This window comes from Vigna unguiculata, chromosome 6 (genome assembly GCF_037176805.1).
Source record: "Vigna unguiculata cultivar grain cowpea cultivar isolate G323 ecotype 2 chromosome 6, ASM3717680v1, whole genome shotgun sequence".
Taxonomy (NCBI): Eukaryota; Viridiplantae; Streptophyta; class Magnoliopsida; order Fabales; family Fabaceae; genus Vigna; species Vigna unguiculata.
Genome location: NC_140797.1, coordinates 46,467,719 through 46,591,936, shown reverse-complemented (window position 1 = coordinate 46,591,936; position 124,218 = coordinate 46,467,719). Strand labels below are relative to the sequence as shown.

Genomic DNA, 124,218 nt, shown 5'->3' with positions numbered 1-124,218 from the left:
TAAGCGGGTTAGAAAACTGGGTAAAATCATTTTGAATAACAACACTTAATCCAATATAAATAATAAAAGCATTTAATAACATTATGCTCTAACAGAATACATGATACGATGGTTTATTTTTTCTTTTGAGGAAAAATTCTAGGAAATAATTACATAAATGTGAACTTTTGAGACTTCTCTCTTAACATTCTCATTTTTACATAATGTCAAACTTAACCCACACTTAAATTTCATATATATATATATATATATATATATATATATATATATATATATATATATATATATATATATATATTAGAATAATAAAAAAAAAAAAAAAAAGGCAAGCAGCCCTTACCAAAACCTCAATCAATTCATTCATACGTTAGTTATATAATTTTGATACAATTTCAATCATTCCCGGTAAATCTTCCGGAGATATTAAAATAATCTATGAGAAGGGATGTAGTGGCAGAAGGGAGAGGGAAAACACTGACATTCCAACATTTGATTCATCAACTATATGCTATTGCACGAACGGCTTTGCAAGACACAACAAACTGGAGTTGTGGACACAAGCACAATTGACATGATTATGTTACACATACATTGTCTTTCACACTTTACGAAGTCCTAATAATTTGTTATCAGGATGTACATGCCAATGGGACAAAGAGAGTTGTTAAGAGGCTTTCCATGAACTGAGCAAGGGGTGCAGGAGATCAAAACTGAAGTTCAGTTAAAAAAAAGTTTCAGTACAAGTCTTGTAAGACATTTGGCAGTGACATTCAGCAAAAAGTGAAACTCTTGATTTATGAGTTCATGCCCAACAGAAGCTTGGTCTACCTTATTTTGGTTCTTTCTCTTAACCATTCTAATTTATGGTTCTCTTTGACAACTAGAATCATGTACATTTCAAGCTAAACTTCGATGTTATTCACATCTCAGATTATGTAGAAGCAAATTAATAGATCGGACTACAGCTTCCAAATTATTAGAAAGATAGCCATGGCCTATTTATAAAGAAAAGCAAAGCCTTTTGGATTTCTTTTTATAACTCAGTCGGAAGCCTTCCGTCTTAGCAAGCCATGCAAATTAAGTCCATTCATCTTAGCAGCGAGAATAAAATCATTCTGCGTCAGCCCACCTGCATAAACATGGATCCATATATGGATATAAACAAATGAATTACGATGTAAAAAATCAAGAAAACTAAGATTAGATTACAGCGAAAAGGAAACTTGGGACAAAGTTAAACAGCGTTGGAAAGAAGCAACATAATGTCCAAGGTAAAGTATACTATAATTGCTCTACTAATATTACAGATGCAAGTTTAATATGTATGTGGCGAAGACCTTTTATTAAAAAAAATTCAAGATATGTAAGCCTATAGGTAACTAAGCAAATGCAATAGCTATGGTATGGACAAACAAAACGACTATATGATGAACTGATTACGTATTTAATTAAAGTTTTAACTTGCATGGACACACAAACAAACATACCCAGAGAAAGAAAATATTTCTATTTTAAAAATTTCTCTCCAGTTAACCTAAAGCTAAAACGTAAGACAACCATTCCTCTTCGGCAATTTTTTTCCTTGCAGTATCACAATACTGCTATATTGGAGGTGGAGACTGCTCGACGGATCGTGTGACAAACTTAAAAATCCAAATGTAATTTTAAAGGAAGCCAAGGAATATCCAGTTTTTCTTTCTCTCCAAATATAGAAAATAAAAGTCATTGGCTTTCCAGAGAAGCAAATTAGTAACATCGCAACCACGGAATTATTTTCTTTTCTTTAACCCTTAAATATATCGGTTAAACGTACTATATATTGAGCTTAATTTGATACATGATGGTGCATATGACAAATAAATAGGAATCCATCTGGACAGAAATCATATCACTGGTAGCCGGCGTTGTGCTTGGACTGCGGGTTTCATTAAACATATTCTCATTACACTGGGCTCCGATTGTTTAGAAGTATTACGTATCAGGCCATAGAAAGAAGAAAATAAAGAATCAAAGAAAAGATTAATGAGTTTTGAGTGAGAAAGGTGAAAATGATTTCATCCTTATTCTGATTAGCGTCTAAAAGACATTTAGACATTCAGTGAAACTAACAAACTACTAAAAACATTTAGCTGTATCAAACTGTCTAAAAAATTGACTAAGACTAAGCTACCCGTAACAGTCACTCTCAAACTGAATGTTTCTAAGGAAGAAACAGTGAGTTTGGACATTAAATGACCACACTGAGACTTGGACATAGCATTGCTGAGAAAATCCGCTACATGGAATTGAGAGGGAAGATGAATGACCCTCACTGCTGTATAACTTTTTCAAGAACAAAGTCAAGATCCAATTCAAAGTTTTTAGTGCAAGAATGGAGTGTAGGAGCTTAAACAGCAACTTGTAGTTCAGTTAGAAGGGACTGAAACCACAATAGATCAATGGTTACGGCAGCAAGTCTGCGGTATTCAGCCTAAGTGCTGCTGCAACACATAACAAATTGCTTCTTAGAAGACCAGGATATCAGATTGAGCCAAAGAAAATAAAATAACCTGTAGAAGATTTCTAGTCATGAGAATGGTCAGAATCACAGAATGCTTGAAACTGCAGGTCATGAGAGACCACATGAGGCAGTCCGTGAAGATATCACAACATGAAGTTAGGTGCTTTGCATATTTCCAATGACGCTCTTCAGGAGAATACATGAATTGGCATACTTTGTAACATAGAACAATAAGCCAGGTCAAGTGATAATAACATATTGGAAAGCACCATCTATCGTTCAGTAAAGAGAAGGACTGGTGTAGTTATAATAAGCTGTAAGCTTGTTGAGGCAAATGAAATATGTTTTGGTCTGAGATAGTATTAGAACACAGGAACACCTCAATACCCTAGTGTAAAGACCCAAAGGTACTTTGTTGTGAATTTCGAAAGGAGCTGTGAGATAAATTGACAGATTTCAGAACTGGAATTTCCAGTTACAATCTTGACAACATAAAATGAATGTCATGAATGTAGAGGTGAATAGAATGAAAGAGAGGGTCACTCTTGGCTGCAATAAAGGCCAAAAAAATTAAGAGCACGACACAGTTTTTGAAAACAAGATCTAGAGACTTGTTTTAGCCTATAGATAAGAGAGCTTTCATTATACGTCAATCTTGCCTAAACAAAATCTTCTAATATTATATTTCTCAGAAACCAGATTTGATTAAATAATTTGAACACAATGACATATTCATACCCACAGAATGCGTCCAAATCTCTATGGTAACATTATTCCAGCCAACAAGATGAAGATCAGGATGATGACCTACATAATAAAACATCATTGTTAAACTTTCTAATTCTCTCATAACATCAATACATTCGGGGGGTAGAGGGGGAGAGAAGTAGAAGGCGGCAGAAAATAATACCTTCAGCTTCAGCAAGATCACCTATTACCCTGAAAAACTGCAATCCTTTGGTAAAAGTCTTCACTTTCCATGATCTCCTCAACTTCAATACACCATCCTCGTTTACCAAATCCCAATCGGCAACCTGATCACTTAATGTTAATAACAAATACATTGATACTTAAATTAACGAAAGTTGAACAAGGTGTTAAATAATGCGGCATAGCGTTGTAGCGGGGAGGTCGTAGCTGACCAAATAACGAGCTGAATAGAAGCGTTGATTAAAAAAGACCTCTAAACGTATGAATGCATTAATTTTGAGTAATTTGTATCATTTTCTGAGACATATGTATACAAAAGTACACATTATATAAAATATGTGAAATCAAATTTAAAATAACGGGTATTTCATAATCCCGTCATAGCATTTTTGAGTTGAACATTTTTAACAACACAATCAACACAAACCTGTGGAAGCAGAGTGCGTGCTTCATCCGGGGTCATGGGCTGCAAGTCCTTTGTATTGCAGGGTACACACTTCTTAGCTGACAAGTCTAAAATAAAAAATAAAAAAATTGATGATCAGAACGTGTTATTATGAAACGCCTAAAGAAGGTAGATAGAGCAGGTCATCGCACCTTTGTTGGTAGTGCAAAATGTAGCGGTTGTGAGAGGTGAAGAGACTCCGTGACATATTTCAGAATTCATTCTAAATTTAACAGAGTGAAATCAGAGCATGACGGAGACATTGTTAAAAAACGAAGAAAGAGATTCAGATGAAATTACCGTCTCCGTGTGTATGAATAATAGGTTTGGGAAAAGGGTTGCAATGATAACTTGGCGGCGGCGGCAACAGATAAAGGTAGAAGAGGGTGGCGAAGAAGAACAAGGCGATTCATTTGGTAGAAGCAGCGCAGCATAGAGGCTTAATACGAAGTGTTCACTTCTATTCTCTTACGTTTTGAGGGCGTAGGCGTTCAGAAAGCAATTAAGTTGTTTTACATTTTCTGTTTTTATTTCCTCTTTTGCCCTCTCTCAGAAGGGATAAGTAGAAAAAAAAAATAGTGAAGGAAGTACCATTTGTGTCCCCCTGAAAATATTATCTCATTGGGCTTTCTGATTATTTCAGTAACACGAGATGACAAAACTTCCAGATAGATTTTATCTCAATTCGAAGACTAAGGCCATGTTTGAACGAAGGGATAGATTTGAAAGAGTATAAAGATAGATTTGTGTGAATTTAAGGAGATAAATATTTGTGTTTTTTTGAGTTGATTTAAAGAGTAAAATGAGTAAATTTGAAGATAGGTTTTATGAAAGTTAGCAAGTGATTTGATTGATACGATGGATTAAAAAAAGTTTAATAAAGTTACAACTGAATAAATTAAAAAGTTAAAATTTAAAAATATTTTAATTATAATAATAAATAATAATTAATATTTAATATTTAATAATTAATATAATAACTATTATTAATAATGTATTATATGATAATAAAATGTGAGGACAAAAATGTAAAGTTTGATATATCACTGCAAATCATCGCATTTGTGGTGAGATTGAATTGTGATGTATTTTCTCAAATTCATCCGTGCGTTTCTTTGCTCATTTCTTCAAAAAAACAACGATTTGTATGTTAATCTGTCTCTTCAAATCAATTTAAATAAAGGTATCCATTGAAACGAACACGGCATAAGGGTATGTTCTTTTGGATAGATTTATTTGGGAGAGAGGGAGAGTAAAAGATTAAAATAATTAGAGAGTGAAATTGGTGTTGTTTTTTTTAAGAGATTTGAAGGTGATTTTTGAGTGGATTAGAGAGTGAAATTTGTGAAAATTTGTGAGTGATTTGATGGAAGTGATAGATAAAAAAAAATTTAATAAATAAAAAATAAAATTGACTGAATTACCCTTGTTAAAAATATGAAATGAATTTTAGATGAGTTAATTTTTTTAACATTATTATTCATTAATTTTGAAAAAAATAATATTTATTTTTAAATAATGCCTTTACTTTTGAAAAGAAAAATTAAATATTTAGATATTAATTATTAGTGTGAAAAAATAAAGTAATTTTTTTTTTGACATAATGAATATTTAATTTGAAAGCATTTTTTATCTTTTAAATTAGGGTTTTTTTTTTTAAAAGTGTAACTTTCACCTGCTAATCTCTTTACATGAGAGAAGATGGAAAAGAATAGCAATCCTGCATTTCCCCTCTTTCCATCGCCTACAAATCAATTAAAAGGAACGTGAACAAATATTCAAATCCTCGCTTGCTATTTTTTTCAAACAGTAAATCTGTTTAAAAGAACATGACCTAAATAATAAATAAAATGTATTTTTTTAAGCTTAAAACGAAAATTGTTATGCTATTTTAATTATTTTGGTTATAATATGAAATACGATGTTATCTTTTAGTAGAAAATGTCCTTAAAATAAATCACAGTTTATTTTAATTTTTAAAACTTTATATTGTAATTGGCGTATTTAATTTATGGTTCCATTTTTCCTCCAGAGTTGTTAGAGCTGTGTTTTTAAGGGGAAAAGAACATGACTTAAAAGATTAAGTTGGCAACGAAAAAAACCTTAAGAAATTAAAGTTTTACAACAAAATTTCCAATAACAAATTAGAAAACACTTCTGTATTTTAAGAACGCCAACGTGACTTCAGTAAAAAAAAAAATACACTTTTCTAACAATTTCTAATACTTATGTAGCCATTTATTTTAATGTCTTTCTCTCCTAATTTAATATGTTTTTATGAACTATAACCAATTGTCTTAAAAGGAATATTTTTCTAGTGTGGAATACATAATAAACGTTTCAAAAATCAGCTTTTAGAAAGTATTTTAACATTATAGATTTTCGTTTTTGGAATGTTACAAAATTAAGTGAAAACTGTCGAAATTACAAACTATTAAATCTGCTGAGAGATATAAATAATTAGTTAAAAACTTATAAAATATATTCGAAAACATATGAAAAAATAATAATTAGTTTAAAAATCATATCAATATGAATTTATGATTAAAAACAATACGAGAGGAATTTTACTATTTGTCGCATATTTCCTCCATCTATACCAGTCTTTTGTTTAGATCAACCACAGATTAAGTCTGTGTTGTTTTCAATGTTTCAATTTCATGTGCAGTGTTCAATCTTATCATATTATGTGCAGTGTAGAAGAAGTTGAGACTTAGTCAAAATAATACAACTCTGCCATGAAATTCAGCTTTGATATACCCACAAAGAAAAGAGAGAACATACTGGGTTTCAAATAAACACAGTTACACACTGCAACGAGACATAGTTATGCAGCAAATACAGGAGATAGAATATTCACATCACAATTGTGAAGATCAACAGAAACTTTGACACACAACAGTGCAACAAGAATACAGAATACATATTATTAGAGTAATTCAAGGATAAACTTCAATGAGGGATCTCATACCAAAGATGTTTGTTATCTTGTAATGACTAAATCCAGCTTCCAAGAAGAGTTTCTCCCATTCTTTTTCTTCTCTCTCCTTCCCAGTGACCACAATCATCATTATCATATCAAAAAACAGCTTTGCTTCGGTCAATTCATGATTTTCATTCTTTTGACCAACCACTATGTCTATGATAATTACTTTCCCTGCCTTCCCCTTCTTTGAAACAGCTTCTTTGCATTTCTTCAGTACCTTAACGCATTCTTCATCACTATAAGCATGCAACACTAACTGCGACAAGCATAATTAACCAAATTAAAATATCTTCAAATCCAACTTAACATAGAGTTTTGTAAAGATTAGCAAGCTGCATACATACCTTAAGAAGAACAGCATCTGCTGAAGGAATAGACTGAAACATGTCACCTCCAACAAACTTCAAACTGGTACTGTCAGACAAATTTTCAACAACATGTGGAAGATCAAGCACGGTCCATTGCAAATTAGGCAGTGATTCACAAACTATCTTACCTACACCTCCTTTACCACCACCAACATCAACCAATGAATTCAGTCCCTCAAAAGCAGATTTACAGTTTTTCATAACCAAATTCACCATCCCAGAATCACTGACCATTGCTTCATTGAAGAGGCCGTTAAACTCTTGGTTTTGACTCAAGTACTCCCAGAAACTCATCCCAAACGCAGTTTCACAGGGTGTGGTCTCATTTCTGTGAAACCACTCAGGCAATGATTCTGATGAGTGAACCAGAGCCGGATGAAACATTGCTCGAACAAAAGGAGACAAGGTTGGAACATTGTCCTTAAGGAGTAGCCTTGAAGAAGGTGTGAGATCATACCCCACTTCTTCCGTATCATCTTTCACAACCTTGGTGGTGGCAAAGAAGCCAGCATGCACCAGCACGCGCATGAGTCTGTATACATGACCAGATTTTGTTAGTTGAATCTGAAGTGCCAAGACCAACTCGGGGAGAGTAATAGGTTGGCCATTCTTGAAGATTGCGTCTGGTATTCCCAAGTGAACTGCACTTTTGAGGCACATGGAAGATACGAAACTGTAAGTATACTTGTATAAATGAGCCTGAGCCTCAAACAACTCTTCAACATCCATCTTTTCCATAATTCTTTGCTTCGCTAAATCCTTGTGCTTTTATGAGACAAGACAACCAAAGCCGACTGAAATTTGTGGTCTGAATCAATTTACTGTTGTTCTCTACTGTTCATTTATTTGACTTCTGTGACTTCTGTTCATTTATTTTCTGAGTGACTTCTGACTTTTCTATGAATGAAACAAGTGTCCTTTTTTCTGTTACCGAAAGCAACGGTGTCCATGGAAAACCTAGAATAAATAATTTCGTCCAAATTAGATTAATTACAACAAACTCCGGTCAAAATAGTTTAGTATTGGTAATAAAAAATTTCTTAATTGCGTTGACGTTAAGAAATGTATTGTTTTAGTATTGAATCGATACAGTTCATTCTGGAAAACTAAACTAAAAGTAAATATAAATATCGGTCATTTTCCTTCGCAGTTCTCAATCATGCCGGTTATTGAATATTTTATAAAGGCTTAAGAAAGCAGTTATCGGATATTTTATATAAAGCTTTGACTAAGCTGCAAATACTTTTAATGGAATCTTTATCGATTTTTTTAAGTATATTGAATATTTAAAATGTTTACATTTTTAATGTTAATTTATTTTTGTATTAATAGTGTCACATGTTATTATATTATCATATTGTTATTAATCTGTGCATTGTATTATTATTTTTGGAGATATTAATTTATACTTGTTCGATCAATTTTTGGTGAATCAAATAATAACATGAAATTTGTTTTAATAGGATTAGCGATCAATTATTTTTTGATTTAGATTATTATAGTGTTTATGATTGTCAAAACAAGCGACCATTTTGTCTCATCTTACTTTTAGTTTATGAAAAATGGAAAAAAACGAGCTAGCCCACCACCGAAAAACGAGTTAGATACTGCAACCCGTCTTGCCTCAGAGTATGTTGGTGGGTCGACAGATAGGCAAGTTGGTCCGTCACTTTTTAAAAAAAAAATTGTTTATAAAATTAATTTATATATATAAATTTGTTTATATAATATAGAAAATTTATTTATTTTTTATTTTTAAACATAATATAAATAAAAAGGCTAGCGGGCTAAGACGTCTTCGGCCTGTCAGTTTAGCATATTAGATAGACTAGATCACAACAGGTTAACGGGTTGGAAACTCCAACCCAGTTCGTCCTTTAAGTGGCGGGCTAGTTCGACGAACTTGATCCGCTTTGACATGCCTAATTTTAATTCAGAATTACATAATTAATGTAAAATTTATATATAAATTATTTATTCTGTGCATCAATTTCAAAAATATATTTAAAATTATTGAATTGTCAATTTATGTCAATATAAATAAAAGAATTATGTATTTCTTTTGAATAATCATATTTTCTTGTTTTTAGATAAATAGTGTAAATGTATATTAAATATTCTAAAAAGATATGGTGAAGATGAAGATAAGTATAGAGGAACTGCTTGAAAAAACCGAAAAAGTAAAGTGCAAAAACATAAAATACAGGAAAATAAATTACCAAAAATAAAACCGAAGTTTATATAATAAATATGCGAGAGCGAGGACCCAAATTACGATAAACATCATTAAATTAATCATTATTCTATTCACAACCTTCTGAAAATATTGTGTTGTGAATAGAATTTATCACATTTTTTTCTCTATATAAACAACCTATTTATATTTTATCCGTTTTTATGGCCTTTAAATCAGAATAAAATAAAATAATTTACAATAATTGTCTAAAAATCATTCATGCTGTGCTAGTTATGTCTAGGTTCATGTCTTGCAGCAGTTACTACATGCCTTTAACTTTCCTTTTGATCTCGTATACTTAATTTTTCAATTTTTTCTAGCAAATGTCTTCATCAATGTATTTTTTGAGCTCTCAATCATTATTCAATTTTCAATCATATGACTTTATTTTGATTCACTGTGTTTTCTTAATTTTCTCCTTTATATCTTCATCTTTGTGATGCACTTACTTTCTTTTTTATATATATATATTTACATTAGTACCTTGTTCGATCTTTCGATTTCGATATCATAAATAATTATATAATTCTAAATTAATATGTTTATGTTATTTTCATATTTTATTAGTAAATTTATCCTTTTATTGTTATTATGTAAATGATAATTGATAAATTTTGAGTGTTATTTATCTTTTATTATTTCAATAAACTTTATTTTCTTTTTTTAAGTTTTTTTATAATCAATATAATGATGTTCCTCTTGTTTTTGCGTACATATTTTTTTTTTACTATCTCTGTTCTTGAGATAATTATTTATTAGATAAACAAATTTAATATTATTTATCTTTTAAGTATTTGCTATTACTATTTTAAGTTTATCAATGAGTTTGTTCATAAATAAATATTTTTTATTAACCTTTCTTTTATATTTTTTTGATTGAGGATTTGAAAATTAAATAACATTCACTACAAAATAAGCTAAATGTGTTTTAAGACATTAAATAAAGCTTTTGCTCTGCTCATTCTTATCGCATATTTTCATGTTTTTTTTTTTCTTATCATAAGTTCACGAGGTCTATTGGTGTTATATGAAACTAATAACTAATTTGTTAGTTTATTTTTAAGAAAACCATTTATAACAAAACAAAATTCTTTAAATATATTTTTATTGACATTTTGATACATTATTACTATTATAGCGAACATTCTAAATTATGTAATTATACAAATTCTTTATAATTTAATTATTGTTGTTTTTTTATCAATTTAGTTGTTGTACTTTAATTGTAATATATATGTGTCTGTTTTGTTTTTGTCAATATACATAAGTAGTTTCTAAGATTATATAGTATTATTTTGGGAAGGTAAAGGAAGACTTATTTTTTAAGATGTTATGCTAAATCTTTTTAAGATGTTTTGTAATGTGGTTTAATTATGTACTTTTTTTCTGTATATGGGTTACAGCACTCCTTATATAAATATATTCGTTGTTAATAAAAAAATATAAATTTTTTATAATTTTGATACTCGAATATTGATTATTATTTTCACAAGGTGTTGAATACTTCATCAAATTTAAGTAAGATTTCGATTTTTAAAAGTTAAATTTATAGTCATTTTAGAATAAAAATAATAGACACTTTGACTTTTCTTAACTTCGGTCTCCCCTTAATTGGTTCTATGCGGAAGAAGAGTGTAAAAGACAAATGATGTATTGAAAAGATGGAGAGAAGAAAAGTAAAAGTCATTTTAAATACCAGAAGCCAATACAAAAATTAAAATAAATGAAATAGAAGGCGTGTATACATTAAAAAAATAAGTGTAAATAGTAAGAATGAAACGGTGTATCCGTGAACCACCTAACCAAGGCTTTGAAAAATGTTTATTTTGGGTTTAGGCCACGTTCTGTTTTTTGTACAAGCAGATATAAGTTATAACGGTGCACGAGGAGCACCCATCAGATAAATTCTGGAATAATCCCCCTCTCTTTAAGTTATTAAAATCTTAAATTATGGGTTTGTTTGATTTGGTAATGGATTAGCTTTTCATAACACTAACAAATGTGAACTCGTCACATTAGTAGAACATGCAATATTTTATGTATGACTAGATTAAATTTGTGTTCTGATTTATCCAATCGTCTCATATCTTTTAAGAATTGAGGTTAAACGTAATTTAAATATTTTTTTCTTCTTTGATTCTTCGATGTATCTTTTAAGGACAAAATTGTAATGAAACTTTATACTTTTTAAAAGAGACAATACCTTAGGAACGCATTGATTAATCCTAATGATAGTGTCGGACTTGTAGTTGAAACACCTATAAATATTGATATTTTTTATTTTTAGTATTAAAAAAATCACAATATTATTGGTTATAAGTTGGTATTAAGCTGGATTTGAGTAATATGAATAAAAAGGTGGTAGAAAAATACTATAAAAATAAAGTGTTGATTTGAGAATTTTTACAATGACCTTACCATCTTTTTATTGTATAAAGGACTCTAAGTTGCCTGACAAAACTGTGATGAAGCTCTACAATACCTTTAAAGCGCGATGATTAATCATAACGATGTTGACTTATAGTCAAAACACCCTTAAGTATTGGTACATTTTATTTTTATTACTAGAAAATTCATAATTTTATTGGTTCTAAATTGATATTCAACTAAGTTTGAGTAATATGATCAAAGAAGTGATAAAAAAATACTATAAAAATAAAGAGTTGATTTGAGATTTTTTACTATGATCATGTCTTTTTTTGATTGTACAGAGAACTTGGGTAATTATATATTACTTAAGGGTCTTTTCCAAAAAATTGTATGAAGAAATTTGTAATTTTTGTGAAAAAAATTATATAGGAAGTTGTTTTTTCTAAAATTATTGCACAAGATGGTTTGTGCGAGCAAAATTGCACTAGATGATTTAAAGTTTATTCCATAAAAAATGCATAACAAGGTTTGATATTTTTCACACAAAAAGGTTAGATGAAGGTTTATTGGTTTTGCTATAAAGATTGCTTATTGATACATGGTGTATTTTTATTATTACTCTTATTTGGGAATATAATTTCATTTTAAGAGATTACTTTTTATTGCGTTATTTGAAATAGTAAATTTTAAAATACAATATTTATATTCAGATGATGCATTTTATAATTCAAAATAAAAATGATAAATTAAAAGATAAAATTGAAAATTTTAAATATACAAAAAGTGCATGATGAAATTTTGTAAGTGCAAGGAAGAATTAATATTTATAAATGAATATATTCACAAATAAATTGTGGTAAGTTTAATCCTTATTACTAATAATTCAGAGAAATAATATAAATTTAAATAAATTTAGGAAGTAGAAAAAAAGAGATTATGGTTCAACTCCTCCACTAAAAAGAACTAATAATTAAAAACTAACAACTACTTACCAATTACTCAAAAATAAAAATAAACTCAAATAAAATATTTTTATCAACATCTCTTTTATATTAGCTTGATTGAAGAATTGATAATTAAATATTATCGAGGTCTATTGGTTTTATATGAAACTAATAATTAATTTGTTAGTTTTATGACAATTTTTTTCTTTAAATTTGTTTTAATTGATATTTTGATACATTATTACTACTGTAACGGACATTCTAAAATGTAATAATGCAAATTCTGTATAATTTTGATACTTGATTATTGATTATTGTAATAATGGAAATTAAATAACCAGAGTTTGTTTTTCAGTTTGCATTTTGCAGAGGGGTGAGGGGAAACAAAGAGTTGCGGAAGTGTGAAAATCAAGGCGATGCTGCCATTGACTTGAACACGTTGCGTTCTTGGTCTCCAAGGAAACCAGCCACCTTAAAAGAACTCCAATAATATATAGCATTTGGTGTGTGTATGATTCATCATTTGATTTGAATTGATTATATTGAAGTTGAGGAATGGTGCTCCCACTCTTGAAACTCGGAACGCTGGCCTTGAAAACCCTAAGCAAACCCGTCGCCAGTAGATTGAAGCAGCAGGCGGCTCTTCACCCCAGGTTCCGCCAACTCATCGTTAACATGGCTCAGGTTCCTTCCATTCCCTCCAAATTTAATTCTTAATGCACCTTTTCCGCTCATTCGTTCTTCATTTATTGATTTACGATTTTGGGGATCAGTCAAATCATCAAATCACCACGAAGATGCAACGGCGCATCTACGGTCACGCCACCGATGTTGAGATTCGGCCCTTGAATGAGGAAAAGGCTGTTCAGGCTGCGGTTGATCTTATCGGAGAACTCTTTGTCTTCTCGGTCAGTGATTTTAATCTTGCATTTTGCAAAACAGTTTGCAGCTATTATGATGTTGAATTTGCCCGTGGTTTTACTCTGGAAACAGAGTTTTGATCAATTTTGTTGATTACTTGTGTCGAGTTACCTCTTTTATGAAATGTCTCAGGAGTATGAATCTATTAGTATTGTTTTGTTCTGTTTTCACGAAAAAACAGAATAGTTGTTCAGTCAAGTATTGAATTATATGTTAATTATATTTCTTCCAGTTGGATCGTTATTCTTACAAAGTCATTTTAAGTTTAACTCCACCCTACAAATTGACTGAATAGTAGACGTGGGATCACCAACACCGTCTCTCTCATGATCACAGAGACATTTTGAATGTGAGAAATCCTACCAAATTGACTTAAAATATGAGATTTGAATTACTTATATACCAATACCATAATTTGTCTTATCCGTAACGAGTTCTCCAACAGTTATAAATTTGGAATTTGGAGCGTCCAATATTAGTGTGCTCATTTTCATTTGAGTTGACATTATAGGCTTTTGGAATTTGGCAAAACTATAGAATTTGATATAGGTACTATAATACTTTGTTTTGATGATCTTCAGAGGGAAAAACCAAATTATGCTATGCACAAAAGCTATAAGAACAATTGATACAAGTAGTCGATTTCAATTTAGTGGTACTTTTTTCTCAGTTGTTGGATTATATTGAGTTATGACTGTTCGCCCAAAAATAAAAGGGATCGAGTAATGTCTGTTCAATATTCAGATAAATGGTTACAGGAAGTATTCCAAAAGAAGACAAGTTGGCAGAGAGGAAGAAGAGAGGAGTTATTGATATAGGAAATTGATTACTCAAGTATTTTTTTAATGGTAATTAAACAAATATTCTTACAAATTTGAAATAAGAATGTGCTCATGATCAAAGGGCCAGATAAAATGCTTCTGAGTTGTTGTGATTTTAAAGCTAAATGTTTTCATCTTAGTTTAAAGATTCTTTCTCCAGAATTGTGCTTTGCAAACCAGAGAAGTATAGATTATGGACTTTTAAGAACACAAGACCTCTGGGGCTTGTTATTAGTTAGTTGGCTCGTTAAAACAAGCAAAGATCACGATGATAACCACTACAACAAAACAAAAAGAGACCCTGTTATTGGGAATATTTTTCCTCTCAAACGCAGGATAGGAGAATGTGAATTATTTTGTTATGTTTATACCTAAATAATATGTACTCGGTTTTGCCATTTATTGTTTGCTGATTTGGCCATGTACTATACTCATAGGTTGCAGGAGTTCTCTTGATCTTTGAGGTACAAAGAAGTTCTAGATCTGAGGCAAGGAAGGAGGAGCTACGAAAAGAAGAGCTTGGGGTAATTTCAAATAATAATCTCATGCAAATAGTTTTAACATTATGTGATTCCTTTGGTTTCAAATCTGTCAAGTTCTCTTTTTCTTAATTTAAGTTGTTATTTATTTATTTTAGTCTTTTTTTCAAATTATTTTATTCTTTTTTTTTATATGTTATTTCCTCCTATTTTTAGTTTTCTATCATGCTTCCTAAGTTCATATGCTAAACATATTGCATGTATTATCTGCTCCCTTTTTCCAATATAAAGGAGGATTTTATACCAATACCATATCATCTTGTGATACTATAGTTCTTTGCTTGATCACGGTTTTTACTGAAATCAAACGACTTGATCAAAATTGAATACATGATTAATTTCTTCTTGTGGTGTTACTATTATTGGAGAATTATTCCCACTTTATGCTGAAGATTTTAAAAAGAATCTAGTGGCTTGTGTATTCTCGTGTTTAGTTTTAACTTGTAATAATTAATCTTTCAGGTAAACAACTAACAAAATTGCTGGTAGTTCAGACCTAACTGTTTTACAGCTTTACTTATATAACCTAGGTAGGAGCAGCTGAACTGTTTCACCAGTATCACTGTGAGTCATAAGAAAAGTTCTAGAGGGCTGAGCGGAACCTATGATAGGTTATTATACACAGGATTTCATATTTGAAGATTTCTAGAGACACAATTTCAAACTTTCCATTTTTTGATTGATTCAAATCCTACATTTTTCGGTTGGTGCGTTGATTCCTTATTACATCATTCTTGCCCAAAGGTTTCCATAATGTTTCGTGATGAGTATTTTATTTAAAAACTTTATTTGGCATGGCTAAGTCGACAGTCATTCTAATTAGTAAACTTGAGAATGATGTACATAAGTGGCTTGTAGTAGGCCTTTTTGTGAAAACTCTAAAAGAGGACAATATCAAGGTTTTTGTCAATGTGTTGTATGTTGGAGTGGATATTGTTAAGAGTCTGAGTTGTATAAAACAAGGATAGTTTTTTGGCTAAGCAGTTTATTTATTTTAATAAATAAAACCACACTAAACAACTCATTGTATTCACCGTCATTGGTCCCAATTCAGGCTAACTGGGAGAAGTTATTTAATAGTCAAAATTTCATATTTAAAATTCTCACAACGTTTGCTTTACTTTAGGCTGTGAGGCAAAAAAATGAGGACTTGGCAGAAGAAGTGGAACTTCTTAAGCAAAGAATTCAAGAACTGGAACAGATGGCCAGGGGACGAGGATTGACTGGCATTTTAAACCTCAGACAAGGTAATAAAGAAAATGGAAAGGCGGAGAAAACTGCTTGAGCTGATGAGCTGATAAACAGTATAATTGTTTATGACATTTTTTCATTCGTCTTCGCGATGAATGTCAGGCTTAATCTCTGATTCATTTGAGAGTCTCTTCAAGAGTAACCTATTTTTTACACATTCATTTGCTTTTAGTGTAAGATTTTAATTATCTTTCTGCGTTAGGGATAACTCGCACATTGAAATTGTATTGCCCCAAATAAGTGGCATCGACTGTATAATTCATTGAGGAGGCTAAAGAGGTGACGCTATCAATTGAGCATAAAATGCGTCATCTCAAATATACCTTTTTCCTTCTCAAGTCCACTTGTTATTATTCTTTAAAAAGAAAAGAACATTCGTTTTTCATGAATTCACTTTCTCTCTCTTTCACCACAAATGATCAATTGACCTTGCAGCTGTGGTGTGTTTGGATTTATCTGCAAAATGACAAGGACCTCATGTCCTGATTAGTTTAAACATGCTGTAGAATTTATTTCAGCAATTGATATGTGTTTGAGTATGAAGTTTGGTGACAAGATACCCATCCACCGCATTTTATCGTCAAATTGATTGCTAGCACAACCACCCACCCCACTATACCCTCTTCTATCTATGTTTGGATTGGGAAAATACCGGGTTATGGACATGACATGTGGATGGATGGTCCGACCGAATGATAAACCATGGGATGCAGGTGGATATGGTATCCATTCAGCAGTGCCCCTGTAAAGCTCTTCCATTAAGAGAGGCATCAAAACAGGAATATGTTGGACGGTAGTGGAGGAACACTTTATTCTTTCCTTACCCTCGTTTCTTTCATCCATTCACCCAATAGAAGATTTTCGTCTTAATTTGTTTTATTTGCCAACAAAAGAGGAATCTCTGTTTTCTCTTTATTTTTTTGTACAGTTTATCATTATTTCCTTCATTTCTTCTCTCCCTTTTTTATACCATATCCTTGAAACAAATAGTTGCAGGAAAAAAAAGACCATTATGTAAAACCAATGGGGAAATTTGAATAAAGAATAAAAGGGAAAACTTGTTTGGTGAGCTAATTCCCTTTTCATTAAATTAGACCAAAAGTCCTTATATTCTTCATATGTTAATTATTATTGTTGTACAGAAAAAGAAGTTTGGTTTTCGTTTTTGCAATGTTTTTCATGACTCGTAACTAAGAAATAAAGCAATATGTCCATCCTTTAATCGGAAGAAGAAACGTTGGCAAAATTATCAACTTTGTAACAATCAATTGATGGACCACTTTTTGTGTGATCTATTCGAGCTATACTCGGTAAGTGACAATATTGGGGTAGTTATGGGACAACGACATCCTGTATAGCAAATGGGACAGATCGAGTAGTAGTTTTCTTGTACTTTAATAGTTGGATAAATATTTGTCTTGTATTTATTTTTTTTGGGTATTTATTATGTGGGTATCCACATAATTTTTTAATATCCACGAATATTTACAAAAAAATAAAAATAAAAATTTAACAACATAATTTAATGATAAATTCAAATAAAATACACTACATAACATTCATAAATTTTAAACAAAATTCAAATAATCCATTTAAATAGTATTGAATGACAATTTATAAAGAAATGATTTTATTTTTGAAGTAATTGATAAAAAAATAACTCATTCATAATTAATATGTTAATAATTTAATTATTTTTTTAATTTAAATTAGAGTATAGTGGATACGGGGTATCACGGATGGGATACTATGATACCCGTACCCACCCTGTTAATATGCGGATATAAAAAATATCCGTACTCATTATATGCGATATACATTTATAATATCTATTTTTTATCCGTTACCAGTTTTATCCGCGAATATTCGCAGGTACGAATTTTGTTGATATCCCTAATTGCAAGAGAAAAATATTTTTTTGTACTTTTAAAAGGCCTTTTTAATTTTACGGTAAGTATTATGTTTTATATAAATTTTTGGCAAGATGTGTTTTACGTTTTTATGAAATTTCAAATAAATCAAATACGTTATCCAATTGTTTTTTTTTTATTATATCCGTTACTTTAAAATTTTAGCATATTTTTTTAGGACGGAAAGTTGATGATGACTTTAACATGTAAATTTCATTATTAAAGTGAATTTGGTTAGAAGTTAAGACGGTTATTCATGTAAATTTTAATATATTATTATTATTAAAATTATCAAAAAAATGTGTAATTTTTTGTGGAATCTAAAAATATATTTAATGTTTAGAAGGACAACAATAGTACATTTTTTTTTAGATAAGGTATTTAATATTTTAATAATTTTACATGGATCCAAAACTTTATTATCCTAAATTTTGTGCCTCTTTTGTTATGTTATTTTTTGTGATAATTGATAGCGTTTTACTTATTAATAAATTTTTAAATATATGTAATATAATAGTACTTGTCAATAACTATTATGACCATTTTACACCAAATTATTAGCCTAGTTCCATTAGAACAATTGAAATATATTAAAAATATACCACAATGTAAATATGTTTACCATATCTTTCTAAAAAAGATATACCGTAATGTGAGTAAAAGATTTGCAAATTATATTTTTGAACCCAGCTCATAGATTGAAAAATTTATGACTTTGTAAATATGGAAACTACAAATAAAATAATGGAGGTTATAACCGTTATTTCGGGTAAGACATTGGGTATATTTAATATTATTTATGCAGCAACATATATTCTTCAATCTTCAAGTCACTGTAACTGCAATGTCTCTATGCTTTTTTCTGTTCTGTGGTTGTCCCCTTTCACACGCTGATCTCACCTGTTGAGAGAGGGAGGGAAGGGGAGTTTCTCTCTCTTCTCCCTTTCCATCTCTTTATATGAGTTTCTCACCTTAAATCTTATTCTGAAGCTAGAGAGTATTGAACCTTCTAAGTTCTATCTTTAATAGAAAATTTGGAGTCTCAGGTGAGTGTGCATGAATTTCTTTTTCTGAATCGGGTCTGGGTCTCTTGGTTAAAAACTGCGATCATGACTTTGGTCGGTTTTGCTTTCCAGCATTAGTTGTGTACTCGTGTTCATTCGTGTTTTATGATGCCTTGTTCAATGTTTTTTATTGGTTAATCTTTTTTTATTTCCTTATTTCATTTTGTTCAAGTTGTTTCTAGATAATTTTGATCTGTATTTCTGCTTTTGTTTTATCAGAATACGAGCTCGTGATCCTGCCATTTTGTTTTTGGTTAATAAATTGAAAATGGGGGGTGAATCTTTTACTATGATTTGACTTAACTTTGTGATGTGGATGTTAGAATCTTGGTTTTAGAATCTCTGGACTTTTGGGGTGGGGTGTGTGAGCTGGAATATGCTCCTGATCAATGACAGTGATCATGATAAACTTTTTAATCTTCTCTCTTTCTCCGAGTTTTTATGTGGTGGACTGAAACTTGGTTATATTGGTGATCTTAGAGGTTTTATAGGAAAAAGGACTTGAAGTTTTTGTGATGAAGAAAATTTCCAAGAGCAGCTGCAAGTCCGCATCACACAGACTCTTTAAAGACAAGGCAAGGAACCATGTTGATGATCTACAGGTCATGTTCTTGGATCTGCAGTTTGCAAGAAAGGAGAGCCGCACGATTGATGTGGCACTCCTTGAGGAGCAAGTCCATCAAATGCTTCGTGAGTGGAAGGCTGAGCTCAATGAGCCTTCTCCAGCTTCTTCTCTGCAGCAAGTAAGTTTTTCCAATTGTGAATTTGTGGCTGACACATATGAACTTTGAATGACAATATTTCTGGTGAGGAATGATACGAGTTTTTGTATGGTTAACTATAGGGTGGTAGTCTTGGTTCATTCTCGACCGATGTCTATAGGCTATTGCAGCTCTGTGAGGAGGAAGACGATGCTACTAGTCCATTAGTTGCACCTAAGTCTGAACCTAATGATCAAACTATGCAGGCTGAAGCTAGGGTCATAGTGCAAGAGGTCTGTGTCCTCTTCCTTTTGTGATTATTCATCCTTTTGGGCCATAATTCATCTATTTTGAGCCTTATTTAAAATTTGTAGATACAATAATGTGTACTTCAGAATGGTTGGTATCTTCTAATGCAAACTAAAAATTAAAGATAAAATAATTTTGGATATCGGCCATGATTGTCATGAATTTCTTGGTTTAACTGAAATCAGGGCCACCATGAACAAGAATTTCTATTACTTAAAGAATGCAAACACTCAGCAGTAGGAGTTCCCAACATGGCAGTAAACAACTTGGACGGACCTGGTTTAGAATTTCATCAATTTGAATTCAGTAAGGACTTGGATCACAGTTTTTATGCTGGTACAGGATTTTGTGAGGAAGGTGGTGTTCCTCATATATCTAGCTATCTTCCAAGTGCGTGTCCTCCTCCTTCTGCTTTCCTAGGTCCAAAATGCGCACTTTGGGACTGTCCAAGACCTGTTCAAGGGTTGGAGTGGTGTCAAGATTATTGCAGTAGCTTTCATGCTGCTCTTGCTTTAAACGAAGGACCACCAGGCATGACCCCAGTTCTAAGACCTGGGGGAATTGGACTCAAGGATAACTTACTTTTTGCTGCTCTTAGTGCAAAGGCACACGGAAAAGTTGTTGGCATCCCTGAATGTGAGGGAGCAGCAACTGCCAAATCTCCATGGAATGCACCTGGTAATTTAAACTTGATGTCTCATTATCACATAAAAACTATATTTTTATGTACTTTGTGTGATCTATGACACTGTAAAATAAAAGTTGAGAATAACATTGTTGTTGTTCAAGTACTTAAATAATGTCTCATTCGCTTGCAGAACTGTTTGATATTTGTGTTCTGGAGGGTGAGACTATTAGGGAGTGGCTTTTCTTTGATAAGCCTAGAAGGGCTTTTGAGAGTGGGAACAGAAAGCAGAGGTCACTGCCGGATTATAGCGGGCGTGGATGGCATGAATCTAGAAAGCAAGTGATGAATGAGTTTGGAGGGCTGAAGAGATCTTATTACATGGATCCTCAACCTCTGAACCTTTTTGAATGGCACCTTTACGAGTATGAAATTAGCAAGTGTGATGCATGTGCCTTATATCGGTTAGAACTGAAGCTTGTTGATGGGAAAAAGAGCTCAAAGACAAAGATCATAACAGGTGATTCGGTTGCTGATCTGCAGAAGCACATGGGAAGCCTCTCTGCTGAGTTTCACTCTGATAGTAACAAACGTTCTGCCAAAGGTAGTAGAACAAAGCTTGGCATAGGAGGTGGTGTTTATTCAGCTTCTAACAGACCTGCTCTACTAAATGCACCTTATCAATACGGCTTAACTGCACCATATGACTTTGTTGTTGACAACACAAGTGACTATATGTGACATCATTAATCTTGCATAACTTTCCCTTTTTCGTCTTAGGAACAACAAGACAAGGTGGTTTTTTTTCCTTGTCAAAACATTGTGAATAGTTCATTCTCACAGGAGTACTGCATTATAGAGGTGCTGGATACAAAATTCTAACTTGGGAAGATCACCAACAATTGGTGAGTGTTAGAAATCATCAGCACAACGTTGCAGTAATTCAGTATGCAGGAGTTAGATGCAGTCTGCAGGACAGACTTTCTAGGGAACATGACATTGGCTATGTAATAATGTTTCTGTCCCTTGATGAAAATCTGATCTTTAACTCAGAAAGGGAAAATAAATCTTAAAAAATCGACATAGATAATCATCTGCTTTGTTTTATATTTCCTTTCATTGGTAAAAAGGGACTTCTATCTACATACAGAATTGGCATCTGATATGGTGGTGATTGTTGCAAATATAGTAATTATATTTTTAGTTCCTCAGATTCATTTATTTTTATTCTTATAATGTTGGTTATTAACTGTTTAGTAGGATTCATCTATCTATGTATTTGTTGGAAGTGCACTTTACCAGCATGCTCAAAATTATTTAGGGATTTAGGTTGGTCTTCCTTTGGGATAAGCACAATACGAGTCTCCAGAAGTAATAGCTACTGAAATACTTTTATCTTAATAATTATTTTCACTTCAATTGCAGATATAAAAAGGTAATATTTTTTTAATGTGCATTGACGATAAAAATAATTAAACCAAACATCTTACCTGAACTTGAAAAACCTTACTGAAAGAATCGTTTTTGGGTGAGCTGATATATCACTCTCTTCAAACATTTCAAGATATATAAGAATGATCACTACATTATTTTAAGTTTTTTATTTTATCTTGCTTATTTTCTTTTATACTTTTATGATCTTTATTACAATTTAAATGCAATATATAGATTTATATTGACTATATCAAGATAATTCATTTCTTATTTGAAATTTAATACAATATCTACAAATTTTATATTGACCTCAAAATCTAGTTTAATTAGTTATTATACTAAAATAATAAGGAATGTAAATTTTATTTTAATTGTCACAGTAACCTTTGATCACTAAAATTACCATAATTGAGTTATAAATATCATTTTTGAATTAAACAAGCATCATTAGTTAGATAACATTTCGAGTTATAAATTTCATGAAGATCAATTTTTCTAATATAGTACAAAATCATGTTTAAATATATCTTAACCTTTAGAAGCGTAATACATTCTCTAAGGTGAATCCTACACCCATGTTAGAAGATACAGCCATAAAAACGACCTCTAGTAAAATTTATCCCTAATAAGTGAACGCTCTACTTATACAAGCCCTAATTAATGTATTCAATTAATTCTCAACATCAAACCTCCACGCACAATTACAATTTAATGAAATATGACCAACTCTTGGTGTCCGAGTCCATAAAATACAAAAAACAAAAATTGATTAAAAGAATTCTTATTTTTTTACCATTTATGAAGCCTTTTTAACTCGAGTTTGCTTTCAATATGGCACTAGCAATATCTATAATATTACATTATAAACGTTGTCCCCAATAAAAGAAAACAACTGCTCTATTGGAGGAAATATTACTAAATTATACCACCCCGTAGCATTAACCATCGTAGAGTATGAACTCTGCCACGATATTTTAATGTGATTCTCTAATTTATCTCCAATTCTAATTAATTAGCAATATCCCCACGACAATCTCACCAAGCTCCAGTGAATCTCACATCAGATTCTTGAAAAATGCTTACTAGTTTTAAGTTAACATTGCTACTCATCTATTGAAGTAAAAATAGTACCAGTTGGAGCAAGATGGATATCAATAAGAAATGGGTGAGTAGGAATTGATTTAACTTTTATTGAATCCAAATCCAAGTCTATCAAGCTATATATTAGCCCCAAATCTCCCAAGTCATTACAAAGGGCCTAAAATACACGCTTGCAACCACCATACATACTGCTACAATAGTTCAATCCTTATCTTTATATATTACAAACCATTTTCCAATCAAGGTGCCTTCATCTAAATATGACAATTATTCCCATGTTCTTGAACATACTATTACATAACTCAGTTATTACATACACCTTATAGTTATGCGATCTGAACATAGCTATGCATCATCATCCACGGTGTTCACCCTTTCACATTCATCAATCCACTCACTGTATCTGCATAGTTGGAAACAAGATACTTGAGTCAGGAATGACACTGTACACAGGAATGGAGATATGAGAAATGTTTCCCGCATATTAATTTAACTTACATGTCTATTGGCTCTGATAAAGCTGCAAACACAAGAAAAGAATAGTTATTAACTATATTTTTAATGTGTGTGCTCTCAGCAGATACATACAATTGTGTCAACATTCCAAAGAAAGGGCCACGCATTTTTTTTATTTTTAATTGAGTATGAAGAGGAAAGTACACTTCATTTTCTTTCGAAGAATATTACATGCGGAGTTAAAATTATGCAGGATGTTCTGCCAAACACTACCAAAAATGATAATTCCCAGGAATAAATTTATTTTCTTCTCTTCTTGCATTTAAAGAATGTGATGAGGTAAGAGGTCTTAAAAACTAGGTAGCACACGCCTGAACTACATCACCAATGTGAAATTGCATTTTATAAATACCACCTAGTTAATTTTCCATATCCAATGCAAGACATCATCAATGTCATTAAATCCAAACACGGACCATTGATACAAACCTGTGATGGTAGTGCTAAAGCTCTCTTGGCATATCCCACAAGTAGCTTCCCCTATCAGGTTCTTCATGTCACTGACAAAAGAAATCCAAAAATGAGCTTCAAACCAAGTAAGATCCATCTATATCATGGTCATATCCCTTACAAGTAATCAAGAAGTGCTTACATGCGGCATTCAACGCTGCTGCCATGATTGCAGAAAGGGCAGCAGAAGACAGTATCAAGCTTATCCATTCGTTTCTTTGGAGCGGGCTTTGCCTTTGCTTTCCTTTTTCCCATAGCTTAACCCTGCTTTAAAAACAAAAAACACTGAAATAGATTCCACAATTTGAAAATAAATGTATGACTCATTAGAAAAAAACAACAACAAACCCCTAAAACAGTTAAACTTCCCCAGCAATAAACCCAAGCAGCCAATCCTTTTTCCTGTTTTTCAAGGTCAAACACATCTGAAATCTAGATTATAAACCTACAGATAAAATTGATTGTGATTTTTGTCAAAAATTTTGGATGAACAACAATTATAAAGAAACATGCTAAAATTTTAAAATTTAAAAAAAATGAAATTAAGCAGACGCATTAAAAATAACAAAAAAAAAAAACTAATACTATTCTCCGTTGAATCGACGACATAAAATCTTACGGTTAAGAAATAGGTTTACATTGAATTTTAGAAAATTTTGGTTACCGAAAAGAAAGGAAACACAAAAATCTTATGTCCTATAAGTTTGCTATGCGGTCAAAAGACATAAAGAGAAAAGGAAAATCAAACCACGTAAAAGACTTAGCAAACAAAATAAAATTGAAGGAATAAGAAAGAACAAAGAAATACCTTGACCGAACCCTAGATAGAGAAAGAGGGGCGCTGAGATATGTGTGTAATAATATTAGCCGAGAGACAGAACTATGGTGAAAGAGGAGAAAAAATAAACTCCAAATTCAATGAACCTTTTTTTCTTTAAGTATATATATTAACATTAGTCGGTTCCCTACAGCTGTGTTTTTCTTCTGTCTATACAACTTTTTTTTTGTTTTCATTCTAATTAAACAAATTCTCTAGGTCTGAAAAATTCTATTACAGATCTCTTTTATATCATCACAGTTATTACAAATACTATTATTGATCATAATTATTGTTAAATGTTCCTCAGATTTAGTTGGTCACTTCTATAATTGTTGTTATTATGGTAAATAATACCATTTATACTTTTACTATTATTTCTATTATGTTGTCATTATTAGCAACATACATGTTCATGTTATTATTATAAATTAGTGAAAATAGGTGACTTTGTGTTTACTTTTTTATTATGATAATAAAATTGGTAAAATTATTATTATTATAAAATTAAATATAAATATTTTTTATATTTTTATTGTAATATTTATATTTTAGGTATAATTAAAAAATTTATCAAATTTAAAAAAATAAAATTGAAAAAATAGTTAACTTTAAAGGAATAGTTACTTAAACAAAGTTTTACTCAAGTTTTATAAAACATTTATGTTATTTTAGAAGAGTTTTTAGAAATATTAAAATTGAAAAATAAATAAAAACACTAAAAAAAATTCTTTATACATATGTATAAATAAAAATATATCTATAAAATTTAATATAAACATAATTATAAAAGTTAAAGGATAAATTTAGTAATATATATATATATATATATATATATATATAAGTGAACACAGATGAACATAATATATATGTTTTCAAAATAAATATATATATATATAAATATTTAATAAAAGTATTATTATTGTTATTATTATTATACAAGTAAATTTACATATTTTTTATATTTCAATGATTTTTGTTTTCTTTAAATAAACTTTTATTGTAAATAGTTATTTTAGTTTAAAAGAATAATTAAGTTTTAAAGAGAAAAAAAAAACGGTTAATTGAAAAAAAAAAGTTAAACTTTAAATAAAAAAATGGTAAAATAATTACTTTTAAAAAAGTAAAATTATACACAAAATATATATAAAAAAAATAGAAAACTCCTTTCTATATAATAGATTGAATTACAGAACAATATTACTATTTTTATTATTAGTCTTGTCCTGAATTTATAAAATATCATTATTTTATAATATTAATACACTAATTACCAATATCTTAATTAATAAATATACTTTAACATCCAATTTTAATAACATAAACATGGTGAAATAAAATATTTTATTATAGATATTCATAAAATATATTATCACAATATATCTTATATAAGTACAAAATATAAAATTATAATAATATAAGACAAAAACATCTCAATCTTCTATTTTATGTTTTTGTTCTAAAACTATATCAAGCTTATCTAATATTGTCTCACAATTCAAATAATTGACTATTTATCCACAAGACTTACATTTACATTTGCATATTTATCTGGTCACATTGATGTGATTATTGCCAAACAAATAGACCACAATCGACAAGAGAAACAAACACAAGAGATGAGTTCATTTGCAAAAGAAACGTCACAAACTAATGAAACATGTTATCTCACGGTACGGTGCATTCTAAACAAACATACAAATATATAAACTGCATAATCAAATATTTATTCAAATTCAATTATCATAATGCATACATTGATATTAGACTCACTGAAGATATGTGCACTTGTGGTGACCTCTAGTACTTTGCAAAGTCGTTGTCAATGAGTTTCACCCTACCATATACAAGATTAGTCATTTGCCTGTCTTGTGCCAAAGCAAAGTCCCTAAACCTTCTAATACTCTCACCATAGAACATATAACTCATCGTACTCTATATGAGTGTAAATAATTATTAGACTGTCAATATATTGCCTTGCTTGAACTCATACATCAATACACACACTAAAGAAACATACATGAAAATGATTTCCTCCATAGAATCCCCTACATTCTCACCAATTCATATTGCCAACATGCATACCTTACACTTCATATCACATTCTCTCAAATATATTGCACAACATCTTAATAACACAAATACCAAATGTTTGGGATTTTTAAAATAAAATTGCAGCTTCCACAAAACTCTTAAAAATGTTTTCTTACATTTAAATTAAAGCTAATAGAATCAAGAAGACAATGCAAAAATAATCAATCAATTGGGTAATTGTGAAAATGTTATGCACCAAATAAATAACAGAAGTCAAAGTTGTAAATAACCTAAAGTACAGGAGTCTTACGCGAAAAACTAGTCTAACTACAAAGCTTAAACTGAAGACTCAAATGGTTAAAGTAAAAAACAATATGTCTAGGATCAATTATCAAAATTTCAGCTTAATTCAATAGTTAACGAAGTGAAAACTCAATTTTTTTATATGACTTGGAACATAAAAATTCAACTCGCCAAACAAAAAAAACTCAATGTCAATTTTGATTTTATTATCATTCGGTTAGCTCTTTGCTCACCTAGTGAGTATGCATACCACATATAACAAAAATCATAGTCATACTAATAATTGAATCCATGAGTCCAATCTCGTATTATTTAACAAATTTTAAAAATATACTCCCATTGCACAATTATTAAAGCAAATTGACCATTTGATAAATAAAATCGTTGTGCTCCCATAGACCCATAGACTCATGTCTATGTACATGTTGATAACATATTTTTATATAAATACATAACTCCAAACTTCAAAATTCTATAATTTAAAAAAAATATATTAAAAAGACATTTTTATAATAAAATAACAAATGAACATTCATATTATATTTATAAACCTTTTACTTTTATCTATCGCTTCACTTTTTCTTATTTCCTTTGTTATTTCTGGAACAGAAATACCTGGCACAGAAATTCCGTTGCAACAAAGATTGAATATTACACTGAGACAAATTATTTGGAGTTCATCAAGCAACAAATATACGGGTGTTTCTTCTTGGTAATTAAAAAATATCCTTTATTAAAATTATAATAAAAATCCCTACACTTATTTATTTTATAACTTTTTGAATTGAATGTTTCGAAAGATCCTTTTAGATCTGGTGAATGTTTTTCGAGCACTTAATCCAGAAAGTATACAAAATATTTAATGTTGGATGTTCTGAATAATATTTCCACATTTGAAAATATGTTTCAAAATACTAGAATATTTGTTACACAATTTCTTTCTATATTTTATAATAATAATAACCGTTTTGGAAGGTATTTCCCGATTCCAATTTTTTTTTAACATCAAATCCAAAATATACAAATATGTTACCTAAACCTAGATGCATTATGGATTTGGCAATTCAACACATATTTGAAATTCAAAAAAATTTCGCATCATATTATTTCCCTCACAAACACACCTAACGAAACAGGTAATGGAAGCAAACATTGAAGCTTACTTCTTCGTGTTACCGCTAAACTTTCATCTTCACAACCACGCCTGCGATGAGTTGTATGGAGGTGTAGATCGTTGCACCTACCAACAATGGAGGTGCAGGGAGTTGTGAATTCCGCCAATAGAGGTGCAGTGTATTACCGGTTTAATGGAGTATACCTTTCGGTAAGGAATGTCAAAAATATTTTTACTCGCGAGTATTCATGGATAAAACTCTTAATGGATAATAAACGAATATTAAAAATATATACTTGCCATCCGCAGGTATGAATATTTAATACCTACATGTTAACAGAAGAGTTCGAGTATCATAGTATTCGTATCTGTGGATACCCGTACCCGTTAAACTTTAATTCACAAAAATACCTTTATATATATATATATTAGTAAAAATATTCTAATCTAATTTTTGTTGAGCTGCACATCATATATTGTCTTCTGTCTTCATTCTTCGAGCTTAAGTATGGGTGCGTTGTCTTTTTTTAAGTACCCCTGACATTTTTCTCTTTCCATTCTTTGACATTGGATATATACATCAAATCTTATATAGACAGTGACGTTTATGGTATGTTTATTGTCAAATGATAGAATCAAAATAAGAATACTTGGATGTGACAATTGAGTTTTATTATTTGATTATTTTTCAGGAATTAATCAGAAAAAGTGAACTTATTGATCAAAACATTAATTAAAGAATTTTCATTGTGTGAACGTCATTTTATTTAGACTTGTATGGACTTGAGTTTGTTTAACTTTTATTTAAAATTGATGACAATAATGTATTTTATTTTATTTTATTTGAATTTATGATTAAATATTTATTTTTTAAATAATTTTATAAATATCCTCATGTACCATTGGATACTCGTGGATATGAAAAGAATAGACGAATACTCGCATAATAAATACACCCAATCGAATATGAGTACGAGTACGAAACAAATATTATCTCGTGAGTAGAGAAAGGGAGAGCTACTACCCGTACGTACCCTATACGTCTCGTTGACATCCTACTTCCGGCATCGGAGGTGCACTACTATTGTGATGAGTGGGAGAATGTTATATATTTTAATATTTTTTAATCAAAGGTACTGAGGTCATTTTGATAGAGCTACTGGGGTGCAGGAAGAAATTAGGGCTGTAAGAAGAAGGAACTATCACAACTTGTAAGAATTTTGTTTGGGTCAAGGGGATCCAACTTAGGAAGATGTGGCCCAATAGTCCATTCCGTACTACTACGTTGATAAGATGGAAAGGAGACGAAGACCATCGTCAATGACGCGATGACAATGGCAATGGCCGCTTCCTCATTGTTTTCACCTGTTCTCCCCCACACCAAATTCTTACCAACTCTGCACTTCACCGAATCTAGAAATTCCATCTTTTCTCTTTCATGCTCTTCTCCCAGAAGCATTCCGGTGACGGAGCAGCAAGTGCTCCAAGCCATAGCGGACTCCGACGGCAAGAATCTCCCATGCGTCAGAACCTACGAAAACGACCTGTCTCAGCTCACTCTCGTCGGAACCGTCGACTTCCAGCAAGCTTTGACTGCGTCGGCCGCCGACGGCGGACAGGTTGCCTCCGACCACATTGACGCCGGCATGGAGGCCATGGTCGTTGAAACCGTGTTCCCTGTTCCTTCAAGCGACCGCGCCACTGTCTCCACTCGGCTGGTTCGTTCAATCTTATTTTCTGCGCTTCGTTTCGTGAAATTTGAAAAGGGGAGCGATAAATGTTGTCAGAAAGAAATGAACAGTGGTTTCTGTCAAAGCACACTGTTATGTTCTTTTGGATTTTATTAATAGATTTACGTTTTAAAAAACTGTGTATTACGTCTGTTTCGTGCAATTGGTGCGCGTAGGAGAGAGCATGACTGAATTGGAAATGAAACTCTTTTCGTTACAGCATAATGTGATGGTTGTACTTAGGTTCTGTGACTTGGTCATAATGTGATAATTGTCTACAAAAGAGAAAAGAAAAGAAGAATGCAATACTAATAATCTATCGCCCAAGGTAAAATCAACTTATGTAGTTCAACTTGTCGAAAAGTTAGACGAGATAACGTCTACATAGGTTAAGTGGAAAGTTGATTTGAGTCTGGTTGGATAAATTTCTCTACAAACACTTATGGAGAGAAAGATCAGAAGAAAAAAATGAAATGAGTTTTTTCATAAGTTAAAATTAGGTTATGCTTTAGTCGAAAATGAGAAGTTAAAGAAGTTATATGGGAGGGCTTCTACAAATTAACCAATACATAAGATAATTTTAGTTTATGGAGAGAGAAACGTTTCATTTTTTCTTTTTATATTTTCTCCCAGAAGTGCTTTTGGAGAAATTTGTTCAAACACTCATTTTACATTCTTATTTTATTCTTCTACAAGTAATTAAGGAAAACTTTATCTAGGAATAGACTATAATTTTTTATATATCGAGCTACGAGTTCATTAGGGATGAAACCAGGCCTATGTTATATCACCAAAGTAAAGCACAGTTGGTAGATTCACTAGAGGTTTCTTAAGCATGCAGATTCTATGTATAGCAAAACTTTTGTTTGGAGATGTAGTAGAACCCAATTCAGTGATCTCTCTACCTCTTGGGGAATTAGTCTCATAGATTGTGGCTTTGGAGATACCTTTCTTTAAGCAAAAAAAGTGGTATATGATGTAACCAGGAAACTGTGATGTGGACATGTTTGAGGTGCTTATATGTTAAGCTTCAATTGCGGGATATGTTTGTAATTTCGTGTTTTGAAATGTATTGGTGTGAATTATGTATGTTGTCTTTGGTGGGAGCTTGTGGGAATGAAATTTGAAGATTGAATTTCAAAGCTTGTTGTTTTGACAGTTCTTACCTGCTAGGAAAGTCAAAGAAAAAGCTGCTAAGCTCAGGAAGTCTTTCCCTAGAGATGTATTTTCTGGCTCTGCGTCTAAGAATATACTTGCTATGACCTTTCGGCAAGTAGTTTTGCAGCAGATTTGGAGCTATGACCTGAATGTCTTTCAACCAGGAGAGGAACGGAAGATGGAGGATCTTGAAACACCAAGAGAGGTTTGTAAATTTTCGTTTCTTTGGAATCTTTTGTGAGTTTTGGTATCTCTGTTCCTTTTGTAAATTGTAATGTCATATTATAATGTCTTTACTGCAGGTGGACCTGATACTGATGCGTTGAGTTCTTTTATGCATTTCATATGAGCAGGTTCCTGCATCTTTTTCTCTCAGCTCATCTGATGACTACCTTATCTCTGTGCTTGCGGAAGCTATTTGCATGTCTGCACTTCAAAGCACTCAATCACAATTTCTTGATAAAACACAAGGTGGTAATAGAAGGGGCTTCATTCACTGGTTTCGAAAGCCTGAAAGTGTACAATCAAAAGATTCAGCAGTTATTTTATCCAAATTATTTGAAGACGAGATAGTTGAAAATGCGGGGAGTCTATTGGATAATTATAATTCAATGAAGGATGGCTTCAAGGCTGTGAAAATTAAGTCGGGGCATTGGTGGAGGCCATCGTGTTATGAAAAGTTAGAGAAAATTGGTGGTTCTGATTTCAGTGCTTGGGCAAGTGAGTATGTACCTGCATATCGGTTAGAAATTGACACCAAGATAATGGGAGATGCCAAAATTGAAGGCTGGAAGAAGTCTGTTGGAGGGAATAGTTGGGAATTTGTTTTGACCCACTCCCAAATGGTATTGTTTCTTTTCCTTATTTTTAGCGTTCATTTTTATTTTTAAATATAGGGACTTGTGTCTGCCATTTAAGAAAAGTTTAGCAGTGGGCTTTATTTTTTCTTCAGTTTTATTAAAAAGACGGGAAAATAAGATTGTAACATCTTTCGCTCTATATACTTGTTTGAGTGGTGGGTAGCCTCCTCGCATCTCGCTTCAAGTTGTTAGATAGACAAAGGATAGTATGTCTTTTAACCACTTAAAACCAGGCCGTAGGCTAAAATTGGACCCAGGGCTCAAAGTAAGTTCTTCCAATATATCACATAAAAACCATTAAAACCTAAGTATAACTTCATCTGAATTTTCCCTTTAAATTATTATATTTTTAAACCCAGTTGCAACAATTTGTTGGGAATAGAAAAGTAATAGGCAAATAAACACAAGGAAAGAATTATACATAGTTAAAATTAAATATTGGTGAAAAATTGAAAAGAGTGAAAGGGAGGCACACCGAGAACCCGTAGGTCTCTTTACAACTAACAACATTTGATTCTTTAAGATTTAGTTGGTATATATATATAAGAGGAACATGGACAATTAGTTGATCCTTGTTTGCACTTTTAAATTATATAAAGGGATTTCTAATGAGGCATGGACAAAAAAATTCTAAATATACAGTGCCCTTTACTTCTGCTAATTTCTGTTTTGTTTGGTAAGTTTGAGTATGGTGTCCTTAGTTCAATACTTATTATCACTGTTTATTGCATATACATCTACAATATAGAAAGGGTTGTTCTTGGGTGGTTTGAAGTTTGTCATAACTGTGTCATTAATATCATATATAAATGTCATCAGTTATAATTTGAACAAAATTGCAGGTTCAGTTGGCTGAAACTCTAGATATCTACTATGTAGATCCATATTCACTACCTGATAAGCAATTATCCGGTGGTATGGCTGCTAAGTTTGCCAATGTGCCCAATAAAACGGTAATCTATTGTACCTTTTTCTTCTTAAAGTTCACTAATTTATCATTTTACAAGACTTGGTCTTTTTGTGTTATGTTAAAATCTATTGGAACTGTCTGGGTTTTGTCTCTGCTAAACTTGCCAAAGGGTTTAATAAAAGGGTAACAAATTGTTGGAGAGTAAAAAGAAACTACATGATATTGTCTTTCTATATATAAAATTAGTCTTCCAATAACATCCATGTTCAACAAGATCATGCAGAATGTTCCAATTGTGAACCGGAGAAAATATTGTTTTCCAATTCCTGTATTCTTTTAGAAAAAGAACCATATTTAGTGGCTTCCATTTTTGAGGACCTAGAGGGAAATGTCATGTTTTCTTTACAGGAAGAACTGTTGAAACTTAACCAGTTAATGATGCTTAGATATATGCCGAAGATGTAGTTTTCTTGTACTCATATATAAACAAGGATAGTTCACTTTGATTTATTTATTTATTTTTCTGTTAGTTATATTTTATGCTTACTAATTGGTTTTTTTGAATGATTGTCAAACAGAGTACACTATTTAATTGATTTTTATTTGTTTATTTTTGTGTAGGGGAATTCTTTTCTTAAATTGTTGTCAGTCACCCTTGCAAGCGGTATATTTCTTGTAGCAATTAGTGCTCTTGGTCAATTTTGTTTGCCTTGGTTATGCAAGGAAAGGAAACAATCAGTAGAACATAGATCTCTCCCATCATCTGATGTCAAGGTTTCAGTGCATGACTTTTTGGATGCAACAAAGGTGTGCAATCTGTCATTTTTTTTTTCTTTTATTATTTTATGTATTTATAATGACTGCTAGTATTATAGCCAGCATACCATGTTTGACAGAATAAAAACACAGTATGGAAAAAGACTTGTCATTGAAAATGGATTGGTCACTATAAGTTATAATATTGAAAAGCCGTCCGTCGGCATTTTTCCACTGGTTTTGTGCCTATATGTGAAACTGTTTACTTTCCAGTATTGCAACACTGAATCTTTAGTACAAAGGTTATAGGTAATTATTTTATCTTTTTCTGAGTTTCTCGTAGCATATTGGTATTGTTTATACATCTTTCTAAGAATCCCTTCTTTGGATCTCTTTCATGGATAGTTGGGAGAGTATTGCGAGTTAGCTATTACCAAGGTAAAAAACACTTTTGGCTGGTCGGATGAAATCAAGGTTGAAGATGATTTTGGTGTATGGATTGGAGAATTGCCAGCTTACTTGAGAGTTGAAGGTGTTGATACTCTTTCTACTTCTTCAGAGAACATAAACGCAGATGCAAAAGTGTCCATACAGGACATTGCCAGTTACCAGGTACCCCAGAATTTCTGAATATTATAATTAATAAGCTTCCCCTTTGGTTTGCATGCTTTTTAGTTGCAATTTGCAAAGGCATGACTAATGATTAGAATTTATTTTCATTAACTACTGGAGTTTCCTGAACACGGATGAATAATTGCGTTATTGTCATGTTTGGTTTGTATTATTCAATCTAGTCTTGATATTTGCAATTTTGTCTAGCGACCCTTAATACTGCATTTTTTGATGTTTTTTCCCATGCAATTGTTTGAAATTTAGGTGGTTTTCTCAAGCGAGGGGAAGATAGTTGGTTTTCAACCTTTGAGCCGGGTGGCTGTCAATCATTGGGCTGCTAATCCTTTAGCAAAGGAGCTGTATCGAGGAAAAAAGCTTTCCCCAAGTAAATATTAGTCGCTCTTCTTACTTTATATTTAAGCGTAACCTGCTATTGAAGCTGCTAACCGTTCTCCTGGATTTTCCGAAGCAGGTATCATTGAACCAGGTCTCAAGGTGTCCCTCCCAGAAAAGGTTATCGTAGTAGAGTTATTGATGTCAATAAATCCAGATGCATATTTTGCTCTAGCCAGGCCATTTCGGTGATCCTTTCTTGGTGTAATGGTAAGTTAGCTAAGTAGGCCTACTGGTTGACTAACCGATCCGAAATTATTGTAGTTAACGTTATATTTCCCAATGTGAAAATTTTGAGGCACTAGAATCTGTGCCGTGGGTTTTTTTAATTAGACATTCTGAATATTTAGGCATTTTGTTTGTGATAGATTGAAAATAAACCCCACCACGTTTCAAAATAGTGCATAAACCCTTTCTGAATATGAATATACTTGGCTTAATATTTGTGCATTGTTTGGCTGATAGAAGACATAAGCAAATATGATAGAAAATAAGTGGTGAAGATATTAAAGAAAATCAGAAAGTGAACCCATTGTTTGGATGAGCGGAAATGATTGGTAAAAATTGAAAAAAACTGCTTGGTTAATTTCACATTAACTATAATAATTCTTTTTAAATGTATTAATAATGAAAGCAAGTTTGGTCTCCATACACAGGAGTTAATTGAAACGTTTTAGGATTTGGAATAATAATTTAAGAGAAAAAAAAAACTAAGGTGTTATTAAGTGTATTATTTATATCCTTAAAACTATAAAACTTTGAAAAGAATAATAAAATAATATTAAAAATTCCATGTTAAATAAAGTGCAATATAAACATCGTGTCTGAATTTTCTCATGGTGGAGTGGTGCACAATCCGTTGCAGGTCATGTTCAATATGGAAAAAATTGTATCTATACTTACATTATTATAGTTAGGTGAAATTTTATATACAGAATCTTTTATTTTCAATCAAATCACTCTCATGAGATGGAGATCACTAGAAATATGAATTCTGAAAAAAAAAGGTTATAAAATGGTATTATTTAATAAAAATATTAGTGGTCAATTATTTAATAATTTTATAGTTAATAATTACTTCTTTATAACAATATTAATAAAAATATGTGAAAAATACTTGCAGTCATGGCAAAACTAGAGGACAGAGAAACTTTGCCATGATCCAACTGGCCTCGAATCAGTTCAATTTCACCAAAAGAATGTATGAAAAGCTACTGTGCTGGTTCTGTGGTGAATTTTGTACTCCTTAGATTTTACTTTTTCTTTAGATGAAAATAATAGTACTTGGGAGACCAAATTGTTTTTCTTTTTCTTGAAAAATAATCATATTTGAGTATGGTTGGAGATAAAATTTAACACTTCTATCAGACATTTTCATTTTAATTCACCTCTAAAAAGCCAGGTACACTCTGACGCTGATGAATTAACGTTTGAAACCAAAGCACAGCAAAACCTTGATTTCAAAGAGACTGTAATCGATAATAGATAACTCGACTTTTCGCAGTTTACTACATATTTGGTTGGTTCCTCCCTTGTGCAAGATTAAAGCATTGTAGCATAAGAATGTTCTCGTACTTCTAAAACTTGTAAACAGACACAAATAATGCAGATAGTAGAGAGCCGATCAAACGTATGAACAAATTAAAATAGGCATATTGCAGATGGTTGTTTCAGACAATATTTACTAACCAACTAAACAATCATAGATACCGCTGTTCAATTCAAACTAGTAACTTGAGCCTTCAACATAAACATCAGGGTAACCTAGTGCCCAACAATAAATTTCCACTCTCAGTAATATCCAGAACAGTCGACAAAGATCTCCAGCTTGAATTTGCATTAATAAACGCACAAGCAAATATCAATTGCTAAAGACATCACTTAATATGAACTAAAAAAGAACATTTGTGCAGTTTAACTACACACATATTGAATGCTACAAAAGACCCTGATTGAGAGTATACCACCAATATACCTGTTATTCTCTTCCAAAATGAAAAGCCAAAGTTCCTTCTACCCACTGATTTTGTTATTTTTCATTGGCCGCTTGATTTTCTAGACCAAAGCGGCGTCTGAACTTGGCAATCTGTCCTAAACTCTCGGCCATTTGACGCTTAGCCCGGAAGTGGTAGACTTTTCCAACAGGGTGTATCTTTGTCATCATCACATGCATCAACCTACCCGTTTGTGTAACGTAGGATATCCATTGCTTCTGTGGATGAACACCCTTTTTCATCTTCTTCCAATCTGCAACCTCACCGCCTGCAAACACATTTCATCAAACATTTTATATGCAAAGGTCAGATAACTGAAATTCATTCTGAGCACCTATGAATGTAAAATAGACAATAACTTACGGGTAAAATAACAGAACTCTAAAATGTCAGCAATTTTTTTGGCAACCACCACCCCCTTCAAATTTAAAAACACAAATTTCCCCCTTTTCACGTAAAATTACAATTAAACAAAAAAAACTGAACTTTTTAATCAATTTAAAGAGAAAACTTTGTGCACTTACTGGAGCTAAAGAAATTCAATTCAATTCCCGAGCTTCGATGCTTGTTGGATTCGATTCACTGATAGAGTCGCAGAAAGAGAGAAGAAGGGGGATTTAGGTTTAGGTTGAAGATCATGGTTCTGTAGCTATTGGGCCAAAATGACCCATTTCGATTAGCCCAAAAAAAAATACTGTCATTGGGTCAACTCTTATATTTTCTCCAAAAAAAATAAAATTACGGACCCTAAAAATAAGGCAAGCGGACAAAAATAAAAATAAAAATAAAAAGTCAATAGTTTAAATTCGTGTGTTTAATATATAATATTAATATATAATATATAATATATATAATATCTTCCATAATTTATGTGGAGTTTAACTAGGGTTTTTGGAATTTGGAATAAAGGGGAAGAGAGTGCATCTTCCTTTTGTTGCTGTCAAACTTTAATCTCATAAGATAGCAGAAGGAAGAAGAATTTGATTCGAAAATTGTAGCGTAGCGTTGGTGCAATTGAACGATAAGATGGGAAGAGGAAAATACAAAAGCAAGCCCACCGGTCGCCGCCAGTTCTCCACCCCGGAAGATCTCCGTGAGTCCCTTTTCCCATTTCCTGCGAAAAGATTACGTATTTGGCCTTTAAAGTGTTATAGCCTTTTCTTTGTGTTCATCTTTTGGTTTTCTTTCCTGAACTTATGACCTTGATGAAATAGTTCTTTTTTGTTGTGAAATATGCTTGTGAGCTATTAGGGGTTATGTTCTTGTTGTTTTTTGTGTAGAGCGGGATGTGGGTGGTGCATGAATGTTTTGATGGAAATGGAATTTGTTGTGATTGTTAGATCTGGAGTGACTACCCGGTTGGGGACTCTGGATATCTGTTTTTGTTTAAAATGAATTTCTATCAGTGTTCATTTATTCGGATTAATAACTTTTGAGTACCGTGCTGGTTTGTTTGATTTCTCCCCATAAGCTCTGAAGTGACTACAGCTGTAAATAGACACGACACGAGTCAGGGCCTGTTGATGATCAGGGAAAATTGTATGTTCTTATGGTGGAGAGGGAACGGTAACCACTGTTTCATGAACGCTATTGGAGAAACTAAGTGCTAATGACCGTCTTAATTTGCTGAGATTGTCATTTTGGTGTGCTTCAGTGAGTTTATATTTGGGCCACCCCAAATGAGGAAACTCCTTATTGTGGACTATAACTTACATATATCTTTGTGGAATTGTTTTGAGATTTCGTTTTCTTTTTCTTTTCTAGAGTTTGTTGAATTTACATTTATAAAATGAATGATGTGAAGAAAAGGTTTGGATCGTCGATGTGTGACTGAGACATCGGGTAGATAAAGGAATTTATTTGAAAAAGCTCTAGGATTTTACACTTTTTGTAGGATTGACATGGGATAATCGCAGAGGAAGAAATTGATTTTTTTTTTGTTGAACCCTGTGATTGCTTGTAAAGTAATATCTTAGTTCAATACCAGACGCGTTTTGTTTCTAGTATCTTTTTTGTATGAGCTAGTCACATTATCACATACTGGGAAATTAAATGCTTTTTTGTTGTGATTTACTGTCATTATAGTTATGGTCCAGTATGCTAATATTTTATGGAGGGATCACTTGTTTTTAAATTCTATGCCAATTCCTTTATTTTGAAACTTTGCTGAAAATATTCTTGTTGATGCCACCACTCTTTTCGCCCCCTACCTCTCATAAGGAAAGAAAAATAAAAATGATATTTCGTAATGATGGAATAAAAAAGCACTTTCAAAAGCTTAAATTTTGTTTTTGCCTACTGCAGTTGCTGGAACCTCTAACCGGCCTCGAACTTTTAAACAGGTTTTCTTCTGCATTCATTCCTCTTCATTTTGCTCCTCTCTCACTCATAGCACAGTCACATGTGATCACTTGCACACTAATGTTTTTCTTTCCATAGACAATTAATGAACATGTGATCACTTGCAACAATTAATTTTTATATACAATGAACATGATATGAATGAGTTTGTTCTCCATATTCTTTATAACTTTTTTTTTTTCATAATTTTTACAACTTATTAGAAAGAAGCTGAACACGTAGAGGAAGAATCTGAGGAAGCATCTGGGGATGAATCTGGAGAAGAATCTGAAGAAGAATCTTCGGTTAGCATTTTGCGGCAATTACTAATATAAATGGATTGAATTTTTAATTTTTTAGTGAGGATTTATTTCTTTATATGATCTTCCGCCATCCTAACTATGTTTACTTCATCGGTATGTAATGGATACAGAAGAAAAAAGGAACCCAAGGGATTATTGAGATTGAAAATCCTAACTTGGTAAAGCCAAAGAGTGTGAAGGCCAGAGATGTTGATGTGAGTTCAATTTTCCGTTTTCAGTCTTCATATAGACATCTTTTTAGAAGTTGGAAGGATAATGCTATTTTCTTGTGGATACAGGTAGGAAAAACAACAGAACTTTCAAGGCGTGAAAGGTTAGCTACTTTTTTATTTGCTTTTTGTTTGAAATTGGGCCCCGGGAGGTGTTGGAGTTTGAGATCCTATCTAGCATTTGAAAATTAACATATAAGTCAAAAGCTACATATAGTTAGTATTAAGTTGAAGGGATTGGGTTTTGCCTAACTGGCTGGTCATTAACCCACAATGTATAAGCCAAACTTATTATGACATAAAGCCACAAGACGAATACTCCCATATGGCAACACAAACATCTGAAGCCTCCATCATTGATCTTTAACGGGGCTCCAACAGATAACCTCCCTAAGCCACCACCCCAAGTGAAATAAGAGATAATAATGAAGATAGTATTTCAGAGGTATAGTTGTTAAACAGAATAGTGATGAGCTTGAACTGAAAGCCCAATTCACTGAGAGAGCAGAGTAAATGCTTCCCTTGAAGTCGAACACAACAAGAAAGAAAACACAGAGATATGGATTTAAAATGAAGTAGAAGTATTGGAGAAAAGGCATTACCATGATGTGGAGAGTAGATTTGGGGCACTCACTCCTAACCCACTTTCTCACTTCCACATTGTAGAACCTGACCTGCAGGGCAGTTTGCAGAATATCTGGAATTTCTCGATTTCATAATCTTCCTTGGTGAGCCTACGAATCCACAATTGCACCACCCTGTATGTAATGGAACACAGATGGGAGACAAAACTTGTAGTATTGTATAACTTGTAATATTATCATTGAGCGAGGAGGTTTACGCAATAATGCACTCAAAATGAGTGTATTCTTATTGTTAAACAGGGTGCAGAACATTCTTACATCTAATTGTTTCAATTCCTATCTTTGTGGGAATGTAGAAAGTGAAACTTCTGAAACATTTTTTCTTAACATACTTAAATTTCACATCTGTTTGCAGAGAGGAGCTGGAGAAACAGAGAGCCCATGAGCGCTACATGAGGCTGCAAGAGCAAGGGAAAACAGAACAAGCAAAGAAAGATTTAGGTACCAGTAGCATTTGAAACAGTTTCTGAAATTATATGCTTTTAAGTTTCGTTCGTTCTTTTCTGTTGATGTTATTATTTATTTTATTTATACTTATGTAAACTATTGATTGATATGGTGCGTTGTAAGCTGTATGAGTTCTGTAAAATAAAATATACTTTGCAGATTGAAGTGGTTGTGTTGTGAGGGCTATTGTATTGTTTCCCAATGATTAATGGTTAGTTTGCTTGTCTTGTAGAACGTTTAGCTCTTATACGTCAGCAAAGGGCAGAGGCTGCTAAAAAGAGAGAAGAAGAGAAAGCTGGTTAGCTCTTAAGTCTCTGAATACTGTTTCTTCTACCATCTCTATTTCGATAACCAAAAGCTTGAAACTAATAAGTAAATTTGTTTCAGCTAAAGAGCAGAAGAAGGCTGAAGCGCGCAAGTAGAGAATGTAATGAGGCCAACTTTACTCCAATTAGTAGGAGGAATATGTGCTCTTGCTACACTTCAACATTATGTCCATTTACCTTTTTATATTGTGCTATTACCATACCAATCTGGTAACATGTAATGCAATTATTTTCCTATTCTGTGGTTTAAAATCGTGATTATACATATATAAACTTTTTAAATGTTATCTAATCACAGCTGAGTTAATTACTTTTTTGTTGCATTTTTTTAGTCCTAACAACACTTATATTACAACACTTGAGCTTTTCATCAATCACACAGACCTGTGGTTTTACTCAATCACGCATATAGACCTAACCCTCAGAAAAGCCTTCATTCACCGTCCTCTTTTATGTTTTTTATTTTTGAGCTGCCAACTAAAATGTACTTTTAAAATAAAAATGAATCAAAACGCAAAGGTGTACGGTCAGTTGAAGCAATTTTTTGTAAGGATATAATAAGTTTCCTCTCTTCTTAATTTGACCAGTCTTTGGGGTGCGGAGAAAAAAATGGGCCATAAACTTTTCAGCATTCATTGGAAAAAAATATAATCACTCTCGTCTCTTCTATCTATATTCTTAGTTCCATGCCCTGCTGCATATTACATCAATGGTAACATGTAATGCATTTGCTTGCTTGTAATGATACGGTTCTGCAAGTACGGGAGAATTCCGTGAAAGAGCACATGAATTCATGAACAACCTTCTTCTCAATCTAAGGTGATTTGTTAATTCAAACTCCGATATTATTATTCATCTATTGTCATGGCTTCGGCTTCTTTACCACTTTGCTAACCAAGATACTTACCAACTAACATTTATTTGTTCCAATTTTAATAACTTGTTTTCGTTATAAGAGTCATTACTTTTCGAATATTTTTTACGATGATATTATTCATTGCAGAAGTATTGTTTAATACTATTTTTATAATATTTTCTACAGTGACAATAATTTTAACAATACATCATAATATTGTATTTTTTATTTATTATAATTTTAGTAGTTTTTTATTTGAAAATTTTTCTATTATTTTAATAAGACTGTTCTTTCAAATAATATATGACTTTCATCTCTGTTAAACTTTAAATTATTTAACATTTCACTTTAAAATTATTTTGGATGTAAAATAATGAAAGTCGACCACCATATTTGCAATGAATTTTTGTGGATACCTTGTAACAAAGCAAACTAATTAACGAACCATTTACACTCTCAAAGAAGTAATACACTTATTTTAAATTGGGAAGTAATTTATTTTAACTTGGGTGTTCGGCGTATGAGTTCATTAAAAAATATTTTTCTTTTTATTTTATTCTTTCAAATACAAAATATTATAGTATTTCATTTAGAACTATTTTTAAGAATTTAATATTATATTTTAACGGTGAGAGGTGATATTATATTTTTGAAATATTATGTGTTAAATAATGGGGATAAAGATGGCCGAACTCATTCCTTCATTTTAGTGGGCTGAGTAAATTTCCCTCAGTGACGTTGTTCGAAGCCCAATTGGTAAGAATTGAATCGGGCGACTAGAGTTAATCGGGTTTCCGGGTTTCATTTGAACCTCTTTTGGTCCTTCTGTTTAGTGGGATCAATACTGTTCAAAACTTCAAATTCAAATCAACTCGGCCCTGCAGTGCAGTTTGTGCGCGCAATGGAGGTTCTGTACACGAAGCTCTATGACAAGTACACCGAACTCAAGGTTCGTTAGTTTCTTCTGCAGTTTACCTTTCTTTCATCACCAACTAGAAAAAGGTTATCAGGCATTTTCACTGATTCTTTGTATTTTTCTCCTTTTAGACTAAGAAACTGTCTGATTTGGAACACCTCAACGAAGGACAACAGCTTAAATTCATCAATTGCTTGTCCGGTACGTTTCTCCTCCATCTATTGTTTCCTTTCCCCGTCTTCTCTCTTCCTCAAACATCCAACGATTTCCGAATTTCGAGTGTTGCAGCTGCAGAAGAGGTCGTTGAGCACTTGAAGACCGAGAAGGAAGAGCTTCTTGGACAAGTCAATGACTTGAGAGTCGAGCTCGCTTTGCTAAGGTATGTTTCCCACATTGATTTTTTTTTTTTCCAATTTTCTTTTGTGGGGATTTTTTTTTTTTTTTTGGATTTCTTTCGTTTGTTTACGAAATGTGCACGTCAGGGCTGCCAAAGACAACCAGTTAGCGGACTATCAGATGCTTTTGATGGAGGAAAGACACAAAAGTGAGACTCTCCATTCTCTCTTTGCTTCTTCAAAGTAAATTTTGTTGGGTATATAGTTTTGTTTTTTTATATAGGGTTATCGTCGTCGTCGGGATATTATATATATATATATATATATATATATATATATATATATATATATATATATATATATATATATATACACGACATTGGTCTTATAAGTCATTTGACACAATTTTTAACTCAAAATTTTAAAGTAACGATGTTACGTGTCTTTCATCTTATATAATGTTTTGGATTATTCCCAACAATCTCCTCTCAAGGATTAGTCTTTCATATGGTGATTATTTTTTGTTATGGTTATGTTGTCAATCACCCGAACCCCTTTTGTTATGTTGAACCCTTTTTGTTATAATTATGTTGTCAGTCACCCGAATCATCGGCATATGATGATCCTTTTTATTATGGTTATGCAGTCAGTCACTCTGAACCATAGGTTATGTTTCAAAGGAAGGTTGTAGTCATTAAGATCTATATATGCGACATTAGTCTTACATATATAAGACATTTAATACCACTTTTTAAACCAAAACCTTAAGACAATGAGATTATGAGCCTTTATCTTATATATTGTTTAACTTTGTCTTTTGTATCCAATGTGAGACTTTAACTCACTTGGATTATTTCCGACAAATTTAATTGCTTGTTAAGTAATTGTAGTACACGTTTTTCTTTTTCTTTTATTTCTTGATGCACACGAGTATTAATAATACCAGTGTAGTTGTTGAAAATAGTACTTTTTACATTGTCCTTACTTTTTGTATGTTTTCCTTAGTTAGAGATTTCATGTAGGCCAGAGATAACACCAATTTCATGTAGGTTAGATATAAGACTAAATTATATAAGTAACGACAAATTTCTCCTTAATGAGTTGGTTTTCTAGGGTTGAAGTACGCTCAAATCCATTACCTATCATAGTCATAAGACTCTATCTTAGTTGAGATTTGGGCCTATCATGCCATGCACTATCACGCTTTCCTCAATTCTACTTGATATTTTTGGTAAGGAGATGTGTTGGAGATTCCACATCAACTAGATATAGGCTAAACTATAGATATAAGTAAATCAAACATCATCTTACCGAGTCAGTTTTATAGGACTGTGTAACCTTGTTTTAACATATTGCTCTAAGTCTAGAATTTCTCTAAATACTTTTATATTTTTCTGATCAATTCCTCGTTTTAAATAGAAAGCAAGGTTTATTGTTTTCCACTATGTGGTTAATTTTTTACAACTTTGCGCGAATCTATTTTCAATCTTGGAGTTTGATGATGATTCTTAATCATCTTTTGTGAATTTAAGTTCATCATTCTATTTCCTTGTGTCTGCCTTAAATGTATGTCTATTTCATTTATTCTTCTTCTCTATTGATGATTTGGATGTGAACTTTTGGCAGATGAAACTCTTTCTGAAGAAGTTGAGAAATTGCAGCAGCTTCACCAGGAAGGAGCATCTCATGATTTAAATAATAGTAGCAGGATCATGATTGTAGATGGTCAGTTTAAGGATAACTCTAACAGCTCATCTGTAAGAATGACTAGAAAACGTATAAGACAGAATGCTTTGGAGAAAGAAGAAAGGTTTATATCTTTTCAAAATGATCAAGGTTCTTTTGAGAGAGAGTCAATGCAAAATACCTGCAAGGTGACCGCATCTGGTAAGGTGAGCATTTGGAGCCCTAAAAATGAAATACACACACATAAGTATGTATATGTATATATGTAAGTATGTGTTTGTTTTTATATGAATGAATAATCACACGCACATGCATTCTGTACAAATTTAATTTGTTTGAGTGCAAAATGTAATCACCATAATATGCTGACATTTTGTTGTGAAATAGCGGTTGGAGTGCTGTAGTGAGGCTAATGTTCGATCAGGTTGGTGTTAGCAATTGTTGTTCATGCTTTATGTGTGAATTCTTTGGCTGGAATTTTGGAGTATTATATATCCTTCATTGCATTTTACAGGCATTGATTTACAGGAAACTGGTCATGGTGACTGGCTTATTCCAGTTCTTTTTGAATATGTACTGGGAATGAAATTTTCCACTTACTGTCAAGCTGGACGGATATGCCTTTCTGCACTGCATTTATCAAGTGGTAATTAATAATTTTGGATTATGTTTGAGTTACAGTTAGTTCGAATGTGAACAATAAATATGCTTAACTATAAGGTTTCAATCTAGATATAGTTTTTGGAATTCTGTTGTTTGATAGTCAATATATGATAACGAAGGATATGATAAGAGAGAAAGACAAAAGTAGAAAAGAAACAAGCATGATTAATTCTTATCCTATCAAGTGTGTAAGCACACTAAATAACCAAATAGACAGTAATACAAATTACGTGAAAATAAAAAAAATACCCTTATAAAAAGGTACAAGTAGGGAGGAGGGTAGCTGTTTCTTTATTTATTATTTTTAAATAAAAATGTCATGAAAATGGATACACAGATCGAAGATGCTCAATGGGCCTAGAAACGGTGTGAAAAGATCAAGAGAAGGGTGAAGATACTGAAGAGCAGGTAACTTTAGAAGGGTGTTGAATAGAGTTTGAGACTCTTTTGCAAAGAGCAGTAGACAGTCTAATGCTTGATCATCTCTAGGTATGAGGATATACAAGATTTGTACTTGTTCACCCTAACTTTGATCTATCTTAAATGTTCTACTAAAACCAATCACAATTACAACTAAGTACACAAAATCACTCTTAACAAACTCGAGTTGATAAAGTCGCTCCTAGTTATCAGATCCTAATATCTTCCTATGATTAAGAATTACAAGTATTCATTATAGTCACTTCTGACTAGAAAACCATAGTAAAGGGTAAGGCAAAGGAATAACTCTAAGAGAGAAGATAAATATTAAAGGGCTCCTTACAGAAAAAAATTCACAAAGTGAAAGATATTACAATGATTTTCTCACTACTAGACAGAACTACAATATTTGCAGAAGGAGTATGAACAATAGGCTTGTAAGATTGTTGTGTGTTGCAGTTGTGTCTTCTGCATTCGCCATCCATGTCTTTTATAGGGTCTCAAGAGTATGGATGTGCTAGAACAATCTGTACCTCTGACAGGTCTTAACTGGGGTCTTAACAGATAATTTGCACATTATTTGTACCTTAAGACAGATAATGGGGCTGACCTAACAAGATGTTACGGGATACCTTTGCCAGTTAAATTTTCCTTCCTTCTCACAATTTATCTTTAAATATGAAATATTTATTTCCTCTGGGATGGGTGGGGGTGGTAAACAAACAATAGTCAGTTTTTAGAAACTAGTTGATTTTATATGCAGAATTCAAAATTATTTTATTTTATTCTCAGTTCAGTAAGACCTATGTTTCATATGTTGATCTCATTCTTTGACAAAGCTGCTTTTGGTCTCAATTTTTTGGAGTATTATTACGGCTTGTTCTTTAAATAAAATTCTTGCCATTTAACATTTCGCAGAATGCAGATAAGTAACTGCTTGGTTAACAACTTATTTCTTGTATTGGAACAATGATAGGCTACTCCTTCAGTTTATCATGGATTTGCAAAGCCCCTGAAGAGGAAGCCGAGCTGATGTACCATGCTTTATCTCTCGGTACATTTGAAAGATTGGCTCCAGAATGGATGAGAGAGGACATCGTGTTCAGCCCTAGCATGTGCCCCATATTCTTTGAAAGGGTATCTCGTGTTATGAAGTTGAACCACTAACTTTTTGTAGCATTAATTCCATTCCCCCCCTCCCGAATTCTTTCGTGTACATATTTCCTGCTTAATTTTTATTTGCAGAATATTAAGTTGTGCTGTACGAGTGAACTTGCTTGTTTCTCCCAAAACCCATTTCATATGCCATCTGCAAAAAGAATTTGTAAAAGGTATTTGGAAGAGCATTTTTACATCGCTTGTTAAAATTGTAGTTATCAGACATTTATTTGCTAAATTGTGATTACAAGACATCGTTTTTCTTTAATGATAAATATGTTGTGTTCTTTTTGGATGCTCGAATACCTTTTTCGAAAATACTAAGCAACTTAACTTTGTTATTGACTTTTTGGATGCATGGGTGTCCCAGACATTTTGACTTACCTAACGTTTTATCTACCTGAGTGATATTTACCTTTCAAAACTACCGACTTCCTCAGTGATGATTGATTGAACTGGTTGTGGTATTGGCTTGGAGCATCTACGCGTAGAGTGGGGAAGTTTTGCGCCAATGTTTCAGTGACAATTAGGCTAGGTCAAGTATTACTATATTATTTACTTTGTAGCTTCATCTTATGAAAGCATAAGGACTAACCACTTAAAAACCCCAGATGCAGCATTTTCTATCTTATCCGACCGTGAGAAAGCCCTGTGGAAATTGATCTCAGCCTTGAATCCCAATTTGTCTAAAAGGTAGCAACTCTACTGAATCTTTCTTCGGTCCTTGGGGAAAAACCCATGGCTCATCAATTGTTCATCACTTCCTATAGTTTATATCTATCTAAATTGGGTGGAGCATAATATTGTGGCATGCACGTCTTATTATATTTTGATGTTACAGTAAATGTTTTGTGGAGAATGAGAAATGGTCGATCTTATTATCGTGAATAAGAATCTTTTGTTCACGAGGCTCTGGCATATTAAGAAAGCTATGTTGGATATCTCTCTGGCCAAGCAAATGGAGTGTGGAAGACTTATGTTCATTGGTATCATATTTGAAGGGAAGCCAACCAAGTGGCGTATTCCTCAGTTAAGTTTAGTCTTTCTCCCTTACTGCCAGTTCAGGTTTTGTGATAGTCTAATTCAGTGATAAATAAAATATAAAGCCCACGATTAATTCCTTGTTCAAGACTTCAACTTGAAGTCTTAGTAGACCGTCTTCATTACAATTCAACTAAATATTTATCTCGATGTAGTCAAGAATTTGCCATTTGTTCGACGAATACATGCCACTTTAAAATGTGGATTAATGTATTGTCGTGGGCGTTCATTATTGAAAATCATAGAACACTAATGAAACCTCAGGTTGCTGGCCGGTAATAAGAAAGAAGGCCGGCATGTTTAAATAGTTTGGAAGCAAAGAGTCACATGGTTGTCTTCAATTCAATGAATAGCTAGCTGCTATTGATGATGACTATGGACTATTAATTAATAACAAAATGTTATTTAATAGGTTTTCCTTCAATGAACCCGCGATCCCATGAAGATTTGAAGTTTATTGGAGTCATAATCTTAACTGATTGTTTCATTAAATTGATGCTTCTCTGACACCAAGCCCTCATTGTGCGTTGCTGCATAATCTTTTGCCAACTGAATTGTACAATTTTTTTTACGTTTTGCTCTTAATGTATGTCTAGAATAAAACAAATCGATTATATATATATAATCGATTTGTTTCTCTCATCATTTGTCTTTTGCCATACATGCATTTTTTCTCTCTCCATCAAATGCCTTTATTTTCTTTCTTGACCTAATTTGAAAGGTATGGCGTCAAACAACGACCTTCATATTTTAATATTACCACTTTTAGTTATACCGTAATAGTAATAAAATTTTAGAACTATAACAAATAAATAAATATAAAATAGTAGAATATGATTTAATAAATATAAAAGACTAGAAAAAAAAGAAGATATACTATTAAAGATACTATCATTGTAAAAAGTTGTTAGGAAAACTAGTACTAATAATACTTCTGCAAAAAATAATGACAACTAAATTAAAAAATATTATAGAAATATAAAATAATATTCTAATCTAAACATAATTGAAACTGGTAACATTGAAATATGTTTATTAACAATTAGCATTGATCCTTTACAAAATCCCTTAAACAACGTGTTTCATATTCCTCAGTTTTACCAATTTTAGTTCGTTTTCCATAGTTTCATATTTCCTAAATTACTCTTGATAATCTTAAGAAGTTATCATATAATTAATTAGGTCATCTTGATGTTTATCTTACCGTAGACAAACAACGCAGAAAAACTGATTCTTTCAATAGTTTATTATTAAATAACTCGGAAGAAATATTTATACCACTGATATATATTTTAATTAAATTTATAAGATCCTCTCAAAATCCTTTTTTATTTATTAAAACACTAATGATTTACTAAGATAACTCAAGTCAAATTTAACAAATAATGGACACCAACAAAAGTAATGATATTCATATATACATATCCATCAAATTCAATAGTATTACATTAACACAGATGGTCAATTGCGACACGTAAAATTGAATAAACGGCATCGCATTTAAAATATTTCATGTGTTCATGTGGTCAATGGGATAAACATCGTGTTTACGCTATATATATTACTTAGTCCTTGTGTCTGACTAAAATAGATTTATTAGAAACGAAATTATATCTCTGAGAAAATTAATAGAATACACAAGTAAACATGGGAAAAACACATTACGAACAAATCAAACTCTTGAATCAAAATCGTTTCCGAAAAAAATTATAAGAACACGGGTCCTTATATATAATTTAGATAATTTATTAAAGAATTTGAGAGAAATTTGTATCCTTGTAATCTATACAATGAGTGAGTTTAGTTTAATACTTAATTTAGAAATGGTGTAGATCGGTGTGTTTCCATCTAAGAATTTCTCATTTAAAAATCTATCTATTCGATTCTACTTTTCTTTTACTTCTATCATTCTTTTTTTTCTCCAATATTTTTTCCTCTTTCTTATACTTATAATTTAAAAGTAGGATTTGTTTTAGAATAACATTGTTGAAAATTTCATATTGACTAAAAATAAAAGAAATGTATAGTATATAAATGAATGTAAACTTCACTTAAAAGATTTATTATTTGTTTAACCTATCATGTGACTCAGACTACTTATCAATATTTATTCTTATGTTTATGAAATGTAAATGTTTAGAAATCCCACATGTATGTATATTGAATTAATTTATATATATAACTTAAAATTAAGATATAAATTATATATTTATTATACATTTTAATTATATAATATACATAATCTATTTAAATTAATTTTTTTTACTCAAAATTTGATTATATGATAATTTATTATATATGATCCATATACTAAAAAACTACTCCCCACAAAATTAAAGACAAATATCTTATATTGGAAGAATAATGCCAAAAAATACAAATATATTATACTATACTTTTTCATGTTTTTAAAAAAGGTAAAAGAAAAACGAGTTAACATTTTGAAGTTAAAAAGTTGGAATTGGATGGGTGAAGCACCTTGTAGAATTTATTTAGTAAATTTAGAGAAGAAGCTATTTAAATTATATAAAGTTAAAACACGGATACAAGTGGTTTATACAAGAGTAAACAAAAGAAAAAAAAATTTGTAGAGGTTTAAAGAATAGGTTACTAGGTTTGACCGCCTCCTTTCCCAACAAGTTTTGAAGAATTAAGAATTGGTATTACCGTCAAAATTAAACATAAGACAACTTGTAAAATTAATTAGATTATTAGATTAGGGTTCACACAACACAACCACTAATAACACAGATGCTCCATCTAATGCCTTTTTTCCCCTCCTCTTACACCCTGTCTCTTTCCATAGCTAACCAATACCAAAAATCACAAAAGTCAACCTTCCCACTTTCTTCCACGAATGGGAAGTTTTAGGGTTCTAAATTTAATTTAATTCCATTACATAAACATGCAATATTCTTTAGATTTTATTTGTGTTTAATTTGTCACGCTTCATTGTGAGTGGGAGAAAAATAATATCTAAAAATCAACTTGGAAGTAGGCATGACAATTTGACAAAAATGGTTTTTATAAGATTTTTGGTAACTTTTCCAAGTTGGATATCTCTACATATTTTACTATTCGATTTTGCACCTAAAAATATCCCCTCAAAAGCTCCTACGGTGAAACTCCTTTAATTTGGATTAAACTATTACATGGAATAAAACTTTTATTTTCAAATTTTGCATAAATGTGTGACTAAATCGATGTCAAACAATTTTGTCCCAATCTATGTTATTTTTTGTTTTATTTTGTAACATTGTTTTCCATTTGTTTGATTATTCAATCTCAAGTGTACATAAGAAATAGCACTCTTTTATTTCTCTGCTAACCTATGAGACTATGTGACAGCTATCATACTTTAAAAGCATTAATTTTTGTTGTCATAAAAAACAGAAAACTTATGTTTCACTGTTAGAATTTGTTGGAGTTCAAGATTACATCTCTCTCTTCTTGCCTCCTTAGGTTCCCACTCCAATTATGATAGAATCATAATAAGACTATAGTTAGTTTCTAAACAAATTTTTTACATTGTCAGTTATACCTTGTATAACAATAACTCTAAAAGCTGTATCAATAATGATTTTTAATTAATATATGGTTTTTCTTACATTAATAAAGAAATTTCATATTTTTTCGTTTGTGAAACGTTTTTAAGACAAACTTAATTATAATAATAATAAAAAAAACTTTATTATTATTGTCACCGTTATCAATTTAATACATTATTTTGCCACCATTATATTTTCATGGACGGCAACTTTGGTAGCGATTTGTCTTATACTAAAATACCATTTTATTTTGGTTTTGTAATGAATCAAAAAGCTGAAGAGGTGTTTGTGGAAGAAGCAAGACCCTATTCTGAAGGCAATCTACTGTACTAACAACATGATATTACTTATCTTCCAACCCCAGAAATCACATGCATGAATCTGTTCCTTGTTCATTCCCTCTTTGCATCATCAATAATTTGAACTAGTATAAACTACCTCGAGTTTTTAGTTATTTTTCATGTTGAAAGGGTGCTGATTGAAGCAGTAAAACAAGCCATTCTCTAGGTAGTTGTTTATTCCATCACTTCATCTTTTCTTGAAGCTTTCTTCCTTAGAATATTTGGCGATAGACTCTATCCAAATTTCCTTTATGTTTTGTTCCATTCTTGTATAAATATATTTAAGAATGTAATGTAAGTTGATGATGATGTTGATGATGATGGTTGGTGGCCACCGTGTGTCAATATTTTATTTCTATGTTTTGGGACTTAATCCCATTCTAACCGTTGAAAAATGAATGCAAAAAAAAAGAGTCATTGACTAAGTAAAATGTATTAGTTAACCTTAGCCATCTCGAGGCCGCGTTTGGTCTACCATCGTTTGTTGATTCAGTTTTGTCATCCTATCAAGCCTTTGCTTTCTCATTAAACCATGATTTCTATAGATTGATCCTCTTTGGTTATTTGCTCATCACCCAAAAGTTTCATCATTTCATTTCTGATCCAACAAAACAGAAACATTGAGTAATGGATCAACGACATAAAGTGATTCTTCTTCAGCTGCTTCTTTTCCAAGTTCTGCTTGTTGCATCACAGACAGACAGTCGAGATTGTAAGTTCAATTCTACTTTTTTCAAGTTTTGCACTATCTTTGCACTATGTTCTTTCACGTCTCATGAAAAAAGTGAGGAATATTTTCCAACTTTTTTGGGGGGCGTTCTTCCATATTCCAACAAGTGGCTAAACTCTCAACAGTTTGAAACTTTGCCTCAGTTCTATGCAAAGAGCACATCACAAATTACAGTGGACACAGAAAATAGAGAAATTTAATTTGTAAAACAAGGCTATAAAATATTTTTTTCAACCAAACGTGAAATAAGATGGATGGTGGATGGAGAGGGAGGAAAAAAAATATTTGTAAAACGGTGTTTAAAGAATTTACTGAAGGAGTAATATACTTCAAGAAAATACTGATATTGGGTTGTATTTTGTCTTCTGTCAATCTGAATGTGATGTAAGAAAAAAGCTGTTCGCTTTATGTATTAAAATTGAAAACATTTCGGTGTGATTAGTTCATTTGATTTCTGAAGTAGGAGAATGATTTGACTACAGAGGTTGCTTTCATAGTTTTCGCTTTTCATGGTAAATTGTGGTCTAGAGACAATGTGCAATCACTGAGAGAGGAGGTAGATTAATGAACACTAGGAATTTATGAAGCTTAGTTTGAAAATTCAATTTCTTTTGACAATTTTCAATGTAAATGGTATGGCTGTAGATTCTGCACTAAACTCCCTTACACAATCCTGGAGTAACAAGCCACAAAGTTGGGTGGGTCAAGATCCTTGCAGTGGCTGGGATGGAATTCGTTGCAGCAATACAAGAATCACCCAATTGTTAGTTCTTGGTTTCTTTAGCTTCTCCAAATTGATATGAAAACTTGTTTCATACATTCTATTGTTTAAATATAAAATATATCTGAATGGATTGCTATTATTTTCAGGAGAGTTCCAGGCTTGAATATTGGTGGCCAACTATCTTCTGCAATTGAATCTTTATCTGAACTAGACACTCTGTGCGTAATTCTTATATAACATTATATCTGTGTTTCTGAGCTGGTGGTGATTTGTTGGATAACATTCTTCTAAACTGAACTTATTGTTGTATACTTCACTATAGTCAAACTGAAGTATATAAACCAATTACAATTCCTATTTTACAAACTGGTTTTTAGAACTGAATTAGATTCAAAGTTGTATTTAAAGTGAAAACGGTATATGTTGTTTCTGTGGAAGCTCACTTAATAAGATGTTGTTTCTGTTCATGTAGGGATCTTTCTTACAACACAGGTTTGACGGGAACAATTCCAGCAGAAATTGGAAATATGAAAAACCTAAAATCCCTGTAAGCTAGGCACTTTATTTTCTATCAAATGATTTTCATACAAACCGAAATTTTCCCTTACAAAATTTAGGATGCTTTTTAACTGTTTTTCAGATCATTGGTTGGTTGTGGTTTCTCTGGTCCGATTCCAGATTCAATAGGATCTCTAACGCAGCTGACCTTTCTGTAAGGATTCCATCAGAGTTCATCTTTTTCGAATGTATCCAAAAATGATGTTTCATATAAAAATATGGAACATGTTATGCTAGGGGTGCACCCTTGATATAATAATGTTCAGTTCCTAAAAGTGTCTAACTTAATCTGGAACTTTAATGTTACTTTTTAATTGACTAATTCATGGTAAATTATGTGTTGCTTTTCATGCAGAGCATTGAACTCTAACAAGTTCAGTGGAAATATACCTCGCTCTCTTGGCAATCTAACAAATATCAATTGGCTTGATCTTGCTGAAAACGAGCTTGAAGGGACTATCCCTGTCTCTGATGACCAAGGACGACCAGGCCTTGACCTGCTCCTTAAGGCACAACACTTGTATGTCAATTCTCACTGTTAAATTTCACTTCATATCAACACATAACGTGGTTGGATATTTCCCAGTTCCCTAACATTATGTTCACTGATTGCAGCCATATGGGGAGCAATAAGCTCACTGGTACAATACCAGAAAAACTTTTCAACTCCAGTATGATTCTGGAACACGTGTAAGCTTCATTACATCTTGTACAGTTTCGAATTTTACAATTATATAATGGCTTGAGACAATCATTCAAATGAATTTTTGACCCTTGTACTCTTTTGCCAGGCTTTTTGACCACAATCAACTAGAGGGAAGTGTTCCTAGTTCCATTAGTTCTGTGGGGACATTGGAAGTTCTGTAAGTATATTTTAAACAGTGTCCAATGGTTACGGTCACAAATATTTTCCTTATATTTAATATTTTCTTTGGACCGCAGGCGCTTAGACAAGAATGGATTAACAGGGGGAGTGCCGACAACCTTAAGCAGACTCGGAAAACTAAGTGAGATGTAAGAAAATTAAAGAAACATGCACTATTTAACTTCATGTTTATATGAAAAAATGTCTCAGTTTTCCTATAGAATCAACTTTGCTAAGGCGAGGCATGGACTTTATTTTTGCAGCTATTTATCTCACAATAAGCTGAATGGCAGTTTGCCCGATTTTACTGGAATGAATAGTCTCACCTACGTGTAAGTATAAAACAGTGACACTTTTCATTCAACTTATTTCAACAAAAGTTTAACTCAGTAAAATTTAATCATGTTGCCAATTTTTTTTTTTCTCTCCACTCAAATTATACAACAGCATTCTACACTTGAGCATATGATTCATGCATGATACAAGATTTTTTACTTTTCGTCTTTTATGGAAAACTATCTGCAGGGACATGAGCGACAATGCTTTCAATTCCTCTAATATACCTTCATGGGTTTCAGGTCTGCCAGCACTGACAACAGTGTATGTTGTTCCTTCCTTCCCATTATTTGTTTCTGAATCTTTCCAATGACATTACTTCTTGAATAAGATACTCATTGTTGTGGTGAAAAAAAGAAAAATAGAAACAGGATTTCATTTTAGCTATGAATAAAACGAATGACATGTTCCTAAAAAGTGAGGCTTGAGCAAATGATGAATATGATTATTGAAATATGGTAACAGGATACTTGGGCAGAACCGGCTCGGTGGCACGCTAAATCTCAGTAGCTACAGCAAAAGTCTGCAACTCATAAATTTGGAGACTAATGAAATAACAGAGATTGACCCGCAAAACAATCTACCAAGTTTTGAAATAAGGCAAGCCTCATTATTTATGATATCCCTTTTTTCTCTATAAAAAAAATGTTCAGCCATTTGCATGGATTCAAAACTGAGGCAGTTGTTTTATGGTTTTGCAGACTAGCTAACAACCCAGTTTGTCGTGAAAGTGGATCTTCTCAGAATAGTTACTGCCAAGAAGCAGCACCAAATCCCTCATTTTATTCAACACCATCCAATAATTGTTCTCCTCCATCTTGCAGTTCTGATGATCAGATTGCCAGCCCAAATTGTATATGTGCATTTCCCTATACTGGACTTCTTATATCGAGAGCTCTTAGTTTCTCAAACTTCAGTGACGCAAGTTACTATAGGGAGCTTGAGCAGTCTCTGATGGATACTTTCCGAAACCAAAGCCTTCCAGTGGATTCAGTTGCTCTTAGTAACCCCATGAGAAATTCTACTTCTGATAACTTTGAATTGACTCTCCAAGTCTTCCCTTCGCAAAGCGATCGTTTCAATTCAACTGGAGTTTTATCCATTGCTTTTCTGCTTAGCAACCAAATTTATAAGCCCCCAGAGTTCTTCTCCCCATACATCTTCAAGGGTGCTAATTATGATTACACAGGAGGTGAGATGAACTACAAATACTGAACGCTTTGTCAGTCCTATTTTGCAGTGCCCTTTCTCCCTCTAACTCTCATTCTTTACGTCAATTAGGAGAACCAAAAGGATCAAAATCATCACATACCGGGATTATAGTTGGTGCTGTAGTAGCTGTTGTGGCCTTTATTGTACTAGCATCCCTTGCAGGGATGTATGCCATTCGCCAGAAAAGAAGAGCAGAAAGATCTGCAGGGTTGAACCCTTTTGGTAAGAAGTGACTGCTGCAGCCTTGGCCGAATTTTGTTCCTTGCAAGGACTTCTCAAGTAGTCTTTTACTGATTCAATGTAATTTTAAATGCAGCTAACTGGGAACAGAATAAGAATAGTGGCACTGCTCCTCAGTTGAAAGGAGGACGATGGTTTGCTTTTGATGACCTAAGGAAATACACCAACAACTTCTCAGAAACCAATACTATTGGATCTGGAGGCTATGGACAGGTTTTTTGCTAATGGCATCTTATGACTTTCCTTTTTTTTTTTTCTTATTTAAAAAACATCCTATTGTCCTACTCCTTTGATGTTCCTGAAAGAAATTCTCATATTTTCACTCTAGTGTCAGAAATAACCAAGTAATTTTCCCAAATAGTTATCTAATTAGTCCTCTTTCTCAAGGTCTACCAAGGAACTCTTCCCTCTGGGGAGTTGGTTGCTATCAAACGGGCTGCAAAAGAATCTATGCAGGGTGCTGTTGAGTTTAAAACCGAGATTGAACTTCTATCAAGGGTCCATCACAAGAATCTCGTTAGTCTTGTGGGTTTCTGTTTTGAGAAGGGTGAACAAATGCTGGTGTATGAGTACATTCCCAATGGCACTTTAATGGACAGTCTCTCAGGTACTTTCAATTCCTTCACCCTTCATATATGCCGTACTGTATGAGACTCAAATGTATGATGGGGATGACGTGACTACAAATTTTCATCTGTTAATTTATATTTCATTTCTTGACTATAAACAAGTAGGCTACTCATTTTCCCATTTCATTGTGAATCACCACAATTGGTCTTAGTGTCAATATTATTTAGCATTCGGTGGTGAATTATAAGCCTCATCAAACCAGTATCAATTACCAGATCAGAAAGAAATCCTTCACAATAAATGGGACCTGTTTAGATCCTGAATTTAATTCAAACTTAGAGATAAATAACACTGAACTTAATCCAATTTCAAGACTAGAAATCAGTGTCAGGAGACTCTGATAAGAATTTGCTGCGTTACCTTCTGCGGGACTGCAACTATTTACAACCTAAGGATTTGGGCTTTTGTTACACGAATATACTGTTATTACAACCAATTAAAAAAATTCAATTAAGCCAAAGTCCATCAAGTTTCCTGTTTCATTACTTAACTAATTTTCTTCACTTGACTTTACCAATACAGGAAAGTCTGGGATCTGGATGGATTGGATAAGGAGACTTAAAGTAGCATTAGGTGCAGCCAGGGGTCTGGCTTATCTTCATGAACTTGCTAACCCACCAATCATACACAGGGACATCAAATCTAGCAATATCTTACTTGATCATCACCTCAATGCAAAAGTTGCTGATTTTGGTCTCTCCAAACTTCTTGTTGATAGTGAAAGGGGCCATGTCACTACTCAAGTCAAAGGGACAATGGTTTGTATAGAATGCTATGACTCCTACTTTATGAACCAGCACACATCTTCGTTTAGAGTAGATAATAAATTTATAAGTTGCGAAACTTTAAATAATTTGAATGCTTCTCCACTTTTATAATTTGGTTTTGAACCTAATTCAATTCCAAAAGAAGTGAGGGTTGTTTCTGCTTTTATACTTTATCAGAGGTATATCTGATGGAAGCTTATTTCGTTGTTATTCTGCCAGGGATACTTGGATCCTGAATATTACATGACCCAGCAGTTGACAGAAAAGAGTGATGTTTATAGCTATGGAGTGCTAATGCTGGAACTAGCAACAGCAAGAAGGCCAATAGAGCAAGGAAAGTATATTGTAAGAGAAGTAATGAGGGTAATGGACACGTCAAAAGATTTATACAACCTTCATTCCATTCTAGACCCAACCATAATGAAAACAAGGCCAAAAGGTTTAGAAAAGTTTGTGATGTTGGCAATGAGGTGTGTCAAAGAATATGCAGCTGAGAGGCCTACAATGGCAGAGGTTGTAAAAGAGATTGAGAGCATAATCGAGCTTGTTGGATTGAACCCGAATTCTGAATCAGCTACAACATCAGAAACTTACGAGGAAGCAGGTGGAGGAAAAGCCCAACATCCTTACAGGGAAGAAGATTTTAGCTATAGTGGAATGTTTCCGTCAACAAGGGTAGAACCCCAATAGGCTTCGCTATATTTTTCTTTTGTAATTTTTTCCTCTCTTCAGATCGAATGCCTGAGATCTGCTGGTGCCAATTTTGGATTCGAATCCTTATATACGCAGGTGCTTTACAAAAAAACTTGCTTTCTAGAGAATGAAGGTTCAAGTTGAATTTTTAAATTGATTCTTGGAAGGTTGTATTTATATCTTTGTTCTTGTCATGTAAAATAGTTTGTGAATTGCAGTAATATTTGAATGAATGTAAGTAGTGAAGTATGATATTCAACGTTGAACGTTCAAAAGACAGCACAAATTTGTTTTTCTTTCCTTTTTCAGCAGTTTGATTATTGTGATCACTGAACTATGGACCCTAATCAACTAAAGACAACTTTGACAGAAGCCAAATACTAGCGTCATCTTCACCCATCCTTTCATCAAAACTCACCTTGTTTAAAAACAAGTTAATTTCAGTTCCTGATGATTTAATCTTCTCTCTCAAAATTTCTCTAATCTGAACAATTGTTAGTAGCTGATAATTTGTTATACTTTCTGTGTAACTCTGAGTAGCTGATAGTTTGTTAGTTTCTGGTAGTTACGCGTATCATGATACCTCTGTTTTTCTTTCATCAAAATCAGAACCTTTGTTGATCATTTCTATCCTCTTGTTTTTATATCACTTTTCTTTGTTATGCTATCAGAGCTGATCATTTCTTTAAGTCATTAATTTGTTCAAGAAAAAAATTGCTTACAGAAACAGTACTTTATAACACAAACCATTAACTTATCTAATTTAATGTGACATGTTCTAGCTTGTTTCAAGTAAAAATGGCTTAAATAATTTAATCAAAATCAATTGGTGCAATGAATACTTAATAAAATTTTACGAATGTACTGGTAATTTGAATGAAAGTGTTAAGTGATGGGTTTTATTTTTAATCTATGGAGACTAGACTTACTCAACATAAAATACTGGACACCATTTTTAACTCAAAAACAAAATCTGAACAGAATAAATAAATTTATGAATCTTTTATTTATTTTAACTCTGTAATTTATATCCACGTGAAATTTGGATTCACTCTTAAAATAGAATTAATAAATATGATTACTGGTGACAAACATTAGAATCCGAATCACACCAATAGTGAGAGACCGAAAGTATAATCTAATCGTAAAATAAAAATAATGATGAATACTTTGTTATACACATACACTTAATATCAATTTTTGTGGTTAACATTTGAAACTAACTAGGAGAGTAAATTGTTCAGAATAGCGGAATCCAGAAATAAGTACTTTTTATGTTACACCGATCGAAGTTGAGATTATATATGATGTAAAAAGTGTTGGTGCATTTGAGACGCAAAGTGAAAGGAAAACATTGGAGTGACAGCACAAGATGAGTGAGAATAAGCCCAAAACGCATTACCCTTCTCCTTCTCCTCCTCCTCCTTCTTCTTCAGGTTCTTCAGGTGGGATTCCCACTCCCAGCGATGATGGCCCAAAAAAGTTTCCGGGGCCGAAGAGCTATATCAACCCACCAGAGAAAGAGATTCCAGATGCTGCCACTCTGAGGGATCAATGGAGGTATGCCATCAGGCAGTACAGTAAATGGTACTCTCACGCTTGGGGCTCTGCCATTCTTGCTGGCACTGCCTTCTTTGCCCTTGGCTGGATCATCAAGGGAGAAAATCCCATACCCTCTTTCAACACCAACACTCCCTCTTCCTCTCAAAACGACAAAGACAACAACACTCCCCCATGATGTCCCTTACCTGCTTTTCAGGTCATTTCTCAACTTCCGTAAAATTGTCGTTTCAAGCTCTCGTTTTTGTTTTTCATTCTTTCTTAGTGTGCTTTTCTAGGAACCCTTTGATTTTATTTTTAATTGATATTTTGGGTGTTGGGAATTGTAGATAGAAGCTGAATTGGGAGAGTCGGGAAAATTATTAAAGTTCGTCTTTTATTAATCTGCTTCCATTGTTCAATTACGAGGGTTCTTGGTTGAATTAGCTCTAGAGTGTGATGTTAGGGCTAGAGAACTTGTGTAATGCTTTGATGGCACTGAAGTGTTAATTTTCCCCTATTAGAAAGTGAATTCGGAGTTATATCTGCCAATGTTTCTGATTTAAAGTGTCAGTAGTCGTGGTTTTTTGTTGTGGTCTATGAAGACAAAGGTTGTAATTGATGTTAAAAACACAAATCCAGCTGTGCAAGAAAGCTTTTTGTTTATGACACTGTATTGATTGATGAACGGTTGAACCTTAGCTTCCATGAGTGTAAAACTGTTGCAAACATGTCCCTTGAAGAGTATCTTGCGGTTTCTGGATTTATCCACCAATCACCATAACATATAACATTGTCGCTTAATTAAAGATGGCTTGGGAAGATTGCATCTTTGGCCATGCTTGGTTGGACTTAAATTGAACTGGTGAGAAATGATTTTGTATAATTCTCTTCGCCCTTTTGGGGCAGTAATGAAATGACATTGTTGTACGCTATTTTGCTATCTCCTTTTGAAACTTTCTCTACTTTGTGTTGTGTGTGTTACATGGATTGAGTTTGGTGCTTTGCTCCTCTGATGAAACCGTAGTTTTTTGAAGTCCAAATTTTTCATCATATTTTGTCACTCTTGATGTACAGTATCACAGATAATTTGCAGGCTGTTGTCAATTTGTTTACTGTTATTTTTGGTCTTCGATATTCTGTGGGTTGATTGAACTTGGCTGCATATTGTTTGCTGCATTTATATTCTGGCTGGAATTGAGCTCAATCATTAATATATCATAAATATTTTCATACTTTTAGTTTAACTGCATTTTGACCTTTATGTCTAAATATCCCTCTGATAAAATCTGTATGAACTGTTATATCGCATATCCCTGGAGCAAGTTTTTGGTACTTCTATACGTACTCCCTTTGTAGTATTATTATTCTTAGTCGGCCACTTTTCTTTTATTTCTACGTATACAGTAAAATAGGATTACATGTTAGTAGTGTTAAAAAATTTGCCCTTGTTTAACAGGTACGTTATAGAATAGAATGGAATAATAAACAGGAGAAATTGATAGACCATTGTTCTTCCTGTCTTACCGGTCTGTGAAAGTCTTCTTCACCGTACTAGGCGTGTCCCATTTTAACCAAATGTTCGAATTGAAAATAGTTGTTCAGTTAGAAGCCTGAAATACAGTGAATAAAAATTCAGACTGATGAGTCGGTAATGCAGGGAAAATTTGGGTTTCGCCTCCTTGCTTTCATGTTCGTTAGATTAGCTGCTCTTTGCATTCATAAAACAAATTTGTTGACATCTTGCCCAATATCACATCCTTTATTTGTTCATGAAAACATCCAACTGCAGGCACCAACCACTGGAATCAAGCCACACATGAACGGCTTTTAGTTAACAATGCCATGCACCTTGCTTCCAATGGTCTAATAAGGAAGTTTGATGTTTATAATCAAGTCTCTTATTTTGCTTCTCTTGAAATAGTTTTTGTCCCTGTTTTGATATGGATATAAGGCAAAAGATTATGTATATTGAAATGCTTTAGCTATGTAATTAATGTGAGGAAAAAGATTGTGCATATTCAATGCTTCATCCCGACTTGAAATTTATGGCCGATTATGTTACTCTGATGTTTTGTCGAGGAGAGATTTGACGTGAAGGAGTTGTGAACAATCCATATAAGAAATTAAAATACTACTTTCAACCTAAAAGCCTAAAGAAATAGGTTTATTGATTTTTTTTTTTACTTATTATATGTTGTTCAATTTAGAACACATTTGAATTCCAGATTATGTATGTATTTTTTTGTTTTGTATTCTAAAATACAAAAATTGAAGGGGTTGCAAATTGAAATTATGGAGGCGCAGGAAGAAATGACCTTCTTGCGAGCCTTGTAACCTAAAAAATCAAGCTCAACTCAGTTTTGAAGAAATAATGTGCAAATTGGAAAATGGCAATAGCTTCTTGCACCCTCACAATTACTAATTGCACCTCCTCAATAACATAAAAGGACTGAAACACCCTTCACTATTGTACCATGTTGCTGCGGTCGCTGTTACCGTTTCCATCATTTTCCCTGTCCCTAGTGCAGAGGAAAAAGAGAGGAAGAACGTTGCACAAGGAGGAGAGAAAATGAAAAAAAAAAAAAAAACTTAATCCTAAAATCTCTTTTTGAATCATATTTCAATTAGGGTTTAGGGTTCCGAAAAACTTGTTCTCAAATATATTATATATACGTTCTAAAAAAATTTGTTTCAGAAATTTTATTTTGGAATGCATGTGTCAAAAATCTTATTTTAGAAATGTTATTTCAAAAATTTCAGAAAGTTTGTTTCGAAAAGTTTCAAGCACATGAAATTCGGATGTCATTTTGATTTCAGGGAGTGCATGAAGCAAAAGCCTTGAAAAAAATCAGAATTAACTTTGAGAACATGTAAAAATGAATTTGGAAAGCATGAATCTGCAGGTCATGGAATGAAAAAATCCGATAAATCTGAAAATAGATAAGATAATACCTTGATGAAACAACAACCAAAATATTTCTTAACATTTGAAATCTATGAACATATCTGAAAGTTGAGATTGTAATTTTCTCCGGACAGCCATTTTCATGTTTTATGGCTGAACTCTACATAGGATATGAACAGAACATAGGGTTGAAGTAAAAAATAGATAGGTGTTTGGTGCATGGTCAAGCAGAACAGCATCCATTCTGCTTCTCATCTGATACATCATAACGAGAGCCAACCTTTATGGTCCGTCCTTTTGGTAATGCGGCTGGATCGTCACCGATTTCAAGGGTCTTGGTGCTCACAACATTGTAGATCTGTGTGAGCAGTTCTGTGAAGGCATTTTCAACGTTGGTGGAGTCAAGGGCAGAGGTTTCCATGAAAAAAGTTCTTTCCTGTTCTGCAAAAGTTTTAGCATCTTCCACGGAAACTGCTCGCAGATGGTGCAAGTCTGCTTTGTTCCCAACAACCATCACAACAATTTTGTTATCCGTGTGATCTCTCAGCTCCCTGAACCATCTCGCCACATTCTCAAATGTAACATGCCGTGTAACATCATATACCAACAAAGCACCAACAGCTCCTCGATAATATGCACTCGTGATCGATCGGTACCTGAGTAAACCAAAATTTTATCATAATCTTTACTCATCTCGAATTCAAAATTAGGTTCTTGCTATGTCTAACTGTTCATCATGTTTCTAATTACAATGATAAAAGTTGAAGTTCACCTTTCCTGGCCAGCAGTGTCCCAAATCTGAGCTTTGACAACCTTATCATCCACCGTTATGCTTCTGGTTGCAAACTCAACCCCAATGGTGGACTTCGATAAAACGCAGAATTCATTCTTGGTGAACCTCGACAAAATGTTGGATTTTCCCACGCCAGAGTCCCCAATCAGCACAACCTTGAATAGGTAATCGTAATCCTCATCAGCTCTATAAGTCCCCATTAGCCACTACACGCACACCCTTTTTTCTCTTTGGAATTTGCTGCAGACAAAATCAAGGAAAAAAAAAAGAAGTGATTTTGATATGCCCCTTCTATCGGATATTCAAATGGGTTGCGGCGAATCTATATTTATTATCAAAGAAAGATACTTTGTTTTAAAATCCAGATTTGCAACAACTCTTGGTAAAAATGACAAACTGTAAAATGACAAACACAACTCCATTTTTCCAACTGTTTCCTTTTTTTTTTATCCTAGTTGCTACACTGTCATTCAGATTTAGTTTCTTTTTTATCTGGAGACCGTTTTGTTTAAATAGTATTTTTCTTTATTTGATGACTAATTTGCTGTCAAACTTTTAATGGAAAAAAGAAAGTGTCTTGTTATCATCTTCAATGACAGAATTGTATAAGTGTATGAATATGATTATTTAATTGCTTTATATTATATAAGAGTTTACATGGTCAAATAATCTCATCATTCGATTTAATTCAAAATCGATTAAACTGAGATTTTACTAAATCTCATCAAAATCTCTTCAGAATTATGCATGGGTGGGACGAGTTTTGTAAATTGAATTCAGGTTTAACTTAAGTAGACCAAAATTATGAAATAATAACGATAATAATTTAAGAAACAAATTCCTTAATAGTTAAAATTTGATGGTTATTTTTAGAGATCAATTAAATTTTAATTCACAAACAAATAATAATCTTTTATTTATAATAAAAAATATTTTAGATATTAATTATTTTTAATTTATAAATTGGTATAGATTAATTACTTTTTCTTCCTATTAATAATTTTGATGGAATCAATGTGTTTATGTTGAAATATAGTTGTCTAAAAAGTTCCTATATTAAAATAATTTTATTTATCATTTTTATAGAATTTAAATTGTTGTTTTCAATCTTTATGAAAATTTTAATTTCTGTAAAAAAAAAATTTCACCCTTCTAAAATTTAAAATAATTCATTTAGTTCTTAACCTTGGTTTTGATACCAACAAATAAATATATTTTATACAACTTTTTCACTTTAAATCTCATTTATTGTCTAAAGTTTACTTTCTCATCTTAAATCGTCACTGTATTGTATTTTCTAAATTTCGTAATTTCCTTACTCCTAGATCTCGTTTTTTTCTCTAAACTCTGTTTTTATTTTAATTTAGTAGCATTTTGTTTTACTGTTTTGATATTTGATTGAATATACATGTTTTTCCTTAGTTCTTATACTTGTTAAAACGTCTAAAATATTGATGATATTGGGAGATCGATTTCATTGTTGAATGGCAATAATTTGGTAATAAATGGTGATTTTTATTGAAATTAAATCAAGTGTTTATGTCATCTTATTCCCATGTAATAAACGAAAGAGAGTTTTATATTCTAAATTTCACGAATACAAATTTATATATCTTTTAGAACCAAAGTAAGAAATTATGTTTTTGAAAATATTTTTCACCCTCAAATTATAAACTCAACTTACTTTACAATAAAACATATTTTTTCTTAATAAAATGAAGAATCTATCTCAACTCAACTAATTTCAAGTTTTCTTTATTATAATTTGAATAATTGTTTGCTCAAACTCGACTCAATTTGACCAATTTAAAACCATAAATTATGAATTTACTTAGGATTTTTCACTCCAACATGGATATTCCTTTTACAACTACCGCTGCTAATGTTTATAGAGAGGTATATATGTATGCATCATTGTATATCTGAAAGATGCGGCAACTTTTATTCCAATCCTTTGAAATAAAACGATATATATATATATATATATATATATATATATATATATATATATATATATATATATATATATATATATAAAGTGAAAGGTAAAATCTTACCATTCACTCGAATAAAAATAACTATTTTGAATAAATACACACATACTCTCATTTTATTATTTTTCGAGATAATATCTAATTTTGGGATTTTTTTTTGTCTAATAAATCAGAAATATCTCAAAATAGTCTGTATTTGAATTTTCTTTTGAAAATAGTACAGTTTTTAATAAAAAAAATTGACATATTATTCACAATATTTATTCAAATAACATTGTTTACTTTTCATGATCATAATCAGAATTTGATGAACATTTTTTTTTTGTTTAATCATATTATTCACATTTTTTAAAATTTTTAAAATTTTTAAATTTAAAAAAAAAAAAACTGGCATGTGTCAAAATATGATTTTGTCACGTGTCAATTATTTATGTGAAAATCTCGATTTGGTCTCTGTATTTATTATTTTGTCTCAATTTAGTTCTAATCTCTTTTTAAACTGAAGTAATCTCATCTCTTTCAAATTGAGACCAACAATATTATAATGATATTTAAAAAATCACAAGCTTACACATGATAAAATCCTAATTTGATACGTGTCAACTGATTTTTCAAGAAAAAAATAAAGTAAAAAGAAAATTAAAAAAAAAATAAAAAAATCACGAGCTGACACATGTCACACAGTTAATGGAAAAAATCAAACTGAAACAAATTTTAAAGAATAGGATCCAATTGAAATAACTTTAAAATTGATGATCCAATTGAGATTTTGTAATGTAAACGAACGGAGATCTTCCGTGTGATTAAACCATAATATTAAAGACGAATGAGAGTTAAAGGGACTGTGTTAATTTGAAAATTGTTAAAAAAAAAATTGAATCTAAATTTGGCTTTTGAGATATACGACGGTGTGTAGTGTTTGAAGAAGAAGAAAAAAGTATGAGAGGGATGAAGTTAAAAAGTGATAGCAAGTTCCAAGCTAAAGGTGGAAAGTGATGATTGAGTCCAAAGAGAGAGGAAGTTTAATCTGATCCTAAAAAACGCAGTTGAAGAAATGAAAGGAAGGGAGATGAAGAATCGAAAGCAAAGTGAGTGTTTGTTTACCTAACACCCTGGTCGTGGTTGGGGATATTGCTGCACCAAGTACAACATAAAGTCACTCTTTTCTTCATATTAGGCTCCACCACACACCAATATGCTCCTTTCTGTACCATCCTTCTGACCCCCAAAAAGTCTCACATGCTTCTTCTTCTTATTTCCTCAACCATCACCTAATCAAACTAAACACACAAAATCACAAATACCATTCACATCACACTACTAGTTTAGCCTCGACTCATCGTTGTAATCATTCAATTCAGTATGCCATAGATATATATATACATAGACATATGATAGTTGATGCAGAAAAAAATTGAGATGGTAAGAAAAGAAAAGGGATGTTGGGGTGTGACATAGCATAGAATAGCATAGCATAGCATAATGAGGATGATTAATTGGAGGTGAAGAAAGAGAGAGAGCGTGCAGTGCAGAGACATATCGAAATCGGTGTGTCAAATCGAGGCATCAAAACATGAGAGGAAACACTGTTGTGTTGGAAGAACACGTAAACCAATCTGTGACTGTACAACCTCTGAGTTGTGACCTCTCGTCAACAACCACTCTCCTGTTAATTTGATACAGACATTATGGGAAGGAAGAAAGAAAAGAAGAGTGAATGAGTGAGTGAGTTATGAAGACATGTTTTTGCAGTGTTTGTAGGTTCTTTCTTGGTTAGGTAGATGGGTGGAGACAAAATTCAATTTGGCAGTTTCTGTGAAAACGTTGGTAGCATTCCGTTTCGGGTCAGACCTTTCTGATTCGTGTAAACAAGATGCGCTTTTATATGCCATACACCCTTTTTTCTAATCACACTGCACATTCACAAATATCTCCAACTATCTGCAAACACCTCACTATGAAAAACTTTACCTATAACAATATCCAAAATCTACCTCCTCACACAAACTTACATGTTTAATGCTCTTTCTTTATGATATTTTTATGCTTTTTCAAGCTTTAACGTAAGGGACAATAATATTTTGACTATTAAATTTTGACAACTTTCTCTTACAACATGATTTGTCATCTTTTAAGTGATTTTGAAAGATTGAAATTGAGAAAAATAAAAAATGAAAAATCACTTAAAAGATAACACCTAAGATTGTAAGAGAAAATTGTCAAAATTTAGTAGTCAAAAGATCATTTTCCTAACATAAGTACAAGAGATAGAGAAAAATCATTAAACTTTGTTTCTTTTCTTTCTTTTAAATATTTTTATGAATTCGGCTACTAGAGAAAGGATTTGCTTATTTATCATGCAAGCTTCTGTTTCTTTTTTATCTCTTAAAAAATTTTGAGTTCCGATGCAAGATCAAGTATTTGCTAACGTGGATGAATTTAATGATATATCTTAAATGATTCTAATATTATATTAAAAAAAATACATTTTTAAGTTTAATTTAACTCATGTAATTTGTATGAAAAGATTTATATTTAAGATTATTTTATTTTTAGTTAATATGGAATTTTAAACTAAATGTTTTTTATCTTAACTATTGGATTTTCATGTGATTTTTTTTTCCTAAAATGCTTAAAATTATACAAAAACGGTCTTGAAATACTTCCTATAGAAAAAAGTACCACAGAACTAATAAAACAACTTCATGGATAAAAAAACAGTTAAATTAAGAAATCATTATTTCCCAGTCTTAGAAAAGTGACTTCTGCTAAAACATAGATGAAAAGAAAAAAAAAATCAAATAGAAAGCAAATAAATCTCCATTATCAATTAATAAAAACATGATTGACAAGACTTTGAAAGTAATTTTATAATTCTATTGACGTATGTATCTTTGTTGTGAATTCTTGAACGTGATATGTATTTCAGAGTCATTACAGGCTATCAAACTTATCAGGCGTTCATAGTTCACATTTGTATTAAACTATTTGCTGAGACCATTCGTGATATTTATGAGAGGAAACTGAATCTAGGACTTTGTTCATTCGTTAAGAGAAGCTAATTAATTTCTGTGCTAACTTTCTAGCAACAACTAGCCCTGGAGTTTCTGAGTTGGAATTGAGATTGCTATTTCTTCTCTACAATTACCAAAATATTCTATTTCAAAATATAGATAAGCACAAGACGACTCACTATATATCCATCCAAAATTCTCAAATGCCATTTGTAATTTATATAGGGAATAAACTCTCAAATTAAGTAGTTTTCAAGAAATTACAACTTGTTGACTCAATTAAATAAAATTCTTGTTATAATCAAATATTTAATCTTTGACTAAAAAATTTCAAAGTTCAAAGTTGTAAACAATTATGGAATAAAGTTAAAAGCAAAAAAAAAACACTACTGTACTTGGAAATAAACATTTTTCACCATCTCAAAATTAGCGAATTTTCCTTGACTGATGAAAGAGCCCGTAGACCCTAAATATGCCTATGGCAATGATAATTCCCAACAAAACAAGTTTTATATTTTGGCTGAGATGTAACATTAGCAGTGCCGCATGTTAGTCCAAAAAAGCTGCGTCATGAACTAATAATTGTAACTTCTTGATTATTCACACGCAACCCCCAAACAACAACGTATCAGAACATCACCATTTATCTGAACGCTTCTTCAAATTCTAATAGCTAACTCTATCGTCTATGCAAAATTAAAACATACGGTTTCTTACATCATTTTCGGATCACCAGTAACTTTTTCTGATTGTCGATAATAGCATAACGAGTAAAGCACATAAATAACAATAACCCAAATAAAACATGATATATAGGTATTAACCATCATTTGCTTTAAACTAAATTAGGACAAAAGTTACACATGATCAGCTCAACAAAGTCATAACATCCATACTTTAACTCATAAGCAGTGTCTAGAAACCCCTATTTAATAACCCTAATAGTAATACACACGTAGAGATAGATAAGAAAAGGAAAAAAAAGGACAGAACGATCGAAATAGACAGAAAAAACACCATAACTAAAACCTTTCCCATGCATCATCATTCAGCTTTCTACTCTTCCTATATCTGCACAATGATGAAATATATATGTTAATAATGATAATAAAAAAAAAAAACATTATGATCACATAAAATGAAGAAAAAGTTATTGCAACAGAAGCAGGTGTAATGTGCGCACCAAATAATAACATGCACCATGCTGGAGTGAATGAAGAGTGACACCCCATTGGTTTGTTAGCACAGGTTGACCAGTGGCGTGGATGAGCACAGCATCATCTCCAAAAGCTTCACGCACATTGAAAGGTCCCACCGCTACCTCGAATGCCACATCGTTAATGAACACCGTTGATCTCGCCGCAGCAGTTGGATCTCCCATGCCTGAGATACACACAAATATCTCTCATGTGCAAGTCGAAACACAAGCTACCACAAGTCAACTAAAGGCTAAGGCCAATTAAGGCCATGCACACGTGACCCAAAATTCATGCTACCCATCATCTTCAACCTAATCATTTTAAAACTTACATATGTTTTTATCTTATCATCAATCCATTATTCTGTATTTTCCTCTCTTTTTTTCTTCTCTTTTTATTATATAAAATATTTTACAGTAAAAAAAAAAATACTCTTGTTACTGGTATGGTACGCACTACTCATCCTGTCATCCATAACTATTTAATTATATATATCGAAAGTAACAAGCAACCAAGCCCTACTTAGAGTTTCACACTGTATATTTGTTACCAACTGGTTCAGGGCATGGGGAAAAAATGCATTGTTCAAGTCATTTCTGCAAATCGCAATGCTAATAATGAACTAACTCGTAGTATTGTGATGATCTCTTCTGATGCTTTTTTTTTTTATTAATCTTTCATGTTTTAAACTAATTTTATGAAAAGATAAAAATAAATTTATCGTACCGTATAGAAATATATCCAAAGAGAATGCAAAATTCTAAATAAAATTACCTTGAACTTGAGCAATGACGGGGGATAGAACAGTGGTGGATGAGGTAGTGATGGGAGGTATGGCAGAGGGAGTAGTAGGAGCTGTTGTTGTGGGAGTGACACAGAAATTAAACAGTGAGGGCTGGTGCATTATTTTCAGACTCTTGTCTTGCTCCAGATCTTTCTTTGAAGCAGCAGCACCATGGCCTACGATCTCACTCAGCAAGAGACTGGTGCAAGGACCAACGTTGTGTTGAGGAGGCGATTGAAGTTGAACAACATTGGACAGCTCCGAGAAACAAAACCCTTGTGATGCAACCGTACTAGGTGGTATTCCCTGCCCATGATGTTGCACTGGGAAGAAGAAACCCCCGGTTTGTGCGGCGGCAGCAGCAGGTGGTGGGGGTGGAAGCATAGAAGACTCGTGGTGAGTCTGAAAATAGGTCTGGTTCACAGAAGTAGTTGGAGAATTAGGTACCACATCGGTGACGTTAGAGAATCCGATGGAGAATACCTTGGTGGGTATTAATTCTTTTGGAGAGGATTTCTCAGAGGAGGAAGATGAGGATGATGGTGCAGTGATCTGGGGGAGAGAAGTGGGGTTTTGTTGAGCTTCAAGGTTCTGGTTCTTGGAGTTTTGGAGATGGCGAAGCTTGTGTTTGCTCCTTGATTTGCGGTTCTGAAACCAATAGAATACGTTTGCATCACCCACTTGGCCATACTCTTGTAACTGTGCCCTTATCTTTCTTATCTCATCCCTCGGAGGATTCACCATTCCTGAGTTGAATATAGCTTCCAGAATGCGAATTTGCTCAGGTTTTGGATTCCACCTTGGCTTTGGCTCCGGACTTCTCTCTTCACAACCCGTACCTGTAGTGTCAAAGAAACAAACAAAAAGAGAGAAAATAAAAAACACAAAAATGTTATGAACTTTACACATATAAATCGTGATATCTACCTATATTTTATGTATATAAAGAATATGATGAAAACGAAGTTGTAAGTAAAAGTGAAGTGCATGGTACATATATTTCTGGGTTGTAAATGTTGTAACGTAAAAGGGTTAATGATAGGTAAAGAGTGATGTGAGAGGTTGAGAGTGTGGCAAACCTGAAGTGTAAGGGCTTCTGTGGCAACCAGTTGAGATGAGGGAGGGGTTGATGTCATGCTGCCATTGGTGGTGAGGGTTGCAGGGCTTAGACTTGAACATGCTCGGCCAGTGTCTATTAGAAGAAGCCATGATGGTGGTGGAAAATTACTGAAGTGAAAGTTAATAGATAGGAAAAACGGAGAACGAGATGAGAGAAAGAAAAAACAATCTAGAAGCAGCAGTGGTTTTTGTTTCTCTTGGTTTTGGGTGTGAACTGAAGTCACAGGACCAACATAACGTGGCTTCTTATATAGGCTCTTCACCTACCCTAGGGTGTGTAACTGTGCATCTCACCGATCTTATCATAATGTTAATAAGAAGTTGGCATCTAGTAGAAAGAAAAGGTACAAAATTATTCACATATATCGGAAGTTAAGTTAACACGATAAAATGAAAGATAAAAGGGGTATTAAATAAAATATATAAAAATGGAGGAAAGGGCAAGAGGAATCGGGTGTGAGAAAGATGAACTAGAAAGGAAAGGAAAATAAATAAAAGGGAATGACGATAAGAAAGAGTACCATGTCTCCCATCCCCTGCTATATAGGTAGCTTTTGCATAGAAAGAACTTTTGCATTAATAGTGTGAAGAAAAAAAGGGTTTAGTGTGTGTGGAGGTTCTTTAAAGTACAAGGAAATTCCCCCCGGACGAGAAGCAAATGGAACATGGAAAGGAATAGATGCTGGGGACTTAATTAGGAATCTTGTTGTCTGAGAGATGACAGGGAAAAGGGTGTTAATGCTAGGGCTTTCATGAGTGAGAGAGAAGAAGGGTGGGGTTCTGATCACTTTGTCTCTTTCTTTTACCACATTTCTTTGGGGGAAAGGAAATGAGAGTGTTGGTGACTTGGGAGTGCTAGCAGTGTATTAATAATGGGTGGGGGAAGAAATAAGTGTGGGATTATTCTAATGGAAGAGGTTGTTGTGGAAATAAATACGACTCTTTCAAAGTCAAGAATACTACTATGTGCTCTTTTGATTGGAAAGCGGTGGTGGCTTAGTAATTGCAACCTCTTTCGCTTATTTTTGCCAAACAATGGATCAAGAGCTTTGGATTGACTCGAGGGACCATATTTATTGTCATTTTTACACTCCTATATATTTTTCTCCTCTCAAACTCTTCAAATACACTGTCTGGTTCACTCACCGAGAACATCCAAGCAACCCAAATTCATTCAACAAATTACTACATTAATTATCAATTCAAACCATTAAGCTTTCAACTGTTCGTTGCTCTTTAGCTAGCTTTCAACTGTTAATTCAAAATTACTCCCATTTAATTCTGAAAATATTCCCAAAGTGACTTTTCAATTTTGTAAATTTAGTTTCTAAAATATATAATTCTCTTCTACAGAAGAACTAATCACTTTGTAATTGAAATATTTTGGATTTTTCTTTCTAATTTAATTTAAAAACAAACACTTTCGGAGTTAAATTTCAGAAAGTCTAGTTCTTGATTTAGGAAGAAAAAAAATGAACAGTGACTTGAAATCTTGGAAAAAAATCTCGTATACCCCTCTTTTTTAAATAAGCTTGGAATATAAGAACAATAGATAATTCTATTTAATAATTAGGAAAATAAGGTAGAATAATAAACTCGTGAACAAGGTAGAATAATAAACTCGTGAACAAGGAATCGCGTATAAAAATTCTGATATGTATCAGACATAATTCAATTCAATTCGTTTATAAAACTAAAGTAATCAAACTAAAGGAATCAGCCTTTTAAGAATGAATTTTAGGTTGTCCGTTTTCAATGAGATATCAGAGACCTTGTTTAAGATACAACAAATAAAACCAACATTGAAGGATACATTCAAACCGAAAAATGGTCCTAAAACTTGAAAAATGTTCAGAAAAATAAATAAAATCTATGACTTGAGATTGAAAATTAAAGAGAACCAAATCGATTAAAGTCACAAGAGAGTGTTAGAGCACAAGTTCACATATTAAAAAAAAAGGTTTATCTAAAGTTAAAATATGAAAACATTTGTAAAGAAATATATAATTAATTTACTTCACTAACCCAGCCTAGACAAGACCATTCACAAATTCTACAATAACGGCTTTCAATACGCAAAACTATATGAGGGGTTCAGTGCATTCTGATAGTTTAGCAACAGTAATGCATTCTCTGTTATCCAATTATCACTGTCTTCTCATATACGTACTCGTCTTAAACAGTCTACTCATCAAATCTACCAATACTTTCCCAACAACATATACAAATATCCAAATTTCATTGCAGTTTTTAAGTCACTGTTTTTTAATTAATCAGATTCAAATTTGCACTGTCCATTTTTTTATACAAGTAAAGAAACGTAACTCATGAAATATGGTGTATAAATAAAAACATATCCACTGGAGTGAACATATCAGGACCAAACACAACCAAAAGGAGGGGCAACACGTGACAGATGTGATATGACGTAGACTAGAAAAAAAATGTCCAGATTTCATATATATATATTGATTTGTCCAAATTCAAAGTGGCAAGAATATTCGAAAATAAGCACATTTAATTTATTATTAGATTCTAACATAACATAACATGGTCGTGGAAGCAAAGCAACAAGAAAATATAAGTAAAGGTGTAGCAGAAAGTACATCCAAGAAAGAAGAAAGAAGAAAGAAGAAATAGGATGAATTTAAATATTGAAAGAAGGTGTGTTATGAGAGGACGTAAAAAGGTTGTATTTTTTGAATAGATGGGTATGATGAGTATAGTTATGGTTTGACTATGGGAATGAGTGAATGGGTTTGGTTGTGTTGTGTGGTAGAAAAAGAAGGAAATATGATACAAGGTTGCGATTCAGCTGTCATTCTGAATGACCACACACTGCCTTCGGAAGATGCATGCATAGGTAGGTTGAGACCCTATATATACTCTTTCTTCTCTTTATGCAAATCCTGCCATGGAAATCGAATAGACGTCAACAAAACAATCACCAACTATGAAATCACACATTTTCCTTCTCTTTCTTTTTCTTTCTTATCATGGAAACCAGATTCAACTAAACCTCACCCTTTACTCAATACATATATATACTATTCACTCAGGACAGCATATAAATCATTACGCAAAAAGTGTTTCAATAAAACTCTCAAATTTGTTTTTAACAATTCTAACATTCATATTCTTTTAACTCCATATAAATAAATATTTATCCTCATGAGTAGCTATTATCACTGACTACAGTACTACATGTCTAATTGCATCCTTTAACCCCGTCTTCTGACACACCAGTGCCTTTAAAATCTAAAGTGAAGATAATCAGTTTATCGAAAAACAACTACTATTCTTTATGTCTTAGATCAATAAGTATATAAAAACAAATATCTTAAACTTTGCTTTTGCTTGTACTTTTGATTAATTGGTGGTTCTAATACTAACTCGGTGTCGCTCCCAGTACCACATTTGATCTGTATGAATTAGAACAACATAAAGCAGTGCGAACTGAAGGCATCCACGTGTGTATTTGTTGTAAAAGCCCTCACAAGTATCCAAACAGAAGGAAATTGGTTTAGTTAGTTCCTTGGTGTTATGAGTTTTTGCAGTTGGATCATTTATTGCAGAATCTGATTTGATGAAAGGCAGAAAATGGCATGGAAGAAGCTAGGTGAAAGGCATAATATATAAAGAAGTTGAGCGATTAGGGATGAAGAAGGGATGATGCATTAAATATTAAAGTTGGATGAGCAGAGAAAGTGAATATATAAAAATTTACATAAATGTTTTGATAGGTTCTGACATATGAAAGGGGCAGGGGACCATGCATGGCGAAGTCTCTTTTGTTTCTGTGAATCTGTGATCTCTCTCATGCCTCTCTGTTTGGGGGAGACAGACAGGAAACTAGGCAGAAAATTGGGACTACAATCGCATCAAACAACTTTAGCAACTGAAGTAGACCTTCCTGAGAGGTAGCATTACTTTGATTAGTGTAGTGGCTCCAACTTTTGGAACCCCATTTGGCGTTTTGGCCATAACTCCACTAACACTTTTTTATTTATTAATATAAACCTAGCAAAGTGCAAAACGTGCGCAAGCAAGTGTACCCTGTGAGCAATTATGAAGCAAAATCAAGCTATATATATAGTAACTATATCCGTACCATATTCCATATACATAGAGGCATTGCAGAATGCAGATACCCCATTCCTTACCTCCTATTTTTCTCTATAATGCCATTAATTATATCTCTTTGATTTGCACTTCTACTTCTAGTTGTAGGGGGTTGATTCTCTGAACCACTGGCCACGTATGTATATATGTATCTACATATTTATTTATTGCTTTCCTTTCTAATCATCTTTCCCTTTTTCTGTTCCCACCGTTCTGTCTGCACCAAAAATGAGATGAAAATCAGTAAGTAATCTCTTCCTGGACCACCTCTGTACCTCTCTAACTTGCGTTCAACTCTCTTCTCTCTGACAACTCACTGTTCTCATCGCACCTCTGTTACCAAAAACCTTCCTCCCTCTACCTTTCTTACTGCTCCCATAACCATGATTATAGTTTCAGTATCACACAAATACGCACCTTCTAAACTTTTAACTTCGCAACTAACACCAAACAAAATATGATGCTTTATTTAGTCAAACACAAAGGGAAACAATGTTAAATTTCTATACAAAATGACACAAATATTGTTAAGAAAGAAGACAGCAGGAAAAGGGAAAATAAACATAACTTAGTTTTTTCATAAAAGAAAAAGGGGAAAATCATTCCCCCACATTCTTCTGTTATGCCTACCTCTGTTTGTGCAGAGATAAATGACCAAAAGTATTATAACATTATAAACTAAAAATTAAAAAAACACCAACAAAAATAAAACAGATGGTATAAAATAACACTAAATATAATTGATACATGAAAAATTTTACACTAGTAATCATGTTTTAATTTCCCCAGTCAATAGCAAAAAATAAAAACGAAAATACGACTTGCATTTTTGGGAGAAGAAGCTTACAATGTGAGAGGGAAAGAAAGCATCCCATGTTCCCCAAGTTTCTACCATAACATATTATGAGAATAGACAGGAAAGATATACTATTTTTATGTATGATTTGTCTGTATAAATATTATATCATCGTAATACAAAATTTTACGGTTTAAGGTTTATGGATAATATTTTATTTATATGTCGCTAATTTTTTTCATTTTTAGGATTATTCATCTCATGCTACAATTACTAATGGATACATATTGGATAAATATAAAATAAGATATTAAATAACAATAGTCAAATAATATGTATGTTAGAAATAAATTACGAAATTAAGAATTAAATAAAAGTAAATATAAATTTTTGAAAATTTGAAAATTTTAATAGAAATAAATTACGAAATTAAGAATTAAATAAAAGTAAATATAAATTTTTGAAAATTTGAAAATTTTAATAATTTAAATGAGATGTGCTGTGAGATAGTTACCGAATACAAATACTAAATGAGTTTTGGAGTATCAGAGATATCAAAATTTATAAACTATCTAACATAAGTCTATTGAATCTATTTGAGATGGTTACTAGGACAAATATGAAAGCAAATATAAGACAAATATGTAAATACATATCTTCATCCTTGTACCTAATTCAAAATTTAAATATTATTTATATTTATACTCGTACACGATTTTTCTATTAAAATCGAAACGAATTCGAACATTATCAGTGAAAACTAATTCATTTGTCATCCCTGAGACAAAGAGTAAGCTTTCAGATTTGGAAAAAAGAAAATGGGTGCTCTTAGAGAAAAGGGTGAACCCATTTGTCATTTGTCTTTGTTCTTTCTTCAATGTGTATTGGGTATGGGCCAATGTATCCCTTTGAGGTTGAACCCAATAAGCTTGTAGTGTAGTTTCATTAAAGTTGGGGGTTTCTCCCTACACTCCCAAACATTCTTCTTCTGTACCCCAAAAATTACAGTTTTGACCCTAATAGTTGAAAGAAAAATATGAAACGGATTTCAACATCCGTTTCATTATTTTTTTTGTTTTTCTGTGAAACGGATGTCAATATCCGTTTCACATTTTTCTGAAACAGATCTCAACATCCGTTTCATGGACTTTTTTGTTTGTTTGTGAAACGGATGTCAGGATCCGTTTCACATTTTTCTGAAACGAATCTTGACATCCGTTTTAATATTTTTTTTTTTATGTTTTTTAACTCTTTCAACTACCGAGATAGGTAAAAGATTTATTAGAGTCAAAACTGCACTTTTTGGAGGTATAGAACAGTATTTGGAGGTGCAGGGATAAGCCCCTTAAAGTTCTCTCCTAAACCAAGCCCACTTTTGCAACTTTATTTTTCTGAATTTTTAACATTTATTATATCTTTGTTATCAACTGTGCCTTTTTAATTTCTATAACTAAATTTAAAGGTGTATATAAGAGATTAAAACCATTTGACATAATTTTATATCTTTTTTATCAATTAATAATTTTTTATTATGCCAATTAATATAATATATAAACATTAAATAGAATTAAATGTGTTACAATAAACCTCCACTTAAATCCGCACTCATTTAATTTCACATTTCGTATAAATCTGCATTTAAAAAAGAAAAAATTTCAAATCAATAATTTATGATTTTATTTTTATAAAAAATTACGTAAATCATTTGACATTCCATTACATTTTGTTATATATATATATAATGGACTAATTAAACTTATTTATCGATTCAATAGAAGCCCAAAGAGATGAATTGAATAGGGTTCTAAATAATGAGAGATATGTGAAAAACAGGTCCGATTACATCTATTCCTAATCCTAAATAGAATGGACGCAGAGATCTATATGTAAACTTAGTATCTATTTAGATATGCTCGAATGTGGTTTAATTCGATGCAAAGCAAAAAACCTTACCAGGGCTTGACATGCCGCGAATCCTCTTGAAAGAGAGGAGTGCTTTCGGGAACGCGGACACAAGTGGTGCATGGCTGTTGTCAGTTCGTGCCGTAAGGTGTTGGGTTAAGTCCCGCAATTATATATATATATATATATATATATATATATATATATATATATAAAGAAAATATATGAATAAAATTAAAATAACAAGCTTTTTTTTCCCATAACTTTTTTATATTATCATATATTTTTTTATAATTCCTACAAATTGTTTGTACCTACAATATTTCATATTATAATTATATGACATTTGACATTTTATATTATAATATAATTCTTAAAATTTTATAACTTCACATTCTAATTAAATCCATGTCAAACTCTGAATATCAATTATTATTAAACTTCTTCATTTTGATGATCATTTTTTGATTTTCTTACTCCTCTCTCTTAAGAATTATTTTATCTCTTGTTATTCTAAGTGAATAAGACAATGAATTTTATTTTACTTTTAATGATTTATTATTCTCTATTTTATTTACATTTATTTTAATTATGGGAAATTTCTTCCTTTTTATTTTTATTGCATCTTTTAAATTTTAAACCATTTTTATATGCATTTACTATGTAGATGGAGAAAAAAAAGGTAAAATAAGAAGTTACTCAACTATTTAATTCAAATAAAAAATAATATATCTTTTAAATCGTGTATATTATCTTGAAAAACAAATAAAAAGAAACTAGAGTATATATTATCTTTCGAACAATACAAATTAAAATAAAATCACTTTCCATTCAAAATTTCAAAGTCCTCCGAAATTTCTGAGTTCTCTCTCTCTAAAACATATTGCAAAACATAAATAATCCATTAAAATTTAACATAAATATAAATCTTCACTCCTAAAAAATAATCGAAAATTACCAATATTCGCTCTATTTTCTCTAAAAACACCAACACACATGACTAATTAACAAGAACCATCCCTAATTGCATTATGCGTATTCAACTTAAGTCAATTTACCATTCAATAGATCAACGTATTCTATATTTGAGCAGGTTAGGAACCACAAACTCCTCTTTCCCAATATGTTTATGTTTGAAGTACGCTCTTTCTTTATTTATATGTAATTCAACCTTTATTTTCCTCTGCGTGCACGGTGTACACACTTGTTTAAAAATAAAAAGATTAAGACATTTTATGTTTCTTCAAATACGCATATTTAATATAAACCCAACTGCACTTAATAATCTTCTATTGTTTCGTGTAGCCCATCGTTTTAGCACTTTTTATTAGTTAATTTAATCCCTCGTGTATTTTTTTTTTTTTTTTTTTTTGACAGAGACCAAGTTAGTGGAGAATAAAAACGAACCACTAAATTTATCTCGTCGTAATAATATAAATGTCCAATTTTAGTCTAACATGAACTAACCATTTTTAAATCAGCGACTAATCTAAACCTTTTCTTATGATCCATTTTTTCCATGATTAAATTATTTGGATATTTAACAATAGGTATTTTATTGACTTGAAGAACCTACTTATTTTGTAGATTCTGTTTCTAATTTGGCTACAAAATGGTCCGAAATACTTTAATTTGACATTTTAAAATGTCTTTGTACATATTGGTGTAGAAGCTAAATGGTGAAATTGAAAAAAAAAACTTTGTTCAGTCTTCCCCTCATGCCCCACTAGGTTAAACATTTTTTGAGGCTCCTAGTCCAACTTTGAAGAACTGCAACCAGAACCCAACTTTGAATTGATTAGAGAAAAGCCTTTCCATGAATTTTATAATCAAACAAATTCAATATCCAACTTTGTTTTGTCTTCCTCTCGATACTGTTCTATAAACACCCAACAATAACATCAATAAACCAAACATGAATTAGTGTGAAATACGAAACTTGTCGTACATAAAAAAATGATAAATTTGTAAGTTACTTTCCTTTCAACACCCGTTTGTATTAATATAAACTTATCTTTTTTAATAAAAAAAATCACGAGTTAAATTAAACGTAAAAGTTATTTTTCTTAACGGCATACGTGTCCTCCACTTGTATTTTTTATTAAGCCTCCAAAGAAAGATTAAAAATTGAAGAGAAGAATGTTCTGACTGGGTGACCACTGTAACATGTTATTTAATGATATATTAAAAAGCTTCATTAACTATTTTTTTACCTAAAATATCTTGTAAATAAAAGTCATTACAAAGTCAAAGATTTAATTGGCACCAAACTATTCATATAAACAAAGTGATTAAAAAAAGAAAGAAAAGAAAAGTAGCTGAAAAGTCAGAAACAAAGACTAGTATAAGACTTCTAGTAACTGAGGGACCCACCTATTTTATCCACATCCCCTTTCATATTATGCTTATGTCATATGCAATGGAATTTTTCCAAATGTTCCAGAAACCCTACGTCATCAAAGAGAAAATGACGGCATAGGTGACGTCATTATCAAATTGTGAACGAGTTTGGAATATGTTGAGCTGTCATTGCTCCTTTCTTTGCCATCGCTTTGCCCATAAATTGCGAAACTACCCCTCCTAATTTTGTGATATTTTCATTTACCTTTTCTGCCGAGAAATTAGTTGAACTTCAATTTTGTAAAGTTGGATTACCTTTATCAACTTTATCAACTTAGTTTAAGCTAACTTAAATTTAATATCACTTTACGATATTTAAAATTTAATAATTAAATCGTTCTTTTATTAATTTATCTGTTTGTTTTTGCTATTTTTAAGAAAACGCTTTTATATAATATGCTAAGTCTAGTTAGTCAATGACTCAAAATATGTCTCAATGATGATTTTGATACCATGTGCCAGATGAACGTATTATTATTAGTCAAATACGTTTTACACACTATAATGTATTATAGTCTTTTCCAATTAGTTAAACAGTGAAAAAACAATTTGACACCACCACAAGGATCATTATCACAGTTGAAAATGAGCTGCACAAAGCGAAGTTCCACCATCCGTTGATATTTAATATATGGTTTTATTTCGTGTTACTTTTTCTTTTATCAGCTATGAATATACATTATAAAAATTGACGTCTTACTTACACATCATATGATTTAATTATACTATTTGCATTTAATATATCCACCACCATGATAAATAAAAGTATACATGTAAAAGGATACATTAATTATCTATGGCAACATAATTTATTAATATTTAATGAAAAATTATAAAAGAAAATGAAATTATATATCTATAAATTTTGGAAGAATTTATTTACTCCTGTAAAATTTCACAACCAATATCACACTGTTACAAACTATAGAGTAAAATTTCAATGGAACCTTCACAATAATATAGCTCCTCCTTATGAAACAACACATTGAAAAAAAAAAAACTCTAAATAGAGCGATTAGATTTGCAGTCAAACGTTGTAAATTTTCTGTCAAAGATCTCGTTCTCTTTCCACGCCTAAACCTTAACAACCGAAAAGGTAACATCACACTAAATTATTGTCTATTCATTCATTTAAGAAAACCTGGAATCAATCCACCTACAAGACTTTGTGTTACTGTATGGACTTTGTGTTATAACTTTGTAAATGTTTTATGAGTGGTAAATAACCGTTGAAGAAGCAAAACATAGAAGAAAATTAATACAACTTAGAAAGCAAGGTTAAATTTTGAGATTATTTCATAAACATATAAACTTCAGATGTAATTCATTTTTTTATATTATTTTTTTAGTGGAGTATGTCAATAAATAAAAGGATTTTATTCATTATTTTGATTTTAAAAAACAAGAAAGAAATTTTTTATAAAACTATCACATGTTTCTTTAATCTGTTTAAATGGAAAACAATTTTAACATCGTCAGAAAAATAAAGAAATAGATGAACTTATTTATTATTTATTTTTATTTATATAAAATTTCATCCAAGACAAAATGGAACTACTTTAGCGTTCAAAACAGAAACCAAGAATCATGATTGTTGTGACCAACCCTGAGTACCAAATGTCGCTACTATCTAATATCGCCACTATCTCTACGAAAGCTATTTTTCTTCACTCCCATATTCAATTATTGAAGCAACCCACAAACACTATAAATGTGCGCAATATTTCTCTCTTATTGTGTTGCGTTTTTCATGTCACCAAAAAAAATTAAGAGGGTAAAAAAAAACGATATCACATTAAAGAACCAGTAATAGAGTAAATCATTCGTAAAGAGTTTTTCTTCATTTTATTTTGTGTTATTTATTTTTCAACACATAATTACAAATTCATTTGATATATGAAGGAGAAGAAGTGCAGTATTGTAATTAAGAAGTAGAAGTGATGGCGATAGTAGGGGAAGGGCACCAAGGAAAGAGGAAGTAGGAAAGAAAGTGAGTCTCTGCCACAAAATATTCTATGCCCTCACCTTTTCCCATTTATTCCATAGATATATGCCAAGTCCAAAACCACTTGACACACCTTTGCCAACTTCCCCTCTCTTCAAAAACCAAACAAACACAGAGACCAAACTCAAACAAACATGGGAAGCAACAAAAGCCACGAGGAACAACAAAGCAGCCAAACAGAGTTCTTACCCTTCAACGAGAACGACCCTCAGGACATGGTCATATACCAAGTCCTCAACGAGGCCAATGCTCTCTCCAACACATTCCACCCTCACCAAAGACTCCACCAACCGCAATTGGGCCTCGAGCCCACCAGAAACATCGCCAAAAAACACTACAGAGGAGTTCGCCGCCGACCCTGGGGGAAGTACGCCGCCGAGATTCGGGACTCCGCACGCCACGGCGCCAGAATATGGCTCGGCACGTTCCAGACCGCCGAAGAGGCCGCCATGGCTTACGACCGCGCCGCCTTCAAGATGAGAGGCGCCAAGGCTTTGCTCAATTTCCCAGCCGAAATTGTGGCTGCGGCCTCCGACTCATCTTTGAACAACATTAATAACAACGATGCTGTTTCTGATTCTAGTGCTGGAAGCTCTTGCACAACGAATAATTCCACCCAGGTAAATGGGTCTCGGTCAGAAAGCACGAGTAGCACTAGTTAGGGGTTGCACAAATGTAGAAATTTAATTATTTTTTTTCTTTCTGGAATGGGTTTGGTTTAATTATTACGATTATAAATTATTTGTATCTGTCTGTCATTACTTGAAGACAATAATTAATTAATTAATTAAATAGATACCATGATCATGAATGGGTTCAGTTCAAATGGTTCTGGATTCTTTTTCTTTACTCCTTGTTAGATATATTTTTGGTTTAGTGTTAATTAAGTGGTCCTTTATTTTGACATTTGTAATGGGTTCCAGAGTGTGTGTGTATAAAGATTGTTTGAAGTGATTGGAAAAGTGAGGACGTATATATCATCACATACACTTGTAGTGCTGCTTTTGTGAATGGCTCCTAAAAGCCCCATTCTAATCGATGTTGCACTAGCGTTTCTTAAATATAGGATTAATATTTTATTATATTGCCAAAATGAAAACCACTGTTATCTAACTTAATAATAACAGTCAAGGAAACTTGTTTTCCATTTGTCCACGTGGATCTCGTGCTTTGAATTAGAATTATATCCAACAAATAAGTGTAATTCTCTAAGACAATTTCATCACGGGTTCAAATGCTCCTAAGGAAACACATATGGTAGTTTGTGAGGAATGAAATTTTCTTTTTTTGGCTAATTGCAAAGGTAAGGTGTGAAAATGCGTATTTATTTAGATATACAGTAAAACTGTATGTTTAAAAAAAATGGAGAGCCAAATTCTCTTAATTGTGTAGTCTAATATATATTATCATAACGCATTAGAAAATATAATTTTAAATAAATGTAATCTTATAAGAAGTATCAATTTAATATGTTTTCATAGAGATATTAATTATGTTTGGAATGAGATTTAGTTAGTTTTCAATATTACTTAAAATTAAAATATAATTTGTTTTTTGAAACCCATTCTTGTGCAAGTTGTGAGTAATAGATTTAGTATGAATGACGTGTGGCTTAATTTTTTTTTATTTATGTTATAAATAATTTGTATTATGTTTTTTATATCTTTAATTAATTTAGATAGACTTATTTTAACTTTTATTAACTAAGTTTGGTTTATCTTATTTTCATTATATTATATTTTGGATTAATTTTTATAAATATCATGTTATTTGTTATATAGATTGATACTTCAAAATTATAATTTCGTTTAAAACATTTTTTTTCCAAAATTTTAAATATTTGATTGAATTCAATTCAAGAGTGGATTGAGTTTGATTGGATTTAATATAAATTATGATATAAAATAAACTAAGTCCAATATGATATTCTTCAGTAGATTGGATAATGAGTATATGTAAATCTTGTTTAACTCAACCTAATCTTAGAACACTCCAAATAATTTGAAGGTTTAAATATATTGTAATTAATAATAAAAAAGCATTAGAAAGTGAATTAAGAAGGTTGTTTCTTTGTAATGGCCTAGCAGATGATTCATCGCGAATCCATAAATTATACAGAACGAAGAATGTTTAAAAGTGATGTAAGACAAGAGATAGTTATGTAAAATCATGGGTGAAGAGATAGTTATGTAAAAAGTAAATAAGTGATGTAGAAGTGGGTCATGCACAGGCCTTGGGCCTTACACAGTCCAATTCCAACCACTTTTTGTCCTTACATATTTCTTCTCCCCACTTTTACCATTTCTTCCTTTTTTTCTTCAATAAAATAAAATAGGCTAATACAAAATAAAGTCTACACTCATTTGTTTCCACTAACATGAATAATAATAACTCAGTTTGATTGGTATGCGACCATTAATTCTTGCGTGAACATGTTATGCAAGAGCTGAAGTCACAATCAAAATAATTTAGAATATAGTTTTGAGCTAACAAGGAAACAAACACAAATGGAAAAAACGTTGTATAGATCAATCATTATCATCTTAAACATTTGTTCTGCCAAACCATTAGGTTTTCAGTTTGATGCCAAACACAGCAAAAGATATGCAAAATACTCGACAAATGTATATGAATGTGAGCACCAAAGACTAATGAATGTCAAAAAGAGGACAACAAACTGTCCAAGTAATCACTTCCTAGATCCTGAAATACAAAAACACCTAGTTCATTTTCTACCATGCATTCCAACTTTTTTCTTGCAGGTTCTTCATTCATCATATCAATTTCATCATCAATTGATCCCCTCTTCCTAGACTTGATCAAATTTTCTTTGTTGTCACATCCTAAAGCCTTTGCAACCCTCTCGAGTGGGAAATTAAGGTATGCCTTTGGACCCCTAATCCTCAAAGCAGCCTTGTCATAAGCCAGAGCAGCTTCTTCAGCGGTTTCAAATGTTCCAAGCCAAACTCTTGCACCTTTCTTCGACGAGTCTCTAATCTCTGCAGCATATTTACCCCAAGGCCTTCTCCTAACTCCTCTGTAGTGTTTTCTAACTTCCTTCACACCATCTTCCACCTTCTTATTACATTCACCACCTCTTCCATTTTCCTTATTCTTACTGCTACAATTTTCTCTATTGCTTCTGTTAGGTACAACAATACCATCTAAAACCTCTTCCCAGAAATCAGCTCCCATTGATATCCACCTCCCTAAACTTGGAAGTCTCTGTAGAATTTCCATCGACCCTTCTCTTCCATCAAGGTCAGGGAGTTCTTCCCAAGAGTTACAAGACTCTGCACCATCATCACCACCTTTTCTTTCATCTGCTTTATCACTGCTCATAATTTTGGCCCATACATTCTCAAGAATCCCTTCACCCTGATTATTACTATGAATATCCATGTTGGTAATGAAGGGGGTGTGTGATATTATGGGTGATGATATATAAAGCAAAACATGCAATGTGAAAAGCCTCTTTGACAGCTCATCAGATTAGCTTAATTGCTTTGATATGATAAATGAATGGAAACCCAATTGGAAAACTTGAGCATTAATGCATTTACCAGCTATTTTCTAGGAGGATTTCAGGATTTTCAACACCGTGACACGCTTAATCAAAATGAAAACTTTAGTTTATTGCTTTCTTATTGACTTGTGTACTTGTTCAATCATTTGGGACTTCATCCCATGCTGATTTTGTATACTTTGTGCGTTGTATTGGAATACGTTCCTTACATTCATGGATAAAACATTACGAAACAGAGAGGCATAAGCATTTGAAAGCTGGCAAAGGTTGACTTTGTTGCTTTTGCTGAAGGTTGCGAGCATTCTAAGTTTGGTTGAACTAATTTAATGTTTTCTTAGTCAAACCAATATGGTTGCTCTAATCTAGTTTACAAGGGGTACAACATAAACAAAGAATACTACGATGCTCGATGTGACAAATAGTAATAGTAGTCCTTCTATGGAAATCACGACCTAATTTGCCAAAAATTGCTCCATAACAGTGAGAAAGTAAAGGGATGAATGATGCCATAATCAGTATTACTGTTTTCCATTGCAAATTTCTGTCTTTTTTGATATATAAACTTAAATTATTAAGAATCTAATTAATGAGAAAAGTGATTGAAAATAATAAATCTGTCTTAAATTTGTTGTTTTTAACTATCTTTGTCGTTATTAGTCAAAGCGGATATAGAAGAGTACTGTGAAGCCATTCGAAATGAAAAGGTGACGTGAAGGAATCTACAAGGAGAATTTCTTGGGGCGTAAGAATAGGAAGTTTATTAGGGAAGTGATGGATTAATGGAAGGTTGATTAAAATAAGTAACACGAAACCATGCACACGGTTGGACCTTAAAAAATTGCTCTTCATTCCATGAACCAAACGGCGCAGGTGTTTTTCAGATTTCTGTGTTTGCTGAAACAAATTTCAGATTGCGTGATTTCACATCATAATGCATATCTCAATTGCTAATGGACTTGGGCTGGGCTTGTCTTGTGTCGGCCCTTTGGGTCTACCTAGTGGAAAACAAGTTCATTCTTCCTGCACCTCCATAATTTCAAACTTTAGTTTTGAGTTAGGATTTTCATAATGAGTTCCGGAATCTATAATTGAGAAATACTCTGAATATAAAGATTGTGTGCCTATAAATTTAATATTTTTTATAAAACATAGAATTATTTTCTTCATTAAAATTATTAAGAAAAACATTTCTATCTCTCTTCCTATCTTAAACACCGACATCTCATTCAAGTGGCAACGTTTATATATGTTGTACACACATTTTCCGGCTCATCAAAGTTCTGCAAGAGAAGAACTTTATTTATTTTTTCTCTCTTGTAATCTATCTTTCTCGCGTGTCACATGAGTTGTTGGCTAGACGGTATCTCTATTAATTTTTGAAGTACATAAGACAACAAGGTAACATACCTAACTATTTTTTCCACCTCTCTCTTTGCCTCCAATAATTTTACACCTTATATGCCACAATTCTTTTGCAATATAATTTGTTTGAACAAATGCAAATTGAGTATTGTCATCAAATATTGGTGTTTTATGCTTCATTTCTTTTGGCTCAAGACATTGCTGAATCCTATCTAACTATTGTTCAAATAGTCCTTTTGCCACACTATTTTTATATGTAAAACCTCTGTCATCTGTCTCCACCTAGTTGTCACACAATGATATACTTAATTAAAATAACATGGGTAGTTAAGAGGTCGTAACATTATTAACCGCAGGAAAGGTTTTTGATTTAATTTCTCAACCAAAGCACACAATAAATTCATATGAAAAAAGTTACAGATAAAACATCATATTTCACAGGGTTATTTTGGTCATGAACATTGGCCTTGTGTAGTTGTACTTCACCAATAACTCTATATATTAAGAGCCATTCATCTCACTCTTCCAAGTCCCAAGTCCATATTTCAAAAAAAGTTCAAACACATCTCCAGCATGGGAACTTGTGATACACACTTGTTTCTTTCTCTTATGCAGATTTTCATTCCATGCTTGCTATGCATAGTGGCCAAAGTTGGAGCTTTAAACGTAACAATCTCAGGCTTTTATGTGTTTGGAGACTCCACGGTTGACCCCGGAAACAATAACTACATCAAGACACCTTTCAAGAGCAATTTTCCACCTTACGGATTGGATTTTTCCAACCAGGTTCCAACAGGGAGATTTACCAATGGGAAGCTTGCCACTGATTACATCGGTAATTAGTTATCATATTTTCATGTTCATACTCACTCATATATATAAATATAAACTTAAATAACTTACAATGTGTAATGAACATTGTGGTGATGTGTGTAAAATCCACTGCAGTTTCATACACAGGTCTCAAAAAAGAGCTTCTTCCACCTTATCTGGATCCAAGCCTCACCAATATTGAAGAGCTGATGACAGGAGTCAGTTTTGCCTCTGCTGGTTCCGGCTTTGACCCACTTACACCAACCATCACTGTATTTCTCTTTCTTTCTTTCTTTTTATGAGTTATATTGCTGGCCCAAAAATAGTCTCCACTCTCTTTATCTGTCTCACTCTGATTTAACAAATGCTAAAAGAGATAAGTGAACATGTGATACATTATATGAAGTGGTAAGAGGAAAATAGCAAAAAATTAATGCAGTTAACTAGGCTTCTGATATACTGAAATGTGTATATATTCCTGTTAGTTTGGATAACTGAAAAAGGATTATTTAAGAAGGTGTTAAGTTAATCTCATTGTGTAAAATTCACAGAGAAAGTAATAACTTTCATGTTTATGCATCTATCTGTGTTTAGAAGAAAACTCAAAAGGTGAAATTCTGTATTAATTTCAGAATGTAATTCCAATAGAAAAGCAGTTGGAATATTTCAGAGAATGCAAAAAGAGGATGGAGGATGTGGTGGGTAAGCAAAGAATTGAAGATCATGTGAAGAAAGCTGCGTACTTCATCAGTGCTGGGACAAATGACTTCGTTCTTAATTATTTTTCTCTACCATTACGAAGAAAGAGCTACACTCTCCAAGCGTATCAAAACTTCTTAATCCAACGCATCACAGATTTTATACAGGTTAGTTCAGTTTCTCCCATGATTTAACCTCCATCATTAATCTCGTCTTAATGGTTACAACAACTTAACTTTTAAAGAAGGTAATAAATTGTATTTTCTATCTGAGGTTAATTACAATACATGTTGAGAGTGGGGACGGATTCTCCTGAGAAAAAGTCACTGTATATTGTTATCCAATGATTATAGATTGTCGTGTATAGTTAAACTACTGACATTTGTAATAATTAATTTAAGAAGTATGAGTATATAAATTAGTTCTTAATTGATTGATAATTAAAATAATTACACTGTGAATTAATGTAGTAGAACTGGAGACTTTTTTGGTTAATAGAGGTGGACTTGTAAAATTGAATTGCTCTCCATCAATCACCTGTTATTCTCCCTTTTTTTGGAAATGTTTGGTTGGCATCAAATGTCTTACACTTCCTCCATTCTACTGACAAATGATAAAGAGAGAAAAGAGAATGTTTCAGTGGAAGTAAAAGGAAATGTCAAAATGGATTTACGTGAAAACTTAGAAAATTTTTGTTGCATGTAGAGAAAAGTATGCTGAAAATTCTAATTTAAGTCTTAAAAGATGAAACTTACTATGTGCAAAAGACAAAATAAAAGTGTTCTTCTTTTTTTTTTGTATCATGTCTTGATCTAACAGTGCTTTGAGATACTGATTGAGAAATTCAGAGTACAGAAAATATCATCAAAAGGTGTTATTAATTTGGATGGTTTTTTGTTTCAAATTGTTTGACGAGTATTCTCTGAAAACATTCTTCTGCTGTAGCCGCGTAATAAAAGTTTTTGACAGCTTATTTGGGGCAATTGAATAGGGATTTGGATATTTTAAGATGATGAAGGAAAGGGAATACTGAAGAAGCTACTTTTATGAAAGAAAATGACTGAGTAATAAGTAAAAGCAAAAGGGAAGATGTAGAAAGAGGAATAAAAAGAGAGTCAGAAAATTGAATGGTAATGAAGAAAGAGGGGGACACTGTGAAAGGTTTGTGAGGTTGAGGCTAGCTAGATATGAAAATTAATAAAGACTGAACCCCACAAACCCTATAAAACACTTCAATTACAATAACAGAAAAAAAATAAATAAAAACACAGTGAAACAAGTTCTTGCTGTGCCAAAACAAACACATTTCATGCAACTCTTTTTAATGTTCAGAAATGTTTGGTGGATACTGCTTCATGTGTTCAAACTAATTAAGAGAGAAACAAATCATGTAATTCTTTTTTAATATAATTTTCCATTCTACACGTGACAAATTATCAATTTAGTTCTTACATGTAAAAGTCTTGTTAAATTATATATAAACTATTATCCATTCGATCTTTTATATGTGTAGCAAAAAGTATCAAACTAAAAATGTATTATTCAGAGCTACCAAATATATATATATATATATATATGAAATTAAAATACATTATATTCATATGATAACAAAATTAAGAATGGGTAAGAAAATAATTCTTAAAGAAAATAAATCGGGAAGGTTTTATACTTGAAAAAACTAAATTCATAATTCTCTTAGCGTATATGCACTTATATACAAAAATCATAATGTTTTTTTTTTAATTCAATTATTTTTTTTTTTTTACTTTGTTTGTTCTACTTTTCTCATTCTTTTTAAGATACTAAAAAAATATAAATTATTTATTTTTTTCATTTGTTAATGTTTTTACCTGTAAATACTACTTACTCATTTGATACTAAAGAAATGTTTTTCCGTAAAATACTAGAAAAACTTATAAAAGTTTGGTTAAAAGGATAACGAATTTTTTTCATTAAAATAAATAAGATTGTCCCCTTTTCTTGGCATTGACATCCATATATGAAAGGTCTAGTTTGTCCCTTTTTGTATTAGGCTGGTTAAGGTCACACCAAATTATTTATATAAGATTTATGGAATAATGTACTTGGTTAAGTTATTGATATTTTCAAATTTTAAATTTAAGTACGTAAAAAAATTAGATATAGTGTAAGTATATGGTCAACAAAGAAACTTGTAACCAATTACTATAACAAAATACAGAAATATACTGTAAAAAATATATTAACGTAAAATATGATTTAAATTTACAATTGTAAATGTATAGTACTAGTAAAATAATAAAAAAATAATTAAATAATATTTAAAAAATAAGCAATTGTATATAGTAATTATAATAATAAAAAAGAAAAAAGAAAAAAGAAAATACTATCACATGTGTTCACTTATTGATCCGTGCAAACTAATTGATGTATACAGCTGGATCGACCTAAATTTTCAATTTAATTCAGGCTTTTGTAATTGGACTTTGAACCCTACTTTCATTTATGATTATTTAAAAAAAAAAGTTTTATTTTAGTTATTCATTGTTATAGAAATGAATTGTTATTGTCACACGTGTGTGTGATTTTATAAGTGAGGCTAAAAGTGAAGATTTGGAATGGCAGGTTTGAATCTCCCTCCTTTGGAAAACTCTATATTGCTATAACTAGTCTTCTACTTAAGATTAAACAATGCCCCTACTTTACATTACAGAAAACTTTAAGCTGTAAGAATAATATTAAGACATTCTGCTATTATAATATTGTTTGAAAAATAAAATACACACTTTTTGTTTTTAAATTTTTTATTTTATAATTTTTTTTTCATTACAATAAATACATACATATATAAGATAATTTAGTTTAGGTGAAATAATAAAAATATAAATAATAGAATAATGAGTATTATTTTCTTGAATTTTAAAAATAAAAATTAAAGTGAAAAAAAGGAGAGAAAGAAAGTAGTATTTAAGAAATTTGAGATTGAGGAATGAGACATATTTCTGTTTATTTAATTCAGTGTATGCATACCTGACCACCAACACCAACCCTTCTACTGTGCTATCTGACTTCCGGGTACAAATAATAAACATATTAATTAACAATGATGTACCTTACAACGTTATTCCCTAAAAACCTAAACTCACGTGTCCATGTTTTTTTTTTTTCATTTTCGTGTATTGTTAATATGAAATATCTTCAGCTATAAATAATTATAGATATTGCTTTTACAGTAATTATTCCAAAGGTAAAGTTCCACTGCATCCGTCTTAAAATAATCATAAATCTAAAAATATGAATTGATATAGTAATAAACTAAAATCCGATAAATTGAAATAGTAGTTAGGTTGGGTGGAACCGAAAACCTAAAACACACTTAAGCTACTTAATTTTGTATTACTTCAGCTTACCAAATATATTGTTTATATATGTTGTTGCATGATAGAGTTTGAATTTGATGGTGTATTTTTGAAGTATCCTTTATCATTAATATTTAAATTATTTTCAATAAAATTGGTTTTTATCGTATGAATAAGAGTAATTGGTGAAAAAAATTGTTCAGAATTTGTTGGCAGAAGGTGCTAGAAAGATTGTAATAGCTGGAATACCTCCAATGGGGTGTCTACCATTGATGATCACCATGAATTCTCCAAATGCCTTATTCCAACGTCATTGCATTGACAAATACTCTTCTATTGCAAGAGATTACAATCTGCTCCTTCAACATCAACTGCACAAAATGCAATTGCACCTCAATTCCTCTGCTTCAAATGTTAAGATCTACTATGTTGACATATATAAACCCATTGCTGATATGATTCAATCTCGTAAGAGATTTGGTTAGTAATACCTTTTTCTTGTCTTTGTGAGGAAAGAAAAATTAGAAAATAGTGTATTGACTAAGAAATTTGGTTTGTTTGAATTTGGTAGGATTTGAAGAGGTTGATAGTGGGTGCTGTGGAAGTGGGTTGATTGAAGCATCAATATTGTGTAATAAGATTTCAGATGTGTGTGATGATCCATCCAAGTATGTGTTCTGGGATTCAATTCACCCAACCCAGAAAGCATATCACAACATCTTCTTGGCTAGCATTTCTACCATTGACTTTATCATCAATAACTAGAATAACTTTCTTTCTTTCTTCTTTTTTTTTTTATCAGTTATAGGTTTAGGTATCATGTATTTCTTGATAACTCTTGCAAATGTACTAAATTATGTAAGTACTGGTAAGATTAGAAAGTTTAACTATCGTTTTTTTTTTTTTTAAAAAAAAAGTGTTTAAATAATGTGTAATGTTATTAATTGCTTTAAACAAAATCAAATTATATCAATGTGTTAGATTTGAAAGTTCCTCTGATTTAAATTCGACATGTTTGAAAGAATTAAAAACATAGATGGTATTAATCAGGTTGGATTTCATAACTTCCCTGTTATATATTTTTTCAGTAAATTACCTTATTCATTGACAATATTAAGTTCATAACATATATTTTCCATTATCCTAATTTCTTATAAGTAACATCTAAACCTCAAAGTAGAATTACAAATTTCTTACTCATTTTTAATTCAAAATTTGCAATGGACATCGGTGCAATTGAATGAATTAGCGTGGGAATCGACTATAAATAAAATAAAGTCAATTCAAAATATATAAATGATGTAAATATCGTCTTGCAAACATATTTTCTAAAGTTGAATTAAAATTCACTTTTTAATATGATATTAAAGTCATTGGTTAGAAATGTTATTGGACTACTGATTAATATCTAGTTTCACACATACTCTCGGGAGAGGGTATTGAAAGGTCTACATCAACTAGAAATAAAGTCAATTTATATTATATAAATGAGTGCAAATATCATTTTACAAGTTATTTATTAAAATTTAATTAAGTTTAAAATTCATTTTTTAACGCACGTCTAGAAAAAATATATTTATATAAAAGTAAGATATTTAAGTTGAGAAATTATCAAATGAATAGATGACCAAGCTGCACAACATTTCATAACAAGAAAGAAAACAATAATCATACAATTATAATGGAGAATGAAAAATTGTATGTAGTAAAAATTCATTGCATGCCAACCATAATCAAAAGAGTATTAGCTACTGTAAGACATGTAGAACACAATTTTTTTTTTTCTAGAAATAAAAAGTTTAATGGAAGACTCTTTCAAGTACCCAAGTTATGTTGAACTTTAATTGTTCCTTCAAAATTGATCATTCCTTCATCAACATTTTTTTTAATTGATAAAGTGAACTTTCTCAATAATAGAGTAAGTTGCTAAGTGAAATTGACAAGACAACTAATGCTCCTTATGAGATAACTAACTTAGCAACATGTATGTTAATTAAATGACTTGAGTTAGTTGATTCTTTCTTCCTTTATTGTTTCTCTCTAATATATGTAGAGCTAAGAGTTGATAAAAGAAAAGTGAAGAATGTATATGAAATGTGTATGAATAGTATGATATTTATGAATTTATTTTTGTTTGTCTGAAAAGAAATGTAGAATTTGATGCTGAAATAAGTTGGCATTAAGAAGTGGAGTACTAGAGAGAGTGTAGGCGTTTTCAACGCTAACGCTAAAAAGGGAGAACTCATTAATTTGGCGTTATCACGTAAGACAAAAACAGCTAGGAATGAGGACCACACTCAGGCCACCAAATTCTTATACTCAATTCAACTTTTTTGGCTTTATATATAAAACTGCTTTATTCCCTCCTCCGCTTCAACTCTGTGCTGCTTTTCCAACCTTCACTCTAAACTTCACACATCATAAATAATGTTGTTTTCTTAGATACATGGTAAAATATTTTATTTTAAGGTTTTAGGGTATGTAACTAATATTAAAAAGTATCTTAAATTAAAAAATTTATTATTTTAAGAAATAATTTTAATTATCAATAAAAAGACTTTCGGATCATAAAGAAAGAGAAAGATGATAAGAGTTCGAAATAATTAAAATTTATTGGTGTACCCAACTTTGATAAATTTTAATCTTAACTTTTAATAGAGTGAAAGTAGCTTTTTAATATAATATGGTTAAATTTACTTTATCCGTCAAACAATATAAAAAATCTAAACGTTGTCATGAAATATAATTTAACATGTAAAACAAAAAATAACAAAAAAATTATATTTATTATTTTTAAAATTAAAAAATCAAATTGAAATCAATTTTAGAACATAAACAAATTCTAATTGTAGATAAAGTTAGAAACTATAGTATATTTAATTCTAAAGTGATGCACGTGGAATAAGATTGTGACGGTATTTATTTATAGTTCTAATAAAACAATATCTTATCTCTACCTCATCTTATAAAATATTTTCTCTATTTGATTAATTTTTGGTTTTTAATAAAAGAATTGTTTTTTAGTAGTTTCTTTTAATTATATTAATATGGTATGATTAATAGCACTTTATTATTGGTGCTGTTTTCGGTAGGGACCTATCGTGCCGGGGCCTGGGCTTCCTGACATAGAGGCCCATTTCAATGCAGAAAAAAAATGTAATCCCATGTATGTGCCAACAAAATTAAATGCAAAAAAAGTTGTAAAGTAGTAGTCAATGGAATCAAAGCAAAAGAATGCTAGAAAGCTACAAGTGTAAGAGTTTGTTAGGTAAGAATTTTTAGTTTGTTTTTGGACTAGTTCGAAAAGTCGTTGGACGATATCAGTAATGTTTTATAAATAAACTTCTTCTTTTTTTCATGTAAAATGCAGTGTTTTTGAAATACTGATGATTGAAATAGTGTTTTAGTTTTCATCTTTTATTATTTTTTTTTATATTTGGTTAATGTATTTATTATATTTGATTTTTTTCCCATCTAAACATTGTAGGATTGTATTATTCATTTTTTCTATTTTTGGTTTCAATTATTGTACTATTATTTCCTTTATGTATTTTATCATTTTAGCAATGTATTTCAAAATATTCTTAGATTTTCATTTTCGTGTAGTGGTATATATAAATTTTTTACGCTCTCAATTAATTGAAATTTATTTTTAGATCAAAATAGTAATTTTGTTATATCTTGTGATTTATTATAAAGGAAACATATATATTCTTAACATTATAAATGTATTTTAATTAAATTTCCTATTATATGTTGGACCTATCATATTTTTTATTATCTGACTATTAATGTTCAAGTTTGACATGAGAAAATATATTGAAGATGGTATATTGATTAAAGATAAAATTATATAAATAAGTATTTTGTAAGTTCAAATTTAGTTTAAATTACATTTCTTAAGAGTTAGATAGATTATTAATAAAGATTAAGTCGACAAATTAGTTTTTGCATGATTAATTGCGCTAAATACAGGCATGGGAAACTAAGAGCGTTAAATGATGCACTTCGTTTCTCCTCTTTGCTAATATTCCCCTCCCCTAATTCATCTTGAATATTTTTCAATCATTTCCCACCATTATTTTTGCAGAAGTTTCTAATTCATGATGCTAGATGAATTTTCAAACTTTGAAGACTCATCTTCTGTTTAGAGATGAGTTTAAACTCAACCTATCCATACAAAGTTGCAAAAAGTATCTTATTTATATATTTAAATTGATTTCATATTTAGATGACGTGAAATTTATGATGTCTTAATCCTTGTTACCAAATTGTCCATCACTTGTTGGATTTCTCACATAAGATCACGCCATCAAACCATGAAACATGACGTTTGATACTAAACTATTGGATTTTTCGAGAGAAGATCACTAGAAAGATACAATATCAATGAGCATGAGCCTAACTTATATATAAGGGATTGACACCACTCTTAACTCAAAACTTGAAGACAATAGGTTTATGGACTTTGATCTTTATATGACGCTCAACTTTCTCATTTTTACTCGACCTGAAACTTAAACTTATATTTAGATTCTGAACACAAGTACATTCTGCCTTTGTGATCAAGGATAGTTTCATTTGAGATTCACATAAGAAAATAAGTTTGACCAACTAAACCTTCCCTTTTGGCAACTCTTGAGCTTCTTACTTTCCCTTCTTACTTTCCCGATAGCAAAACCATAATGTATACTTGTTTTCCACAATATTGCTGCTCATCGTAGTAAGACTTTCCCATGTTCAAACTCCTAACTCACATTAATTTCATTTCATTGTTATCACCAAAGCCAACAACTAACCATCAACACCTTTTGGAGCTTAATTACCCTAATCTTATCTGTGTTTTAGGCTTTGCATCAAACATTATTTACCTCCCTCAACCCCTTCTCACTTGCAGAAATTACTAAAGACCAATCATATTTTCACAACTAATTAATAACTCAAAATAATCATATTTTAATTATATATATAATCTGACGGGTAATCATCCCTATAATCACATTCCATTATAATCTGAAGGATAATTTTAAGATTTATAATCATATACATTATTTAAAATTTGTATTATATGATTTTTTTTTGTAATTTATTAAAAAAATTTACAATAATTTTTTTTCTGTTATTTTTGTTAAAAATCTTAATTAATATATAATTTCTTTATAAGTAATTATTTTCTATAAAATTATAAAATCGTAAATATTTCTTACATATATAAAAATATCTTGAAAAAAAATTAGCTTAGTAGTGATAGATCTTTGACTTTAAATTATTCGCATGGTTACAAGTTAAAAATATCGATATTCGGACTATGGTTGGTTGTATTATATTTCTAAGACGAAAATACCCTACCCTTAGATTTATCTTCTCAAATAATAAATATTTCTTCTAAAATTTAATATAACAGAATTAATTGTACATTACAGTGCACAGGCTGCAGTTTCAAATTCAATAGTTTATTTGAAACCAGAGGGGGTCTTTTTCAACATTGATACAAAGATATCTTGACACATGCATTATATATAGACATCACTGTCAAAAGAAATCATTAATAAAAGATGCAATGGCCTCATCAGCTATTAACTTGTACATTTTCTGCGTCGGATGAACAGCATCCCAGAATACATATTTGTCTGGATCCGAACAACTATTCACCCCTTTGCATGAATCTCCATATTCTATTGTCCCTGTCCCAACACATCCTTTTGAACCTTCCACAAATCCTGCACTCAACCAAAAAAGCATTATTCTATAGGTCATATACATAGAAGTAGTTTAGAATAAACTTTTGACTAGTTTTTTTGCTTAAAAATCACAAGCATTTGTGTTGAGCTGTGAAGGACCAACTAGATAACTTCTCAGAAAAGTAACTTCAAAAGAGACACAATTCACGATAATTGATTAAGTCGAATACTAACCATATTGTTTAGGATTGGTGACTGCACGTTGGATCATGCCATAAACATCAACCAAAGCAGTTCTTAAGCCCAGCTTTGTCTTCAAGACGTTTAATTGGTGTAATAATTTTGCATTGAATGCATGAGCAACACTGTTTAAACTTTGATCACAGCCTTCAGCATTTCTAAGTGTCTTGATAAGTGGAATGCATCCCAGAGGGAGGACTCCTACAATGATCAACCTCCTCGCACCAAGTCTATGCATTTCCTGTAACCACCAAATATTAACTCATATTTCACATGTTCCGTTTCAAACACTCATTGTAAAGTTTATAGAAAAGGGTATTGTTTTGTTGAATAGTTTGGGATAAGAGATTTCTTCCATTATTAAAAAGAGAACATGAATAGATTGAAAGGGACAGTCCCTTGAACATGAAACTTATCGGAATGGGATAAGCATCGTTTAACTATTTTAGGAACTGATCTTTCGATGGTTAAGGAAGGATATTTCGACAAGTAATGTTTAACCAATAAAAGCCCTACAGAAAAATATACTGTGATGCTATTATTTTTTTTCTTATTTCTTATACTACATAAGTTAGTTAACTATTTAGACTTATGTAGTTCTGTTTATGGTGGATATGTGTTAAACTGCTAACCACACAATGGTCAATCAGAAATGAATGTGGTGTGGTGTGATTGATAACACTTTATTGTTGGTGTTATTTTCTGTGGGATTATCACCCTGTGACCTAGGCTTTCCGACATATATGGTCCATCCAATGCAAGAAAATATAATAACTGCACCAACAAAATTAAATGCAACACTAAGTAGGAGAGAGTATTAAAGTCATGGAATCAGGTTCCTAGCATTAGAGAACTACATTTCCATCATCTGATAAAACTGATAAAATCAAACAAAAATCATAAATCATATTTAAGCAGAAATAATTTTGAGTTATTTTTAATTTTTTTATTTTATTTCTAAAATTAGAGTTTATCCATGGTTATATTGTTTATTTTACATTCCATTAGATTTTTAATAATGACTTTCATTGTGTATTTTAACTGTTATATGACAGAAACATGCAATCATTCTTGACATTTATGTTTTACTAGTTACTTTGATAAACACCTGTAAATTAATAAGCTAACTTCACAGTTTCATTTATGTGAAGTTTTAGACAAGTTTTTAACTTTTGTAATAACTTTAACAAGGATATAATGCAAGAATTGATGGTATAGACGGAGAAAGAGTGAACCTGAACGTCCTTGGTGAAGCGAGAGAGCAAGAAATTCTCAAATTCTTCCAAGCTGAATTGCTTAGGGCGTGTAGGTTCCAAGAAATAATTCTGAAGGAAGTCATTTGTACCCATACTGATAATATACAAGGCATTTCTTGTAATGAATTCTGCTCTTTCTTCACCCACCTTTCTTCTCAAGTGGATCTTATAATGCGCAAAATACTCCAATTGTTTTGAAACAGACAAAACATTCTGCACCACACCACAGTTAGCTAGCTAAATCACAAAAAACATTCGGCAAATACTAGTATCCAAGTTCACAGAATTATGTACCGAAACTTCAGCTGTGTAATCATCAAATCCCGTGGCTGCTGATGCAAAACTAACACCATACTCAAGATCTTCCGGCTTCAAGTTAGGGTCCAGAAACGGTGGAATCACCTTTCTATATCCCACTGCTTCAGCTGCAAGTGTTTAATTGGAAACACTGATACTCAGTTTACATGCAATATAACAGGCTTCTTCTAACATGAGATGAGAAAACACGTAACATGTGACATGGATACAATGTTTTAATTGTATTTTTAATATATCTGGTTGGAAAAACTCATGCTCTGAGATGATGTTTTAATTGTAGTACCAGTCATGTCAAACGTAACCTCCGATTATTTTTAGATTAATGCTTCTGAACTTCCTTTTACCAGATCAGGGTTAAGTCCTAATATATCTTTTGGATGTTTTTTCATGTGTTATATTATATAAAATGACAATGATATGTTGACATTTTTTTAGACAGAAAGAAGAAAAAAAAAGTATATATACATGATAAGATGTGAAAGAAGAGAGTATTGAATTGATGTTTATAATAAAAAAAAGGTATTCATATGAATCATTTAACCAATGTAGAAATGAATAGCTCTTATGATCTCAATCATCAAGAGTGTATTAATAGCACACAGATGTCTTCACCTAACAGCCTATTTTTTTTGACAAGGTATGGAAAACCTTTATGACAAGTAATCTCAAATTCTATACTTGTCCTCTCTATTCTTTTAACAGAAACTTGAATTTCAAGGTACGGTAGGCAAGTCGGTGCATTATTGTTCATAGATTTTTTTTTTGTGGTAATTTTTGTGAGGACTTAGACAAATTCAAGTAACTTTAATAATTAATCTTTTAGGTTATTCAAAGTGAAATATCATAAAAAAAACTCATACAACATATTGAATTGCCAATAGCATCAAACAAGAAAATAAAAATTAAAAAAAGAAAAAGAAAAAGGAGATTGAATATTTTTACCAACAAAGTCTGTTGCGAGTCTTCCATTACTAAACCTTCCTGTTGGGCGACTGTCAAAGAAGTTCTTGCCATAGGGAAGAAAGTTGCTTTTCATTGTGGTGTGAAGGACATTGTTGTTGCCAGAATCAACACTTGAATCTCCAAAAACCAGTATGCAAGAGACGTTATACTTTGAAGCCACTTGTCTCACTAGAGGAATTTCCACAGCAAGTGAATACAATGGAATTGTGACCAATAGTATCATGATTTTCTGCATTAGGTACTCCATTACAATTGCAAACTGCTGAGAGTTCTGAAATGGGGACCTTTTTTTCCAACAGTGAGAACTTAACTATGAGCATTGAAACAATGCCATGCATCATTATTTAAATGGAGCACGTAATGTGGTGAGTGGTTGCTGGAGCATTTAAAAAACGGTTCCCTAAATTAATTACAGCATTTAAGGCTTAAAACTACTACTCCCTCGCCTGGCCTCCACTTTAATTGGAGAAGAAGAACACAGCAATGAAGTGTACTTCCTTAACTCCAAGGGTAACAGTGACCAGACTTCTCACAAAAATATCATGTGCATTGGTCCACTTTTGTTTGCTTCACTGTATCACAATCATCTCTCTCTATCATACTTTATTAACTTCCAATTTATACATCATTATATTCATAATTACCTCAAATATTTTTGTCTGTTGAAACATGATAATATAAAATGTTATCAATTTTGAAGTCTAAATCTTTAGATAAACCAGAAATAGAGCACATCTAATTACAACAATGTTAACAATCATTTGAACATTTTTTCCATTACATTGAAAATAATTAATTAATTAATATATATATATACTACTAGAATAATCCCTCTCTTTTTTAAATAAATATATCACTTTGATTGAGCTAGAAAAAGTGATAATTTAAAAAATAAGTTAGGAATTAAAAAAAAATAGTTTTAATTGAAATTGCAAAATATCAATATATTTAAAATATTTTTAGAAAACTAAAATTATATCATTGTGAGATGAAAAGTTATTTTGTTGTAGAATTCTTTTTTTTTTCTTAAAAAAATGTCTGAATACATTCATTTTGATGTTTAAAAATATATTAAAAAAATAAATATACAGAGTATTGTATTTTGAAGACAGTCATTAAGCCAATAATTTTATAACTTGTTTAGCACTTGAGTTCAATTCGGTCTCTCACTCACCAATAGTTTCTCAATCCTGTTATCCCTTTCATAACTTTTTAAGTATTTTTAGATTATTGTTTTGAAAACCTAAAAAATAATATTTTTGACTTTAATAAACTATTTATAAGAATTTTTATTTTAATATTTTTATTTTTATAGTGTAATAAGTATACATACACTAATTAAAAAATAAGCGAAGAGAATATAAATAATAAAATAATTAATTTTATTTTAAATTTGTAAAATAATAGTTAAATAAATTATTTTTTTCAACTCACCTTTACCTAGTTTACCTTGTTTGCTCAAATTTCCGTAATATCATGTGTGATTACTCAAAAATTTTGTAATCAGCAGAGCCAAAATTCATTTACTGAGATTTGAATTTGATTTGTAGAACGATTAATATTTAAATCTGACTTATTCTTTTAAATAAATGTAATTAAAATTCTGGACTCAAGTTTATTTATTTAATTTTTTATAGCTTAATTACTTTGTTATCACGATTTTTTTTTCATCAATATAGTATTTAAAAAATAGTTTAATATTTTACAATTATTTAACATACAGTACGTGAAATTTTAAAAAATTATATGGCTAATTTTTTTTTTATAACTTATTACATGAAAATAATAATTTATTGACTATAAACATCAAAATCAGTTATCATTGTCATAAAAATTCCATATACATATATGTTACAATTAATGTATATAGATAATAAAGATCAATACAACTTTCACATCATATATTATAAGGAATATAATATTTGTAACACATTAACCAATATCAGCTGCACTAAACCAGATAATATTAAGTTTTTTATTCATAAAAATTGAATGTATCTTAGAAATTTCAAACAACATTCATTTATTTAGTCTCTTTTCACATAATATTAGGTCCTTAAAGTCTAAAACTGGTTCATTTAAATAATTAAACCACACATCAACTTTAAATTTACTTTTAACAAAATCCATAAAATTTAACGAATAATTAATGAGTGAAATCTAAATATTCATAAATTGTTATATTCGTACACACAGGTATCATCAATTTTATTTTTCGGGCATAAGAAAAGCGAGCCTAATAAAAACATGTAAATAAATAATTATCGGAAGTGATATTATTGAATTTAATAACACCGACTACTTCCTGGGGCATGCAATGAATGCAATTGGTTTTTCTAATCTAAATAGGATCCATCAATGTTACCTTTTTCAAAACATCTCCAATTTAATACATCTAAAATATCACTTCAAATATCTTCTATATACACATTTTTTCTTTAATTTCGTAACTGCAAAAAATCATTTATTTTTTTCTGCTTTAAGTTAATGTCCTTATAAAAATAATTATAAACATGTCAAAAAAATGGAAACACGTAAACAGAATAACTAAAACATTCTAAAAATGCATGAAGCAAATCATGTCATATATTGTCATATCCAATGTTAATTTACATTCATATTTAAGAAAGAAAAAAAAAAACGCTTGAGCCTAAGTTGTTGTTGTTATTATTATAACTAGAGATAGTCAAGCTTTTGATACAAGTATTCACTAAAAAATATTTAAGAGAAGGATCACACTCTATTTCTCACCCGACCAACATTTACATATTTTTTAATATATTCATAACTATGAATTTAAAATTATAATATAACTTACAATTAAATTATTTCTCTCATTTTTTTATGTGATATTTGAATTAAATTAGATACTTTTGTTTACTATTCAATTAAAAGGTCAGATATAATTGTACTGAGTAGTTTTCTTTTACAGAAATATCTATGTACTTATAGAATTGAACATCAATGTTGCAACTAACAACCAACTTTATGTTTGTTCGAATGGAGTTAAATTTGAATAAATTTGATTTATAACAAAAGAATTTACAAAGAAAGGTGTCTGTCCCAAAATATGTAACTCTCACAACTAGTTTTAACTGAATTATATATTTTAAATAAACGGCTAAAGCCAATCTTTTTGTGAATAAAAAATATATTACTAAAAGTAATTATTTTATTTTATTAAAAATGAGCTTTTTTAGCACATTGTTTCACAATAAGATGAAAAATCCATTTTCTGGTAGAATATGGTTTAGTTAATTGCTACATTCGTAATATTTGTGTTCATTTTTTATAAATAAAAGTTACTTCTTTTAGAAAAGTTGAAACTATTCGATAGTCCTTTTTATACAAACTTTAACTTAGGTGTTATCGAAATGGAAACGTATAAAATTAAGTGGTACTAAATTTCTATAATTAAATCAGTGATTTAGGTAAGTTGTACAAGTGTTTATCTATATTCAAAGATTAAAATAGTTTTTTCCAATTTGTCTTGGTATAAAATACTTTCAAAGAAGCTACTCATAACAATAAAAATAATTCATTTTATTATTCTTTAAAATAGTATTGTCAATTAAAATAATTAATTTTATGAAAGTACTAATTCGGAAAGTAAAAAAGTAGAAAAATTCTTAAAGTAATGAATGCAAAAAATTGTCAAATATTTATTAGTTTTGACAAGTAAATATATAATAAAAAATCCATTGTAGTCTAGTTGGTCAGGATATTCGGCTCTCACCCGAAAGACCCGGGTTCAAGTCCCGGCAATGGAAAATTATTTTATATTTTTTGAATAAAATTTTCTCCCAAAGTATTTTATATTCATGCCTGTAATTGCCCTATAGTCAACATTTTAGAAAGCTACTAATCATCCATTGAAATTTTGAAATGAACAAGAAAAGGTAGAAGAGTTCAACTTGACAATGATTTTTATATTAATGCGATTATAAAAGACAAAATTTACACTGTAATCAAAATATTAAAACTATATATAAAAAAAAGGTTTAGCACATATATTATTTATAGAATATTATTGATAATACATGAGAAATAAATACTTTTAAATATATAGAATATAATATAATTAGACTGTAAGATTGACCAACTAGATTAGTTATTAAAACCAAAATGTCATAATTGTTTTACTAAAGACAAATAAAGAGTTATAGAAGTGAAAGAAATAGGGAGGGAAAAAGAAGCATAGTGTTCCATGAGAGATTATGAAAAACTGAGTGAAGAAAACATTAAAGTGGTTGTGTGAGAATTGTGAGAGGTTGCACCAAACATGAGAATTTATGAAGTTAATGAAAGAGTTTCACATGGAAGAGGGTCCCTCTGAAGGCACAGACCAGGCACCACCATCTCCAGCTCACACACACCAAATCATTCTCAGTTTGTTCAACAACTTCACTCTGCACAACTCTATTTCTGCACACAAATTCATTTTGCAATATTAATTTTTCTTACTTCTTGTTGGGATGTCCCTCTCTGCTATTCATTCACACACCTTTTCTTTTCTATTTTTAACACCAAAAATTTAGATATCACAGCCAACTTGTTCAACGTAATTCAGTAGCCGCCTCATTATTCGCTGATACTTCTTTAAAAGATATTTTTTATTATCTATTAAAACAAATTTGATTCCTTAAATATATAAATAAATAAAATAATTATAACACAACTATTCATTTTTGTTTTAAATTTCGTCAATATTTTCACTTTTATTACTTTATAATGCATATATTATATGATCTTCGACAAACTTTCCTGTAAGCACTGATATACAAGCGGAGAATAACAAGTTTGACCACGAAAATTATGTAAAAAAAAAATTGAACAAAAGGAGAAATAGTGGAGCCAAACTGGTATGATATCATGTTATATCAATCTCTTACATCAATATTCAGTTTCAAGTTGCAAATATTGGTGGGATTGGGAAGACTATTCTTCATTCACACTATCACTTTCTTCTTAGCAAATTCTCACTCTTCATTAACTACATCAATTTGAGAGAATATAAATTACAAAATCTTTTATCTTCTTGATTAATTAATATTTGTCCTTATATAATTATACGCTTATTATATAACATGAACAATATCTTATTTAAAAATATAACTTTAAAACAAGAAATAAATTCATTCATTAAAAGTTTATTTTTGTATATAGATCAACTTAGTAGTCAGAGCCATATTTTAAATAAATCATAATACTTAGTATAAGTTAATAATAGTAAAAACAATACTATTTATAAATAATTAAATAAACCACTCATTACACTTAAAAGACTTTTTGAATAGCTTAAATTCTAACCTTTTTATCAATTTTTTTTTTATAAAAGTCTTCTAGTTTATTTATATGCTAAAATCGAAAACACAAATTAAGCCATTACCGTATCCGATTGTTTCCAACTATGGTTTCTAAGAAAAATATGAGCATTAACAATTGTGACGTTGAAATTGGAAACTGTTTCCCTGTAGGTCACATCTTCCCTCTGAAGAGGTGCTATATTAATAAAGTCTAGGTCTAAAACTTGTCGGAGATTAGGTGCAACGAACTAATAAGTAATCACAGCAAAAAATGTTGAAAACCCCGTCAGTTCTAGTTCAAAAACAATTTTCTCGTTATTCCTTTTTTTTTGTCCATTTTAAAAAATAAAATGAGTTTTATTATAATTAAGCTCCTTTAATTTCGATCGTGTGATTTTAATCATCAAGTTTTACCATCCAATTAGTTATTATTTAATTCGACTTATTTGAAAGAAATGCTTACTTTTGTTAATTAATTGTAATACAAGGAAACAATTCCAAATCCTATTTGACACATTTTTCTCATAATCCTCCTAATGCTGAAATCCTTTTACATTTTCACAGGACATTAAATATTTCTTCTTATTTAGCATTTTCTTTAAAATAGCAAAAACAATTACATGAAGATTTAATAGTAAGATATCGCATTGATCATGCAATAAATTCATCTATGGAAAGTAGAAGGAATCTTATTTGCAATAGTTTTGGTGAGGGGAGGCCTTCGACAATAGTTTTGGTGGAAGTAGATAAATCATGAGCTTATTTGGATACCTAGAAATGTTTTTTATAATTATTCTATTTAAAAAAACTCTTTTTAATAATAAAAAAAACTCTAAAAAAACCCTTCGGCTTAGTATCCAAATAGACCCTTGGCATATGGCCACTGGATCTAGGTAACCGATTAGCAGTCATCTGATATAGTATTAGTTTGTTTTGTCCAAAAATGATTCTTTAAGGCAGAAGGGACAGGAACAATCGAACTATAAGCCATTGTTTAAACTAAGCAGTGTTACAAAATGGGATCACTGCATTGGGGGAGACAAAACTTCAACTAGAATGAACAACAATATAATGCCTTACAATTTGATCATTAATTCAACCTCAATTTCGTAAAGCCAGATCAGCCACTGATTAAGACTCTGTTGCATCAACGGTATTCCTGGATTATATGAATTGTTAATGAAATTCTTATAACAAAAAGGAGAAACAACATCTCAGCTTCAGAATTAAAGTAACATCATCAACTTACTTGGATGTTTGTGAATCAAGCTGCATGGTGACTGGTCCATCGTTAACCAAATTTACCTGCTCCCCATTACAAGTCAGAGGATTGTTAACACAGGCATCATTACAAATTGTCACGCAACTAAGAGACCTGCACGGGGATTGAGTGGCATATGTTTTACCTTCATCATTGCTCCAAATACACCATCTGCATTTCAAATTGAAAGGAGCTTAAGATAGGGTTTCACCAGATCTTGTATGAATAAATACAGAGCAACAAATACAACTAAAACTCCTAGGATTTCAGCATTGACAAGTCACATACATAAAGAAGCTAATTATTAGACCAAGGGAAGAATATTGAACAGCCAGCATGATCTTAGGTATTCAGAAAATTATGTTTTACTATGATTTAATTAGCCATCAGTATAAAGACTCGACTGTTATAACGATGATAAGAATGAATGAGGGAATTGGACATTGCATGTCAAACAAATTTCTGAATTAACAATAACTTCATTTAATGAGTGCACGAAAAGATTCTACTGTAATTCGTCTTTGATGACCAATACGCAACCTGTTAATATTAGTTCCTCTGCTTCGTCATGGAAGAGGGAAAAGTTAAGATAATTTATGGCAAGTTCATAAATAGCCTGAATCTTTGCGGAGGAAAACGTGTACGACATTTCAATCCAGCTCACTATATGTACTATTGTAAATTCTACAGCATGATATATTAAGTTCTAATTACATTAAATACTTAAAAGTCGTAACCTGTATATTTAATATATGAATGGAAAAAAAATTAATAGCTATTTCAATTTATCACTGAAAGATGAGACAAAACAACGAATGAGAGTGAATAGCAAGAAGATAATTGTTTGGGTATGGTAATGCATCTATGTTTTGAATGCACATTAAATCTATAAAAAAAATTGAACAAATAGCGTAGAACTTCGTCGGCAAAATTAGTTGAAAGTAGAAAAAAGTATTCTGTTTGTTGACATTCATGATTCATTCCCTAAAGTGCCCTGGACGTAAATTTTTATAAGCTCTTTCAATTGAAATAAAATTCATAAAAATACAATGTCAATTGCTTAAAAGTGATCTTACCTAATAAGATCTATTTCAACTAGAATAAAATCCTTATAAAACTCTTGCAGTGTAGATATTATTATATAAATTTTATTTAAAAAACCCTTGACATATTAAAAAAGAAGAAGAATGATACAAGTATATCATCACCTTATGAAGGGAAAATTGATAATGTGACATGTATTTACAAGCCATGTATGTTATGCATATGTTGTTAGTATAATCCTTTAAGAATTACCATTATCAATTACACATAACAATTATTTAGAAAAACTGCAAAAAGGATTAAAGCAATTTTTAAATAAATATATATTTTTCTCTCTCTTTATTTTTCCAACCACACAACTTCGCAATTATATTTTCACTCAATTCTTTTCCTATTTTCTTTCTACAAGAAGAAATCGCATTTTCTTTCCTCTGTTCAAATAGAAAGTAAAAGTCATTTTAACAATTAGTTTTAATTAATTACCCAACTAAAATTGTTCAAAATGAAGGAAATTAAATTCCATAAACCATCATATGTATTACAGAAGGAGAAGAGAAAGTTACATGAAACGTATAGATACCATACCTTTGATTGCGTCTGAATTATAGGCGCTTCTAAACCTGTCAACCAAAGAGGCATAAAATGGTTTGGCTCTCTGAGGCGCCATCGCAACGTGAAAATCCGGCTTGTTACCCTTCAAGAATCCATACAACGTAAACTGACTCACTGTTAAAAAGATAAAATCAATAAATAAATTATTAGTCAAGAAATAAATAAGTAAATTTTTACATTCCATAACTCAGATTGAAAATGCTAGCACTGATCACTCACTCACCCAACAAAACCTGATAATTTTTCTGCATTACGCTGTGGTCCCACGCTTTACCCGAATTTTCATTTGGGAACAGCCTCATATTCAAGACCTTTCGGCATCTGTTAAAAGAGCAAACTAATTTGAGTAACGGGAATTTGAAATTGGAATGAAAGAGGCCAAGAAATGAAGATGACATGTAATCGGCGTCCGCGTCGGAATCGGTGTCGTGGATTCCGACGAGGACGAGAAGGCCGGGGCCAATCTCGGAGACGATGCGACCTTCGACCTCGACGGAGGCAGAGGCCACGCGCTGAACCACCGCTCGCATTGCCGTCACTGTTTTTCTTCTCACTCTGGCACTCCCAATTCGTATTCCTCTGCTTACGCCTCCTGCTCCCACACGTGGAACCCTACACCTAAACGGCCACACCAATTGCAGTTCCATCTTTTATCTATACTTGATTTGTTGGGTTAATTTTTTCCTATGCTTAAATATTTTTCCCTTCTCATTACGAGTATTTGTTTTCAATATTTAGTCCAATTTTACAAAATTTATAATGTTTGATACTATGAAATTTAGTCTTTTTATCTCTGGGAACGGTAGTATCTATGTAATGGAGTATCTTAATTAATAATTTTGAAACTAAAATAATATATTTAAATTAAGTTTAATTTTAATGTCTGATTTTTATATACAAAAATTTATTTTCTATCAATTATAAAATAGTTTGAATGAATTTTCTTGGAGTACTTTTATTTTGTACATAAACAAATAATATAGAATAATTATATTTTATTTAGTTACTACTAATACTAGCAACTAACTCTGTTTTATAGATTTTTTTTTTCGAAAATAATAGATCTTAGAACAATTATATTTCATTTAATTACTAACAACAATAACATTTAATTCTTCTTTCAAAGAAAAAAAAAATCGAAAATAATAGATCTGGTGAGAGGAACAGGGCTGAAAAGAAACTCCGGCAGTGAACGTATGTTTCATATATTGATGACGTTCGTAACTATGGCTACATTAGACTAACTGTCAATGCAGCTTGTTGAACAATTCTTTTTATCTCATTGAAATTTCCTCTTTCTAAAGAGTCCATAGTTAAAATGGGTTCGGACAAATGCAGTTCTCTATATTAAAAGTCTTTCTGTAAGGGTTTAGGATTTCGGTGTCTCGTTAAAGAAGAACAGCAGAAAAAAGGTATTCGTAATTGGAAATGCAGGGGGAGCGTACCAAAAGGATTTATTCTTGAGGAAAAGATTATAAAGGATTTAAATGTATTTCGTTAGAAATGAGAAAGTAGAACAATATATAAAAATAAAGACTCATGAACCTATTATCTTAAAGTTTTGGTTCTATATAAGGATAAAGACTCATAAACCCATTATTTTAACTTTTTGGATTGAAAATAAGTATTTTATGTTGTTGGACTTAGGTCTATATTTTCCCAATATAAACCTAACAGAGCCGATTATCAACTATTCAAGTTGTTATTCGTGAAAAGTGTATTTACATAAGGTTGATTGACATGTGGCCAATTCACGAGGCACTTACATAAGTTTTTCTAACAGCAAAAGTTTAAGAGTAAAAGAAAAAGCAACTACTTGAAGTGTTGGTGATTCGTATGTCTGTGTTGTCATGTGTAACTCCGGTGATGGAGAAGTGAGCATTGAATTTTCAGGTACTGGAGAACAGGTCATGCTCTCGTGACCCTGTCGGGAAGAAAATCAGTCACAACCTGTGTGCGTGTCGCTCTTGAATTATTGATCTTTTTGTTAAAGATGTGCTTTACATGTGCAATCACCTTTTCCCACGCATTTTGATCATTTGGGGTGTCATTGCCTTCTGGTGCTACGCGTTGGCATTGCTGACAGGATTTTACCAGACACTGGATGGTTGATAGTAGCACACAAATGGTGGAAGTAGCCCCAGAGATGACATATAAAATCCACAAACTTCTCAGCTTCAAACTTTCTGTATTGCTGGTGTCGGAGGTCGTGTTGGAGCACTTGCTGGAGCTAATCATCCACTTCTCTTCCAACCTCTTCAGCTCTGCCTTTTCTGACAGATGTAATATAGCTTTTGACACGTCTCTGGCCACTGGCGACCCTTTCTGGAACATCTGTGATAAGTTATTTGAAAACTGTCATAACTGGAACACTGATACCAGACATCCATAAAAGAAAAATTACATCTGAAATAGTATTATCACTTACAAAGCCCAGTCCTCCAAATCTGGTTCTGGGAGTGGAACCGGTGTATCTGTTGCAGTATTCAGTAATGAATACCTTTTCGTATGGGAGTTCAAGAAAGGCAGCTGCTATGCTGTTATTTTGAAAAAAATCATCATACGTGTATTCATCAGTGATATTTATTATGTTCCCTGGCGGCAACCCTTCTACTTTCTCTAGGAACGACCTAACAAATGAGTCACCATCGCAACCAATTGTCATGTTGTTCCTCTTCAACCACTGAATATCTGTGACATTCAGTTCCAGTTTTTTAACCGTGAGCATTGAAGAAAGGCTAGCAGTGTAGCTGGAGTTAAGGATCAGCACTAGCAAGAGCCATGAGACCAGCACCATGCGAGTTAAGTTGCTATGCATTTTTTCCCCTGCATCACGAAAATCACCATTAATTAAGTTTAACTCACATTACTGCTTCTCATGCTTTGCATAATTCTATTGAAAGGTTGATACTCACTATGAGCGAAAAACAAAGAGGAGAAAGTAAACCAAAGAGCGGTGCTGATTTGGCTCCCCCAATTGCCATGAAACTCAGGATTGGATTCTCTCTCAAGGTACCAAACTGCTAACATTGTGTAAATCAAAAGGGCACCTGTAACCATCCACAGTTCCCAGGTAAAGGGCTTTGTGAACATCCATGCTGAGTCTTTAGACTTTGATGGAACTACCATTGTCAATCCTGATTCTGCATATGGCACTGTAAAATCCACATACTGCATTCTTTCTTCTAGTATGGTCATGTCCCCAACTACGGCATCGTAACTCTTCCATCATTATTTAACCACAAGACAACAAAAAAAAGTAGTACAAATCAATAAAGCAGGGACGAAATGATACTCTAAATTTAAAATAACGAAGTAGTATTTGGTACAAATTATAATTATGACAACCAAACAAATTTTCGGTGGTTGAAATGCAGTTTAGCCAAATGGGAGCAATATGATATCTTACAAAATGATAACAATTTCACTTCAAAGAAAAGGTGAAAATTAGAGATGATGAAAGAAAAATGTTAGCCAGTCTATCGGAGTGTGGAAAAATGGAAAGAATTTGATACCTTGTTATAGACAAGCTGAACCAAATCATTATAGGTTCCATCAATAGGATAATACTTGTATGGCAAGTCATACCCCAAAAGGTCGTGCACACTCTCAAAAATATCGATACAAAATCCACTATATGTTGCAGGATCACCCTTATGATAATAATCAACCTTGACAAACTTGGAAAAAGAGGTTCTGCTTCGGACTGCAATTTTCATTGGATTTTGTTGAGTAGGCATATTCCAGCCTTTTGGATCCCTTTTCAGATTCCCAGGCCACCGAACAACACTGAAACATTCTGTATTACCAGCACCAGAATGTCCATCTTTTCCTGTAGGGAGGTTTTTGGTGAACCCATATTGTTCACTCCAAAAGCATAGTTCTTTGTAACTCTTCCCGGCCACATTTACCATCCTTAAAATAGAAGTCTGCTGGAGTTTCCCATCTTCAAACTGAATATGACCGCTTAAACCAAGAAAACTGCTACGCAGTATTTCTCCAAGTAAATTCTTTGGGCTCCTAGTGTTTCTACTGGTCATTCTGTCCACTGCCTGGGTCACAATTTTAATGCTATCATATGCTTGCGATGCATAAAATCCCGGGTCGCGGTTATCTTCCTCGACATTCTTGGACCAAAATGTTCTCCGGAATTCAGCCTCAAAATGTTGGTACTCGGTGCTTATTTCGGAGTAGTACGTTTTGATTCCTAAAGCTCCATCCATATAGAAAATAGCAGACTTGTTGACAGAGTCCAGCACATTTGTTATGCTCTCTGGAAGTATCCAAACTGATTCTTTGTCCACGAGTCCCATTTTTGAGGCTTCTTTAAACAAATGGATAGCCATTTCTAATGAAGATTGCAGCACAATGAAAACGCGAGATTGGGTTTGCAACAACTTCAGCTTTTCACGTATAAACCCTCCTGGTTCATGCAGAGAAGAAATAGGTGGAAGAACTAAGTGATAATCAATCGATGAACTCACATCCCGGAGGGCCTCAGATAACAGTGCTAGCATGCCATAATCACCTCCATATGCATCATCTTCATAGATAGCTACTACTCTCTGCCAACCAAAAGCTTTCACTATATCTGCAATGCATTTGATATATGATAAACCACTCTTAGTCATTCTCACCAAAAAAGGCCACCGATTAGTCATCAAGGTCGGTGTAATGGTGGGTTCTGCAAATGCTATGATAGGAACTTGAGCTCGGCTTCCTATTTTAGCCACTAGAGCTGCTTCTGACCATCTGTGCATCCCAATAATCACTTGCACCTTTTGCTTATCAATCATCTCTTCAGCTGCAAGAAAGGGTCTCCAATTCTTCAGTGAACATATGCAAGGAAGGGCAAGCTATGTTTTTAAATCTCGTCAAAACCTATTTTAGTTCCTACATTCTAATAATAATCATTTTGGTTCTCACATTTCCAAAACATGATGGCTTTTGTCCTTGGTTAAGTCAAAATGAAGAACACAGGATCAGAAACAAAACCCACCACCTTTTATAAATAGAGACTAAAATCACCAATTTTAAAATAGAAAAAGACTGAAAAAATTTTTGATCGAATCTTGAAGAATCTAAAATACAGTTTTCCCTTTGAAAAAGTTTACCCGAAGGCATATAAAGTTGAAATTTTTACTTGGCCAATGCTAGATATACTAACCAAGAGTGATAGCTCTAAGGGGATCCTCGGAGGAGTTCCGAAAATAGAGAGCCAACTTGTAGGTCTTTGAAGTGGTATTGTAACTTCGAGCTGCAATGTCCATGGCGACTTGCTGTTCTTTCCCAATGCGAGAATTCACATCAATGATTGCCCCAACAGATATAACTTGGTTGTCTGTATTTGTAGCTTCATCTTAGTAGCCATTAATAAGAACAAGGTAGATGAGTACATAAAAGAAGATCAAAGTCATTGTTAGTGCTTGAGGATTAGTTGAAAGGAAATGCATTTTGCTTCTGTATGTTTTGCTCACATGATATATTAACCTTTAGCTGAAAAATTTGGGAGTGTAGGTTGCCTCGGTCTTATTACATATATATATAAGTGAAAATTCGAGGAAAAGAAGGCAGTAAAAGCGAAATTATTAGTACTTGGATGCTAAGAATTCTGGTGGGGACGTGGAACTTGAATTTTTGTCAGTTACGGAGATGTTGACTCCATACATAAAGACAGAACAGAGAATCTTGTCACCAAAATAAGGAAGGAATATTCTTGTAGTTCCAACTTGCGTGGAAGAAATGGTGAGTAGGACTAGCTTGTAGATAGGATTAGTTTTGGATTTAGACAAATCACATCCACTAGAGATAAGCTAACTTATAATATATAAATAAATGTAACTTTATAAACTGATTTTATAAGATTAAATTTGGTTTAAAATCTACTTTTTTACCGACAATCTTGATACAAAGTAAATTGAAAGGAAAAGTTTGTTTCAATACCATGTAGCAGCAAGCAGAAGTTGCATATCGAATATAGGATTAGTTTTGTAGTTAAATTACTTCCTTTTCAAATGTAAATCAGCACTTCAATCATGCCCAACACTCTTTCGTCCTAACATGTGAGATAACAAAGGTACTTACATACACACAAGGTAATGAAACATTAGTGAAACACGTGCTAGTGGTGTTTGACTTCTTGAATTGCTAGAGTTGTCTTTTGGTGGATTATAGTTAGATATCATGTTTTTTTCTAGATGATAATAATAAAAGAGAAAAGAATGATACTATATATCAGTATGAGTAATGTGGTGTCTGTAAGGTTTAGACAATTCTTGTCACGTAAGTTATTGTACGTGATTGATTTAGCCTGTAAACAAACTTTCGAAGAAAGTGTGCTCTTAAGGTTTCGATGTTCAGGATTGGACGGAGCACGCAGGAATTCTTGATTTTGAATCAAGGCGTCATATACACTCCACACAGATACCGACAGAACATTCATATCCACTAGTTTACAAGAGTAGACTCGTAGAAAAGTACAAGAAGTTGAGAAGTTGTTCTGATTTTCGGAGAAACATGAAATGTAAAATTTGGCAAAAGACATTTCTTGGAAGAAGTAAGTTGGATGGGACCTACGACATGTGGATAACAAGAGCAAAGTTACCTGAACCACAAAACAGACACACCAAGCAAATCACAAGTCGGTCTTCGCCTAAACAGAAGGGAAAAATGAGCATTTAGCATTTAACATTTAGAGTACGACATAATAAGATTTGGACTCTGTTCGATGCAAGTTTATGGAAATTTATGTTAGTCAACGTAACTGCTACAAATATGAATAGTCAGAGGTAATATAAAATATTACAATATATATATATATATATAACTCAAATTGAAATATTAAAACATATGTGTGGCAATGATTCTGCTGCAATATCAGCCTTGTGTTTTTAGCATCTTCTGTTCCGTGGACTTTCGCAATGGACTTTGTTATAGTACCTACAGAATAAAAACTATATGATTTTTTAAATAAATTAAATCCACTCAATCTTGTATCTTATAATTATTTTAAATTCATTATTCTCAAAAACTCTAATACATTTTTTTTGTTACTAAACTAACATTTTTAGAATAATTTAAAACAGAAGGAAAGATTGTTTCTACCACTAGAGATTAGTGAAAAGTTGGGTACGGGCTTCTGAAAGCATTTATGTTTATCTTTTGTAGCATTATTATTTGTCATTTTAATGCTTTTATATTTAAAACTATTTTTTTAACCTATTAGAAAAAAAAAAAGTGCATGTAGCTATCTTATCAAGCCAATAAACTGAAATAGAATTTGATAAGAGAAAATCTTGAACGTTAGATTGTTGTTATTCACACTGATATCAACTTCTGTTACAATTTACACTGAACTAAACTATAACATTTAAGACATGCTTTTGGAAAACAAGCTTATGGAAAACATGTTCAAAGATTTTAAATTTCATGTTTCACGTATATAAACATTTTGAATTATTTTACAAATATGACTTTAAAATAAAAATATTATAGAATATTACAGAATAATTAATGTTAAAAAAAATTCAAATAACTTATTTTGGAATTTTCATTTCAAAATATACGTTTTCCCTCTTTCAGAATACGTAATTCAAAAACCTTTTAATATATTTTAAGTTGTATATTTCAAAATTTTAAAAGTCATTTATGTCATTACATTGTAATGGGAGCGTGCTTAAGGAAAATATACATATTTTACAAAATAACTATTACCTCGTGTATCTGTTGACCTTTTTATACATTTTTGTAATTCCTTTAATAGTTATTTCTCATAAAATATTATTAAAATATAAAAATAACTAAAGAGAAACCATATAAATACTTAAGTATATTAACTTTTTTTTACCATAAAATTATGTATTATACAAAAAAAAAATCTTTTACTTTGTAAAATATTAGAGATATTCGTTCTTTGTCTTTAATACAAAAACATTATTCATACCGAGACTAACAAAAATTATTAATTTTGTTAAGTTTACTGAATTTTAAAATAACACTATTAATGTAACACGTTTATACTCATTGTTGATTATATTTAAATTATTTATTAATAAAATGTACAATAGTAATGAATAAAGGGCAAAAATAAATATTTTATTGAAAAAAATATAATATCGTGTTCAAAAATTATCAATTTCTTGTGGAGGAGAAAGTAAGTAAGCAAATTTTCTGGCTTTCTAACTAGCTGGAAGTAGGGATGGCAATTAGGGCCTGGCTCGCGGGTCTGCAGAAAAAACACGGGGCAGGCCAGGGTAGTGAGCCAGCAGGCCCGCATAAGCCCGCAGCCCGTGCGGGCCAGCCCGCAAGTCCGCATAAAATTAAAAAAAAAAACTTGCACTTGTGTATATTAATTACTTCCTTTATGGACTCTTGCATTAACGTTTCAAATTCTTGTATAACTGGAAAAGACAAGTATTATGTAATTTTTAATGTGCTAAAATTTAAAGAATACATTGTGTATGTTATAGTATGAATATGATGAATATGAATATCTTGAATTATCAATTTATCATCTAATTCCCCAAAGTCTTTACTTAATTTTGTGAACTTCTTAAAATTTCCCAATTTTTAAACATTGAAAGTTTTATCATAAAAATTATAAAAAAAAGCGGGCCGGTCCGCAGACCCGCGGGCCAAAGAGTATGCGGGGCGGGCCACTATTTTCAGCCCGTATAAAGTATACGGGGCGGGACAGGCCAGCCCGCGTTGTGAGGGCCTAAACGGGCCGGCCCAGCCCGCATTGCCACCCCTAGCTGGAAGTTATTAAAGAAGACTAGGACACTGGTTTCTATGTCAGTTTTTGTAATCAAACTTGTAATAAACCACCGATTAAATTATATTTTTAGTCCCCATTTTCGTAGCAAAATTTGAATTTGGTCCCTCAATTAATTTTTATCTCAATCTGGTCCTTATTTTGAGAAATTTGACCCAATCAAGTCCTTTCCGTTAGTGGTGGAGTAACGGTGTTAAATGGGGTACCACGTGTCATCTTCTGGATTTTTTGAATTTTTTTATTTTTTTTTTTGAATTTTTTTTTTGAATTTTTTTTTATTTTTTTTGAATTTTTTTAAAATTTTTAAAAAAATTAAAATTTTGCCACGTGTCAAGCTGACATCGTGCCACATGGCAGTGACAGTGCCACGTGTCACTATTTGGGAAGTGTCATTTTCTCATTCTCAATTTGGTCCCTCTATTTTATTTTTTGTCTCAATTTAGTCCCGATTTTTGTAAAAATTATACAATTTCGTCCCCTCCAAATTAAAACAAAAATTATAAAATGTTATACAAATATTTTTATTAAATGATTTTTTTATTCAAATTGATATTTTTATTATATATTTTCAATAAAACCAAGTTTCTTTAAATTTGTTTCACATTAAATTTTATTTAAAATTGTTTTCAAATTTTAAATTTATTTGTTTTTTATTGTTACATAAACTAGTTAATTTTTCTTAAATTATATAATTGTTATTTTTATACTAACTAAAATATTTGTATAGAAATTATTGAATTTTACACATTTTAAAAATATGCAATTATTTAAAATATAAATTCAAATAAAAAACAATATTAAAGTATAATGTAATAAAATATCAATATAATTTATGAATTTTTTTTATTAATATTATTTTCTATTAACAACTTTAAAACAATTTTAAATAAAGTTTAACGTAAAATATAAATTAAAATAAACTTAATCTTGTTAAAAATATTTACTTGAAATATCAATTTTGATAGAAATATTTGTGCCTATTTGTATAGAAATTAAATTTGGTTTCAATTTGGAGGGGGACGAAATTGCATAATTTTTATAAAAATTGAGACTAAATTGAGACAAAAAATAAAATAGAGGGACCAAATTGAGAATGAGAGAATGACAACTCCCACATAGTGACACGTGGCATTGTCACTGCTGTGGCATTATGTCCACTTGACACGTGGCAAAATTTTAATTTTTTTTAAAATTTTAAAAAAATTAATAAAAAAAAAAAAATTCAAAAAATAAAAAAAAAAATTCTAAAAATCCAAAAGCTGACACGTGGCACCCCATTTAACACCGTTATTTCATTCCTAACGGAAAGGACTTGATTGGTTCAAATTTCCCAAAATAGGGACCAGATTGAGATAAAAAATAATTGAGGGACCAAATTCAAATTTTGTTACGAAAATGGGGACTAAAAGTATAATTTAACCTAAACCACCAGTTACTTACCCGTTCACCGTTTTTCTGTTCTGGTCATTCCTTCTCCATTCATAATATCATTTTTCTTTATAGTTGCTCATTGTTATGCTAGGAAAATTTCATGAAAAATAATAAATGTAAGTTGTGGATTGTTATTTCCTTTATCTACCTTTATTGTAAAGCAATAAAATAGTGGTTCAATGGAATGAAACTTTTCTCAAAGACAAAAAACTATGTTGCTTTCTCAACGTCCACTCTTGGAGCAATGAAGAAAAACATCAGTTGTAAGTCAGTTATTTCGTGAAATTCATTGAAATTAAGCCTCAGAAGACATGTAACACAATGTTTATGGAAAAAACATCAGATGACAGAGGTTGGGATTATATTTTTCCATACCAGCAGACATGGAGATTGAATTATGTTGACGTGTTTAAGATATAAGGTTGTTTCTCAACCATGTCACATCATGCTAGTAATCTGCAACTTCTGTTTGGCTGCTGACAAACAGCACCAAGCAGATGGTGGATATGACAGCACACATGACATAGAGAATCCAGAAGTTGGGGAGGGTCAGGCTCTCAGTTTCTGGAGAACGGTTTGAGTGAGGAGTCAACCAGCGCTCTTCCAAATGTTTTAGTTTTCCATTTTCTGCCAGTGTTAAAATGGCTTCAGAAAAATCTCTAGCCAGGGGAGATCCTTTTTGAAATACCTGCATATATCAGCAAAACCAATTTTCAGTTCAATGTCTAACAAGTTTGATATTCATTTTATATACGTAGTTGTAAGCACTTACAAAGCCAAATCCTCCAAATTTATTGGCAGCTGTAATTGCAGTGTAATCCTTGGGGTACTTGTTCACGAAAACCCTCTCATACGGGCTTTCAAGAAAGAGAGCATGCATTTTTTTGCTTTTGAATTTATCTACAATGTCATGTTCTCCATCAACGTGTATTATTTGATTTGGATGGAACTCATACACATGTATCATGTAGTTCTTTACAAAGGAACTGCGGTTTTCACAACCAACTGATAAACTGTTTTGCTTTAGCCACTGAATATCTCTTTGTGAAAATCGTTTGACAGTTAGCATTGAGGAAAGGTTGGCAGTGTAGCTTGAGGTTAGAACAAACACAAGAAAAAGCCATGCAGCAACTACTACTCGTGCAGAGTTGCTTCTTATTCTCTCCCCTGAGCCACATTGAAGAACAAATCTATGAAATCTAACATTTAAAACTAATCAGTTTTGACCTTGAATATATAACTAAAAGGAATGTGATAGAGTTTTCATTATTTGCATATTTATACTTACTATGAGCAAAAAATAGAGAAGAAAAGGCAAACCATAGTGTGGTGCTGATCTGATTTTCCAATGGACCACCAAAATCTGGATTGAACTCATGCTCCAGGAACCATACGGTGAACACTGTGTAGATGAGAATGCAAATAGTAACGAGCCACATTTCCCAGCTAAAGGGTTTCATAAACAACCACGTTGACCCTTCAGTCTCTATGGGAAATATAACTGATAAACTCGAATCAGTGTATGGTAGAGTGAACGACACATCCTTTGATCGGTTGGCGAGTATTGTTACATCTCCAACAATAGCATGGTGGGACTGCAGTTATTCAGTTTTCTATAAGTGTTCTCTGTTATTCAATTGGTCATGAAACAAATAATCACGAAAGTCTAAAAGGAGGACACAATTTAAACTTCAAAGAATACTGGGAAGCATTTTGTGTTGAGAAATTTGAACAATAGGAAAAACTTGGTATGGTTTTTCTTTTCCTTGAAAAACGATATTTTCTATGCCAATTTGGTGCAAATACAAGTATCGGATTGTACAAATTCAACGGTAAATTAATAAGATAAGAAACAATTTGCTTTGTTTTTGGTGTAATGTTATGTTGTGGTGTGCAATGCATATATTCAAGAAGAGACTAAAAAGGCAAATACATGCTTAGGAGAATAACCTTATGTTCAGAGGGGTGATTATGAATACAGAATCATTACCTTTTCTATTACATTCAGTAGAAGCTTATCATAGGATTCATTGAAGGGCTCAAGTACATAGGGAAGGTCACCATACTTGTAACTCAGAATTTTTCTTGCCTCGAGGAAAAGACGAATACAGAAACCATCATATTTCTTTGGAGGGTCTTCTTTCAGAAAATTTTCAAAAAAAGGGTTTATAGGAATTGCCACTTTCAAAGGTTCTGCGTCAGTCGGCATTTTCCATCCCTTAGGATCAGCAGAAGTGAGGCCTCCTGGCCAAACCACTGGGCCAAGAAAGATATTTGTAGCATAATCACCTTTTGTTTCTCTGTCTTTCAGTATTTTAAGAGATTTACCAAACTTCAATTTCGGGGTCCAAAAATCTAATTCCTTGCATTCCCTATTAACCACGTTTATCACTCTCAACACAGGAGTTTTGAATAGATGACCATCTTTGAAGCTTATATTACCACTTAAACCATTGAAATCGCTAGATAACAATTTTTCCAACAACACCCTTGAATTACTAGATTTGCCATTCATTCTCTCCAAGGCCTTTGTGATTAATGTAACGCTATCATAAGCTTGCAATGCATCTGATCCTGGTTTTGTATGCTCATCAGGTTGGAAATTTTCCTGCAATTGGTTATAAGAAAGAGAACTTGTAGAATAATAGGTTTTGATTCCTAAAGTACCTTCCATAGAGGATAAAACAGATTTATTTGCAAAGTCTAACATACTTGTGACCCCCTCGTTCATTATCCAAGCTGAATCTTTCCCCAACAATCCAATTTTCTTAGCTTCTCTGAACAAATGGGCTATCATAGGGAATGTTGCTTGAAGAACAACAAAAACACGAGATTGCAGTGGCAAAAGCTTAAGCAATTCGTCCAGAACAAACCCTTTTGGATCAGATAAAGAAGTGAACGATGGAAGAACTAAGCGGTTCTCTATCTGAGAGTCACCCTTTTGGAGAGCCTCAGAAAAGAGGCTTAACATTCCAGAATCACCACTGTAAGGGTTGTCTTCATATATAGCTATAACCTTCTGCCAATTGAACTCATGGATAATATCTGCAATGCAGTTTATTTGTGCGGCCTGATCTTTTGACATTTGAATCAGAAAAGGCCAACGATGTTGCATTGAAACAGGAGGGATTATTGGGGGAGAAGAAAATGAAATAATTGGAATTTGAGCGCTGTTTCCACGATCAGCAACTAGAGTTGCTTCTTGCCATGTCCCCGTGACAATAATGACTTCAACTTTTTTCTTAATGATCAGTTCTTCAGCTGGAAAGCAGAAGAAGCGATATATTTTTTAAGTGATTAAGTGAAAGAAAGTGAAAAGAAGTTTACCACCGAAAAGTTAATCATCAAATAGTGCTCACCAGATGAAGCTGCTTGTAATGGAATTCCACCAGAGTCGCGGAAGAAAAGGTTTATGTTGTGGTTCTGTGAATGATTATTGAAATTTTGTGCTGCAATTTGCATGGCCCTTCTCTGTTGTTTTCCTGTCTTTGAATTGACATCAATGAGCACGCCAACACTTGTATTTTGGAAACTGTAGGCAACCCGAGCGCCAATGAGGAGAAGCAAGATTGTTAGAGATATCCGAACCAAAATATTTGATAGTGCTTTGGAAGTTTGGATATTAAAATTCATATTGGCTACTGACACAAAAATTAAGTTTCATCAGAGTGTTGCTATATTTATGTAATGTAATGAAATACACGGTGTAGGGGCTGGTTGTGAAAACCTCGTAAAACCACTTTTGTGACAACACAAGTTAAAAGTGGGTGGCAGAAAAAGTTGACATCTAGGCATGCTATTGGTTGGTAAGTCGAAAAATTTCTGCTAAGCATTTAATGACCAAGCTTCATCCTTTGCTCGTAAATACGAATGAACTTCAAACATCCTCATTATTTAAGGCACTTTGAAG

General features: G+C 31.7%; 20 protein-coding genes and 1 non-coding gene across 37 annotated transcripts; 10 read left to right on the top strand and 11 right to left on the bottom strand.

Moving 5' to 3' along the window:
* Positions 1-695: 695 nt before the first annotated feature.
* LOC114187148 (pterin-4-alpha-carbinolamine dehydratase 2, mitochondrial-like) lies at positions 696-4,368 on the bottom strand. The gene is made up of 6 exons (XM_028075290.2): positions 4,176-4,368; positions 4,028-4,098; positions 3,858-3,943; positions 3,411-3,534; positions 3,239-3,307; positions 696-1,129 (listed from the first exon to the last, which is right to left on the bottom strand). Exons 1-6 carry the CDS (start codon positions 4,307-4,309, stop codon positions 1,041-1,043), a joined length of 573 nt encoding a protein of 190 aa, XP_027931091.1. The 5' UTR covers positions 4,310-4,368; the 3' UTR covers positions 696-1,040.
* A 2,230-nt stretch (positions 4,369-6,598) lies between these two features.
* Positions 6,599-8,055, bottom strand: LOC114187033 (isoflavone 4'-O-methyltransferase-like). The gene is made up of 2 exons (XM_028075135.2): positions 7,206-8,055; positions 6,599-7,117 (listed from the first exon to the last, which is right to left on the bottom strand). Exons 1-2 carry the CDS (start codon positions 7,965-7,967, stop codon positions 6,815-6,817), a joined length of 1,065 nt encoding a protein of 354 aa, XP_027930936.1. The 5' UTR covers positions 7,968-8,055; the 3' UTR covers positions 6,599-6,814.
* Positions 8,056-13,152: 5,097 nt separating this feature from the next.
* Positions 13,153-16,700, top strand: LOC114187232 (Optic atrophy 3 protein (OPA3)). The gene is made up of 4 exons (XM_028075423.2): positions 13,153-13,463; positions 13,553-13,687; positions 14,959-15,045; positions 16,187-16,700. Exons 1-4 carry the CDS (start codon positions 13,335-13,337, stop codon positions 16,343-16,345), a joined length of 510 nt encoding a protein of 169 aa, XP_027931224.1. The 5' UTR covers positions 13,153-13,334; the 3' UTR covers positions 16,346-16,700.
* A 2,350-nt stretch (positions 16,701-19,050) lies between these two features.
* Positions 19,051-22,131, top strand: VOZ1 (vascular plant one zinc finger protein). Its single transcript, XM_028077608.2, has 5 exons — positions 19,051-19,267; positions 19,766-20,028; positions 20,130-20,279; positions 20,481-20,973; positions 21,114-22,131. The coding sequence occupies exons 2-5, from the start codon at positions 19,801-19,803 to the stop codon at positions 21,659-21,661; spliced, it is 1,419 nt and encodes a 472-aa protein (XP_027933409.1). The 5' UTR covers positions 19,051-19,267; positions 19,766-19,800; the 3' UTR covers positions 21,662-22,131.
* Positions 22,132-23,520: 1,389 nt separating this feature from the next.
* Positions 23,521-25,370, bottom strand: LOC114186813 (transcription elongation factor-like protein). 3 transcript variants are annotated; one of them, XM_028074842.2, is made up of 6 exons: positions 25,230-25,344; positions 24,770-24,866; positions 24,564-24,685; positions 24,401-24,471; positions 23,954-23,975; positions 23,521-23,858 (listed from the first exon to the last, which is right to left on the bottom strand). In XM_028074842.2, exons 3-6 carry the CDS (start codon positions 24,674-24,676, stop codon positions 23,801-23,803), a joined length of 264 nt encoding a protein of 87 aa, XP_027930643.1. In that variant the 5' UTR covers positions 24,677-24,685; positions 24,770-24,866; positions 25,230-25,344; the 3' UTR covers positions 23,521-23,800. The 3 variants fall into 3 exon arrangements, with proteins under 3 accessions (XP_027930643.1, XP_027930642.1, XP_027930641.1); XM_028074841.2 differs by lacking the exon at positions 24,770-24,866 and having other exon boundaries at positions 24,564-24,688; positions 25,230-25,370; XM_028074840.2 differs by lacking the exon at positions 24,770-24,866 and having other exon boundaries at positions 25,230-25,370.
* Positions 25,371-29,996: 4,626 nt separating this feature from the next.
* Positions 29,997-35,461, top strand: LOC114186534 (deneddylase). Its single transcript, XM_028074468.2, has 8 exons — positions 29,997-30,407; positions 31,579-31,782; positions 31,931-32,422; positions 33,280-33,390; positions 33,969-34,154; positions 34,509-34,715; positions 34,980-35,100; positions 35,188-35,461. The coding sequence occupies exons 1-8, from the start codon at positions 30,018-30,020 to the stop codon at positions 35,298-35,300; spliced, it is 1,824 nt and encodes a 607-aa protein (XP_027930269.1). The 5' UTR covers positions 29,997-30,017; the 3' UTR covers positions 35,301-35,461.
* A 1,278-nt stretch (positions 35,462-36,739) lies between these two features.
* LOC114187333 (Ribosomal protein L31) lies at positions 36,740-37,370 on the bottom strand. The gene has a single exon (XM_028075552.2). The coding sequence runs from the start codon at positions 37,342-37,344 to the stop codon at positions 37,138-37,140; it is 207 nt and encodes a 68-aa protein (XP_027931353.1). The 5' UTR covers positions 37,345-37,370; the 3' UTR covers positions 36,740-37,137.
* Positions 37,371-37,953: 583 nt separating this feature from the next.
* On the top strand, positions 37,954-41,701 carry LOC114189215 (28 kDa heat/acid-stable phosphoprotein-like protein). Of its 2 annotated transcripts, XM_028077929.2 has the most exons (8): positions 37,955-38,195; positions 39,407-39,444; positions 39,667-39,747; positions 39,876-39,959; positions 40,044-40,078; positions 40,974-41,059; positions 41,298-41,363; positions 41,453-41,701. In XM_028077929.2, the coding sequence occupies exons 1-8, from the start codon at positions 38,129-38,131 to the stop codon at positions 41,485-41,487; spliced, it is 492 nt and encodes a 163-aa protein (XP_027933730.1). In that variant the 5' UTR covers positions 37,955-38,128; the 3' UTR covers positions 41,488-41,701. The 2 variants fall into 2 exon arrangements, with proteins under 2 accessions (XP_027933728.1, XP_027933730.1); XM_028077927.2 differs by having other exon boundaries at positions 37,954-38,195; positions 39,876-40,078.
* A 1,307-nt stretch (positions 41,702-43,008) lies between these two features.
* Positions 43,009-49,111, top strand: LOC114187314 (uncharacterized). 8 transcript variants are annotated; one of them, XR_014995674.1, is made up of 12 exons: positions 43,009-43,196; positions 43,295-43,364; positions 43,452-43,542; positions 43,646-43,707; positions 45,125-45,390; positions 45,572-45,608; positions 45,699-45,830; positions 47,244-47,404; positions 47,513-47,598; positions 47,796-48,118; positions 48,267-48,454; positions 48,879-49,111. XR_014995674.1 is itself a non-coding variant. In XM_028075533.2 (9 exons), the coding sequence occupies exons 1-8, from the start codon at positions 43,149-43,151 to the stop codon at positions 46,217-46,219; spliced, it is 741 nt and encodes a 246-aa protein (XP_027931334.1). In that variant the 5' UTR covers positions 43,010-43,148; the 3' UTR covers positions 46,220-46,255; positions 47,244-47,382. The 8 variants fall into 8 exon arrangements, 2 of the variants coding, with proteins under 2 accessions (XP_027931334.1, XP_027931332.1); XR_014995675.1 differs by lacking the exon at positions 48,879-49,111 and having other exon boundaries at positions 47,796-47,960; positions 48,037-48,118; positions 48,267-48,807; XR_003605234.2 differs by lacking the exon at positions 48,879-49,111 and having other exon boundaries at positions 43,023-43,196; positions 47,866-47,960; positions 48,037-48,118; positions 48,267-48,807.
* A 3,182-nt stretch (positions 49,112-52,293) lies between these two features.
* On the top strand, positions 52,294-59,396 carry LOC114187651 (leucine-rich repeat receptor protein kinase HPCA1-like). Of its 2 annotated transcripts, XM_028075958.2 has the most exons (19): positions 52,294-52,521; positions 52,971-53,067; positions 53,731-53,848; positions 53,956-54,027; positions 54,282-54,356; positions 54,450-54,521; positions 54,723-54,887; positions 54,983-55,057; positions 55,159-55,230; positions 55,310-55,381; positions 55,496-55,564; positions 55,758-55,832; positions 56,034-56,168; positions 56,270-56,760; positions 56,850-57,002; positions 57,097-57,233; positions 57,408-57,627; positions 58,173-58,408; positions 58,637-59,396. In XM_028075958.2, exons 2-19 carry the CDS (start codon positions 52,983-52,985, stop codon positions 59,105-59,107), a joined length of 2,793 nt encoding a protein of 930 aa, XP_027931759.1. In that variant the 5' UTR covers positions 52,294-52,521; positions 52,971-52,982; the 3' UTR covers positions 59,108-59,396. The 2 variants fall into 2 exon arrangements, with proteins under 2 accessions (XP_027931759.1, XP_085530448.1); XM_085674322.1 differs by lacking the exon at positions 52,294-52,521 and having other exon boundaries at positions 52,616-53,067.
* A 953-nt stretch (positions 59,397-60,349) lies between these two features.
* Positions 60,350-62,669, top strand: LOC114187653 (uncharacterized). 4 transcript variants are annotated; one of them, XM_085674325.1, is made up of 2 exons: positions 60,350-60,869; positions 62,310-62,669. In XM_085674325.1, exon 1 carries the CDS (start codon positions 60,483-60,485, stop codon positions 60,846-60,848), a length of 366 nt encoding a protein of 121 aa, XP_085530451.1. In that variant the 5' UTR covers positions 60,350-60,482; the 3' UTR covers positions 60,849-60,869; positions 62,310-62,669. The 4 variants fall into 4 exon arrangements, with proteins under 4 accessions (XP_085530451.1, XP_085530452.1, XP_085530450.1 ...); XM_085674326.1 differs by lacking the exon at positions 62,310-62,669 and adding an exon at positions 61,000-61,584; XM_085674324.1 differs by having other exon boundaries at positions 60,351-60,869; positions 62,109-62,669.
* Positions 62,670-63,572: 903 nt separating this feature from the next.
* Positions 63,573-64,841, bottom strand: LOC114187652 (ras-related protein RABA1f-like). Its single transcript, XM_028075959.2, has 2 exons — positions 64,330-64,841; positions 63,573-64,213 (listed from the first exon to the last, which is right to left on the bottom strand). The coding sequence occupies exons 1-2, from the start codon at positions 64,548-64,550 to the stop codon at positions 63,781-63,783; spliced, it is 654 nt and encodes a 217-aa protein (XP_027931760.1). The 5' UTR covers positions 64,551-64,841; the 3' UTR covers positions 63,573-63,780.
* Positions 64,842-70,171: 5,330 nt separating this feature from the next.
* Positions 70,172-73,230, bottom strand: WOX8 (WUSCHEL related homeobox 8). 2 transcript variants are annotated; one of them, XM_085674551.1, is made up of 5 exons: positions 72,982-73,230; positions 72,421-72,788; positions 71,332-72,180; positions 70,542-70,741; positions 70,172-70,429 (listed from the first exon to the last, which is right to left on the bottom strand). In XM_085674551.1, exons 2-5 carry the CDS (start codon positions 72,548-72,550, stop codon positions 70,424-70,426), a joined length of 1,185 nt encoding a protein of 394 aa, XP_085530677.1. In that variant the 5' UTR covers positions 72,551-72,788; positions 72,982-73,230; the 3' UTR covers positions 70,172-70,423. The 2 variants fall into 2 exon arrangements, with proteins under 2 accessions (XP_085530677.1, XP_027933466.1); XM_028077665.2 differs by lacking the exon at positions 72,982-73,230 and having other exon boundaries at positions 72,421-72,809.
* Positions 73,231-83,788: 10,558 nt separating this feature from the next.
* Positions 83,789-84,534, top strand: LOC114187388 (pathogenesis-related genes transcriptional activator PTI5-like). Its single transcript, XM_028075634.2, has one exon. The coding sequence runs from the start codon at positions 83,820-83,822 to the stop codon at positions 84,345-84,347; it is 528 nt and encodes a 175-aa protein (XP_027931435.1). The 5' UTR covers positions 83,789-83,819; the 3' UTR covers positions 84,348-84,534.
* A 1,670-nt stretch (positions 84,535-86,204) lies between these two features.
* On the bottom strand, positions 86,205-87,235 carry LOC114187629 (Integrase-type DNA-binding superfamily protein). The gene has a single exon (XM_028075924.2). The coding sequence runs from the start codon at positions 87,085-87,087 to the stop codon at positions 86,344-86,346; it is 744 nt and encodes a 247-aa protein (XP_027931725.1). The 5' UTR covers positions 87,088-87,235; the 3' UTR covers positions 86,205-86,343.
* Positions 87,236-89,089: 1,854 nt separating this feature from the next.
* On the top strand, positions 89,090-94,310 carry LOC114187218 (GDSL-like Lipase/Acylhydrolase superfamily protein). Its single transcript, XM_028075404.2, has 5 exons — positions 89,090-89,408; positions 89,522-89,658; positions 90,019-90,252; positions 93,627-93,903; positions 93,995-94,310. Exons 1-5 carry the CDS (start codon positions 89,147-89,149, stop codon positions 94,186-94,188), a joined length of 1,104 nt encoding a protein of 367 aa, XP_027931205.1. The 5' UTR covers positions 89,090-89,146; the 3' UTR covers positions 94,189-94,310.
* A 4,545-nt stretch (positions 94,311-98,855) lies between these two features.
* On the bottom strand, positions 98,856-102,205 carry LOC114187609 (GDSL-like Lipase/Acylhydrolase superfamily protein). Its single transcript, XM_028075900.2, has 5 exons — positions 101,861-102,205; positions 100,895-101,025; positions 100,580-100,813; positions 99,339-99,585; positions 98,856-99,143 (listed from the first exon to the last, which is right to left on the bottom strand). The coding sequence occupies exons 1-5, from the start codon at positions 102,126-102,128 to the stop codon at positions 98,956-98,958; spliced, it is 1,068 nt and encodes a 355-aa protein (XP_027931701.1). The 5' UTR covers positions 102,129-102,205; the 3' UTR covers positions 98,856-98,955.
* A 3,373-nt stretch (positions 102,206-105,578) lies between these two features.
* On the top strand, positions 105,579-105,651 carry TRNAE-CUC (transfer RNA glutamic acid (anticodon CUC)). Its single transcript has one exon. It is a non-coding gene; the product is annotated as a tRNA-Glu (tRNA).
* Positions 105,652-108,114: 2,463 nt separating this feature from the next.
* Positions 108,115-110,794, bottom strand: LOC114188735 (D-Tyr-tRNA(Tyr) deacylase family protein). 2 transcript variants are annotated; one of them, XM_028077366.2, is made up of 6 exons: positions 110,501-110,783; positions 110,328-110,425; positions 110,078-110,218; positions 108,594-108,619; positions 108,437-108,492; positions 108,115-108,346 (listed from the first exon to the last, which is right to left on the bottom strand). In XM_028077366.2, the coding sequence occupies exons 1-6, from the start codon at positions 110,749-110,751 to the stop codon at positions 108,319-108,321; spliced, it is 600 nt and encodes a 199-aa protein (XP_027933167.1). In that variant the 5' UTR covers positions 110,752-110,783; the 3' UTR covers positions 108,115-108,318. The 2 variants fall into 2 exon arrangements, with proteins under 2 accessions (XP_027933167.1, XP_085530684.1); XM_085674558.1 differs by lacking the exon at positions 108,594-108,619 and adding an exon at positions 108,699-108,703 and having other exon boundaries at positions 108,161-108,346; positions 108,437-108,553; positions 110,073-110,218; positions 110,501-110,794.
* Positions 110,795-111,787: 993 nt separating this feature from the next.
* LOC114189001 (glutamate receptor 2.7-like) lies at positions 111,788-116,021 on the bottom strand. Its single transcript, XM_028077695.2, has 5 exons — positions 115,272-116,021; positions 113,620-114,908; positions 113,020-113,326; positions 112,533-112,930; positions 111,788-112,438 (listed from the first exon to the last, which is right to left on the bottom strand). The coding sequence occupies exons 1-5, from the start codon at positions 115,372-115,374 to the stop codon at positions 112,013-112,015; spliced, it is 2,523 nt and encodes an 840-aa protein (XP_027933496.1). The 5' UTR covers positions 115,375-116,021; the 3' UTR covers positions 111,788-112,012.
* Positions 116,022-120,585: 4,564 nt separating this feature from the next.
* LOC114188616 (glutamate receptor 2.7-like) lies at positions 120,586-123,996 on the bottom strand. Its single transcript, XM_028077185.2, has 5 exons — positions 123,668-123,996; positions 122,299-123,569; positions 121,597-121,903; positions 121,081-121,475; positions 120,586-120,996 (listed from the first exon to the last, which is right to left on the bottom strand). The coding sequence occupies exons 1-5, from the start codon at positions 123,939-123,941 to the stop codon at positions 120,757-120,759; spliced, it is 2,487 nt and encodes an 828-aa protein (XP_027932986.2). The 5' UTR covers positions 123,942-123,996; the 3' UTR covers positions 120,586-120,756.
* Between the last annotated feature and the right edge of the window lie 222 nt (positions 123,997-124,218).

What these genes read in the sequence shown, in the direction of transcription:
- LOC114187232 (XM_028075423.2), top strand. Translation starts at nt 13,335, where the DNA reads ATGGTGCTCCCACTCTTGAAACTCGGAACGCTGGCCTTGAAAACCCTA. An exon ending in TCATCGTTAACATGGCTCAG is followed by an intron (nt 13,464 to 13,552) that starts GTTCCTTCCATT and finishes TTTGGGGATCAG; the next exon opens with TCAAATCATCAAATCACCAC. An exon ending in GAGAACTCTTTGTCTTCTCG is followed by an intron (nt 13,688 to 14,958) that starts GTCAGTGATTTT and finishes CTATACTCATAG; the next exon opens with GTTGCAGGAGTTCTCTTGAT.
- LOC114187609 (XM_028075900.2), bottom strand. Translation starts at nt 102,128, where the DNA reads ATGGAGTACCTAATGCAGAAAATCATGATACTATTGGTCACAATTCCA. An exon ending in ATTACACAGCTGAAGTTTCG is followed by an intron (nt 100,814 to 100,894) that starts GTACATAATTCT and finishes GGTGTGGTGCAG; the next exon opens with AATGTTTTGTCTGTTTCAAA. An exon ending in GCTTCACCAAGGACGTTCAG is followed by an intron (nt 99,586 to 100,579) that starts GTTCACTCTTTC and finishes TGGTGGTTACAG; the next exon opens with GAAATGCATAGACTTGGTGC.
- LOC114187388 (XM_028075634.2), top strand. Translation starts at nt 83,820, where the DNA reads ATGGGAAGCAACAAAAGCCACGAGGAACAACAAAGCAGCCAAACAGAG.
- VOZ1 (XM_028077608.2), top strand. Translation starts at nt 19,801, where the DNA reads ATGAAGAAAATTTCCAAGAGCAGCTGCAAGTCCGCATCACACAGACTC. An exon ending in CAGCTTCTTCTCTGCAGCAA is followed by an intron (nt 20,029 to 20,129) that starts GTAAGTTTTTCC and finishes GGTTAACTATAG; the next exon opens with GGTGGTAGTCTTGGTTCATT. An exon ending in ATCTCCATGGAATGCACCTG is followed by an intron (nt 20,974 to 21,113) that starts GTAATTTAAACT and finishes ATTCGCTTGCAG; the next exon opens with AACTGTTTGATATTTGTGTT.
- LOC114187314 (XM_028075531.2), top strand. Translation starts at nt 43,149, where the DNA reads ATGGAGGTTCTGTACACGAAGCTCTATGACAAGTACACCGAACTCAAG. An exon ending in GTCGAGCTCGCTTTGCTAAG is followed by an intron (nt 43,543 to 43,645) that starts GTATGTTTCCCA and finishes TGTGCACGTCAG; the next exon opens with GGCTGCCAAAGACAACCAGT. An exon ending in TGCACTGCATTTATCAAGTG is followed by an intron (nt 45,831 to 47,243) that starts GTAATTAATAAT and finishes GAACAATGATAG; the next exon opens with GCTACTCCTTCAGTTTATCA.
- LOC114189215 (XM_028077927.2), top strand. Translation starts at nt 38,129, where the DNA reads ATGGGAAGAGGAAAATACAAAAGCAAGCCCACCGGTCGCCGCCAGTTC. An exon ending in ACAAGCAAAGAAAGATTTAG is followed by an intron (nt 41,060 to 41,297) that starts GTACCAGTAGCA and finishes CTTGTCTTGTAG; the next exon opens with AACGTTTAGCTCTTATACGT. An exon ending in GAGAGAAGAAGAGAAAGCTG is followed by an intron (nt 41,364 to 41,452) that starts GTTAGCTCTTAA and finishes AATTTGTTTCAG; the next exon opens with CTAAAGAGCAGAAGAAGGCT.
- LOC114187218 (XM_028075404.2), top strand. Translation starts at nt 89,147, where the DNA reads ATGGGAACTTGTGATACACACTTGTTTCTTTCTCTTATGCAGATTTTC. An exon ending in GCTTGCCACTGATTACATCG is followed by an intron (nt 89,409 to 89,521) that starts GTAATTAGTTAT and finishes AATCCACTGCAG; the next exon opens with TTTCATACACAGGTCTCAAA. An exon ending in TCAATCTCGTAAGAGATTTG is followed by an intron (nt 93,904 to 93,994) that starts GTTAGTAATACC and finishes TGAATTTGGTAG; the next exon opens with GATTTGAAGAGGTTGATAGT.
- LOC114187148 (XM_028075290.2), bottom strand. Translation starts at nt 4,309, where the DNA reads ATGCTGCGCTGCTTCTACCAAATGAATCGCCTTGTTCTTCTTCGCCAC. An exon ending in TATTCATACACACGGAGACG is followed by an intron (nt 4,099 to 4,175) that starts GTAATTTCATCT and finishes TGTTAAATTTAG; the next exon opens with AATGAATTCTGAAATATGTC. An exon ending in TGATCTTGCTGAAGCTGAAG is followed by an intron (nt 3,308 to 3,410) that starts GTATTATTTTCT and finishes TTTATTATGTAG; the next exon opens with GTCATCATCCTGATCTTCAT.
- LOC114187033 (XM_028075135.2), bottom strand. Translation starts at nt 7,967, where the DNA reads ATGGAAAAGATGGATGTTGAAGAGTTGTTTGAGGCTCAGGCTCATTTA. An exon ending in CAGATGCTGTTCTTCTTAAG is followed by an intron (nt 7,118 to 7,205) that starts GTATGTATGCAG and finishes TGCTTGTCGCAG; the next exon opens with TTAGTGTTGCATGCTTATAG.
- LOC114187629 (XM_028075924.2), bottom strand. Translation starts at nt 87,087, where the DNA reads ATGGATATTCATAGTAATAATCAGGGTGAAGGGATTCTTGAGAATGTA.
- LOC114187651 (XM_028075958.2), top strand. Translation starts at nt 52,983, where the DNA reads ATGGATCAACGACATAAAGTGATTCTTCTTCAGCTGCTTCTTTTCCAA. An exon ending in ATGAAAAACCTAAAATCCCT is followed by an intron (nt 54,357 to 54,449) that starts GTAAGCTAGGCA and finishes ACTGTTTTTCAG; the next exon opens with ATCATTGGTTGGTTGTGGTT. An exon ending in TTTAATGGACAGTCTCTCAG is followed by an intron (nt 57,628 to 58,172) that starts GTACTTTCAATT and finishes TTACCAATACAG; the next exon opens with GAAAGTCTGGGATCTGGATG.
- LOC114188735 (XM_085674558.1), bottom strand. Translation starts at nt 110,751, where the DNA reads ATGGAACTGCAATTGGTGTGGCCGTTTAGGTGTAGGGTTCCACGTGTG. An exon ending in GACGCGGACGCCGATTACAT is followed by an intron (nt 110,426 to 110,500) that starts GTCATCTTCATT and finishes CTCTTTTAACAG; the next exon opens with ATGCCGAAAGGTCTTGAATA. An exon ending in AAATTATCAGGTTTTGTTGG is followed by an intron (nt 110,219 to 110,327) that starts GTGAGTGAGTGA and finishes TCTTTTTAACAG; the next exon opens with TGAGTCAGTTTACGTTGTAT.
- LOC114188616 (XM_028077185.2), bottom strand. Translation starts at nt 123,941, where the DNA reads ATGAATTTTAATATCCAAACTTCCAAAGCACTATCAAATATTTTGGTT. An exon ending in ATTACAAGCAGCTTCATCTG is followed by an intron (nt 123,570 to 123,667) that starts GTGAGCACTATT and finishes TCTGCTTTCCAG; the next exon opens with CTGAAGAACTGATCATTAAG. An exon ending in AATTTGGAGGATTTGGCTTT is followed by an intron (nt 120,997 to 121,080) that starts GTAAGTGCTTAC and finishes TGATATATGCAG; the next exon opens with GTATTTCAAAAAGGATCTCC.
- LOC114186813 (XM_028074841.2), bottom strand. Translation starts at nt 24,676, where the DNA reads ATGGGAAAAAGGAAAGCAAAGGCAAAGCCCGCTCCAAAGAAACGAATG. An exon ending in AGCAGCGTTGAATGCCGCAT is followed by an intron (nt 24,472 to 24,563) that starts GTAAGCACTTCT and finishes TTCTTTTGTCAG; the next exon opens with TGACATGAAGAACCTGATAG. An exon ending in TTATCAGAGCCAATAGACAT is followed by an intron (nt 23,859 to 23,953) that starts GTAAGTTAAATT and finishes CCAACTATGCAG; the next exon opens with ATACAGTGAGTGGATTGATG.
- LOC114186534 (XM_028074468.2), top strand. Translation starts at nt 30,018, where the DNA reads ATGACAATGGCAATGGCCGCTTCCTCATTGTTTTCACCTGTTCTCCCC. An exon ending in TTTTGACCCACTCCCAAATG is followed by an intron (nt 32,423 to 33,279) that starts GTATTGTTTCTT and finishes ACAAAATTGCAG; the next exon opens with GTTCAGTTGGCTGAAACTCT. An exon ending in CCAATGTGCCCAATAAAACG is followed by an intron (nt 33,391 to 33,968) that starts GTAATCTATTGT and finishes ATTTTTGTGTAG; the next exon opens with GGGAATTCTTTTCTTAAATT.
- LOC114189001 (XM_028077695.2), bottom strand. Translation starts at nt 115,374, where the DNA reads ATGGACATTGCAGCTCGAAGTTACAATACCACTTCAAAGACCTACAAG. An exon ending in TTCAGCTTGTCTATAACAAG is followed by an intron (nt 113,327 to 113,619) that starts GTATCAAATTCT and finishes TAATGATGGAAG; the next exon opens with AGTTACGATGCCGTAGTTGG. An exon ending in CTCTTTGTTTTTCGCTCATA is followed by an intron (nt 112,931 to 113,019) that starts GTGAGTATCAAC and finishes TTCGTGATGCAG; the next exon opens with GGGAAAAAATGCATAGCAAC.
- LOC114187652 (XM_028075959.2), bottom strand. Translation starts at nt 64,550, where the DNA reads ATGGGGACTTATAGAGCTGATGAGGATTACGATTACCTATTCAAGGTT. An exon ending in GACACTGCTGGCCAGGAAAG is followed by an intron (nt 64,214 to 64,329) that starts GTGAACTTCAAC and finishes TGGTTTACTCAG; the next exon opens with GTACCGATCGATCACGAGTG.
- LOC114187333 (XM_028075552.2), bottom strand. Translation starts at nt 37,344, where the DNA reads ATGAAAAAGGGTGTTCATCCACAGAAGCAATGGATATCCTACGTTACA.
- LOC114187653 (XM_085674325.1), top strand. Translation starts at nt 60,483, where the DNA reads ATGAGTGAGAATAAGCCCAAAACGCATTACCCTTCTCCTTCTCCTCCT.
- WOX8 (XM_085674551.1), bottom strand. Translation starts at nt 72,550, where the DNA reads ATGGCTTCTTCTAATAGACACTGGCCGAGCATGTTCAAGTCTAAGCCC. An exon ending in CAGAAGCCCTTACACTTCAG is followed by an intron (nt 72,181 to 72,420) that starts GTTTGCCACACT and finishes TTGACACTACAG; the next exon opens with GTACGGGTTGTGAAGAGAGA. An exon ending in CGTCATTGCTCAAGTTCAAG is followed by an intron (nt 70,742 to 71,331) that starts GTAATTTTATTT and finishes TGTGTATCTCAG; the next exon opens with GCATGGGAGATCCAACTGCT.